At 39.3% G+C, this 144,179-nt stretch overlaps 4 protein-coding genes across 4 annotated transcripts; 2 read left to right on the top strand and 2 right to left on the bottom strand.

Annotated features, from left to right (window-relative positions):
- Nucleotides 1-2,874: 2,874 nt before the first annotated feature.
- On the top strand, nucleotides 2,875-8,456 carry LOC107800716 (beta-galactosidase-like). Its single transcript, XM_016623940.2, has 19 exons — nucleotides 2,875-3,181; nucleotides 3,328-3,423; nucleotides 3,534-3,646; nucleotides 3,750-3,816; nucleotides 3,889-3,981; nucleotides 4,318-4,461; nucleotides 4,563-4,651; nucleotides 4,743-4,848; nucleotides 4,974-5,061; nucleotides 5,221-5,339; nucleotides 5,429-5,593; nucleotides 5,694-5,869; nucleotides 5,957-6,066; nucleotides 6,164-6,273; nucleotides 6,356-6,466; nucleotides 6,593-6,703; nucleotides 6,835-7,040; nucleotides 7,326-7,659; nucleotides 7,909-8,456. The coding sequence occupies exons 1-19, from the start codon at nucleotides 3,017-3,019 to the stop codon at nucleotides 8,017-8,019; spliced, it is 2,514 nt and encodes an 837-aa protein (XP_016479426.1). The 5' UTR covers nucleotides 2,875-3,016; the 3' UTR covers nucleotides 8,020-8,456.
- A 69,311-nt stretch (nucleotides 8,457-77,767) lies between these two features.
- LOC142165527 (uncharacterized) lies at nucleotides 77,768-138,340 on the top strand. Its single transcript, XM_075224063.1, has 5 exons — nucleotides 77,768-77,909; nucleotides 96,764-97,743; nucleotides 118,195-118,249; nucleotides 136,899-137,104; nucleotides 138,038-138,340. Exons 1-2 carry the CDS (start codon nucleotides 77,768-77,770, stop codon nucleotides 97,513-97,515), a joined length of 894 nt encoding a protein of 297 aa, XP_075080164.1. The 3' UTR covers nucleotides 97,516-97,743; nucleotides 118,195-118,249; nucleotides 136,899-137,104; nucleotides 138,038-138,340.
- Nucleotides 131,206-132,342, bottom strand: LOC142165526 (uncharacterized). Its single transcript, XM_075224062.1, has 3 exons — nucleotides 132,324-132,342; nucleotides 131,715-132,068; nucleotides 131,206-131,651 (listed from the first exon to the last, which is right to left on the bottom strand). Exons 1-3 carry the CDS (start codon nucleotides 132,340-132,342, stop codon nucleotides 131,206-131,208), a joined length of 819 nt encoding a protein of 272 aa, XP_075080163.1.
- Nucleotides 132,355-133,499, bottom strand: LOC142165525 (uncharacterized). Its single transcript, XM_075224061.1, has 3 exons — nucleotides 133,202-133,499; nucleotides 132,776-132,867; nucleotides 132,355-132,675 (listed from the first exon to the last, which is right to left on the bottom strand). Exons 1-3 carry the CDS (start codon nucleotides 133,497-133,499, stop codon nucleotides 132,355-132,357), a joined length of 711 nt encoding a protein of 236 aa, XP_075080162.1.
- Nucleotides 138,341-144,179: the final 5,839 nt, after the last annotated feature.

Genomic DNA, 144,179 nt, shown 5'->3' with positions numbered 1-144,179 from the left:
ACGTGTGAAAGTTGTAGATAAGTTGTATAATATCTAATTAGTTGTATGAAATTTATTTTTACTATGTATAAATTAGATACAAAATATACAAAAGACATATTGTATAAAGTTTGTATAAAATTTGTATTTAAGTTGTATGTTATTGTAGTTGTATTTAACTAGGTAGAAATAATGTGTGAAAGTCGTAGATAAGTTGTATAATATATAATTAGTTGTATGAAATTTATTTTTACTATGTATAAATCATATACAAAATGTACAAAAGATATATTTTATAAAATTGTATTTGTGTAATAAGGAATTGTGTCAAGAACAGAGAAGTGGTTGAATCTGAAGCCATTTTCATCTATTTTCTTATAAAATTGAAATTGCTTTTGTAAACTTTTAAAAGAGTGTATTGGTATTGATTTTTGACTTGTTTAATTATAGAGAAAATATGAAGATATGAACAGACTTATTTTAAGTGTGAAATTGAGGCGCTGTAGTCTGGAGATTTATTCAAAAATGGAAGAAATTTTTTGTCTTAGGATTCCTTTGAATTGTTCGTTTAGGATGTATTCCCTTCCATTCTTGTCTGGCAGCAACAGTATATTGTATGATTTCTATACCAATGTTTAAATAAGATAATTTGTTCATAGGCAAGAATTTTAGCTCTGAATGCATCATACTTCTTGAAAGCTGGAGGTCACTTTGTTATATCAATAAAGGTTTGTACTATACTTCTTTGGCCACTGCTTGATAAGGTAATTTTTGACTTTGTCCTGACGCTAATTTCTGCAATTTATTATAGCTAGCATATTTATTATAGACCTTATAGCCCTAGCTTTTAATCTTTCGTAGTTGAAAATAAGAAGAAGGAAAATGGTGTAACTAAATCTCTTAATTGAATGCATTAATAATAGATTGTGAGCCTTTTAAAGTGGAATGTATATAGTTTGTAAACAAAACTTGTGTAGGTACGATAATTTACTAAACATGAACATTTAGGATAATAAAGTTTCCAATAGTATATAGGAATGAAAAAGTTCCCCCGCTCAATATGATACTTTTTTGGGATGGTCTTTAACTTTTAACCTCTATTTGCCTCATAGGTAAGACTTCAAGATCAAAAGCTAATAGTGTTGGAAACACTTGTTAAATTTGAAGTACTGTTCATAAGGCAAGCGAGTACAAAATTTCAAGACCATCCACTTTGGGCTATTTGTGTACTTACACTGATAAATTGGCTAAAAGTTACACTAATTTACCAAACATTGGCTAAGTACCAAAATTGCTTCATAGTTTTCGTATGCTTTTACCCTGTAATAAAATGGGCCATCAAAGCCCACAATTTCTTTTAAACTATCCATTATTTAGATGTTTCTCATAATTGATTGCAATTTAAGGTTTCTACAGGATGCCTCCTTTCTCCAACTTTCCATCCACTGCAAAATAAATAATTGCTTTGGACAGCACTTGAAGCTACATTATAAAATAGGAAAATAAATTAAAATAAAATTCACTACTAGTAAAATCTTATCATCAAGACCAATGCTACATCTGAGGAACAACATGAGCCAATTAAGAGCTGACTCATAACTCGTTGACTTAATTAAAAAGTTAATTTCCAGTACAAAAAAATGTTGCTTTAAATTCGTGAGATTTTAGTACTAGCAATTGAGCAATGTTTTACAACTAGAAAAGCTATATATAAAACGGAAAAGGGCCTAAAATGCCCCTCAACTATCAAATTTGGTCTAAAATTGTCCCCCATCCACCTTTTGAGCTAAAAACTCAATATAGTAGCTTCGTATTTCCTTGTTACATCCCTTATATTTATATATCTTGGCTTCAAAAGTGTGTCTTTCTCTCTTGCACGTCTTGCATTACCATGTGGTTTTGCTTTGTCTTTAGTTTCTTTTAAAGTTTTCTTCTCGTGCAAGCGTAGATTGTATTGGCCATATAAAGTAAGCAACCAGAACAAAAACAAAATTTGCTTAAGGAATTAATTAGAAACATTTCTTGCCATTTTTTTTTATTTTTTATACTTCATGTATTTCTAAGTTGTCATTCCTATTAATCCCATATAGTGAGCCATAAATACAAAAAGAACTTGACCAAAGATATATGGCATAGCCATTTGTTGAGAAGAACAATCAAAGTCAGGTACAACTAACTAACTCTTGGTGTGGAAGTACATAAAACAAAGTATCTAAATTTCAATTCCAAAACTTGTCACTTTAAAAATCACTTCCCTTTGGAAGTCTTTTCCAACCATAGCAAAATCAATTTTTTCTTTAGAAAAACTACACTTTTCTATCCTGAGAAAAAAATGTAGTAAAAAGAGAACCAAGTCCACCGCCTGTTTGGCCAAGCTTCTAAAATCAGCTTATTTTAAAAAGTATTTTTCTTAAAAATACTTTTCAAAAAGTGCTTTTGGTGATTAGCAGTTTATGTTTGGCTAATTAAATTAAAAATCACTTTTGACCAGTAATTAATGTTTGACCAAACTTTTAAAAACTACTTTTAAGTGCATTTTTTTCAAAAGTGCTTCTCTGAAAAATGTTTTTGAAGCTTGTTTTTTTTTTGTTCTCAAAAACTGCCAACTTTTGGCCCAAAAAAACTTGACCAGACGGGCTATTATTCAAGAAACTACGAGCAGCATTTTTTCCCATATTTTCATAAATGGATTATTTCCATTTTAAAACAAAAAAACTACTGCTACTATGATCCAAAAATAAACAAAAAAAATAGAACATTAGCAATAAGATACTACTTCATTTGGATAACCTAAGTTCCGTGTCAGAAAAATGTTCTGCCCTTATAAAGAAAGTGGACCCCATTTTCATGAATCTATAAAGTCAGTTGCAGCTTCCATTCCTCAATTCCCTCACTAACCCAAACCACCATAAAAATCTATAAATATGATTCACACCAAAAGTGCTAAAAAATAATGTAGTAGTAGTAACTGTTTCCATAAATATATTCTTTTGCTTCTCAAAAGTATCATTCCTTTATCTTTTCTTTCTCTGTGAAAATGCTGAGAATAAATGTATCACTGTTGCTCTTTATAGTCTTTTTTTCGTTCATTTATTCTTCAGTTAGAGCTAGTGTTACGTATGATGATAGAGCCATTGTCATTAATGGGAAGCGAAGAATTCTCATTTCTGGTTCTATTCACTACCCAAGAAGCACTCCCGAGGTATATTATGCACCAAATGAAATTGTATCATTTGTTACATTTTCATTGTTTTCATGGCTTCTTGACCAATAAATTTTCTTGAAAATATTTGGTTTCCGTTAATGTTTATGTTGGTCTAAAAAATTCTTCCTTTTGGTAATTTGCAGATGTGGCCTGATCTTATACAAAAGGCCAAAGATGGAGGTTTAGATGTTATTGAGACTTATGTGTTCTGGAATGGTCATGAGCCTTCTCCTGGAAAAGTAATATTTTCCACTCTTTTTACTTCACAATTTATCCTCATATTAGTATAATCCATGAACTGAAGTAAGAACTTATAACTGTTTCTTTTTTGTTTTATGCACTTTTTCAGTTTAATTTTGAGGGGAGGTATGATCTGGTTAAATTTATAAAACTGGTACAACAAGCTGGGCTTTATGTTAATCTCCGCATTGGCCCTTACGTTTGTGCAGAATGGAACTTTGGGTAATATACATAAAAACTCTACTCAAGATTCAAGAAGGGAAATTTTCAGTTGGCTAAAATAGTTTTCAGTTCCCCTGTTTTTATACTTCGTTTTTCGATGCAGGGGTTTTCCTGTTTGGTTAAAATATGTACCAGGAATGGAATTTAGAGCAGGCAATCAGCCTTTCAAGGTTTTGATTCATATTTTGGTTAGATTTTATTTGTTTGCTTCAATTATGTTTACTTGTTTGAGTATGATGAAGGTGGCCATGCAAGGCTTTGTTGAGAAAATTGTCAACATGATGAAATCAGGAAATTTGTTTGAACCTCAAGGAGGACCAATTATTATGGCCCAGGTCTGAAAATATACTTATGTCTTTCTTTATTTTGTCTATAATAATCGGTTCAGTGTTTCTATTAGTGAGCTGTTTCTTTTTTATTTATCCTAATATTCTCTAAATAAAAAAAAGGACAGCCCGGTGCACTAAGCTCCCGCTATGCGTGGGGTCCGGGGAAGGGTCGGACCACAAGGTTCTATTGTACGCAGCCTTACCCTGCATCTCTACAAGAGGTTATTTCCTCGGCTTGAACCTGTGACCTCCTGTTCATATGGCAGCAACTTTACTAGTTACGCCAAGGCTCCCCTTAATTTCTTTCTTTGAAAAAGCAACTTTGGGAATTAAATGTGGCAGATAGAAAATGAGTATGGACCAATAGAGTGGGAAGTTGGTGATCCTGGTAAACCTTATGCAAAATGGGCAGCTGAAATGGCTGTGGGTTTAGACACTGGAGTCCCATGGATCATGTGTAAGCAAGAAGATGCTCCTGATCCTGTGGTTAGCTACTTCTCCTTAATTTCATGATTCCAGCATCTATATTTCTTGACAGTATTTTGGCTTAAATATGTTTGGATTTACTATTTTTTTCCTTGCTACAGATTGATACTTGCAATGGTTTCTACTGCGAAAATTTTAAACCTAATAAGCCCTACAAACCAAAAATGTGGACAGAAGTCTGGACTGCCTGGTATGTTCCGCGAGTTCAACTCTACGAGTGGAACTCCTTCTGTTTCTTCTGTTGGATTTCTAATCAATGTTGTATTCTCTACTATGATCAGGTATACAAAATTTGGTGGTCCAGTTCCTCGTAGACCTGCTGAAGATGTCGCATTTGCAGTTGCAAGGTTTATTCAGAACAATGGTTCATACTTCAATTATTACATGGTTAGCTAATCTTTTTATTCTAAGTAGTGAGTTAACTGGATTTTATAAGGATTTCTATATCTTTTTTCATATGTTATATTGTGGGAATTCACTGGCTTTGTTGTTGTATATCGTCTTGGTTGCAGTATCATGGGGGAACAAATTTTGGTCGGACAGCTGCAGGGCGTTTTATTGCCACTAGTTATGATTATGATGCTCCATTAGATGAATATGGTATGAAACAAAAACCACAAATAAACAAGTACTAATAGAATTCTGTTCTCTCAAATTTTATAATCATCTGTGCAACCAAAAGAAGAAACATGATAAAGTTTCTAGCAAGCAGTTACTGTTACAAGATTGACTCTAAGGTTTTGTTGTATGATGAAACAGGACTGCTGAATGAACCAAAATATGGGCACTTGAGAGACTTACATAAAGCTATCAAGTTATCCGAACCAGCCTTAGTTTCATCCTATGCAACAGTTACTTGGCTAGGCAAAAATCAAGAGGTTAGTGTGATGTAGACCATTCGAAGTTTCTAAGAATTTATCGTCTTGATTTCATCCAAAACTGATTTACATGTTGAACTCCAACACAGGCTCATGTGTATAACTCAAAATCCGGATTGTGTGCTGCATTTCTTTCCAACTATGACCCAACCTTTTCGGTTAGAGTTACATTTCAGAATATGCTATATGACCTGCCTCCATGGTCCGTCAGCATTCTTCCTGATTGCAAAACCGCTGTCTACAACACTGCTAGGGTAATGAAAGATGATCTTTCTTTATCAAATCAGTTTTTAGTATTAAGTGACATGAACATTTAGGACCGAAAGTCTTAACATCATCTGGTAACTGCTGCAGATAAGTTCCCGAAGCTCGCAGATGAAGATGACATCTGTTGGTGGTGGATTATCTTGGGAATCATACAGTGAAGAAACTCCGTCTGCTGATGATAGTGACACAATTTCAGCCACTGGACTATGGGAACAGATAAATGTTACTAGAGATTCCACAGACTATCTGTGGTACATGACAAAGTACATTCTTTTATCTCCTTAAATTGGTATCCAGTTTTACTTGGTAATTTGAATATTGCTAGTAATCATTCCGTGAGCTTCCTCCAGTGTAAACATAGCATCTGATGAAGGATTTCTAAAGAATGGAAAGGAACCTTTTCTTACTGTTATGTCTGCTGGCCATGCCTTGCATGTCTTCATCAATGGCCAACTATCAGGTCTGAGACCTGCTGTTTATTTGGCAAGTGTTGATAAATACATCTATTAAGTCGATTTTTATCGCCATTTGGCGTTTATACTTTGCCTTTGTGGTAGGGACTGTTTATGGGGGATTGGACAACCCAAAGTTGACATATAGTAGCAATGTGAAACTAAGAGCTGGTATTAACAAGATTTCTATGCTCAGTGTTGCTGTTGGTCTCCCAGTGAGTTTTCCATGTCATGTTTCTCTTTCTCCTGGAATTAGAACCTGCAGTTTTACTTCTTACGTTGTTAAGTCCAAACCAGAATGTTGGCTTGCATTTTGAGACGTGGAATGCTGGAGTTCTTGGTCCAGTAACATTGAGTGGTCTTAATGAGGGGACAAGAGATTTGACAAAACAAAGATGGGCTTACAAGGTTCGCTCGTTACTTCCTTCTTTTCCTATCTTTTACCAAGGGTTCAGTCTAGATTTGCAAGCCAGATTTGAGAACAACATTTTGTCCCTTGATATCAATAAGCCCTGGTGATTTGCTTTTATGCAGGTTGGTATGAAAGGTGAATCTTTAAATCTTCACACATTAAGTGGGAGTTCGTCTGTTGAATGGGCAAAAGATTCGTTCTTGGCACAAAAGCAGCCTCTGACTTGGTACAAGGTAAGAGTAATACTGGTGCAAGCATTACTGTAATACAGGATCCTGGTAACATAACAAACTAGATGTTTGCATGTTTTATAGTAAATTTTATAATTCTGAGAATCATACTATAGCACTAATATCTTTTCCAGGCTACATTTGATGCACCTGAAGGAAATGATCCATTAGCTTTAGATATGCGAAGTATGGGAAAAGGTCAGATATGGATAAATGGTGAAGGCATAGGTCGCCACTGGCCTGGATACATAGCACAGGGCAACTGCGGTGAATGCAATTATGCAGGACTCTACAGTGAGAAGAAATGTCACACTAACTGTGGGCAGCCTTCTCAAAGATGGTAAGCGATTTCCATAAGTCCTGGCAAACCCTGGGGCTTTTTATTATTGCGGGGAGGAGGAAGGGATTTGTGGAGTAGTCCAAGTTTTGGTGGAAAGGTTAGCATGACAATCTCACTTACTAATAGCAAAAGTTAAAAACCAGAATGGCTAATATCAGCCTATTCAAACTAGGTGCTAAGGGGAAGAAAAGACAAACACAACAAGCTTGAAGAAATATGGAACTATAACATTACCTTGCTGTTTTAAAGAAAATACAACTATCATTATGAAACTGTTGATTTCAGGTATCATGTCCCACGATCGTGGCTGAAACCAAGTGGAAATCTATTGGTAGTGTTTGAAGAATGGGGAGGTGACCCAACAGGAATTTCTTTAGTCAGAAGATCAACAGCCAGAGTTTGTGCTGATATCGTTGAAGGCCAGCCAAGTCTTAAAAATTGGCTTATGGCAACTTCTGGGAAATCTAACAATATGCAACCAAAAGCTCATTTGTGGTGCTCAGCTGGGCAGAAAATCTCAAACATAGAGTTCGCCAGTTATGGATTACCACAAGGAACTTGTGGAAACTACCGCGAGGGTAGCTGCCACGCTCATAAGTCGTATGATGCATTTGAAAAGGTACGTCAAATTCTTTTTCACATTAAATAAGTACCTAGACTTCATCTAGATGAAGGATTAAAGGTTTTTTTGCAGACTGATGGCTGCTATTTTTTGGTGTCATTCAAAATTCCTTTATCATTTAGTCTTGTCTAAAAGCATGATTTTAGCCTTGCATTAATCTCACTTATTAATCATTAGCTCATCTGTATAATGTTATTGACTTGTTTATTTTGTACTTCCTCCGAATTTTCAAATGGAATATCACAGAACTGCATTGGACGGCAATCTTGTTCAGTAAGTGTAGTGCCTGAAGTCTTTGGAGGCGATCCGTGTCCAAATACCTCTAAGAAACTCTCTGTGGAGGCTATTTGCAGCTGAAATAGGCAAGGCATTTACATGCAAGTAATGGAGCCAAAATCTATTAACTTCAGTGAAAATATACTTGGATTACAGAGAGCATAGCGTTGAAAATTCCTCGCTTCTCTGCAAGCTTTGATTTCATAAGTTCCAAATAACCTGCAGGTCGGGTTATGGATTGAAGGAATTGTACAGCATCTTGAACACCATAGGCCATTATGATTTTAGTTATATACTACACAAATAAGCTTCATGTATATATACGTATACGTATACAACGAATTAGTGGTTCACAGACAACCCTTCCACCAAATGATTTGAAACCAGGTCCTGGAAAGGTGTAAAGCTGCTAGTGGAATAAGACAAGTTGCAAGGGAGCCAACTTCCCCTTTTCTTTGTAATAATTCTACTCTAAAAAACTATATCACTAATTTAGATTATTTATATAGCTTTGCATCCTTTTGTGCTTGCCTTAATATTTACGTCCTATGATACTTCCTGTTTCATGACCCCAAAACGTCAAAAAAGAAAATATTATCCATGGCGAAGCAATGAGTGCTAGGACGTTTTCAATTGACCCACCAATTTTTAGGTCAATCGAAAATTGACCCAACAATTATCCATGGTCCATCAACTTTTTGAGCATCTGTAGGATTCAAGTGGTTGTGCGTAGCACGGACGCACGGCCAGGTTCCATGAGGCCGTGAATAGTATTCTTATGACATCGAGACATCAAAAAACGATATTAGTCATGGTGAGTATTTCTCACAAGGCTGTTTTTTATGGACCAGCCAAATTTTAGGTCAATCATAGTCCGTTAACTTTTTAAGCACCTATAGGATCCAAGTGGTCGTGCATAGTATGAGTAGGATCCATGTGGCCATGCATAGTATTCTTATGACCCAGGAACGCTAATAAATAACGTAAGACATGGTGAGTATTGCTCACAAGGTCTTACATGATGGTTCCACCAATTTTTGAGCCAAGCGGAATTTGCCAACCAAATTCAGGAAAATCATCATGCTTATAAACACGACAAAAAATAGACATAATCAATAATTCCTATGACCTATGTCATGACCCTCAAACACCAAAAAATAATATTAGTTACGGTGAGTATTGCTCATAAAGCTATTTTTAATGGACCCACCAAACTTTATGCCAATCAGAGTCCTCAATTTATTGAGCACCTGTATGATCCAAGTGGCCATACATAGCACCGGTAGGTCTCATGTGATAGTGGATAGTATTCGTATGACCCCAAAACGTCAAATAATGTTATTAGTAATGAGTATTGCTCACAAGGTCATGTCTGATGGTTCAACTAATTTTTATGGTAAACGGAGTCTGTCAACATATTTAGGAAAATCTTAACATGTATATAAACACACACAAAAAAGAATAATCTTTAATTCCAATTAATTGACCACGAAATGCCAAATAATAATGTTTATCATGGAAAATAGTGCTCACAAGGCTGTTTTTAATGGACCTACCAAATTTCAGGTCAATTAGAGTTCGTCAACCTTTTAAGCGCCGGTGAATCCAAGTGATCGTGCATAGCATAGGTAAGTTCCATGTAGCCGTGCATAGTATTTTTATGACTCAAAATGCCAAAAAATAATATTATTCATCGTGAATATTGATCACAAGGTCGTATCAAATGGTTCCACCAATTTTTAGGTAAATCAGAGTTCCTCAACCAAGTTCAGAAAAATCTTCATGTATATAAACACACAAAAAATGGACATGATCATTAATTCCTATTTTATTACCTCGAAACGTCAAAAACGAAGTTAGTCATGGCGAGTATTACTCACAAGACAAGTATTGCTCACAAGGCCATTTCCAATGGAGCCACCAAATTTCAGGTTCAAAGGTCCATAAGAGACGTCCTAGTGACCAATACTCAAAACTTCGCCGTGACTTTTCATTTTAAGGATTTTGAGGTCATGCAACAGAAATTTGTGATTATATCCACTTTTTCGTGTGTCTTAGCACATGCTGATTTCGTAAAAAGAATTTGACGGACTCTGACTAGTCCGAAATTTGTTGTTTATTGGGAACAGTCTAGTGACCAATACTCATTACTTTGCCATGACTTTTGGGTTCACTTTTTGGTGTTTCGGGGTCATGCAACACGGGTTTATGATTATATTTATTTTTCATATGTATTAGTACATGTTGATTTTGTAGAATTTGTTTGGTGGACTGTGATTGGCCTGAAATTTTGTAGGTCCATTGGAACTATCCTAGTGACAAATACTCATAGCTTCACCATGACTTTCGTGTTTATATTATGGTGTTTCGAGGTCATTAATACGAATTTGTATTCACTTTTTCATGTGTATTAGCACATGCTGATTTTGTGGAATTTTTTTGACGGACTCTGATTGGCCTGAAATTTTATAGGTCCATAGGAAAAGGCCTAGTGACCAATACTCTTGCTTCACCATGACTTTCAGGTTTATTTTTTGGTGTTTCGGGGTCACGTAACACAAATTTATGACTATATCCACTTTTTCTTGTAGTACATGTTGATTTTGAAGATTTTTTTGACGGACTCTGATTGGCCTGAAATTTTGTTGGTCCATTGGAACTAGTCTAGTGACCAATACTCATGGCTTCACCATGACTTACGAGTTTATTTTATGGCGTTTCAAGGTCATTCAACACGAACTTGTGATTATATATACTTTTTCGTGTGTATTACCACATGTTGAATTTGTAAACTTTTTTTTGACGAACTCTAATTGGCCTAGAATTTTGTAGATCCATATAAAATGGCCTAGTGATGAATACTCATTTCTTCGCCATACTTTCGGGTTCATTTTTGGTATTTCAGGATCATGCACATGAATTTATGAATAAATTCACTTTTTCGTTTGTATTAGTATATGTTGGTTTTGTAGAATATTTTTTATGGACTCTAGATTGGCCTAAACTTTTGCAGGTCCAATGGAAGCGACCTAATGACCAATACTCATTGCTTCGCTATAACTATCGAGTTCATTTTATGGTGTTTCGAGGTCATGCAATACAAATTTATGATTATATCCACTTTTTCGTATGTTTTAGTAAATGCTAATTTTGTAGAATTTTTTTGACGGATGCTGATATACCTGAAATTTCGTACTTCCATAGGAAACGTCTTACTAAGAAATAATCATAGCTTTCCCATGAATTTCGAGTTCAGTTTATGACTTTTCGAGGTCATACAACACGAGTTTGTGAGTGATTATAATCAACTTTTTCGTGCATTAGCATATGATGATTTTATTGAATTTTTTTGACGGACTCTAGTTGGCTTGAAATTTTGTTTGTCCATAGAAAGGACATAGTGACCAATACACATTGCTTCGCTATGACTTTCAGGTTCATTTTTAGGTGATTCGAGGCCGGTCATCCAAATTCATGAAGATGACATGAAAATTAGCACACGAAAAATTGAAAATCATGTTGAATTCTTATTTTATGGTCCTAAAATGCCAAACCAAGGAACAGTCATGAGAAGAAATGATTGTTATCCATTATATCGTTTTAGATAGACCCACAAACTTTAGGCGATTCGAGGTGAGTCGCATGAATTCATGAAGATGCCATGGACATGAGCACATAAAAATTGTAAATCGTGTAGAATTTTCATTTTATGGCCCTAAAATGCCAAAAAACGAGGAACGTTCATGGATAAGAAATGACTATTGTTCATTAGGTCATTTCTTATGGGCCTACAAAATATTAAGCAATTCAGGGCCAATCGCCTGAATTCATGAAAATGGAGTGGACATTAGCACACGAAAAATAAAAAATTATTCTGAATTCATGTTTTATAGCGGTCGTATTTTATGGTCTGGTGAAAGTTTAGGCGATTCGGATGCAGTCGCCCGAACCCATGCAGATAGCGTGGGCTATAACATACAAAAATTTGAGAATCGAGCCGAATTCCAGTTTTATGGCACTAAAATACAGAAAAACGAGGAACGTTCATGGCGAGAAGATGATTAATATTCCTTAGGTCATTTTTGATTGGCCGTCAAAGTTTTAGGCGATTCGAGTCCGGTCGATCAGACCCATGCAGATGGCATGGGCAATAGCACACGAAAATCTTGTAATCGGGGCAAGATTTCAGTTTTATTGCCCTAAAATGCTAAAAATGAGGAGCGATCATGGAGAGGCAATAGACTAATGTTCCTTAGGTCATTTTTGATGGGCTGACAAAATTTTAGGCGATTCGGGTCAGGTCGTCCGGGCCTATGTGGATGGTGTGGGCTATAAAGCACAGAATTCAAGTTTTATCACGCTAAAATGCCAAAAAATGAGGAACGGTCATGGCGAAATGATGCTTAATGTTTCTTAGGTTGTTTTTATGGGCCGAAAATGTTTTAGGAGATAAAGGTCTGGACTCCCGGACCCATGCAGATGACGTGGGCTATAGCACACGAAAATTTGAGAACCGAGCATAATTCTAGTTTTATGGCCCTAAAATATAGAAAAATGAGGAACGGTCATGGCGAGGCGATGACTAATGTTCCTTAGGTTGTTTTTGATGGCCGACAAAATTTTAGGGGATCAGGTTTGGTTGCCCGGATCTATATAGATGACGTGAGCTATAGCATACGAAAATATGGAAATCCGGCAAAATTCCAATTTATGTCCCTAAATGCTAAAAATTAAGGTCCGATGGCCCAGGCCCATGCAAAAGTCGTGGGCTATAGCACACGAAAATCTTGGAATCGGGCGAAATTCGAGTTTTATTTCCCTAAAATGCCAAAAAATGAGTAACGGCCATGGCGATGTGGTGAGTATTGTTTCTTAGGTTATTTTTGATGGTCCGTAAAAGTTTTAAGCGATACGGGTCCGATGGTCCAAGCCCATGCAAGGTGTGGACTATAGCACATGAAAATCTTGGAATGAGGCGGATTTCTAGTTTTATGACCCTAAAATGCCAAAAAAATGAGTAACAGTCATGGTGAGGCGGTGACTATTTTTCTTTAGGTTGTTTTTGATGTTCCGGAAAAATTTTAGGCTATCCAAATCCGGTGGCTCGGGCCCATGTAGAAGACGTGGTCCATAACACACGAAAATTTGAGAATCGAGCGGAATTCTAGTTTTATGACCCAAAAATGCCAAAAAAATGAGTAATGGTCATGGAGAGGCGATGATTATTTCTCCTTAGGTCATTTTTATGGTCCTTAAAATTTTTAGCTTATCAAGATCTGGTTGCCTGGGCCCGTGCAAAAGGCGTGAGCTATAGCACACATAAATATGAGAATCAGGCGAAATTCTAGTTTTATGGCCCTAAAATGCCAAAAGAGAGTAACGATCATGGCGAGGCGTTGACTATCGTTCCTTAGCTCAGTTTTGATGGTCCAGCAAAATTTTAGGTGATCTGGGTCCGGTGGCCCGGGCTCATGTATAAGGGGTGGGTTATAGCACACGAAAAATTGGGAATGGAGGGGAATTCCAGTATTATGGTCCTAAAATGCAAAAAAAAAAAAAACGATTAATGGTCATGACGAGGCAGGGACTAGTGTTCCTTAGGTCATTTTTGATTATTCGAATTTTTTTTAAGCGAAACGCAAAAAACTGGGGATCGGGCGGAATTCCAGCTTTATGGCCCTAAAACGCCAAAATATGATTAACGGTCATGGCGAGGTGGTGAATATTGTTCCTTAGATCGTTTTTAATGGTCCAAAAATATTTTAGGCGATCCGGGTCTGATGGCCCGGGCCCTTGTAGAAGGCATGAGCTGCACACGAAAATCTTGTAATCTGGCAGAATTCCAATTTATGGCACAAAAATACCAAAAATCGAGTAACGATCATGGAGAAGTGATAATTATTGTTCCTTAGGATATTTTTATGGTATGGTAAAATTTTAGGCTATCTTGGTCCGATGGCCCGGACCTACGCAAAAGGTGTGGGCTATAGCACATGAAAATCTTGGAACCGAGCGAAATTCTAGTTTTAAGGCCCTAAAACGCCAAAAAATGAGTAACGGTCATGGAAAGGCGATGACTATTTTTCCTCAGGTTACTTTTGATGGTCTGACAAAATTTTAGGCGATCCATGTCCAGTGGCCCAAGCCCATGCAGAAGACGTAGACTATAACACATGAAAATCTGAGAATTACGGGGAATTCTATTTTTATGGCCCAAAAACGCCAAAAAACGAGTAATGGTCATGGCGAGGCGGTGAATATTTCTCTTTAGATCCTTTTTTATGGTCCTGAAAATTTTTAGGCGATCCAGATCCAGTTGCCCGGGCCTGTGCAGAAGGTGTGAGCTATAACACACATAAAAATCTCATAATCGAACGTAATTCTAGTTTTATGGCCTTAAAAAGCCAAAAAACGAGTAACGAACATGGAGAGGCATTGACTATTATTCCTTAGGCCATTTTTGATGGTCCGGCAAAATTTTAGGTGATCTGGGTCCGGTGGCCCGGGTACATTCATAAGGGATGGTCTATAGCACATGAAAAACTGGGGATCACGTAGAATTATAGTATTATGGTCCTAAAACGTACAAAAATGATTAAAGGTCATGGAGAGGCAGTGACTAGTGTTCTTTTGGTGGTTTTTGATTGCCCAACAAAATTTTAGGCGATCCGAATCCGATGGCCCGGGCTCATGCAACAAGGTGGGCTATAACACACGAAAAATTTGGGAATCGGGTGGAATTCTAGTTTTATGGCCCTTAAACGCCAAAAACATAAGTAGCGGTCATAGAGAGGCGGTGACTATTGTTCCTTAAGTCGTTTGTAATGGTCCAACAAAATTTTAGACGATCCAGGTTCGGTGGCCCGGGCCCATGTAGAAGGTATGGGCTGTACATGAAAATCTTGTAATCAGGCGGAATTCTAGTTTTATTTCCCAAAAATGCCAAAATCTGAGTAACAGTCATGGATTGGCGATGATTATTGTTCCTTAGGACATTTTTTATGGACCAGAAAAATTTAAGGCTATCTGGTTCCGGTGGCCTAGGTCCATGCAGAAGGTGTGGACTACAACAAACGAAAATCTGGGAATCCCGTAGAATTCCAGTTCTATGACCCTAAAACACCAAAAAATGAGGAACGGTAATGGCGATGCAGTGACTATTGTTCCTTAGTTTATTTTTGATGGTCCAAAAATTTTTTAAGCGATCCGAGTCTGGTTTCCCGGGACCATGCAGAAGGGGTTAGCTATAGCATACGTAAATCTGATATCGAGCGGAATTCTAGTTTTATAGCCCTAAACGCCAAAACATGAGTAATAGACATGACGAGGTATTGATTATTGTTCCTTAGGTCATTTTTGATGGTCCGAAAAAATATTACGCGATCTAGGTTAGGTGGCTCGGGCCCATGTAGAATGTGAGGGCTATAACACACGAAAATCTAGGAATCAAGCAGAATTCCAGTTTTATGAACTTAACACGCCAAACAACGAGTAACGGTCATGGCAAGGTGGTGACTATTGTTACTTAGGTCATTTTTTATTATCTAACAAAATTTAAGGCGATTCGGATTCGGTGTCCCGGGCCCATGTAGAAGGGTGGGCTATAACCCATGAAAAATTTGGGAATGAGGCAGAATTCTAGTTTTATGGCCCTAAAACATAAAAAAGAATGAGTAGCGATCATGGTGAGGCAGTGAATATTGTTCTTAAGGTCTTTTTTAATGGTCTAACAAAATTTTAGGCGATCCGGGTCCAGTGGCTTGGGCCCATGTAGAAGGCGTGAGCTATAGCACACGAGAATCTGGTAATCGTGCGGAATTCCAGTTGTATTGCCCAAAAATTCGAAAAAATAGGTAACGGTCATTGCTAAGTGATGATTATTGTTCCTTAGGATATTTTTTATGGTCCGGAGAATTTTCAGGCTATCTGGGTCCGGTCCACCGGATCCATGCAGAAGGTGTGGACTATAGCATACAAAAATCTTGGAATCGAGTGGAATTCTAGTTTTAAGGCCCTAAAATGCCAAATAAATGAGTAACAGTCATGGAGAGGCCATGAATATTTTTCCTTAGGTTATTTTTGATGGACCGACAAAATTTTAGGCAATCTGGGTACGGTAGCCCGGACAAATATAGAAGGTGTGGGCTATAGCACGGGAAAATCTGGGTATCGGGCGGAATTCCATTTTTATGGCCTAAAACGCAAAAGACAAGTGACGGTCATGGAGAGGCGGTGACTATTTTTCCTTAGGTTATTTAATGGTTCAGCAAAATTCTAGACGATCCGGGTCCGGGCTGCCACGCCCAATGTAGAAGGCATGGGATATGGCATATGTATATTTAGAAATTAGACGGAATTCCAATTTTAATGCCCTAAGACACCAAAATAAGTAATGGCCATGGTGAGGAGATGACTATTGTTCCTTAGGTTATTTGTATGGTCCGGCAAAATTTTAGGCGATCCGGGTCCGGCGGCCCGGACCTATGCAGAAGGCGTGGGCTATAGCACACAAAAATTTGGGAAATGAGAGGAATTCTAGTTTTATGGATCTAAAATGCCAGAAGAGTAACGATCATGGAGATGCAATAAATATTGTTCCTTAGGTCGTTTTTTATGGTTCGACAAAAATTCAGGCAATTCGAGTCCGGTGGCATTGGCGCATGTAGACGGCATGGGCTACAACACACGAAAATCTAGGAATCAAGCAGAATTCCAGTTTTATGGTCTTAAAACACAAGAAAATGAGTAATGGTCATGGAGAAGCGGCGAATATTGTTCCTTAGGTCATTATTGATGGCCCGATAATATTTTAGGCTATCAGGGTCCGATGGCCGAGGCCCATGCCGAAGGTGTGGGCTTACACACGAAAATAAGGGAATCAGGCGAAATTCTAGTTTTATGGCTCTAAAACAGGAAATAATGACTAACGATCATGGCGAGGTGGTGACTAGTATTCCTTAGGTTATTTTTTTATAGTCCGACAATATTTTAGGCGATCCGGGTCCGGTGGTCTGGGCCCATACAGAAGGTATGTGCTATAGCATACAAAAATCTTGAAATCGGGCGGAATTCCAATTTTATGGCCCTAAAATGCCGAACAATGAGTAATGGTCATGGCGAGGCGACGACTATTGTTACTAAATCACTTTTGATGGTCCAAAAAAGTTTTAGGTGATTCGAGTCCGTGGTCCCCGGCCAATATAGAAGGCGTGGCACATGGAAATCTAGGAATCAGGTGGAATTTCAGTTTTATGGCCCTAAAACGCCAAAAAATGAAGAACGGTCATAGCAAGGCGATGACTATTGTTCCTTAGGTCATATTTGATAGTCTAACAAAATTTTAAGCGATCCGGGTCTAGTGGCCCGAGCCCATACGGAAGGCGTGGGCTTTGGGAATCAAGGGGAATTCTAGTTTTATGACCCTAAAATGCTAAAAAATGAGGAACGGTTTTGGCGAGGCGGTGACTATTGTTACTTGGGTCATTTTATATTATCCGGCAGAATTTAGGCAATCTAGGTCCAGTAGCCCAGACACATGCTAAAGATGTGGTCTATAGAACACAAAAATTAGGGAATCAGTCGGATTTCCAGTTTTATAGCCCAAAAATGTCAAAAGACGAGGAACGGTCATGACAAGGCAGTGACTATTATTACTTATGTCATTTATGATGGTCCGGAAAAATATTAAGTGATCCGGATCCGGTTGACCGGGCCAATGTAGAAGACATTGGCTATGGCACACGAAAATCAAGGAATTGGGTGAAATTATAATTTTATGGCCCTAAAATGCCAAAAACAAGGAACGGTCATGGTGAGGCAGTGTCTATTGTTCCTTAGGTCATTTTTGATTATCAGGCAAAATTTTAGGAGATCCTTGTCCAATGGCCCGCGTCCATGCAGAAGACGTGGGCTATAAGACACAGAAATGTGAGAATCAGGTGGAATTCTAATTTTATGTCCCTAAAATGCCAAAAAATAAGTAACAGTCATGACGAGGTGGTGACTATTGTTCCATAGGTAATTTTTATGGTCCACCAAAATTATATGCTATCTGAGTTTGGTGTCTGGGCCCATGTAGAAGGCGTGACCTATATACTCGAAAAATTAGGTTCGGATGGAATTCCAGTTTATGGCCCTAAAACGTCAAAAAATGAGGAATGATCATGGAGATGCAGTGACTATTGTTCCATAAGTTATTTTTTATGGTCCAGAAAATTTTAGATGATCCGGGTCCGGTAGCCTGGGCATATGCAGAAGTCGTGGGCTATAACACGAAAAAAGCTGAGAATCTGGCGGAATTCTAGTTTTATGGCTCTAAAATGCTAAAAATGAGTAACAATCATGGAGAGGTGGTAAATATTGTTCCATATGTAGTCTTTGATGGTCCGTCAAAATTTTAAGCGATCCGGGTGCGGTCGCCCGGGCTATAGAACATGAAAATCTGCGAATCTGTCGGAATTCTAGTTTTGTGGCCCAAAAATGCCAAAAATGAGGAATGGTCATGGTGAGGTAGTGACTATAGTTCCTTAGGTTATTTATGATGGTCCGATAAAATATTAGGCGATTCAGGTCCAGTCACCCGAGCCCATGCAGAAGACGTTGGCTATAGTACACGAAAATCTTGGAATTAGGCGGAATTCTAATTTTATGGCCCTAAAATGCCAAAAAATAAGTAACAATTATGGAGAGGCGGTGACAATTGTTTCTTAGATAGTTTTAATGGTCTGCCAAAATTTTAGGCGATCTGGGTCTAGTGGCCTGGGCCAATGCAGAAAGTGTGGGCTATAGACCACGAAAATCTGAGAATTTGGCGTAATTTCAGTTTTATAGCCCTTGAACGCTAAAAAAGTGAGTAACGGTCATGGATAGGCGGTGACTATTCTTCCTTGATTTTTTTTGATGGTCTAGTAAAATTTTAGGCAATCGAGGTCCGGTGACCCAGGCCCATGAAGAAGTCGTGGGCTATAGCACATGAAAATCTGGGAATCAGGCGGAATTCGAGTTGTATTGCCCTAAATTACCAAAAAATGAGTAACGGTCATGGAGAGGTGGTGAGTATTGTTCCTTAGGTCATTTTTTATGGTCCAGCAAAATTTAAGGAGATCCGAGTCCGGTGACCTGGGCCCATGCAAGGTGTGGGCTATAACACATAAAAATTTGGGAATCGGGCGGAATTCCAATTTTATGGCCCAAAAATGCAAAAAAATGAGTAATGGTCATGGCGGAGACTATTTCTCTTTAGGTCATTTTTCTAGTGCTGAAAATTTTTAGGCAATCTAGATCTGGTTACCCGGTCCCGTGCAGAAGGCGTGAGCTATAGCACACGTAAATCTAAGAATCGAGCGGAATTCTAGTTTTATGACACTAAAACGCCAAAAAATGAGTAACAATCATGGAGAGGCATTGAATATTGTTCCTTAGGTCATTTTAGATGGTCTGATAAAATTTTAGGCGATTGGGGTCCGATGGCCCAGGCCCATGCAGAAGGCATGAGCTATAAGACACGAAAAGCGGAGAATCATGCGGAATTCAAGTTTTATTGCCTTAAAAATCCAAAAATGAGTAATGGTCATGGCGAGGTGGTGAGTATTGTTCCTTAGGTCATTTTTGATCGTCCGACAAAATTTTAGGTGATCAGGGTCCGGTGGCCTGCGCCCATGCAAGGTATGGGCTATAACACACAAAAATTTAAGAATCAGATAGAATTCCAGTTTATGGCCCAAAAATGCCAAAAAATGAGTAATGGTCATGGTGAGGCAGTGAGCATTGCTTCTTAGGTCATTTTTTATGGTCCTGAAATTTTTTAGGCGATCCAGATCCGGTTGTCCGGGACCGTGTAGAAGGCATGAGTTATAGCACATGTAAATCTAAGAATCGAGCGGAATTCTTGTTTTATGGCCCTAAAATGCCAAAAACGAGTAACAATCATGGTGAGGTATTGATTATTGTTCCTTAGGTCATTTTTGATGGTCCGGTTAAATTTTAAGCGATCCGGGTTCGGTTGCCCGTGCCCATGTAGAAGGCACGGGCTATAGCACACGAAAACTAAGAATCGCACAAAATTCCAGTATTATGGCCCTAAAACACAAAAAATGAGTAACGGTCATGGTGAAGTGGTGACAATTGTTCCTTAGGTAATTTTTGATTGTCCAACAAAATTTTAAGCGAGCCGGATCTGATGGCTAGGGCCCATGTAGTAGGCTGGGCTATAGCACACAAAAAATGTGGGAATCGGGAGGAATTCCAATTTTATGGCCCTAGAACTCCACAAAAATGAGTAACGGTCATGTCGAGGCGATGAATATTATTCCTTTGGACATTTTTATGGACTTAAAAAATTTAAGGTTATCTAGTTCCGATGGTTGGGGCCCACGTAGGAGGCGTGGGTTACTGCACACAAAAATCTAGGAATTCGCCGGAATTTCATTTCTATGGCCATAAAATGCCAAAAAATGAGGAACGGTCATGGCAAAACTGTGACTATTATTACTTTGGTTGTTTATGATGGTTCAACAAAATTTAAAGCGATCCGGGTCCGATTGCCTGGGCCCATAAAGAAGGCGTGAGCTATAGCATACGCAAATTTGAGAATCGAGCAGAATTCTAGTTTTATGGCCCTAAAGCCAAAAACAAGTAACAATCATGGCGAGACATAGACTATTATTCCTTAGGTCATTTTTGATGGTCAGACAAAATATAAGGCGATCGGGGTCAGGTAGCCCGGGCCCATGCAGAAGGCGAGGGCTATAGTAAACAAAAATCTTGAAATGAGGCATAATTCCAGTTTTATGGCCCTAAAACACCAAAATATGAGTGACGGTCATGGAGATGCAATGGATATTGTTCTTTAGGTCTTTTTTGATTCCAACAAAATTTTTGGCGATCAGGATCTTGTGGCCCGAACCCATGTAGAAGGGTGGGCTATGACACATGAAAACTCTTGGAATCGGGCGGAATTCTAATTTATGGTCCTAAAATTCCAAAATAAAAAGAGTAACGGTCATAGCGAGGTGGTGAATATTCTTCCTTAGGTCATTTGTAACGGTCCGACAATATTTCGACGATCTGAGTCTCAGCCCATGTAGAAGGCGTGAGCTATAGCACACGAAAATTTGGTATTCGGACGGAATTCCAGTTTTATGGCCCAAAAAAGCAAAATTTCGAGTAACGGTCATGGCGAGGCGATGATTATTGTTCCTTAAGACATTTTCTATGGTCTGGAAAAATTATAGGCTATCTGGGTCCGATGGTCTGGGCCCATGCCGAAGGCGTGGGTTTATAGCACATGAAAATAAGGGAATCAGGCAGAATTTTAGTTTTATGGCCCTAAAACACCAAAAAATGACTAACGATCTTGGCGAGGTGGGACTATTATTATTTAGGTTGTTTTTGATAATCTGACAATATTTTAGGCGATCCTGGTCCGGTGGTCTGGGACAGAAGGATAGTATTGCTATAGCACACAAAAATCTTGGAATCGGGCGAAATTCTAGTTTTATGGCCCTAAAACGCCGAAAAATGAGTAATAGACATGATGAGGTAGGTGACTATTATTCTTTAGATTTTTTATGATGGTTCGGCAAAATTTTAGGTGGCCCGGGTTCGTGGCCGGGCCCACGCAGAAGACATGGACTATAGGACATGAAAATATGTGAATAATGTAGAAGTCCAATTTTATGGCCCTAAAATGCCAAAAATAAGTAACAGTCGTGACGAGGCGGTGATAATTGTTCCTTAGGTCATTTTTAATGGTTCGCCAAAATTTTAGGCGATTCAAGTTCGTTGTCTGAGGCCCATGTAGAAGTTGTGTGCTATAGCACGGTAAAACCTTGGAAAAAGGGCGGAATTCCTATTTTATTATCCTAAAACACCAAAAAATAAGAAACAATCATGGTGAGGTGATGAATATTGTTCCATAGGTCTTTTTTTCTGGCAAAATTTTAGGCAATCTGGGTCCGGTCGCTCGGGCACATGCTAAAGGCATGGACAATGGCACACGAAAATCAGTGAATTGATGGAAATTCAAAAATGCCAAAAAATGAGTAACAGTCATGGCGAGGCAGTGACTTGTTCCTTTGGTCGCTTTTGATTGTCCGCCAAAATTTTAGGCGATCCAGATGTGGTTTCCCAGGCCCATGCAGAAGGCGTGGACTATAGCACACAACAAGTTTGGAAATCGTATGGAATTCTACTTTTATGCCCTAAAATGCAAAAAAATGAGTAACGGTCATGGCGAGGTAGTTACTATTGTTCCTTAGGTTGTTTTTAATGGTCCGATAAAATTTTAGGTGATCTGGGTCTAGTGGCCCGGACGAATGCAAAAGACGTAGGCAATAGCACATGAAAATCCGGGAATCGAGCTAAACTCAAGTTTTATGGTCCTAAAATGCCAAAAAACGAGTAATGGTTATGACGAGGCAATGACTATTGTTCCATATATCATTTGTGATAGTACAACAAAATTTTAGGTTATCCGGGCCAGGTGGCCCCGGCCTAGGCAGAAGGTGTGGGCTGTAGCACACGAAAATCTTGAAATCATGGCGAAATTTCAATTTTACGGCCCAAAATGCCAAAAAATATATAACAATCATAGAGAGGCGGTGAATATTGTTTTTATGTTGTTTTTTATGGCTTGGCAAAATTTTAGGCGATCCGGGTCTGGTGGCCCGGGACTATACAGAAGGCATGGGATGTAGCACACAAAAATATGTGAATTGAGCAAAATTCCAGTTTTATGGCCTTAAAACACTAAAAGACAAGTAACGATCATGGCTAGCCAGTGACTATTGTTCCTTAGGTCATTTTTTATGGTCCGAGGCGATCTGACCTGGTGGGACAGGTCCATGCAGAGGCATGTGCTATATCATATGAAAATCTGAGAATCAGACGGAATTCCAGGTTTATGGCCCTAAAATTTAAAAAAACGAGTAACAGTCATGGCTAGTCTGTAAATATTGTTCCTTAGGTCGTTGTTATGGTTCGGCAATAGGCGATCTGGGTCGGGTGGCTCGGGCCCATGCATAATGTGTGCTACAGTACCCCAAAATCTGGGAATCGGGCATAATTCCCTTTTATAGCCCTAAAACGCCAAAAATGAGGAATGGCCATGGCGAGGCGTTGACTATTGTTCCTTAAGTCGTATTTGATGGCCCGATAAAATTTCAAGCGATCTGAGGTCCGGTGGTTTGAGCCCACGCAGAAGGCATGGGCTATGCACAAGAAAATCTAGAAATTGGGCAGAATTCTAGTTTTTATGCCCAAAAACACCAAAAACGAGGAACAGTCATGACTATGGTTCTTTAGGTCGTTTTCGTTGGTCCGAAAAATATTTAGGCGATCCGAGTCTGTCCAGGCCATGTAGAAGGCGTGAGTTATAGCACACAAAAATCTGGGAATCGGGCGAAATTCTAGTTTTATTGCCCTAAAATGCCAAAAACGAGGAACGATCATGGCTAGGCGGTGACAATTGTTCCTTAGTTCGTTTTTGATAGTCCAGCAAAATTTTAGGCAATCCGGGCGCGGTGGTCCAGGCCCATGCAAAAGGCGTGGGCTACATCACAGGATAATCTGGGAATTATAGTTTACAAGAGTTATACAAGTATTTTCTATAATTTTCCATAATATTTGGAGCTTTAAATTGATTTTCTTGCATTTTAATTACTTGATTATTTATTAATTATATTTTCAAATTATTTAGGATGATTTAATCATCTAAACTTATTGTTTGTCTCCACATATAGGTTTCATAGTATTTTTACCTTATTTTATAAAGTTATATTTGTATTTTAGGGCTATTTACACAATTTTGCAATAATAGCTTATGAGCTATATATAATTATATTTTTTCACATTATTTGTGAAAAATAGCATTTTTTTTTTATATTTTGTAATGTTAAGTTCCTATTTTCAATCACCTTATTGCACAAGTGATATTTTATTATCTATCAAATATTTTTTATAAATAATTTTATTCACAATTTTTGTGTATTTAATTTATAGCCCAATTTTGAGTTAATTTCATACCAAGTCAACGCCCAAAACAGCTGGTCCATCTCCAATAAATACCCAGCCCAAACCAGATCCCCTCTAATCCTATAACCCCATCGGGACCCGTTCTCCTAACCCGCCCCATCTCCCTTTGATTATGGCCGTTGATCTCAGATGATTAACGACCCAAAAGTAAAACCCAACTTCCCCGTATATCCCATAACCCAAACCCTAGACCCCATTTTCCTATCTCTGCCGCCCTCAACACTCCCAGTCCTTCTTCCTCCCTAAGAAACACTAGCCGCCTCACCGCTAATCATTCTCTCATTCCGGCTTGACAATGGAATCTCCTTGTGATTCACCTTCTTTATTTGTGTTACCACATCATTATCTACATGATAATGATGTTACTTAGTACTTGCCTAAACTTGAAAAGTATCATCTCACAGAATCGGGACCCGTTCAACTCAATCTTGAAGATTTGGACAATCTTGTCCATGTACACGAAGAAAAGCTTGGTTCTTCATACTAGTTGGCCGATTTTGAGTCTAAAACGTAAACTAGTGTTTTGGAGTTTGATTTCTCTCCTTTTCTATTACTTTACTGACTTGCATGCGAGATTTTACTATTTTTGTTCATGTTTACTTGATTTCTTTCCTTGTTTATTTGCCTGATTTTACCACTATATAAACCCCTCCCCTAATTCCCTTTGGATAGACATTAGTCATGGAAATTTACTACTGTTACTCTCTTATTATCTCATTCTATATACTATTATAAAATTTGAGACCTTGACCGGCTAAAAGCCAAGGCCACCAGAAATTTGATTGTTGCTCTTTCTTAGTGCGAGCACTACCCGGGGTTCACTTGAAACCCTCTGGAACTCTAATGCATTGGGATTTTGAGGTATTGCTGTTTTTTTGCTATTTATGATTAAAGTACTGCTGGAATTGTTCTTCTTACTTACTTGTCCATTAATTTGTAACTGGTAAGTACCTTGACTCTTGCAATTCTATTATTAGTTGTGGTCATGACCTGAGTACTATGCTTGTTCGAATTTTCTGAACCTATGTGATTACAATATGTTATTGTCTTTATTTCAATCCTATCTATTTCAAAGCTAGCCTATAGTCCTGTATTCTTTTGCATCTAAAATTGCTTAAATCCTGCACTTGGATATCTGCCACTGTATACATATTTTGACCATCTTGAACCTACTTAGTCCACTATGTTTATGCACACATGAGTTTTCTATGTATGTTGCTTGCTCATATTCATGTAGTGTTCTAAACTATTATGTTTAAAATTTGCGGTACTTATTCATGCCCAGAATTTGCTCGACTGTGCTTCTCTATGATAGGTCATTTAGGCATAACTTGCTACTTGATCATATTTCTATTCTAAACCCTTAAGACAAAGCATGCTACTTGTGAACCCCAGTCCTCATTATAGTTGTTTTACTACCATCCTATTCTGTGCACTCATATATGTTAATGCTAAGATTGCTAAGTTTAATGCCTAGGAAATCTTTATTATACAAAACTGAACTTGCTATATGTGATCAATTTGTGTTAAACATTTGTTTGCTGACTAGTTGTGGTGTTGAACTTGCAATAATGTTGACCCTGAGCTTCTATATTAGGTTTCTTTAGTAACACCCCAACCTGTCCTGAATTGGTCTACAACTCTTAGTTATGCCTTGCCGTGAATCCTTATGAAGATTGTAGTGATATCTACCCCAAAGGGAAGTCTCGCGAGCATGTGATTATCATTCCATGTTCAGCTCTTTGCTTTGTGGATTCATGTTTCCTATAACTACTCTGGTGCATCCTGAGAACTCCATGCTTTGAACTTGTTTGCCTCACCTTTGTGCTCATTGTAAGGCCTTTGTGCATGTGTGTCCTCTTACCTGATAGTTATCACCCCTAAGATGACACTTTGAAAACCTTCATGTGAAAATTGCCTCTCACTTGTTCCTGTCTATGAATTTGCTAGATCCTTATGTTAATTGTTTGAGGTCTTTTAGGATAATTGTAGACTATGCTTTATTTTAAAATTCTATTTGAAGTAGTTTGCTAGCTTATGATATTCAATCATGTCATTTTAAAACCTAGCATGAGCCAATTTTATGTATGCCTTTTGTACCTTCCAATGTTTCATGTGATCCTGCTTATATGTTTTGGTTAGAACTATTGTTACTTACACTTTCAGAATTAAATGTGAAAATGTGTTTAATTAATTCCCTGAGTAGTTGTCACTTGCATGGTTAAGTATGACATCAGTAGGTAAGTCATGCATCTTGGGCCTGGTATTGAGCCATACATATTGTTGGACTTGGGTGCCGAATTCAGGCATCCTCTATTGTTCTGCTAAGCCTGGGGTTTGGGCCTGCTGGTCATGTGAAGAGTGAGGTTGTTGAAGGCCCAACCAGTGATGCGTTACTTTGTTTGGGTCTATTTTTGGGCCTGCAATATTCTTTATGTAACGTTTGTAATTGTATTCATTATCCAGTTCTGTAATAATTTGTAAACTAAACAATTGGGGAACTAGTGAATTGGGGAATCGGGGTATTCTAATACTTGCATGAATGGGTAGAAAACATGCCTACATGGTCTACGTGGTCTATTTGCTATATCGTTCTACATGTATTATATTTTATTTAATTTCATGTGTCGCACACTGGTAGAAATCATATCTATAAGGATCACACACACCTCACTTAATTTCTCTGACACTGGTACTTTATTCAAAGCATGTTAGTTTAAGCAATTGCTTACACTTATTTCTGAATCTACTACTGAATGCCTTAGACAACATGTTTATAGTAGTCACATGCTTGCTTAATAGAAAACATGCCTATAGGATACAATGATATACGTTTTTGGTATGCTCGTCTAGATAGCTTAACTAATTAATCAACTGTTTCTATTATTTTCTTTACACTGCCTCATCTAGATGAACCATAAGGATAAAGTGTTACAAAATCAAGTCTAATTGTCAACTATTAGAAATCCTGCCTATAGCATACTGCCACCCGCCTAGAAAGCATGCCTATAGGGATAAATCGTTTAAAATCAAGCCCAATTGTCAATTGTTGGAAAATCTGCCTATAGGACATTTATTGATGACTTTACTGCCTATTTACATAAACGATTAGATATCATGTCTATAAGACTTGTAACACTCTAATTACAACACTGCCTATACAATACTGGAAACTAGAATCATATAGAAATCATGCCTATCGGACTATCGATTCCAACACGTCTTAAGTGCCATATACTACCTAACCAGAAATCTATTTGCATGATTTTCCTGCTTATGTGTGGAGGTTACTTGATCCCTTCTTATTGCAATTATGTACACCCCTATGTAATTTGATTGTCGCCTAGTTTAACATTTTGAGCAACTGAGTTGAGTCTAGAACTACCAAATAGTAGGTCCAAAGCCTTCTGGACCATATACATGGGACTGTTAGCACATGCATAGGGCACGACTTAGAATTGAATTAGAACGCTTTTAAGTAAATAACTATAACATAGTAATCGGGTAGCATGAAATGATAGTCTTTGCCCGCTGGATAATATGAGTAACTCCTACCTAAAGGAAGTTACAAAGTATTATTCACATTGCATGGGGTGATCCTTTAGGCTAAAAATTTAGGACCCCCCATTTCCCTTGTATATATGCTAAAAGGATTTAGTCATTAAATATAGACCGACATAGTAGTAATCCTCATGATCTTTAAAACTTGTATCATTAATTCATATAGTTTAATGATATTTTTTCCTTACACTAGTTTACGTTATAATAGGACTTTCAACTTTTATATCTTTATTTACTTATATGCTCGCCTAGTTTAATCATATAATTCGCATAGTGTAAAATTCAGTCAGGAACCACAATTGTGGACCTCAAAGAGTGCCTAACACCTACTCTTTGACGTAATGTAAGTCTTACCCGATCTTTAGTGGCGTTGACGAGTCAAACAAAGTTAATTGAAAATAGGTGCCCTAACACACCTTAAAATCGTTAGGTGACGACTCTTTTCTTTTAACACCCTCATTTAAAAGAGTTTTCACATGTCGAAACCCACTTTCGCGAGAAAACGGGGTGCGACACTATGGCCCTAAAATCCCAAAAAATGAGGAACGATCATGGTGAGGTTGTGACTATTATTCCTTAGGTCATTTTTGATAGTTTGGAAAATTTTTAAGTGATCTGTATCCGGTGGTCCTGGCCCATGCAATTGGCGTAGGCTTTGCACACGAAAATCTGGGGGTAGAATTCCAGTTTAATGGCCCAAAAATACAAAAATGATGAACGGTCATGGCTAGGCAGTGACTATTATTCATTATGTCATTTTTTATAGTCCGCCAAAATTTTAGACCCAAGCATAAGCCGTGGGCTAAAACACATGAAAATTTGAGAATCAAGCGGAATTCTAGTTTTATGGCCCTAAAACACCAAAAAAACGAGTAACGATCATGGCGAGGCGGTGACTATAATTCCTTAGGCCGTTTGTTATTGTCCGAAAATTTTTTAAGCGATCTGGTCCCAGTGGCCCGGGCCCAAGCATAAGGTATGTGCTATAGCACAAAAAATCTAGGATTCAGGCGGCCAACTTTATGGCCCTAAAACACCAAAAACGAGGAACGGTCATGCAGAGGCAGTGACTATTGTTTCTTAGGTCATTTTTTATTGTCCAGTAAAATTTTAGGTGATCTGGGTACGGTGACTCGGGCCCATGTAGAAGGCGTGGGTTATAAGACATGATAATTTGGGAATCGGGTGAAATTCCAGTTCTATGACCGTAAAATACAAATAAAAAACAAGGAACGTTCATGATGAGGCGGTGACTGTTGTTCCTTAGGTCGTTTTTGATTGTCTGAAAACATTTTAGGCGATCCGGCTCCAGTGGCCTGTGCCCATGCAGAAAGCGTGAGCTATACACATGATAATCTGAGAATCCGTCAAAATTTCACACTACTAGAAAATACAAATTTTCCAAGGAAATTTCCCACAGATATATTATGAGTGGTAGTTCTCGCTGAAATTTTGAAAAACTCAGTGGGAAATGGAAGAGTTTTCTTTTACCTATTTTTTAAAACGTTCCCACACACTGTAGGTGTGAATTATTTGGCGCAAAAAAGCGCGTAACTTTTTTCCCACCAAATCAGTGGGAAATGTCATTAGAAAAATTACTATAGAAAATTATTAAACTGTTTCCATTGAAACAATGGGAATCTAAAGATAAATATTATTTTAATGTTTCCCACAAATGCAGCGAAAAACTCAAAATTTTTAATTTTAATTTTTGGTCCAAAAACCCGCAAGCTTAAAAATATTTCACCAAAAAAATATAAATTTAGTAAAATAATTCCCACAAATGTACACAGTGAATTAGTGGGCATGTCTTTCCTATTACATTAGGCGTACATCCCTTATTTTTCTTCTCTTTCTCTCTCATCCTCTTCTTTGAAAATCCTTCATTTCTTGTCCAAGGAGCTTTCACTCGTGCAAAATCACAGGTAAGTGACACCTTCTCCCTCCCCTCTCTCTCTCCCTATCACGACCCAAAACCAACCGCAGTGATGACGCCTATCGTGAAATTAGGCAAGCCAATACTAATTCATCTCAACACAGTAAAAACTTTGAAAATATACAAAAGCAATTAATATTTAAGAAAACCTTTTTGAAGCAGAAATAAATCCGCTACACAATACAATCTATCCCAAAACCGGGGTGTCACCGAGTACATGAGCATCTATACCAAAATACAATCTACTACAATGTCTAGGAAATAAGATTGAAATACAGATAAAGATAATAAAGGAGAGTTAAGGCATGCGAATGCCATGCAGCTACCTCGATAGTCTCCTGAGATCCTGTCTCCTCACTCAACAATCACCGTTCTCGGAAGCACCTGGATCTGCACACGAGGTGCAGGGTGTAGCATGAGTGCAACCAACTCAGAGCCCGTTTGGATTGACTTATTTTAAGTATTTTTATGCCAAAATAACTTTTAAGCCATTGTGTAGTATTTGAATAAAGCAAAAAGCGTGCTTTTAAGCACTTGTTTTTAAGCTAACATGACAAAAACAAGCAAAAAGCCAAAAGGTAAAATTTCTAACTTATGGCTTAAAAACTATTTTGGCTTAAAAGTCACTTAAAATAAGTCCATTCAAACGGGCTCTCAACCGGCATAGTTCAATATAGAAATAATAGTGTAGAAACGTAGGCATGCTTTCAAGTTCAATAGATAACTCAAAACAGTAAAATAGATCAAATCTAAATGATATGATGAATATAACTCCTCTGCTTCTACATGCCAATGCACATGTTGTATGTGATGCACCATGATGATAGCCTCATGTGCTCACACTCTCAAATGCTCAATCACTCGGTATTGTATATGGCCTATATGGCCTAGGGAATATCCATCCCGAAATATATATATCACTGACCATCAGTCACCTAGTACCGAGTAGGGCCAGTCCAGCCCATGGAGAAGATGCATCTCCACGTATATAATGCTTCGGACAAGATCAATGTCCAGGGAAGATCCATCCCTCCATAATATCAATCACGCTAACTTTTGGTGTGTGCAGACTCCGGAGGGGCTCGTTCAGCCCAAGTGCTATCATAAATCAATATAATCGCTACGGCGTGCAAACCGATCCCATAAATATCACTCATAATCAGGCTCTCGGCCTCATTCAATCATCAATCTCTCCAGTCTCTCTCACGGGCTCACAAATGTCATGAAACTAGTCCGAACATGATGATATGATGTATCAATAAATAATAACAGAGACTTGGATATGAAATGAAATGAATGAGTATGACTAAGTACAAAATATCAATGAAATCAGTAAGTCAACAACAAGAAACGACTGTCACACCTCCTTTTTACCGCGCCCGCAGGGCGCGTGGGGAAGTTTTCTCCAATTGAAGGACAGTCGAAATGGGATTTATTTAATTATTTCAGAGTCGCCACCTGAGAATTTTAAGGTGTCCCAAGTCACCAATTTTAATCCCTGAATCGAGGAGAATATGACTCTGTTTATTATTCTGCGAACCAGAAATCCTGAGTAAGGAATTCTGTTAATCCGGAAGAAGGTGTTAGGCATTTCCGAATTCCGTGGTTCTAGCACGGTCGCTTAACTGTTTTTATTATTGGCTTAATTATCTTGATTTTACTAAATATATTTTTATTGCATGATTTTACTACCGCTTTTTACTTATTGTTTACAATTATATGGATGAATTACGCGTACGTATATTCGTATTATATACTTTTTATAATTACCGGGGATCATGCCACGCGTACGTGTACACAATAAAATTGTCCATGTTATACTTTTTATAAAAAATATATGTTCGAAATTTAAAATAAAATTAGGAACATCATCACCCTTTTTATTTAAATAATGAACTGCACACCTCGGGTTATATGAAATTATTTTAACATCCTTGGAAAAATCCTTTTCTTAAATATTCGCTCGAAATTGCGCGTACGCATAATCCGAATTTGCTTTTTTTTTTAAAAAAAAAATCAGAGTACGCGAACGCATCCCTAATTGCGTGAAATTTTTGTAATAATATTATGGATTTTCCACAAAATTGTTTATTATATCTACACATTTTTTATATGAAATTCCTGTAAAATTCATATTTTAGGGGATGCCTTTAAATTCTTAAAAGAATTCACAATTTATTAAGTATTGCCCGTTGACTATAATTTCCGAGTATTAATTATGTTCATCCCAAGACTATTCAAATTCAAAGTAAAATAAGAACATGATTAATACTATTCTTCACAAATACAACATATACATATACCAAAGGATGAATGCCATATGAAACTCACAAAAATAATTTATGACGGGAAGAAGTATTTTTGAACAATTTTTATTTATTTTAATTAGTGCAAATTTTACTTTTATTTACCATTGATATAAAGTGTTGCGATTGGTTCTTATACATATCACCTCATTCTCACATGCTTGTTTTTTGATCCAGAATTATAATTGCTCAGTTTATTTATAACGATAAATAATCAAATTGATGAGAAAAGAGTTATTATTCAAATTGATTCAATTCGAACTGTATTACATACAACATAGTTGTACGCCTAAACATTCATAATATTCTTAACATCATGACGAGCTATACCAACTCACTTTACTCATATGATTATACCTGTCATCATACCATATAATAACTTATACCAATCTAAACAAAATCATATTTGTTACAAGATATACTACTAATGTAACTTCTTAATATTTCCATTCTACTTTACATTTAGCTAATGGTATTATGGGATGTAATCAATGGCCCATTTTTATGCCTTACTCCCTGTTTTGACAATTCACATATACCTATACCAATGAGATTTCGGAAGGGCTAACATTATTACAAAGCTTTATATGAATTTCAAAATAAGATAATTAACTCATAGCTATCAAATTGAATTCACTACTAGTTAACTAACATGAAACAAAAAAAATGAAATTTAAACTAATGAACTTGGACAATTGGAAACAGAATTGCAATTCAGGCTTCATGGATTTGTCATGTTGAATCTCTTTTCAACATAAAATTCAAAAGATAAGTACCTGGAAATGAAGGTAGAAGAAGTAAATTTCAGTAGTAGCAGCAGTAACAAAATACTGGCAGAATATCAGTATTTCCACAGATTTGAGCAATAACAAAACCCGAGAAACCCAGATTCACAAGAGTAAAGCTTCTTAAAGAACTTCAGATTTTAAGACCAAATAATATCAGTACACAGACCCGGACAGATTCCAAAAAGAACAACAAAGTTTCGGATTTTTTCTTTTCTTTTCTATTTTTTCTGTTTCAGCTTCACTGTGTGTGTGTGTGTATGTGCGAATATTTTCTTTTCTATTTCTTTTTCTAAAAGAGCTCCTAAATCAGATTTCTTCTCCTTTCAAAATCAGATTTTTCTTCTTAAAATCTTTCTGTTTTAAAATCTGCCTCTATCAGATTTTTCTCTTTCAAAATGTGCCCTCAAAAAAAAATATCTCTTATCAGATTTTTCTCTTTCAAAATCTGCTCTTAAATCAGTCCCAATCCCCCTCTATTTATACAGGGCTGTCCTGTACCCTTCTATTGCTGCCTGGACCCTTTTCTCCTTTTAAAAATCAGAAAATTTTCCATTAAAACTGCTTTTGAATACTTTAAATCTAAGTGCTCTTATCCTGATTTTTCAGCAGCCCATTACCCTTTGTTTCCCATTAGTATCTTAAATTATAGTCAACCAACATTCCACTTTCAGTCTACTATTCTATCACATTACCCTCACTATTCTGTCCCAAAAAATGTCCCAGATTTCCTACTGTAATTACTGTTATTACTGCCTTAAATTCAGAATCTAACAATACAGATTTTAAAATCTGTTTAAGCAGCTATAACCAATCCTAAAGTTTTAGACTGAATCCTAACTAAGAATGTAACCTTCTAACACAATTACATCTAATCAACATTTGTAAAATCACACTGAATTCAGAACTAACATCATAACAACATATTACTGAAATTATTATAACAATTCAGACTGGAACTTAACATTGAACCAAGATCAAACACACACAGGAGCATTGTCAATATACTGACAATGCCCTGTTCAGAAAACAATACATACACATCATACATTTGAATTTACTGATTTGTAAACAAACATGATTTAATTGATGAGTATTAATCAGTTGATTATTTACAACATTTGTCCATAATCAGTTTAAAACAATAGAAGCAGATTGTTTCAATCAGCATCATCATAAATGAGAATTCATAATATAACTAATCGACGAACTTAATCGAGTCGATTACTTACATTGTGAATAATCACAACCAACAGAAACAGTTTCATATTTTGATCATATAGACGAGCATGAGACAAAGATGACAGAATTAATCAAAACAAAAATGTGAAAAATTAACAAGTTATTAAAACAAACGAAAATACATACAGAATACACAAACAGAAATAGAACAGTACCTCTGAATTTTAATCAAACTCAAATTCAACTTGGCTTCAGATTTTGTTTGAAATCAAACAGACCTTAGTCGAAGTATTTTCCACTGAAAATACTTCGACTAAGGTCGATTAAACCTCAATCTTTTGTCTGAAGTGAACAGAATCCAAAAGTCTGGTATTTCTAGGGTTCTTGAAGGTTCGATTTGGGACTTAACCATTTCTGGTCAGATTCGAGGGGGACCAAATACGACACAAGGGTGAGGGTAGCCTAGGGGTCATTTGGTGTCAGTTTAGAACGGATCTGAGTTTGTTCTTGTTTGGTCCGAATCTTCAAAAGAAGATTCGAGAAGCTCGGAACTGATTCGAGCCAAACAAACTTCAGATCCATAACGAGGCATGCTAGGGGGTACTATGGTGTTATTTTGGAAGCCATTGGAAAGGTTTGAATTTTCAGACCCACCTTCGATTTAGTATTCGAAGAGTTGGGGTCTGATTCGAAGGAAACTAAGGTCAGATTTGTGTAGAGGATGTTCAGGGGGTTCTAGGGTGTTATTTTGGTGACTGGCGGCGTTGATGCCACCGGGTTTCAGGCGGTGGGATTCTAGGGCGGCTAGGGTTAGGGGTGGGGTTTGGGGACGATGATGAACAGTGAGAGGAGGGGGGGTGTTCAGTTAGGGGCCGGGGTAGGGATTTGGGATTTATATAGGGGGAAGGTGAATTGATACTAACCGTTAGATCAAGTAGAATGAAGGGCCAGGATCAGTTCATTAAACCAAACGATGTCGTTTGGTTTAATGCCAGGGTCGGCTGAGTCGGGTCAATGGGTCGGGTAGAGGGTTCCGGGTAAGGGCAAGGTATCTCAGCCGTTGGATTGATTTAATCCAACGGTCCTTGATGAAGCGGGACCAAACGTCGTCGTTTGGATTTGCTCCTGAGTTGGACCGGACCTGGGTTGTTTTGATTGGGCTGAGGGGGGGTTAACTTGATTTTGGGCCTGGATTTTAATCCAGGTCCGATTTTTATTTCTTTTTCAATTATTTCATTTTTCTAATTTAAATTTCTAATTTTAATTATAAAACAATTTTAACTTCACAAAAATATATTAATTACTTTATAACAATTATTTAACACATAGACAAAACATTAATCACACAGTGGAATATTTAAAATAGAACTAATGCATATTTTTTTTGTGATTTTATTTAAATTATCTTGTAAATGCATAATTAAATCCTATATGCATGCAACATGTATTTTATTTTATTTTTTATTTTTATTATGACAAAGTAAACATTTACGGACATAACACAAATATTTAACACCACGCAAATTCAAGAATTACACAGTAAAAGAAATTTATTTTATTTTTTGATTTATTTTGGAGTATTTTTTGTAAGGCAAAAATTACGTGCTCACAGCTGCCCCTCTTTGTGCGGAAACTCGAAGAGTTTTCGTGCAAAGATAAAGTGAGCGGACACGAGCGATTTTTGCCCGTTCAAATACTCCGTGGGAAGCGTTTTTTGAAAGATTTGACCGAACCTCTGCTTCAAAGGTTTCCTACATATCCTTGGCTATAAAGGAATCAGGTCAATGTAGTTCGAGAAGTTTTGGGTAGCTGGGACTACCGTGGGACTGTGATGTTACTGCTGCTTCGTGCTGTTTTTACTGCTTGCTGACCTCCTTATTACACCTTACTTCAAAGGTAATGCAAAAACTAAACTAGATTATGGTACAGGAATTATAAAAAATCTTATCTAGATCATGCCCTTGCGTTTCTTGTTGTCTTGATATCTTGGTGACTCTTGGGCATTTGGCTTATTCCGTATTCTTTTTCATTATGTCCCGTATTTTCTTTTGGGACTCTTGTTGTTTCTTGCTGGGGATTTTGTTGGACTCCTCTGCTTTATTGATTCTAAATGTGCTCCTTTATCATATGAGCGGGCTTTTGATTTCAACACTTCAATTGTTTTCCCTCGTTCTCCAGGTGGGTGCCTTGACTGCTTCTTTTCTTTCTTCATCCTCGTTCTCCAGGTGGACGCCTGACTTCTTTTTAACTTCTTCATCCTCATTCTCCAGGTGGACGCCTGACTTCTTTTTAACTTCTTCATCCTCATTCTCCAGGTGGACGCCTGATTTCTTCAATTCTTCATCCTCATTCTCCAGGTGGACGCCCGACTTCTTTAATTCTTATCCTCGTTCTCCAGGTAGCCGCCTGACTTCTTTAATTCTTATCCTCGTTCTCCAGGTGGACGCCTGACTTCTTCAATTCTCATCCTCATTCTCCAGGTGGACGCCTGACTTCTTCAATTCTCATCCTCATTCTCCAGGTGGACGCCTGATTTCTTCAATTCTTCATCCTCATTCTCCAGGTGGACGCCTGATTTCTTTAATTCTCATCCTCATTCTCCAGGTGGACGCCTGACTTCTTTAATTCTCATCCTCATTCTCCAGGTGGACGCCTGACTTCTTTAATTCTAATCCTCATTCTCCAGGTGGACGCCTGACTTCTTTAATTCTCATCCTCATTCTCCAGGTGGACGCCTGACTTCTTTAATTCTCATCCTCATTCTCCAGGTGGACGCCTGACTTCTTTAATTCTCATCCTCATTCTCCATGTGGACGCCTGACTTCTTCTTTTCTCATCCTCATTCTCCAGGTGGACGCCTGATTTTTTTAATTCTCATCCTCATTCTCCAAGTGGACGCCTGACTTCTTTAATTCTCATCCTCATTCTCCAGGTGGATGCCTGATTTCTTTAATTCTCATCCTCAATCTCCAGGTGGACGCCTGACTTCTTCAATTATCATCTTCATTCTCCAGGTGGACGCCTGACTTCTTCAATTCTCATCCTCATTCTCTAGGTGGACGCCTGACTTCTTTAATTCTCATCCTCATTCTCCAGGTGGACGCCTGACTTCTTCAATTCTCATCCTCATTCTCCAGGTGGACGCCTGACTTCTTTAATTCTCATCCTCATTCTCCAGGTGGACGCCTGACTTCTTTAATTCTCATCCTCATTCTCCAGGTGGACGCCTGACTTCTTTAATTCTCATCCTCATTCTCCAGGTGGATGCCTGACTTCTTTAATTCTCATCCTCATTCTCCAGGTGGACGCCTGACTTCTTCTTTTCTCATCCTCATTCTCCAGGTGGATGCCTGATTTCTTTAATTCTCATCCATATTCTCCAGGTGGACGCCTGACTTCTTCAATTCTCATCCTCATTCTCCAGGTGGACGCCTGACTTTTTTAATTCTCATCCTCATTCTCCAGGTGGATGCCTGACTTCTTTAATTCTCCTCCTCATTCTCCAGGTGGATGTCTGACTTCTTTAATTCTCATCCTCATTCTCCAGGTGGACGCCTGACTTCTTCTTTTCTTTACCAGGTATTTCCTGACACAAATATTGTCTTTGCCCCTATTTTAAATCAAAGAAAACTTCGTTAGTTTAAAGGAGGGTGGTTAACTGGGGTATTCTTGCCGATGGTGAGGCTTCTCTTCGGCACAGGTAAATTATTGCCTTGGAATGGTTGAAAAGGACTGTTTTGTCCTTGTAATTGATCCTTGACTATAGGATTCCCCTCTGTATGTTTTCCTTCGAACCCTTTTAACTGTAATTATATGTCCCTTCTGACTTTGCTGATCCACTTTTGATTTCACTTTTCTTACACCCATATCTTTTTATCTCCCGCCTTTCATGGCCGTATTTTGCATCATGTAACCTTGAATCTTGGTAGTATACCTTGACATTCCTTCTTATTTGTTTGGAATAAAACTTATCTCAAAGCTTTAGAAAAGTAAGATTATTAGTGACGAAACACGCTGATTTCGACAATTATAGAATGAAAAGAAAAATCCAAGTTTGGATGACTGTTGGAGAAAGAATAAAAACTTATCTGATTGGAGTTACTGGCACCAATGATCAGGGTATGCATTTCGGATTAATCAACCCAGTCTTTTAATCAATCTCCTTTCAATTGTCTCATTTTCGTTTTCCCCAAAATTTCCATAATCCAACTTCATTTTTCATTCCACAGACCTGTTGGACTTGCAATATCTCAAAGAGTTTTCGCCGATAAACCTTCCTCATTTGTTCATTTCTCACTTCCTTTTCGCCTTATGGTGCCTACGAAGGTTTTCACCAATAAGACTCTCTCATTTTTACTTTTCTCTCAACTTCCGTCGCCTTATGGTGCCCGTGTGGGTTTTCACCTATAAGACTCTCTCATTTTTACTTTCTTTTCTTGTTTGTACCAGAGTGTTATGAATCATCTTCATTTGCTTGTCTCAGCATTTTTCTAAGATTGATCGAAAGGTCTTTTTGGTATGGGGTTAGAAATGGAAAAGGTATTAAAAGCTAAATAGCTTTGGTATGGGTTTAAAATTACAACTCTTGGAATCTTTTCTTATTTCTAATACAATTCCTGCCCCAGTTTCTTGATTGGGGTCTCTTAATGTTTCTTTTCGTGCACATTGTGTATGTTGTGCACCCTATGACCGAGCCGTGAGGCGCCTACGTATCCTTCTTTGAGGAATCAGGTTAAACGTAGTTCACTAAATAATAGTGTTTTTCTCTTTTTTTTTCTTTTTTTTATTATTATTATTATTGTTACTTCAATTTGATTTTCATCGACTCCAAGAGAGGGTAGGAACGAAACAAATATGGCTCAAAAGGGGAAGCAAAGGGTATAGTGTTTGGATAGCAGAATAAATTGCCTTTGTCATTCCAATCTTCGAAATAATGCTAAATACAAACATTCAAAAGTTATGCGTAATATCTCTTTACCGCGTCAGAATTGATCGCCATGTCCATGCATTTGCCTTCAATATCTGTTAAGCATAGTGCACCATTCGACAATACTCTGGTCACAATGAATGGTCCTTGCCAATTCGGGGCAAATTTGCCTTTCACCTCAAACTGATGTGGAAGAACACGTTTCAGCACATGCTGACCCACTTCAAACTTCTGTGGACGCACCTTTTTGTTGTATGCTCTTTCTATTCTTCTTTCATATAATTGACCATGACATACTGCGGCCAATCGTTTTTCATCAATCAAGTTTAACTGTTCCAGACGAGTTTTGACCCATTCATCATCATCAATCTTTGCTTCGGCGATGATCCGAAGGGAAGGAATCTCAACTTCTTCAGGAATTACTGCTTCAGTGCCATATACCAACAAATAAGGAGTTGCTCCTACTAAAGTGCGAACAGTAGTGCGATATCCCAATAATGCAAATGGTAATTTTTCATGCCATTGTTTTGAACCTTCTACCATTTTCCGAAGTATCTTCTTTACGTTTTTGTTGGCTGCCTCTACTGCTCCATTCGCCTTGGGCCGATATGGGGTAGAGTTGCGATGTGTAATCTTAAACTGTTGACATACTTCCTTCATTAAGTTGCTGTTAAGATTAGCACTGTTATCTGTGATGATCACCTTCGGGATTCCGAATCGACATATGATATTTGAGTGGACAAAATCGACCACAGCTTTCTTGGTCACTGATTTAAATGTCTTGGCCTCAACCCATTTGGTAAAATAATCAATAGCTACCAGAATGAACCTGTGCCCATTGGATGCTGCCGGCTCAATTGGTCCAATCACATCCATGCCCCAAGCAACGAAGGGCCATGGTGCCGACATTGTGTGCAATTCGGATGGTGGAGAATGAATCAAATCTCCATGTATTTGGCATTGATGACACTTGCGCACAAAACTGATACAATCTCGCTCCATGGTAAGCCAGTAGTAACCAGCACAGAGGATCTTCTTTGCTAATACATATCCACTCATGTGGTGTCCGCAAACTCCCGAATGTACTTCAGACATGACAGTTGTAGCTTGTCTAGCATCTATGCATCTTAATAATCCAAGATCTGGTGTTCTTTTATACAAAACTCCTCCGCTTAAGAAGAATCCATTTTCCAATCGTCTAATGATCCTCTTTTGATCTCCTGTGGCTTGTGTGGGATATATCCCCATCTTGATATACTCCTTGATGTCGTGGAACCATGGTTCACCATCAAATTCTTCTTCGACCATATTGCAATAAGCGTGCTGATCGTGGACTTGAATATGTAGTGGATCCACATAAGCTTTGTCTGGATGGTGCAACATTGATGCCAAGGTAGCCAATGCATCGACGACCTCATTATGGATTCTTGGAATATGTTGGAACTCCACTGATTGAAACCGCTGACAAAGATCATGTAGACATTGTCGGTATGGTATGAGCTTCAAGTCTCGAGTTTCCCATTCTCCTTGAATTTAATGTACCAAAAGATCCGAATCTCCCATGACTAAGATTTCTTGGATACCCATATCTGCGGCTAGCCTTAACCCCAAAATGGAAGCTTCATATTCAGCCATATTATTGGTGCAATAAAATCGCAATTGAGCCGTAACAGGATAGTGATGCCCTGTTTCAAAAATGATTACGACTCCTATCCCGACTCCTTTCATGTTAGCGGCTCCATCAAAGAAAAGTTTCCAGCCAGGTTTTTCAATTCGCTCCACCTCGTCGATATGCATTGTTTCTTCATCAGGAAAATAGGTTTTCAACGGCTCATATTCCTCATCGACCGGGTTTTCGGCTAAATGATCGGCCAGTGCTTGAGCCTTCATTGCAGTTCGAGTCACATAGATGATGTCAAATTCTGTGAGCAATATCTGCCACTTTGCAAGTCTTCCCGTTGGCATAGGCTTTTGAAAAATGTATTTCAATGGATCCAACCGAGAAATGAGGTAAGTAGTGTAGAATGACAAATAGTGTTTCAATTTTTGAGCTACCCATGTTAGGGCGCAACATGTCTTTTCCAGATGAGTATACTTAACCTCATAAGCTGTGAACTTCTTGCTAAGGTAGTAGATGGCATGTTCTTTTCTGCCAGTGAGGTCATGTTGCCCCAATACACAACCAAATGAATTTTCCAAAACTGTTAAGTAAAGAATCAAAGGTCTTCCTGGCTCTGGCGGGACCAACACGGGTGGGCTCGACAAGTACCCTTTTATTTTATCGAATGCTTCGTGACACTCATCGGTCCATTTGACCGCAGCATCCTTTTTCAACAATTTGAAAATTGGCTCACAAGTTGTTGTGAGCTGAGCAATAAACCTGCTGATATAATTTAACCTTCCCAACAAACTCATTACTTCAGTTTTATTCCTGGGAGGTGGCAATTCTTAGATGGCTTTGATTTTCGATGGGTCTAGCTCGATGCCTCGTCGACTGATTATGAATCCTAGCAACTTTCCAGATGGAACTCCAAATGCACATTTGGCAGGGTTAAGCTTGAGGTTGTACCTGCAAAGTCTTAAGAAGAACTTCCTCAAATCCCCAACGTGGTCGGCCTGATGCTTTGATTTTATGATCACATCGTCCACGTATAACTCAATCTCCTTGTGTATCATATCATGAAACACTGTGGTCATTGCTCTCATATAGGTTGCTCCAGCGTTCTTTAAACCGAATGGCATTACCCGGTAGCAATAAGTTCCCCATGGTGTGATGAATGCCGTCTTTTCTGCGTCTTCTTCATCCATTAGAATTTGATGATACCAGGCATAACAATACACGAAAGATCCTATATCATGCTTGGCACAATTGTCGATCAAAATATGGATATTGGGTAATGGGAAATTATCCTTTGGACTTGCTTTGTTGAGATTGCGGTAGTCGACGCATACTCTAATTTTGCCGTCTTTCTTTGGTACAGGAACGATATTAGCCAACCAAACAGGATATCGAGTGACTCGAATGACCTTTGCTTCCAATTGTTTGGTGATTTCTTCCTTAATTCTCACACTCATGTTAGGCTTGAATTTTCTCAGCCTTTGCTTGACAGGAGGCACCGTTGGATCGGTGGGCAATTTGTGAACTACTAAATCAGTGCTCAGGCCCGGCATGTCGTCATATGACCATGCAAAAATATCTTTGAATTCTATGAGTGCTTTAATTAACTCTTCTCGGATCTTTGGTTCGAGATGGACACTTATTTTGGTTTCCCGGACATTACTCGTGTCCCCTATATTGATGTCTTCGGTATCACTCTAGTTAGGTTTGGTTTTTTCCTCAAAGTGAATTAACTCTTTACTAATCTCTTCAAAAACCTCATCTTCATCATATTCTGATTCATAATCACAATATATTTATTGAATTATTACTTCGGAACCAGATTGATTTTTAAGACTGGGCTGAGGATTCCTCATGCATGCCATATCAGTAGAGCCAGCGTAAAAAGAACTGTACAGAAAAAAGAAAAAGAAAAGAAAACTATCAGGAATGACAATAAAAAGGAAACTGCTTTTTATTGGATGATGAAAGATAACAAGGTTTGCACACTTCAAACAAACTGTAAGATAAGCTTTGGGATTACAACCTTGAAGTAACCCAAACAAACTTGAAAGAAAATCAAAATAAACTACCAAGACTCCTTTCGAATGGGGAGAGGAGTGGCTTTCCAATTATTAAGCTTTGTTTCTGGCCCAACGAATTGAACTTCCGCGTTGCTACACCCTTCTCCGCTTTCCAACATATTCACATCATCAAACAACTTCTCGAATCTTTCAATCAACTTCTCCTCAGGATTGACCCGGGATTTAGGAATTGTTGTTATTGGGCGATTTCTAGCACCGGTCTTGACAAAAGATTTTGACAGATGTGGGACTGGTTTTGGAAGATCCCATGCCTTATGTTTCAACTTTCTGGCCTTTATCACTTCATTTACGGTGGGTATGAACCCCAATCCGAATGTTCCCCAGTTCTCGGGGAGAGATACTGGTTGTATAATTCCTTGCAAAGATAAGCCCAGGCCTTTGCCGGGTATAAAACCATTCTTTAATATTTCATAAGCTATCATGACTGATGCAGAGGATATCTTTGGATTCGGAAGGTATTTCCCCTCTGGAATTTTCTCTACCAACACTGTGTCGGATACTTGGTATACCCATGGTCCCTGGTCATTTTCTGTTCCCTCGACCGGTACAATGGTACTGGTGCGAGCATTTAAACTTTCTTCCCCATGCACAACTATTTCTTGATGATCCCATTCAAGCTTGACAACCTGATGTAGTGTTGACGGGACTGCTTTAGCAGCATGGATCCATGGTCGGCCCAACAACAAGTTGTAAGAGATAGTTATGTCCAACACTTGAAATTCCATTGTGAATTCAACTGGCCCTATTGTTAGTTCCAACACTATGACGCCAAATGAATCTCTGCTTCCACCGTCAAACCCCCGTACGCAGATACTATTCTTCTGGATCCTATCCTCTTTAATTTTTAATTTGATTAAAATGGAGAGAGGGAAGATATTTGCACTTGACCTATTGTCAACCAATACCCAGGTTACTACGGAGTTTTCACATTTCACGGTGAGGTAAAGAGCTCTGTTGTGCTCAGTACCTTCCACAGGTAATTCATCATCAGCAAATGTAATTCTGTTTGTCTCAAAGATTCTGTTGGCTATTCTTCCTAAATGATTTACGGAGATCTTTTCAGGAACATGAGCCTCATTCAGGATTTTCATCAAAGCCAGACGGTGCTCCTCTGAATGAATCAGTAATGACAACAATGAAATTTGAGCGGGCGTCTTCTTTAATTGATCCACAACAGAATAATCATGGAGTTTCATTTTTCTTAAAAACTCTTCCGCCTCTTCTTCCGTCACAGCTCTCTTTATTGGTGTTGGATTGTTTTTAGTTTTTCTAAACTCTTCGGGCGTAAAACATCTTCCCGAACGAGTTAAGCCTTGCACCTCACACACTTCTTCCTTAACTTCTTTTCCTTTGTACATTACAGTTGCCCGTTCGTAGTTCCATGGGATGGCTTTGTTGTTGATGACCGGCAGCTGGATTACAGGTGCGATAATAACCCGATCTGTACGGGCTCCTTCCACGAATACAATGGGTTTGTTAGCAACCCCTGGTACTATCACTTTCGGCCTTTCTTGTTTTGCGGCAACTTTGCTCGATGATCCCTCCTCGATTATCATAGATGGTCCATCACCATTTCTGTTCTGCTTAGGTACCGGCTTCTCCTCTGTTAACTGCTTATCTGATTTGGCTTCATGAGACTTGATCATCATGACAGTTTGTGATGACTTCTTTGTCTTCCCATCAGCTTGTATGATTTCTATCATATTAGCCTCTTGATGGGCTGGCATTGGATTTCTATTGATATTTGGGGCTTCGGGGGTTTGAACCTCGATTTTATTAGTATCAATCAGCTCTTGTATTGCATTTTTCAAATGCCAGCATTTCTCCGTGTCATGGCCTGGTGCACCGGAGCAATACTCACAGCTAATGGTGTAATCCAGATTCTTTGGAGGAGGATTGGGTAGCTTGGATTGTATTGGTCTCAGCATGTCCAGCTGTCTCAGCCTGTGGAACAGACTAGTGTAAGACTCTCCCAATGGAGTGTAAGTTTTCTTTTTCTGTTCTCTTTCTCCCCTGAATGCTGGCCTAGGCCTGAAGCCTGGTCCGGGATAGGCTCGTGGGTAAGTATTTAGTGTGGCAGGAGCACGCCAATTGGCGTGAACAGGTGGCTGATTGTATGCTTGAGCATGGTTAATGGAAAAATGAGGCTCTGAAGGGTGATAGTAGTGTTGGGATGAATCATGGTGGTAAGCTGATTGGCGAGGTCGTTGTTGATTATAGTAAAGCGGTGAACCTCTGGGTCCCAGCCAAATTCCTGAATCAACTACCGCTACTTCCTCTCTCTTCTTTCTTCCGATTCCTCCTACCCCGCCTTGAATAGCTTGAGTAGTTGCCTTAATTGCTGAATAGCTCATAATTTTATTTGTTTTGAGGCCTTCTTCCACCATACGTCCCATCTTCACCACTTCGTTGAATGATTTCCCAACCGCTGAAACTAGATGGGCATAGTAAGTTGGTTCCAAGGCTTGGAGGAAGTAGTCTACCATTTCACTCTCCTTCATAGGAGGATCCACTCGTGCTGCCTGTTCTCTCCACCGAAAACCGTACTCTCTGAAACTTTCATTGTGTTTCTTCTCAAATTTTGTCAAAGATAATCGATCTGGGATGATTTCCAGATTGTATTGGAAATGGTATGCGAATGCCTGTGCCAGGTCATCCCAGGTGTACCATCTCCCATGGTCCTGGCGTGTATACCACTCCAAAGCTGATCCGCTTAAACTTTGACTGAAGTAAGCCATTAATAATTCATCCTTTCCCCCAGCTCCTCGCATCTTGCTACAGAAACCCCTTAAGTGGGCTACTGGGTCGCCGTGCCCGTTGTATAGGTCAAATTTGGGCATCTTGAAGCCAACTGGTAATTGTACATTGGGGAATAAGCACAAATCTTTGTATGCTACACTGACTTGACCACCTAATCCTCGCATGTCTCTGAATGATTGTTCTAAACTCTTGACCTTCCTGAACATCTCTTCTTGTTCAGCATTTTTGGCTGGCTTGTCAATTTCGGTTGGGAGATCAAAACGAGGAGCAGTTGAATTAATTTCGGAGGCTTTGAGGGTGGGCTCCGGGGGGTAATATTGGTTGTCCTGGGCCTGGAATGTAGGCTCACTAGGAGATTTGTGAAATGTAGCAGGGGGAGGTGCTACGAAAACAGGAGTCATAGGTGGAGGAAAATATGGAACTGGTTTCGGAGGTGGAGACTGTGGTGTCTGAGAGGTGGTGCCTCGGTAGTGCTGGTAAATGGGGAAATTTGGGGATAATTCAGTGGTAATATTATCCTGAGTTTGGGTCATTGATGGAGCAGGGTTATTTGGGTAAGATGGGGGTAACTGTCCTGTAGACCAGGCTTGGTACATCTCAGCCATTTGCTGCTTGAGTTTAAACATCTCTTCTTTCATTTTCCCGACATCCATCTCCTCTAGCTCCATACCTGTGTCAACATCTGGGATAGACATACTTTCGGGTATTGGTCCTTTTGATCTTGTGTGATAGTGATAATATGCCAGTATACTCTTTAGAGAAACTAACTGCTTGAATTCTGAAAATGAACAAACTTGTTAGTTTTGAGAGTTTAACACATATATAATCACACATTGAGATGCAATGCTCCTAGACAAATAATCCCTTTCTATTATGCATTTGCTCGGCTGCTTGTGTCGTCCCAGCTTTCTTGAAATTTTTATTGTTATTCACTTCTATTTATTATATATATATCTTTTATCGTGGTGGTCGAATCTTATAGAGATTGCCTACGTATCATGCCCTTACATGAATCAGACCATGCGTAGTTTGGACTAAAGGCAATCACTTTTATTCATTATACAAAGATGGAATTACATTTGAAAACTTTTAAGAAAATGTCTTGAAACACACACACTTAAATCAAAATAAAAGATACAATTCTTAACATCTCACAACGTGCCCCACTTTCCACTTGTGTTGTATATTATTAGACTATTTGCTCAATGTGGAGCTTGACCTGGATGACCTCCCAGCGTACGATACATCCTTTCCAACTCCATTGCTAGATGACGAGCAAAAGTGGGCGCATGCTCTGTAAACCTTTCATAATCCATTCCTTGGCAGTTTACATAACTTTGAGATGTGAAGACTGCCAGGTCGTGGATTTGTGCCCTGAAACCTTGGAGACGTTGGTCTTGGTCTTGCAATTGCTGCTGACGAGTGGTGGCTATATCTCTGACACGGTTTTCACGATCTAGAGCTGATTCTAACAGAGCTCGGAGTCTGGCCTGCTCTAATCTTGCTTGCGCTCTTTCTCTGTCGAGGTCTGCTTGTTGATGTTCTCTGTTGCATCTTCTTGCCTCTTCTAGTTGTGCACGAAGCTGGTTTTCTGATCGTATCCAATGGTCCTTTTCCTTCTTGAATTGTGCCCTGTCTTTTTCGGATTGCCTATCTTGGCGTTCCTTATTAGACATGGCTTCTTCGTTTAATCGTTGGATCCTTTCTTTTGCTTTGCTCAACGTCCTTTCGTTTTCTGCAAGAATATAATCATAATCTTGCATTCTTTCAAAAAGATTGGCGATGGTTTTTTGATCCTTCCAGCTCCTCTTTGGTGTTTCAGAAACCCTTTTCATTTTTTGAAATCGAGCATGAAGATTTTCATTCTCACAAGCTAGACTCTTCTTCTCGCCTTCGGCTTCTTGTGCTTGCAAATCTTTCTCCAAACTGAGGCTTCTCAGATTTTCTTTTAGGGCATGGATAGTTGCTTTGTACCCTTTTTCCTTTTCTCCCCAGATCAACCGCTCTTGGATTTTATCATTGAAGTTTTGAACATGGGGTCTTTTTGTTGGCCTTCTTAGCTCAGGCTCTGGTACATCATCCACGCGAGACCGTTTTTCAAACCACCTTGCATATCCAGGATTTATCTCACCCTTTGTAGTGTCTGGGACTTGAGTATCACTTTTTAAGTATCGACATCCATTCCACATCTGCTGAAGTAGAGCCTCGGGAATAGTGGCTTTTGGGTGTAATTCGATTACTTGCATACTCAAATCTTCATCATCAGGAACTACTTGATATCTCCCTAGTTGCCTTAAGACTCTTAGTGGCGCATACGGCTGAATGCTTCTCAATCCCAATAGTAGTAGATAACTATTTGAGGTTGACATGTGTATTACTTCCCTCATCGGGAGCCATCCCAAAGTCCATTCAATCTGATTTGCCGTTAAAGCCTTTAGATGAGATACCCATGCTTCTATTCCTTCTGGAGCCTGATAATTTTTTGTTCTTTCCTCATAGCTCTCGATGCAATTATCATTGTTTGACCCATACTGTATGATCTTGGGCTGTTGTTGGAGATGTTCCATCACCTACATTTGCAACAAAATTTTGCATCCTTCGAAGACCTTTGCTCCTGATTTACATAAAGTCAAAGCCCGATAAATGTCTGATAGAATGATGGGGACAAGGGTGTGATTTTCTTTGGCGGTGAGGATTTGCACAATTTTTGCGGTGCGAATATCAATTGTTCGCTCTTTGTTTGGGAAGATCACGATTCCTAGAAAAGCCACCATGAAGGCAAAGCGATGGTGAATCTGCCAGATGTCTTTGTCTTGTTTGTTAGTAAGGTCTTTCTCATGAATTTCGAACCCATCTGACTTTCCGAAACTTGAATACAAAAAGTTAAAGGAACAACATCCATTGATGACATTGCTTTTCCTGATTTGACTGCTGATGTTCAGAAGGCCGAAGAATCGAAGTACCGAAGGAGCCTTTGTGAATATCAGGCTTTGATTTCTTAGACTTCCGTCAAAACCAGCATATCCAGCTATTTCCTCTAATGTAGGAGTAAGCTCGAAGTCAGAGAAACGAAAGACATTGTGAGCAGGGTCCCAAAAAGTTACTAATGCCGCAATCAGATCATCACGGGGTTTAACCTTCATAATATCCGTGAGGTTTCCCAAATGCTTGACGACCCATCTTTGACCGTCTTCGCCTAAATCATACCACCATATTTGAAGCTGAAAGAGAAATTCTTCTGTACTCGTGGATGAGGGGCTTTGTGTGGTGCTCATTTTGTATCTGAAGTTTAATTTAATAAAGTTAAGACTCATTTTGAAAATAAAAAAAAACTATTTTCAAAATTTTATATTTTTGAAAATTTACACTAAAAAAAATCATTTTATTTATTAAATTATCTTTATTTCAAGATTTAAAAAAAAAACAACCCATTTTATTCCTCTCTTCTCACCATGATTTCGTTTAAGCTGGTCAACAAGCATGTTCGAGGTAAATGAATGCACAAGTAGCAAGTAGGATGCATCAGGATGGTCTTTTTATTTCGGGTTCACCTGTCCTAGACAGACCCAACCCCTGTGTTGAGTCTCCAAGGCCAAATGTATATGATGCAAATAGACGTTCCTACTAGGGATCCGGTACATGGCTGAGTTATTCTAAGTGTAAAACCTGAGGTTGATTGTTCTAAACCTGGCTTACCCAAACGGACAGTTTGAGCCGAAGCGGGGGCAACGTACCGGGAGCACGAAAGTCTGCCCGGCCTAGTTACTTGTCCCAACTCCGTCTTATTTGGTATGACTATAACAGAAAGGTGGGTCACGCGCACGTGTACACCATAAATTCAGAAGACTCAGAAAGAAGGGGGTTTCGTAGCAGTTGTATATATTCACAATTCAAATAATATAAAAGCGGTAAAAAGCAATATTTAACATATTAGCATATAAACAGTTGAAAATCATATAGTAAATAAAGCCAATTATCACAGATATTTTAAGCTCGAATTATTTAAACCCTGAACCAATGGTTCTGGGTTACAGTTTACACTGTAAAGTCCCCAGCAGAGTCGCCAGAGCTGTTACACCTCCTTTTTACCGTGCCCGCGGGGCGCGTGGGGAAGTTTTCTCTAATTGAAGGACAGTCGAAACGGGATTTATTTAATTTTTTCAGAGTCGCCACCTGGGAATTTTAAGGCGTCCCAAGTCACCAATTTTAATCCCTGAATCGAGGAGAATATGACTCTGTTTATTATTCTACGAACCAGAAATCCTGAGTAAGGAATTCTGTTAATCCGGAAGAAGGTGTTAGGCATTTCCGAATTCCGTGGTTCTAGCACGGTCGCTTAACTGTTTTTATTATTGGCTTAATTATCTTGATTTTACTAAATACGTTTTTATTGCATGATTTTACTACCGCTTTTTACTTATTGTTTACAATTATATGGACGAATTACGCGTACGTATATTCATATTATATACTTTTTATAATTACCGGGGATCATGCCACGCGTACGTGTACACAATAAAATTGTCCATGTTATAGTTTTTATAAAAAATATATGTTCGAAATTTAAAATAAAATCAGGAACATCATCACCCTTTTTATTTAAATAATGAACTGCACACCTCGGGTTATATGAAATTATTTTAACATCCTTGGAAAAATCCTTTTCTTAAATATTCGCTCGAAATTGCGCGTACGCATAATCCGAATTTGCTTTTTTTTTAAAAAAAAAAAATCAGAGTACGCGAACGCATCCCTAATTGCGTGAAATTTTTGTAATAATATTATGGATTTTCCACAAAATTGTTTATTATATCTACACATTTTTTATATGAAATTCCTGTAAAATTCATATTTTAGGGGATGCCTTTAAATTCTTAAAAGAATTCACAATTTATTAAGTATTGCCCGTTGACTATAATTTCAGAGTATTAATTATGTTCATCCCAAGACTATTCAAATTCAAAGTAAAATAAGAACATGATTAATACTATTCTTCACAAATACAACATATACATATACCAAAGGATGAATGCCATATGAAACTCACAAAAATAATTTATGACGGGAAGAAGTATTTTTGAACAATTTTTATTTATTTTAATTAGTGCAAATTCTACTTTTATTTACCATTGATATAAAGTGTTGCGATTGGTTCTTATACATATCACCTCATTCTCACATGCTTGTTTTTTGATCCAGAATTATAATTGCTCAGTTTATTTATAACGATAAATAATCAAATTGATGAGAAAAGAGTTATTATTCAAATTGATTCAATTCGAACTGTATTACATACAACATAGTTGTACGCCTAAACATTCATAATATTCTTAACATCATGACGAGCTATACCAACTCACTTTACTCATATGATTATACCTGTCATCATACCATATAATAACTTATACCAATCTAAACAAAATCATATTTGTTACAAGATATACTACTAATGTAACTTCTTAATATTTCCATTCTACTTTACATTTAGCTAATGGTATTATGGGATGTAATCAATGGCCCATTTTTATGCCTTACTCCCTGTTTTGACAATTCACATATACCTATACCAATGAGATTTCGGAATGGGCTAACATTATTACAAAGCTTTATATGAATTTCAAAATAAGATAATTAACTCATAGCTATCAAATTGAATTCACTACTAGTTAACTAACATGAAACAAAAAAATGAAATTTAAACTAATGAACTTGGACAATTGGAAACAGAATTGCAATTCAGGCTTCATGGATTTGTCATGTTGAATCTCTTTTCAACATAAAATTCAAAAGATAAGTACCTGGAAATGAAGGTAGAAGAAGTAAATTTCAGCAGTAGCAGCAGTAACAAAATACTGGCAGAATATCAGTATTTCCACAGATTTGAGCAATAACAAGACCCGAGAAACCCAGATTCACAAGAGTAAAGCTTCTTAAAGAACTTCAGATTTTAAGACCAAATAGTATCAGTACACAGACCCGGACAGATTCCAAAAAGAACAACAAAGTTTCAGATTTTTTCTTTTCTTTTCTATTTTTTCTGTTTCAGCTTCACTATATGTGTGTGTGTGTGCGAATATTTTCTTTTCTATTTCTTTTTCTAAAAGAGCTCCTAAATCAGATTTCTTCTCCTTTCAAAATCAGATTTTTCTTCTTAAAATCTTTCTGTTTTAAAATCTGCATCTATCTGATTTTTCTCTTTTAAAATGTGCCCTAAAAAAAAATCTCTCTTATCAGATTTTTCTCTTTCAAAATCTGCCCTTAAATCAGTCCCAATCCCCCTCTATTTATACAGGGCTGTCCTGTACCCTTCTAGTGCTGCCTGGACCCTTTTCTCCTTTTAAAAATCAGAAAATTTTCCATTAAAACTGCTTTTGAATACTTTAAATCTAAGTGCTCTTATCCTGATTTTTCAGCAGCCCATTACCCTTTGTTTCCCATTAGTATCTTAAATTATAGCCAACCAACATTCCACTTTCAGTCCACTATTCTATCACATTACCCTCACTATTCTGTCCCAAAAAATGTCCCAGATTTCCTACTGTAATTACTGTTATTACTGCCTTAAATTCAGAATCTAACAATACAGATTTTAAAATCTGTTTAAGCAGCTATAACCAATCCTAAAGTTTTAGACTGAATCCTAACTAAGAATGTAACCTTCTAACACAATTACATCTAATCAACATTTGTAAAATCACACTGAATTCAGAACTAACATCATAACAACATATTACTGAAATTATTATAACAATTCAGACTGGAACTTAACATTGAACCAAGATCAAACACACACAGGAGCATTGTCAATATACTGACAATGCCCTGTTCAGAAAACAATACATACACATCATACATTTGAATTTACTGATTTGTAAACAAACATGATTTAATTGACGAGTATTAATCAGTTGATTATTTACAACATTTGTCCATAATCAGTTTAAAACAATAGAATCAGATTGTTTCAATCAGCATCATCATAAATGAGAATTCATAATATAACTAATCGACGAACTTAATCGAGTCGATTACTTACATTGTGAATAATCACAACCAACAGAAACGGTTTCATATTTTGATCATATAGACGGGCATGAGACAAAGATGACAGAATTGATCAAAACAAAAATGTGAAAAATTAACAAGTTATTAAAACAAACGAAAATACATACAGAATACACAAACAGAAATAGAACAGTACCTCTGAATTTTAATCAAACTCGAATTCAACTTGGCTTCGGATTTTGTTTGAAATCAAACAAACCTTAGTCGAAGTATTTTCCACTGAAAATACTTCGACTAAGGTCGATTAAACCTCAATCTTTCGTCTGAAGTGAACAGAATCCAAAAGTCTGGTATTTCTAGGGTTCTTGAAGGTTCGATTTGGGACTTAACCATTTCTGGTCAGATTCGAGGGGGACCAAATACGACACAAGGGTGAGGGTAGCCTAGGGGTCATTTGGTGTCAGTTTAGAACGGATCTGAGTTTGTTCTTGTTTGGTCCGAATCTTCAAAAGAAGATTCGAGAAGCTCGGAACTGATTCGAGCCAAACAAACTTCAGATCCATAACGAGGCATGCTAGGGGGTACTATGGTGTTATTTTGGAAGCCATTGGAAAGGTTTGAGTTTTCAGACCCACCTTCGATTTAGTATTCGAAGAGTTGGGGTCTGATTCGAAGGAAACTAAGGTCAGATTTGTGTAGAGGATGTTCAGGGGGTTCTAGGGTGTTATTTTGGTGACCGGCGGCGTTGATGCCACCGGGTTTCAGGCGGTGGGATTCTAGGGCGGCTAGGGTTAGGGGTGGGTTTTGGGGACGATGATGAACAGTGAGAGGAGAGGGGGTGTTCAGTTAGGGGCCGGGGTAGGGATTTGGGATTTATATAGGGGGAAGGTGAATTGATACTAACCGTTAGATCAAGTAGAATGAAGGGCCAGGATCAGTTCATTAAACCAAACGATGTCGTTTGGTTTAATGCCAGGGTCGGCTAAGTCGGGTTAATGGGTCGGGTAGAGGGTTCCGGGTAAGGGCAAGGTATCTCAGCCGTTGGATTGATTTAATCCAACGGTACTTGATGAAGCGGGACCAAACGTCGTCGTTTGGATTTGCTCCTGAGTTGGACCGGACCTGGGTTGTTTTGATTGGGCTGAGGGGGGGTTAACTTGATTTTGGGCCTGGATTTTAATCCAGGTCCGATTTTTATTTCTTTTTCAATTATTTCATTTTTCTAATTTAAATTTCTAATTTTAATTATAAAACAATTTTAACTTCACAAAAATATATTAATTACTTTATAACAATTATTTAACACATAGACAAAACATTAATCACACAGTGGAATATTTAAAATAGAACTAATGCATATTTTTTTTGTGATTTTATTTAAATTATCTTGTAAATGCATAATTAAATCCTATATGCATGCAACATGTATTTTATTTTATTTTTCATTTTTATTATGACAAAGTAAACATTTACGGACATAACACAAATATTTAACACCACGCAAATTCAAGAATTACACAGTAAAAGAAATTTATTTTATTTTTTGATTTATTTTGGAGTAGTTTTTGTAAGGCAAAAATTACGTGCTCACAACGACCACTACTGGTCCCAACAGTACCGACATATAGCCTAAACATGATTTCTAGCATGATTGACAACTCAATTACTTTTATCACATAGTGAAAACACGGATATCAACAAGATATGACCAATATACACTGGCATGAAATCAACTAGGTTAAAATTCTCATGGTGCACGACCGTCACTTGGCATGTGCTCACTTAAATACCAATCACATATCACATAATTTGGGGTTTCGAACCCTCAGAACCAAGTTTGAAAGTGTTACTTACCTCAATTCGAGCAAAACTCTACTCCAACACGCCTTTGCCTCTCAAATCGGCCTCCAAACGTCCCTAATCTAACAACAAGCAGTACAATACAATCAATACGGGCTAAAGGAATCAATTCTACAAGAAATTACGAATTTATAACTCAAAAATCCGAAATCGGCTCAAACCCGGCCTCCGGGCCCACGTCTTGAAATCCAACAAAAGTCACAAAACCCAAAGTCACATTCTACTACGAGTCTAACCATACCAAATTTATCAAAATCCGACATCAAATCACCACTCAAACTCCTAAAATCAACTCTCCAAATCCCTAGCCTCAAACCCCCAAATTACGCCTTAAAAACACACCAACTAGGTGGAAAATCAGTGGTGAAACATAACTATTGAAGAAAAATGAACACATGAAACTTACCGCTAGAATCTCCTTGAAAATCCTCTCAAAAACCTTCAAAATCCGAGCTTAAAATGTTAGAAATGCTGAAAGTCTTGGAACCCTCGCTTATATAGTTTCTGCCCAGGCTTTCTGCACCTGCGACCACTTACCCGCTTCTGTGATGGGTTCTGCTCGTACAAACCAAAATCTCGCTCCTCGGTGCTCGCGTATGCGAGGAAATATCCACTTCTGCGGAGCCCAGTCGACAGTCCACTTTCGCTTCTGCGGTCTTACTACCGCATCTGCGGTCATGCAGGTGCAGGAAAACCATCGCACCTACGACCATATGTTGCCTCACCTCAAACTTCGCATCTGCGCTTCTCTCTCCGCATTTACAAGCTCGCACATGATGTTCCCCATCCGCAGGTGCGATTACACCATTAGCCTTCAAACTTCAGCAACTTCTCAACTTAACATCCAAGTCTGTTAACCACCCGAAATCAACCCTAGGCTCCCAGAACCTCAACCAAACATACCAACAAGTCTTAAAACACAATACGAACTTAGTCAAGTCTTCAAATCACCTCAAACAACATCAAAAACATAAATCACACCCTAATGAACTTTGAAATTTCCAAATTCTACAAACGACGCCGAAACCTATCAAATTACGTCTGATTGACCTCAAATTTGCACACAAGTCACAAATGACACAACGAACCAACTCCAACTTCCAAAATCCAATCTGACCCCGATATCAAAAAGTCCACTCCAGGTCAACAACAACAACAACAACAACAACAACAACAACAACAACAACAACCCAGTGTAATCCCATAAGTGGGGTCTGGGGAGGGTAATATATACGCAGACCTTACCTCTACCCCGAGGGGCAGAGAGGCTGTTTCCAGGAGACCCTCAGCTCAAGAAGGCAACAAGAGACACTATATTAGTACTATAAATAGACTCATAATAAAATAACATACAATACCATAAAATCCATAACATAACATAAATACCATAAAATAACAAAATAACAACAATATAAGAGATATAGGAAATACGAGAAAGATGTAAGGTATACTAATAAACAGCAGATAAAGCCCATCATTAGTAGCTGATCAATAGCATCCTAAGACTAATTCCTAACTGGCTAGTCTCACTCTAGTGCGCTGTAAAAAGAAATCACAATTTCCCCTAACCTACAACCTTAATGCTCGATCTCCATAATTCTCTGTTAAGGGCCATGTCCTCAGTAACCCTAAGTCGCGCCATATCCTGCCTGATCACCTCTCCCCAATACTTCTTAAGTCTCCCTCATCTCTGCAACTTTCATCCTCTGGATGTGTGAGATCTTCACCGGCCAACACTCGGTCCCATACAACATAGCAGGCCTAACCACTGCCCTATAAAATTTACCTTTCAGTAACGGTGGCACTTTCTTGTCACACAGGACTCCCGTCGCTAACCTCCATTTCATCCACCCCACCCCTATACGGTGTGTGACATCCTCGTCGATCTCCCCGGTCCCCTGAATAAACGACCCCAGGTACTTGAAACTACCCCTCTTAGGGATGACTTGAGAATCAAGCCTCACTTCCACCCCCGCTTCCGTCGGCTCTACCGCAAATTTGCACTCAAGGTATTCCGTCTTCGTCCTACTCAACTTGAAACCTTTGGACTCAAGGGCATGTCTCCAAACCTCTAACCTCTCGCTGACGCCGCGTCATGTCTCGTCGATTAGGACTATATCATCAGCAAATAGCATGCGCCATGGCACCTCCCCTTGAATATGATGCGTTATAGCATCCATCACCAGGGCAAATAGGAAAAGGGCTGAACGCAGACCGTTGGTGCAACCCCGTAATAACCGGAAAATAATCGGAATCACCTCCTGCTGTCCTAACCCGAGTCTTAGCTCCATCATACATGTCCTTAATCGCCCTAATGTAGGCAACTGGGACCCCTTTAGCCTCTAAGCATCTCCATAAGACCTCCCTAGGAACCCTGTCGTACGCTTTCTCTAGATCGATAAGCACCATGTGGAGATCCTTCTTCTTATCCCTGTATTGTTCCACCATCCTCTTAATAAGGTGGATAGCTTCTGTGGTAGATCGCCCCGGCATGAACCCGAACTGGTTGTCTGAAATAGACACCGTCCTTCGCACTCTTATTTCTACCACTCTCTCCCAGACTTTCATGGTATGACTTAGTAATTTAATACCCCTATAGTTGTTACAGATCTGGATATCGCCTTTGTTCTTATACAACGGGACCATTATACTCCACCTCCACTATTCTAGCATCCTATTAGTCTTAAATATAACATTAAGCAACTTAGTAAGCCATTCCAAGCCTGCTCTACCCACACACCTCCAAAGCTCAACCGGAATTTCATCTGGTCCGGTAGCTCTGCCCCTTCTCATCTTACGCATTGCCTCCATGACCTCATCGACCTCAATGTCCCTACAATCACTTAGTTCATGGGGGCTGTCGGCATTCCTCAATTCACCTAGTACAATATCCTGATCCCCTTCCTCATTTAGAAGTTTATGAAAGTAGGTCTGCCATCTCCTCTTAATCAGGTCATCCCCCAACAAAACTTTGCCGTCATCATCTTTTATGCACCTCACTTGGTCCAGATCCCGAGTCATCCTCTCTCTCACCTTAGCGAGTCGGAGTAACTTCTTCTCTCCACCTTTGTTCCCTAGTTCCTTATACAAACGAGCAAAAGCTGCGGTATTAGCCTCCGTCACTGCCATCTTTGCCTCCTTCCTAGCTACCTTATATCTCGCAATGTTCGCTCTTTTCTCCTCCTCGCCAGTGCTCCCCACTAACCGTAGGTAAGCCACCTTTTTCGCTTCCACTTTACCTTGTACAACTGTATTCCACCACCAGTCTCCTTTGTGGCCACCGGTGCGGCCTGAAGATACCCCTAACACCTCTCTCGCCGCCTTCCTTATATAGTCCACCGTCGTCGACCACATAGTGTTTGTGTCCCCACTACTTCTCCAAGCTCCCATTGCCGACAACCTTCCTTCCAACTCCTAGGCTTTAACCTTAGTCAAGGCGCCCCACCTAATCCTCGGGCGGCCTCGTACTGACCTCTGCTTCCTTCTTATCATAATACTAATGTCCATCACCAAAAGCCTATGTTGCGTTGCAAGGGTCTCACCTGGGATAACTTTGCAATCCTCGCACAACCTTCTGTCGCATCTCCTGAGGAGGAGATAGTCAATTTGAGTTTTCGCCACCGAACTTTGGTAAGTAACCAAATGCTCCTCCCGCTTCGGAAAACTCGAGTTTGCAATTACTAGATCGAATGCCTTGGCAAAATCCAGCAGTGAGGTGCCCCCTCCGTTCCGTTCCCCGAAACCAAAGCCTCCATGCACCTTAGTATAACCACCTGCAGACGACCCAATATGACCATTGAAATCCCCTCCTATGAATAACCTCTCGGAAGGCGGAATACTACGAACAATGTCATCCAACCCTTCCCAAAAGTGCCTTTTAATCTCCTCATCACAACCTACTTGCGGTGTGTACGTGCTAATGACGTTTAAAGTACACTCACCCACCACCAATTTAATAGTCATTAGTCTATCATTCACACGCCTGACCTCTACACCGACTCCCTAAGATGGCTATCTACCAGGATACCCACTCCATTCTTACCCCTCACGACTCCAGAGTACCACAACTTATACCCATCCGCGTTTCTCGCCCTCGATCCGACCCACCTAGTCTCCTGGACACACGCTATATTAATCTTCCTCTTCTGAAGGATCTTCGCCAACTCTATAGACTTACTCGTTAGCGAACCTATGTTCCATGACCCGATTCTCAACCTATAGGCTCCCTTGCCCCCTCTATCTCCCCTGCCTCCCGACCCACCCCCTGACCCCGGCCCCACTCTTTGACCCACACTCTGCCCCACCTGAGGACATGCCTTTAATCTATCATCCCAGACTGCCGCCACTACACCTACGACAAATCTACAGAAGACTCGCTAGTGCACAATGGACAACGAATCAATCTAGAAGGAAACAAGTGACTACTGGTACACCTATTGAATGATTTAACTATCGTGAACTAAAGTAACATCAATTTAGCTAACACCAAAAGGAAAACAGTAGCACGGGAGGTACCAATTCCCAAGAACCAAACCTGTGGTGATTTGCAGCCCTCGATGTACTTGCAAGCTCACGCACCGCTTCCCACCGCCCTTTGCTGACGCTCGTCCGGGTTGCTCTCCTTTGCTAGTGCTCGTGCGCCCCACTTGTCTCCAACAATCTTTGATAATTTCCCTGAAAACACAAAAAATACCATGACCCAAAAACCAAAAAGGGCTGTCACCGCTACCACTGGTGTAGCACCGAAAGTAACTAGCAGCCGAAATTAACTGAAAAAAAACAACAAGCAAGCTTCTGAAATAGGCGAGGAGATCCGGCAACATAACAACAACAAACCGGTGACCAAACGAGTGCAACTCGATAGCAATGGACAGCGATTCAATCCGCCAAATTCCCAGAAATTATTAAGCTAAAATCAAAAATTGAAAATAGCAAAGAAACAAAATCGAAAATCTTCTCTTATTTCTGGGTTTTCTTATTTATTCTTTTCAGCCCTTTCTAAACTTTCAAATCTGGATTTTTATTCCAGATCTGTCAGCTTCCTCAGTGCTAGTTAATTACTTCAGCTAATAGCAACGTAGTGATAAATGAAGCCTGAAAATTACACACAGTCTCATCTGGAAAAGGTAACAGAAAAGTTGAATCGCGGCCGGGAACTCACGCGCCGGCTAAGAGAAATGATAAAGAAACCTGAAGCACGCGCCGGAGATGGATCTGTAATATTGACCCAGATCCACTAATAATCACTGCAAAAAAAAAGGTTAAAGAGTCTGGTCTGATTAAAGATACAAACATACAATATCAGCCGTCGGAGAAGTATCTTTCCTGTTTACACCGCCTAGTAATCCTGTAAAAGTCCTAAAGGATAATTTTTCAATAAGAAGGTAGTAACTTGATATCAAAATTTCTAGATAGAAAGTAAAGAAATTTACTGGCAACAGAGAACTCTCAAATTTAACTCAATATCTAACAGTAAATGAATCTGTGGGAAGAGAAACTAGATCGCAAATTTGTACCACCGAGTTCGGATCGTCCACTCCAGGTCAAACTTTTCAAAATTCCAACTTTCGCCATTTCAAGCCTAATTTTACTACGGACCTCCAAATCACAATCTGGACGCGCTCCTAAGTCCAAAATCACCTAACAGAGCTAATGGAACTATCAAAATTCAAATCCAAGGTCGTTTATGTGACTACCCAATTTCATTATAGGTCATGATGGCGCCCAACACCGTTGTCAGACAAACTAACCCAAAGATATTAGTTTGTTCTCATTTTACTTTACCAAAACAACTCCAGCATTTTCTTAACTTGAATTTAAAACAAGTTAATTATCAACTTAAAGTAATAGATATACAACCCAAAAGAAAAGTCTACCAATGTGTGTGCCAAGACCTGATGTCATAAGTATATATGCATCTAGTAGAATATACAAAAGAATAAATCTATTCTATTGTCTGAAATAGAATATACAGTCAAAACAAAGAGAGACTCTATCATGTTGCTGAACGACATAGGAAGGGAGCAACTCACCGTGTAATCTCGGCCTACTATCAAGGATGCGCACCGGACGGGTAGCCAGATGTAGTTGCCTCAGATCCTATACAATTAAGTACAAAAGTATAGTATGAGTACATAAACAACATGTACCAGCAAGTATCCAGTCTAACCTCGAAGAAGAAGTCACGAGGGGTCGACTTGACACTTACTAAGGTCAATACCAATAATAATTAAAGACTTGCACTAAGCATGGATAACATGGACATAATGGCAAGCTAAAAAATTTAAAGAGAATAGTATATCAGTTTCAATCATGTCTTATATTAGTTGCACTTCAAGGCATTTAACAAAGTAAGTCATGGATAAGAGTTCACATAAATATCATGCGCATATTATGCCGAGGTCGTACGGCCCGGTCCAACATAAAAGAAACTGTGCACTGCTAGAGGATCGAATGGCGTGAACCATAGATGCATCTATTTCTACCGAGGCGATCGGTTGGATCCACAATAATCAATTATTATCAAGAAGGCACATAAAGGCGCAATCATATTCAAGTAAGTTCACACAAGTTCTCAAGTAAGTTCTTACGTTCGTTAATGTTTATTTTCAATCCCTAACATGTCCTAAGTGATCTCATTAGCATGAAAGAATATAAGAATTTGCAAGTGTGGCATAATACAGATCCTAAACTACTTGGACAATTAGCATAATAGTAGCTACATACGGACTCTCGTCACCACGTACATACGTAGCCCTCGCAAACAATCACATACATTTATTTGATTCACTTAGGGGTTTATTTCCCTCTTACGAGGCTAGAAAGGATACTCACCTCGCTCCAAAGCTTACTTCCAATATCAAGAACGTGCTCAAACCCTCAATTTGGAGCTAAACGATCCAAAAATAATTAAACGAGGTAAGAACTAGTCAATACAAGCTTAAGAGTTCATATTCCAACTATTAAAGTAATTACCCAACCCTAAATACAAGTTTCCTAAAATCCATCCCTGGGCCTACGTGCTTGGATTATGAAATTGTTTTAGGGAAGTTGTTACTTATAACCTAATGATCAATGATATATGATTTCTACTTCATTCCATAACAAATTTTGTGGTTAAATCTTGTTTTTATCAAAACCCTAGGTTTTTACTCTATTTGGATGATTTTCACTAATCTTTATGTGTTAATCTACCCAAAACCCAAGTATTAAACTCACATTAAGTAGAAATAACTTACATCTCAATGCTAGGTGGAAATTCCCTCTTTGGAAGCTCCCAAATCGCCCAAACAATGAAGGAAATGTGTCAACAATGACACATTCCTGCATTAAATGAAGGTACTGCCTTCAGCGATTTCTGTACATGCGGTTAGGGGACCGTATCTACGGTCTCGCTTCTGCGAGGAAATGTTCGCATCTGCGGAGCTGGGCTAGGATGGCTGGGACCGCTTCTATGGTCTAGGGGCCACTACTGTGGGTCCTCTCCTGTGGACAGGGAGCCGCATCTATGGTTCCTGGGCTCCTCCCCCTTGGACGCACCTGCAAGGGCTCGACCGCTTCTGCGGTCTCGCACCTGCGGCTAACCAACTGCAGGTGCGGTTATGACAAATACCTGGAGCTTTAGCTCTTTCCAAAATTTTCCAACTTCACTCGAGCCTCGTTCGATTGACGCTCGGGGCCCCGAGCCTTGCCCGAGTATACTGACAAGTTTGGAATCATAAAACAAACTCGCTCAAACCCTCGGAATGCCCGAAACAACGCTAAATCTAAGAATCTTCCCTTAAACCAATTGGATCAAACTTATGAACTTCAAGCTCTTTAATTTACCTCCAATGTGACGAAACACACTTACACTACTCGGATTGACACCAAATTTTGTGTGCAAGTATTAAATGGCAATACGGAACTATTCCCGGTCTTGAAACTCCATTCGGACCTCGATAACACAAAAACCCACTCCAAACCAAATATTTAAGAACTTCAAAATCCTTAAGGAATCAACTTTCACTATTAGGCACCAAAATGCTCCCGGGTCATCCAAAACCCGATCCGGACATATGCCCAAGTCCGAAATTATCATACGAAACTGTTGGAACCTTCAAATCTGGATTTCAAGGTTGTTTACGCAAAATGTTGACCGAAGTCAAACTTGGCCTTTTAAGCCAACCTTAAGGAGCCAAGTGTTCCGATTTTAACTCAAACTCTTCCAAATCCCGAACCATTCATTCTCGCAAGTCATAAATCAGTTAAAGCAAGTACGGGAAGTGAGATCTAGGGGAACGGGGTTCTAAAAAGCAAAATGACCTGTCGGGTCGTTACATTCTCTACCTCTTACACAAACGTTCGTCCTCAAATGGGTTTAGATTCATACCTGAAGTGCTAAATAAGTGTGGATATCTGCTCCGCATGTCCTCCACTGGACCTTCACCGCAGAAATATTCTTGGATATCAACTGGCGATCCTGCCTATCAATAATGGCAACTGGCTCCTCCTCATAACCCAAACTCTCATCCAGCTAGATAGTACTGAAGTCTAACATATGGGACAAGTCGGCGTGATACCTCCGAAGCATAGACACGTGAAAAACTGGATAAACTCCTGCCAGGCTGGGAGGTAAAACAAGCTCATAATCAATCTCCCCAACTCGCCTCAACACCTGTGAGCACCTAATTTTTGCCCTATATGTAAATAACTCCTAAAAATAGACCAAAAATTTTTTAATTGATTTTTAGGAGTTTTTCTTTATTTAGTTGCATTTCCTGCATTTTTAATATTTTAAAATCAAAGAAAAATCATAAAAATTGTTATGTTTTAATTTCATGCCATCTTAGGTTCTTTTTTTTGGCAATCCACTAGGCAAACGCCTAGGGCTATATTTTATATATATGAAAATTAAAAAAAGAGAAACAAATTATTATGTCCGGAGGTCTAACGAAATGAGAGGCATCAAATGTGAAATCTAAATACGACCTACTATCAATATTGAGTAATGAGCTCAACAATGATATCACAATATGAATACTAACTATACTAAGCAAAAGATGCCTACGAAATCCCTTTTCTTCATGCATTGGCATTACTGTCTCCATGATATGAAGGAGAATGTCCTTCCAATGATGTGGTAGTTTCTGAATATGAATCAATCTATCCAAAAAAACTCTAGCTTGTTCTATGTCATGCCAACATATGAACCAGTGCTCCATTCTTGTAAACAACTGCTCTCTTGCTTCATTTTTGTTCTCCCTTTTGCTTGCTTTCTCCCTGATCACCATTGACTTCCTTTTGTGAGTTCCTTCCTTGGATGCCCTGCTTAGTTGTTGTGCCTGTATGTAGCCCCATCTTCTTTCAAAATTTTCTGCTAATAGTAACCAGTTATGTCTTGTGACTTGCAAATCCCAAACCAGCTCTATAATGGTATATTTAAGCCCTGTTTCACTACTGAACTCTGTGTATTTGCTTGAACCTTTTGCATGATTTGATCCCTGAGTTATAGTAGTGTGTAATTGTATTTGGCATTTGTTCCAAACTACAACTACATTACCCCGAAATCGTATCCAGAAATAGCCTGTTACGAGATACGTTGGTTGAAACTGGGCATAAGTTTTGCCCATTGATATCGATGTAAACCCTATGCCTTCCCCAGCTCGCCCTCCAGTGGAATGAGTATAGAATACTAATACCACCACTTGAAGGTTGGGTTGTAAGAAGAGCACATGTATTTTATCGTATCCACTCTTCCTGCTATCTAAAGTGTACCTGTACCTTTTGTATTTAGCTGCTTGTGATTGTTGTTGTGCCTCAATGCCTGCATTTGGTTGACGAACTCTATGTGTATATGAGGTGTTAACCTCCACATGATCATGTTGTCCACCATTTGTACCTTTTCCTGCTTGCCCCAGACATATTATCCCGTAAACTGTTGTGCCTGCGATTATGCATTCCCATGTCACCATAATCCCAAACACCTGATGGCAACACTTTTGAATCTCCATTGTGCATGAATGGACGAAGCTTATGCTTTCTGCCCTCAAAGTCGTGATCTTCCAGGGTGTTGGCCATGTCTTTAAGAGAGCATGACATGCTTCATGCTTGTACGTCACAACGACTAAAGAATGTAGTCGCCCATCATAGTCTTTCTGAAGTCGGTCTGTATCCCAATTAAGCATTTCTCGTACCCAGTCCAAAGAAACTCCATGAGCTGCGTAATTCAATTGCATTGATTTTCCCCATTCTTTTGAAAACTCAAAAGCTCTTCTTTTTAAATTCCCAAAGGTTATGTCCCCCATGCGTGTATGCATTTTTCCCAGCAAGTTCACCCAGTTACCCCCACGCCTGCCTTTGCATTTCCAATGTTGTCTATTTCGTCTATGCATGCATGACATCTTAGGTTCAATTTGCATGTAGGAATTAATTTTATTAAGCAAAAATCACAAAACATGGTCATTTTTACATATTTAGCTTTTAGTCTTTAGAAATTAGTATTTTTACTTAGTTTTAATTTAATTAGTTATTTTAATAAATAAAGAATTTTAATTTCTACAAAAATAAATTGATTTAGGATTTTAATTAATTAAAAAAAAGAAAGAAAAAGAAAGGGAAATGAGTAAAATATTTGGTCTGGGCCAATTTCTAAAAGCCCAATTTCCCTCTTTTTTGCCCAATCCAAAACCCAACTCGTGACCCACCTGACCCAAAAAACCCCTCCCCTTTAATTAAAAAACCCTATCTCAAGACCTAAGAGAATCATATACTTTCCTCTACAGAAAAAAGCAAATTGCTCATTTTTACAGTAGAGCTCCCTTCTTCTTTTTCTTCTTCAATATTTTTCCAAGCGACAAACAAACAACATCAGATAGAGACAATATCGGACCCCTTCCTAATCTGCGTCGTTCCATCCCCTTCATCCTCATCTATTCTCATCTCACTCAACAACCGGAAACTTCCCTCCCCTGAACGAAAGAAAACCAAGCAGCGTTATCGACCATCTTTCTAAACCTCAACAACCAGCAACCTCAGTGATTCCCTCTTTCTACTTCCACACTTCACGCCTACTATCCAAACAACCACCATATCCTCTACTTTATAAATACACCCACATACGAGACAACGAAGGGGGGATTCTGCAATTGGAAAGTTCCAAAAGCAGATTCAGAAATAAATAAAAAGTCTCTAAAAAGCTGAAAGAGATAGGGATTTCGGAAAGGATTTTGAGAAGAATTAATTACTAGAAATTTAAGGTTCAAATCTTGGTTTTCTTCTGGATTGTGAAGAGTTGAAAGCTGGGATTGGGAACTGGCCGATTATGCTGTGTCCAATATCTAAGTTCCGGCATTACATTTGTTTCTCCAACCTCTACTTTGGCTTTTGATTTTTATTTGTTTTAGGTATGAACCTCGATTCAAAGTGTTATAATGTGACGACCCGGCCAGTCGTCTCATGAGTTACCGCTCTGTTTCCCCCATTTTTGCTTCTTGTTGCTTTATTTATCATTTCTATGTGTGATCGGGTTTGTTGGCTCGGGTTCGAAAAGGTTTTGGTAAGGTTTGAGACACTTAGTTTCTTTTGAGGAAGTTTAAGTTGAAAAAGTCAACTGGATGCTGACTTATGTGTTAGTGGGCTCAGATGTGAGTTCTGATGGTTTGGATAGCTTCGGGAGATGATTTGGGACTTAGGAGCGTGATCAGAATATGGTTTAGAGGTCCGGAGTATATTTAGGATTGAATTGGCGAAATTGGTATTTAGGCGTTTTCCGGTTGATAGGTGAGATTTTGATATAGGGGTCAGAATGGAATTCCAGAAGTTGTAGTAGGTCCGTTGTGTCATTTGGGATGTGTGTGCAAAATTTTAGGTCATTTAGACGTGGTTTGCTAGACTTTTTGATCAAAAGTAGAGTTCGGATGAATCCGATGTGTTTTGGTTGATTCGATGTTGTTTAAGGTGTTTTGAAGATTGGTATAAGTTTGGATGGTGGTATAGGACTTGTTGGTGCTTTCGGTTGGGGTCCCCGGGGCCTCGGGGTAATTTTGGATGATTGGCGGAAAGTTTGGAAGTTGGTTTTGGCAGCTGAAGATGTTCCATTGCTGTCATAACCATACCTGCGGCTAGGGGACTGCAGGTGCAGTCTCGCAAAATCGAGTTTGTAGTCGCAGAAGCGGAAGGGGGCCAAGGAGAGCTGGAGCTGCAAAAACGGCTAGGTAGACGCACTTGCGGTAGCGTAGGTGCAGGAATTTCTTCGCAGATGTGGCGCCTGGAATTTTAAGTGGTGACCGCAGAAGCGGTGCCCGGACCGCAGAAGCGGTTTCACAGGAGTGAGATATGGTTCGCAGGTGCAAAAGACTAGGCCAGAAGGTATAAAAACATTCCTTCATGATTTTTGAGTTGTTCTTCACCATTTCAAGTCGGTTTTGGAGCTTGTTTGGAGACTTTGAAGGGGGAATCAAGGGATATCATCTGGAGGTAAGATTTGTTCGTCAAATAATCGATCCTATGGTATTATTTCACGGATTAGAGCTGTAATTATGGAAATTTAAGGGTTAAAATTGGGGAAGGGAGACCTAGACTTGAGGATTTGTGGGGCCGTTTGTGGTCGAATTTTGGGACTTTTGATATGTATGAACTCATGGGGAGATAAGGACCCTATTGATGTAAATTTTATTAAATTCTGATACGTGGTCCCGGGGTCAGGTTTTGGTTAATTTTTGGGATTTATGTTGTAAATTGATTATTTTCGCATGGGCTTCGTTCCATTAGCATATTTTGACGTCGTGATTCTAATTTTGGATAGATTCGACGTGAGTTGAGGCTGATTTGAGGGGCAAAGGCGTCGCAGGCTAGAGTTTGGACCGGATTGAGGTGAGAAATAATTGTAAATGTTGTCCTGAGGGTATAAAACCCCGGATTACACATCGTTGTACTATATTGAGGTGACACACACGCTAGATGACGAGCGCGGGGTTGTGCACCATTGGGGATCGTGACTTAGTCCATCCTGAATAATGGTTTTACCGCGTATTTGATTGAAACCGTTTGCTATCATCATGTTTTGGGCTGAATGCCATATTTGGGCCTCGTGCCAACTATTTGGACCCTTAGGGGATTTTACTGATATTTCCTCACTGTTTTTGACTTTATACTTGTACTCAGTTATGCTATATTCTATTGTTTTCATAACTTAGCCATGTTTACTCTGTTTTAACACATTTTATGATATTCTAAATGATAATTTGAGCTGAACATCATGTTTTACTGTTGCCCGAGTAGCTTATGAGATTCTGACTAAGTAAGGTCGAGGGCCTGTGTTGTGAGGATACACTGATTTATGATTATGAGGCCGAGGGCCTGAGATTGTACGCCACAAGGTGGCTTGTTGATATGAGGCTGAGAGCCTACTGATTATACCATGAAATCGCTTGATATTGCGGTTGGGCCGTAAGGAGCCCCTCCCGGAGTCTACACGCCCTCAGTGAGCGCGGGTACCCATTGTGATATGATATATAGCCCGAGGGGCTGGTGTTGTTCCATGATATTGCCCGAGGGGCGGATTCTGTTGACATTGTGCCCGAGGGCCGGTTCTTTATGTGCTTATCTTTTCTAGCTGCCTGCCATTTACTTACTTAACTGTTAAAAAGGTATTTAAAGGAAGATTAAACTAAACTGAGGTGACTTTACATGTTTTCACTATTTCATTGCCTTTTACTGGATTTATACTGCTCTTTATAGCATGTTGATGTGCCTTTACGTGATTTCTTATCGCTCAGTCTTTAGTTATTATTATTACTCACTGAGTTGGAGTACTCACTTTACTCCCTGCATCCCGTGTGAAGATTCAGGTCTTTAGGTCCTGCTTGCGAGGGTTGAGAGCTTCCAGCAGACTTCAGAGTTCACTAGGTAGCTGCTCGGCGTTCGCTACCCAGTATCTCTCCCTCTTATCATCATTTCTTTCCCTTATCCTAGTTATGTGATAGTTTGTGTAGACTCTTTCAGACTTGTAGTTTTATGATAGATGCTCATGACTGATGACATCCCGATGTCGGGCTATGTCTATTCTGCAATTGTACTATTTTACCTTATTTTGGGATTATTATTATTATTATGCTAAAGACTTAATTTGTATTATTTGTATTTGCTTAAAATGAATTGGGAGTGTGTCGGCTGGCCTATTCTTCATGAGAGGCGCCATCACGATCGGGTCTGGGTTTAGGGTCGTGACAAGTTGGTATCAGAGCCTAGTTACATAGGTCTCATGAGTCATGTGCAAGTTTAGTAGAGTCTTGCGGATCGGTATGGAGATGTCTGTATTTCTCCTCGAGAGGCTAAAAACCTTTAGGAAAAACTTAATATTCTTGAAATTCTTGTCGTGTGAATCTGTTGATTCGAGCACTAAATTTTTGTTATTCTATTCTCTCACAGATGGTGAGGACACGCGCTACCGGTCAGGATGGAGGACCACAAGTACCGCCAGTTATGGCCGCTAGAGGCTGAGGACGCGGTCGAGGTAGGGGCAGGGGTGTGGCCCGCACAGTAGCTAAGGCAGCACCTGCAGATCTACCAGCCGCCCCAGTTCAGGATCAGATCCCAGTTGTGGATGCTCCAGCAACACCAACTCAGGCACCAGTTGTGCCCATTGTGATTCCAGGTCTTCAGGAGGCCTTGGATCAGAATCTATCAGTATGCACTGTCCTAGCTCAAGCGGTTTCAGTTACTACAGCCGCAGTTACATCTCACGCTGGGGGAGGCAATCAGACTCTCGCTGCTCGCACACCTAAGCAGGTCGTGCAGGAACTTCAAACACCGGGGGCGCATCCAGCCCAGTCGGTTGCAGCTGCTCAAGGCTATGTAGCTCCTACCATGCCAGAGGATGAATAATGCAGGTTGGAGAGGTTTGGTAGACTTCAGCCTCCGACTTTCAGTGGTGCAGAAGGCGAGGATGCCTAGGGTTTTCTGGATAAGTGTTAGAGGATGCTTCGTACAACGGGTATTCTGGAGACCAGCGGGGCTGCTTTCACTACTTTTCAGTTTTTGGAGCTGCCTTCATTTGGTGGGAGGCTTTTGAGAGGCGTAGGTCTGTTGGTGCAACACCCCTTACCTGGCAGCAGTTCTCCATTCTCTTTTTGGAGAAGTATGTGCCGCAGTTTCGCATAGAGGAGCTATATAGGTAGTTCGAGTGGTTGTGCCAGGGAGAGATGACTGTGACACAGTATGAGATGAGGTTCTCTGAGTTAGCTCGCCATGCGATTGGGTTGGTTTTGATAGATAGAGATAGGATTAGGAGGTTTGTTGATGGACTCACTTATCAGCTTCGTATTCTCATGACCAGAGAGAGGGTGATTGGTGCTACTTTTGAGGAGGTTATAGACATTGCTAGAGAGATTAAGTCAGGTCATCACCAAGAGCGAGATGAGAGGGAGGCCAAGAGGCCTCGAGGATCTGGTAGTTATGTTGGTGCTCTTTCGAGAGGTCAGTTTCAACACGATAGAGGTCGTTCATTCAGGCATGTTCAGCCAGCTCGCCCAGGTTATTGTGGGGCATCATTGGGTTATGGTTCTCACGGTTCTCATCAGGGCCAGTCATCACTCAGTGCCCTTCCATCTCAGAGTTCGTCCCGTGCTCCATTAGTTCAGGGCTTTTCTATGCCAGGTGCATCAGCTAGTCATTCCGGTGCTAGGGGTTCCCTTCAATCCCTGTCTCCAGCACCTGGAAGTTGCTATGAGTGTGGAGAGATGGGTCATATGTGGAGGCAGTATCCTCGTCGTCTTGCGGGTTCATCTTAGTAGAGGAGTTAGTCATCAGTTTCAGTGCTAGTTACTTCACCACCACCCACCCAACCAACTAGGGGTGGAGGTCAGTCAACTAGGGGTCGCCCTAGAGGGGGAGGTCGATTACGTGGCGGTCATGCCCGTTTCTATGCACTTCCAGCTAGACCCGATGCTATTACTTCTGATGCTGTTATTACAGGTATTGTCTCAGTCTGCCACAGAGATGCTTCTGTATTATTTAATCCCGGTTATACCTTTTCTTATGTGTCATCATATTTTGCTCGTTATTTGGATACGCCCCATGAGTCTCTTATTTCACCTATTCATGTATCTACTCCGGTGGGCGATACTGTTGTTGTAGACCATGTGTAATGGTCGTGTGTGGTGACTATTGGGTGTATGGAGACCCGAGTGGATATGTTGTTATTATGTATGGTAGACTTTGATGTTATTTTGGGCATTGATTGGCTATCTCCATGTCGTGCTATTCTGGACTGTCATGCTAAGATAGTGACATTGGTACCGGGTATGCCATAGATTGAGTGGCAAGGTTTGACTGATTATGTTCCCAGTCGGGTAATCTCATTCTTGAAGGCCCAACATATGGTTGGGAAGAGTTGTCTTTCGTATCTAGCCTTTGTGAGGGATGTCGGTGCAGAGACTCCCAATATTGATTCTGTTCCAGTTATGAGGGATTTTCCCGATGTGTTTCCTGCAGACATATCGGGCATGCCACCAGACATGGATATTGATTTTGGTATTGACCTGGTGCTGGGCACTCAGCCCATTTCTATTCCACTGTATCATATGGCACCAGCGGAGTTGAAAGAGTTAAAGGAGAAGCTTCAAGAACTCCTTGATAAAGGGGTTCATTTGGCCTAGTGTGTCACCTTGGGGTACGCCGATCCTATTTGTGAAGAAGAAGGATGGAAAAATGATGATGTGTATTGATTATAGGCAGTTGAACAAGGTAACAGTTAAGAACAAGTATCCTTTGTCTCGCATTGATGATTTATTCGACCAGCTTCAGGGAGCGAGAGTGTTCTCCAAGATTGATCTCCATTCAGGTTATCACCAGTTGAAGATTAGGGACTCAGATATTCTTAAGACGGCTTTCAAGACCCGATATGGTCATTATGGGTTCTTGGTGATATCTTTTGGGCTGACCAATGCCCTAGTAGCATTCATACATTTGATGAACAACGTGTTCCGGCTTTATCTCGACTCATTTGTCATAGTCTTCATTGATGATATTGTGGTGTATTCACATAGTTAGGAGGAGCATGCAAATCATTTGAGAGTCATGTTGCAGATATTGAGGGAGGAGAAGCTTTGTGCAAAGTTCTCCAATTGTGAGTTTTGGCTTAGTTTAGTGGCTTTCTTGGGGCACGTGGTGTATAGTGAGGGTATTCAAGTTGATCCGAAGAAGATAAAGGTGGTTCAGATTTGGCCCAGACCATCTTCAGCGATAGAGATTCACAGCTTTCTTGATTTAGCAGGTTATTACCGCCGGTTTGTTCAGGGATTTTCATCTATCACATCACCTTTGAACAAGTTGACTTAGAAAGGTGCTTCATTTGTATGGTTGGATGAGTGTGAGGAGAGCTTTCAGAAGCTCAAGACAACATTGACCATAGCTCCAGTGTTAGTTTTGCCATCAACTTCAGGTTCATATATCATGTATTGTGATGCTTTGAGAGTTGGTATTGTGTGTATGTTGATGCAGGAAGGTAGAGTTATTGCTTATGCTTCTCGTCAGTTGAAGCCCCATGAGAAGAACTACCATGTTCATGATTTGGAGTTAGCTGCCATTGTTCATGCGTTGAAGATTTGGAGGCATTATTTGTATGGTGTGTCTTGTGAGGTATTTACTGATCATCGTAGCCTCCGACACTTGTTCAAGCAGAAGGATCTCAATTTGAGGCAGCGGAGATGGTTGGAGTTGTTAAAGGATTATGATATTACTATATTGTACCATCCTGGGAAGGCCAATGTGGTGGCCGATGCTTTGAGCAGAAAGGCGGTGAGTATAGAGAGTTTGGCATATATTCCAGTTAGGGAGAGACCTCTTGCAGTTGATGTTTAGGACTTGGCCAATCGGTTCATGAGGTTGGAGATTTCAGAGCCCAGTCGGCTATTGGCTTGTGTGATTTCTCGATCCTTCTTATATGATCGCATCAGAGAGCGCCAGTATGATGATCCTCATTTGCTTGTCCTTAGGGACAGAGTTCAGCATGATGATGCCAGAGATGTGACTATTGGTAATGATAGGGTGTTGAGAATGCAGGGCCAGATATGTGTGCCTCATGTGGATAGGCTTCGTGAGTTGATTGTGGAGGAGGCCCATAGCTCGCGGTATTCCATTCATCCGGGTGCCGTGAAGATGTATCGGGATCTAAGACAACATTATTGGTGTAGGAGAATGAAGAAAGACATGGTGGGATTTGTAGCTGGGTGTCTCAATTGTCAGCAGGTGAAATATGAGCATCAGAGACCGGGTGGCTTGCTTCAGCAGATGGATATTCTAGAGTGGAAGTAGGAGAGGATCACTATGGACTTTATAGTTGGGCTTCCACGAACTTTGAAGAAGTTCGATGCTATCTGGGTGTTTGTGGATCGACTGACCAACTTCGCGCACTTCATTCTTATGTGTACAACATATTCTTCAGAGTAGTTGGCAGAGATCTATATACGGGAGATTGTTCGTTTGCATGGTGTCCCTGTTTTCATCATTTCAGATAGGGGCACTTAGTTTACTTCACAGTTTTGGAGGTCTGTGCAGCGAGAATTGGGTACTTAAGTGGAGTTGAGCATAGATTTTCACCCTCGGACGAACGGGTAGTCCAAGTGCATTATTCAGATATTGGAGGACATGTTGCGTGCTTGTGTCATTCATTTCGGAGGGTTATAAGTTAGTTCCTACTGCTTGCAGAGTTTGCTTATAACAATAGCTACCAGTCGAGTATTCAGATGGCTCCATATGAGGCTTTGTATGGGAGGTGGTGTATATCTCCAGTTGCTTGGTTTGAGCTAGGTGAGGCTAGGCTATTGGGGACAGACTTGGTGCAAGATGCTTTAGAAAACGTGAAGGTAATTCAGAAGAGGCTTCGTACAGCACAGTCGAGGCAAAATAGTTATGCTAACATGAAGGTTTGGTATGTCTCCTACATGGTTGGTGAGAAGGTTCTGTTGAAGGTTTCACCCATGAAGGGTGTTATAAGGTTTGGGAAGAAGGGTAAATTGAGTCCTCGGTTCATTGGGCCTTTTGAGGTGCTTTAGATTGGGAAGGTAGCTTATGAGCTTTCTTTGCCACCCAGCTTGTGAGTGTGCATCCGATATTTCATGTTTTTATGCTCCGAAGTATATTGGGGATCTGTCTCAAGTTCTGGATTTCGGCACGGTTCGGTTAGATGATGATTTGACTTATGATATGGAGCCAGTAGCTATTTTGGGGTGTCAGGTTCGAAAGTTGAGATCAAAGGATATAGCTTCAGTAAAAGTGCAATGGAGAGGCCTCTCGTGGAGGAGGCTACCTAGGAGACCGAGCGGAGGATGCAGAGCAGATATCCTCACCTGTTTGAGGCTTCAGGTATATTTTTGGACTTGTTCGAGGACGAACATTTGTTTAAGAGGGGGAGAATGTGACGACCCGATTAGTCGTCTCATGAGTTACCACTCCGCTTCCCCCATTTCTACTTCTTATTGCTTTGTTTATCAGTTCTATGTGTGATCGGGTTGGTTGGCTCGGCTTCGGAAAGGTTTTGGTAAGGTTTGAGACACTTAGTCTCTTTTGAGGAAGCTTAAGTTGGAAAAGTCAACCGGATATTGACTTATGTGTTAGATGGCTCGGATGTGAGTTCCGATGGTTCGGATAGCTTTGGAGATGATTTGGGACTTAGGAGCGTGATCAAAATGTGTTTTGGAGGTCCGGAGTAGATTTAGGCTTGAATTGGCGAAATTGGTATTTTGACATTTTCTGGTTGATAGGTGAGATTTTGATATAGAGGTCGGAATGGAATTTCGGGAGTTGTAGTAGGTCTGTTATGTCATTTGGGATGTGTGTGCAAAATTTCAGGTCATTCGAACGTGGTTTGGTAGACTTTTTGATCAAAAGCGGAATTCTGAAGATTTTGGAAGCTTAGGCTTGAATCCGATGTGTTTTTGTTGATTAGATGTTGTTTGAGTGTTTTGAAGATTGGTATAAGCTTGGATGGTGGTATAGGACTTGTTGGTGCTTTTGGTTGAGGTCCCGGGGGCCTCGGGGTGATTTCGGATGGTTGGCGGAAAGTTTGGAAGTTGGTTTTGGCAGCCGAAGATGTTCCATTGCTGTCATAACCGCACCTGCGGCTAGGGGACTGCAGGTGCCGTCTCGCAGAAGCAAGTTTTCTAGTTTGTAGTCACAGAAGCAGAAGGGGGCCAAAGAGAGCTGGAACCGCAGAAACGGCTAGGTAGGCGTACATGTGGTAGCACAGGTGCGGGAATTTCTTCGCAGATGCAGCACCTGGAATTTTAAGTGGTGACCTCAGAAGCGGTGCCTGGACCACAAAAGCGGTTTCGCAGCAGCGAGATATGGTCCGCAAGTGCGAAAAGCCTGGGTCATAAGGTATAAAAGCATTCCTTCACGATTTTTGAGTTGTTCTTCACCATTTCAAGTCAGTTTTAGAGCTTTTTGGGAGACTTTGAAGAGGTAATAAAGGGATATCGTCTGAAGGTAAGATTTTTCAGTCTAATAATCGATCTTATGGTATTATTTCACGAATTAGAGCTGTAATTATGGAAATTTAAGGGTTAAAATTGGGGAAACTAGGGCTTGGTATTGGAGACCTAGACTTGAGGATTTGAGGGGCCATTTGTGGTCGGATTTTGGAACTTTTGATATGTGTGAACTCGTGGGGAGATAAGGACCATATTGATGTAAATTTTATCGAATTCCAATACGTGGTCCCGGGGGTCGGGTTTTGGTTAATTTCGGGATTTATGTTGTAAATTGATTATTTTTGCATGGGCTTCATTCCCTTAGCATATTTTGACGTTGTGATTCTGATTTTGGATAGATTCGATGCGAGTTGAGGCCGATTCGAGGGGTAAAAGCGTCGCGGGCTAGAGTTTGGACCTGATTGAGGTGAGTAATGATTGTAAATGTTGTCCTGAGGGTATGAAACCCTGGATTACACATCGTTGTGCTATATTAAGGTGACGTACACGCTAGATGACGAGCTTGAGGTCGTGCACCGTTGGGGATTGTGACATAGTCCATCCCGAATGACGGTTTTACCGCGTATTTGATTGAAAAACATTTTCTATCATCATGTTTTGGACTGAATGCCATATTTGGGCCTCGTGCCAACTATTTGGACCCTTAAGGGATTTTACTGATATTTTCTCACTGTTTTGACTTTATACTTGTACTCAGTTATGCTATATTTTACTATTTTCATAACTTAGTCATGTTTACTCTGTTTTAACACATTAATGATATTCTAAATGATAATTTGAGTTGAGCATCATGTTTTACTGTTGCTTGAGTGGCTTATGCGATTCTGACTGAGTAAAGCTGAGGGCATGTGTTGTGAGGATACACTGATTTATGATTATGAGGCCGAGGACCTAAGATTGTATGCCACGAGGTGGCTTGTTGATATGAGACCGAGAGCCTACTATTATGCCACGAGATAGCTTGATATTGTGCTTGGGCCATAAGGGGCCCCTCCCGGAATCTGCGCGCCTCTAGTGAGCGCGGGTACCCATTGTGATGTGAGATATAGCCCGAGGGGTTGGTGTTGTTCCATGATATTGCTCGAGGGGCAGATTCATAGACTTTTAAATAAAGTTAATTTTCCTCGATTTTGGATTTAAAAATAAACCGGTGACGTGAGACACCATAAATTATTCTAAGTGGTGACTCTGATTAAATTAAATAATCCCATTTCGATTTATGTCACTTAAATTAGAAAAACTCTCTTATATACCCCTACGGGTATAAAAAAGGAGGTGTGATAGCTCTGGCAACTCTGTTGGGGAGAAGAACCCCGAACTTCTGGTTCAGGGTTTAGAATTCGAGCTTAGAATAACTATTATACTTGACTTTATTTATTATCTGGTTTTTACATGTTTGAGCCTAATGTGCTAAATGCCGCTTTTATTGCTTTGATATTGTTTGGACTGTATATAAATTGTTAAACCCTCCTCTCCTTGAGTCTTCTAAATCATCTGGGAAGTGTGCACTTCATGCGACTTCTTTTCTGTTAGAGTCATATCCCAATTTTAGAATGAGGTTCGGACAAGTTGCAAAGCCGGTGAAGCTTCTGTATGTTACCCCTCCCCCCCCCGGCTCGAGTTATCCGCTCGGGTAAGCCAGGTTTAGAACAAATACACCCAGGTTTCTAAAACTAGAATAACATAGCCTCATGACGGATCCCTAGTCGGTACATTTTTTTGCATCATGAGCATCTGACTTTGGGGAATCAACACAGGGCTTGGGTCCGTCTAGGACAGGCGTACCCAAATTAAAAAGACCATCCTGATGCATCTTCGTGCTACTTGCACATCTGTTTGTTTCAGCTTGCATGTTGACCGGCTTCTAGAATAGGGAAAGAAAATAAAAAAAGAAAAAAAAATCAAAAATCAAAAACAAGAGTGAGATGTAGGTATTCGAAAAATTCCGAAACTCTGCCGAAATTTTGAAAAAAGGGGGAAAAGAAAAAGACAAGATCATTTCAAAATGTGCCCAAAAGCTTCAAGTGCCATGTTTCCTTGTTCTATCAAATCTGACCGAACTACGCGGGTCTGATTCTCACCAGATGTGAGATACGTAGGTAAACCTCATCGGTTCCGATCCCAATTTTCAAAAATCCAAAAATATTTTCCTTCAGTTCCTTCTTTAGAAATCTTTCCTTAGAAAATTCAAAAAAAAAAAGAAGAAGTTTTTAAAACTCAAAAAAGTAGTTTCTTTCTTTATGAAGTGTTTCATACGAAAAAAAAGAAATAAAAAGAAAAAACAAAATCAAAAAAATTAAAATCCAAAATACGAGTTTCCTTTGTTTTGAGTTTTTTCCCAATATTTCCCCAAAAATTAAAAAACAAATCCAAAAAAAATATTCTTTTCCTTCTTTAAAAGTCTTTCTTTTGTAAATGCCATAAAAAATTGAAAAATTGAAGTCCAAAAATATTTTCGTTTTTCGTTAGAAGTACTTTTGTGAATAAATAAAAATCTCAGAAATCCAAAACATTTTCTTAAAAGTTCCTATTTCAAAAATTAAGAAGCAACATCCAAAATTCAAAAAGATTTTCTTTCTTCTTTAGAAAAAGAGAAAACAAATGAAAATTGAAAAAAAATTCTTTTTACTTTTGAACTTCCCAAAAAGATTCAAAATAAGAGAAAAGAAATTTGAAGAAATCTTTCATTTAGAAAAAAAATAAGAATTCAAAATATTTTTTCGTGTTAAAAAGGGGGGGGGGGTAGAAAAAAGGAGTTATTTTATTTATTCCATTCCCGATCTTCCCGAACTATGCAAATATCTGATTCGTGCAACATCATGATACGTAGGCAATCCCCATCGGATTCGATCATAGCTAAAAACTAAAACTAAGTGAAAAATAATTTGAAAAAAAGAGAGAAAAAAATTGATTGAGTGAAAAGGAAAGAAAAGAGCGAAAAAAGAGGAGGGACAAGAAATAAAAAAGTGGCAAACAAAAAGAGAAAAAGAGGGTGCCAAAAAATAAAAGAGTGGCAAAAACGAGATGAAAAAAAATCAACAATGATTAAAGAGAGGCAGAAATGAAGAAAAGAGGTACAAAGTGAAAAAGGGTTAGTTAAGGCCGGGATAAAACATGCAACCACTCAAACACATGGTAGAAACATTTAACTGTTTAGGTGCATTGCATCCGAACGTGCGATTTCCTATCTGTTAAGTGTCTCAAAACTAACAAGGTTGTTGGGTGTGCAAACTATCCAAGTTTTGGTGGTTGGTTTTGTTGGTAGTCTAGCCTTCCCCCCTTCACAAGATCCAAAGGCACAGATGGCCTCCGCAAGCAATCTACCAATCATCGGTCCTGAGGATAGTCCGGCATCAGCTATTCTACAGCTAGAATCAGCAGCTACTGAAGAGCATAAGATATTGCGTCTCCACATATTGGAAATATGGGACGCCTGGTCTAATGGTAGGGAACCGCCAAGTGCAGTCCCTGGGTTCCCTGAGTTGATCCCCAGGTCAAGTGAGGTTACCAACTCCCCTGTGCCCAACCCGCTCATCCCATGCGGGCACCCTCCAATGTTGTCCAATGTTTCTGGCATGCCTTCTTTGGTTCTCCCCCAGGCTCCAGTTTCCAGGGCACCTCCAATATTGTTCTCTGCAGCACTAGTCTGCATCAGAGCACAACCAACTTTACCACGGCCATATATTGAGCCTCCAATATTCACCTTTCAGGGTTCACAGCTTCAATCAGAAATAACATATGTGACCCCCTACTCTTTCACTCAACCTCTGCAATATGATCTCTCGGTGGAGCAAGAAAAGGTTATTAAAAATCTTGAGCAAGAGGAAATGGCTCGGAAGATGAAGAGCCTGGAATAAAGCCTGAAAAACATGCAAGGTCTGAGTGGCCAAAAGTGTGTCTCATACATTGACCTCTGTATGCTTCCCCATGTCCATTTTCCAGCTGGCTTCAATATGCCAAAATTTGAAAAGTACGACGGGCACGGAGACCCGGTCACTCACCTAAAATGATATTGTAACCAGCTGAGGGGTGTTGGTGGAAAAGAGGAGCTGTTAATGGCTTATTTTAGGGAAAGCCTCTCCGAAATTGCTTCTAAGTGGTATACGGATAATGAAATTACCCATTGGCATGTGTGGGACGATATGGCTTGAGATTTTGTTCGCCAGTTCCAATATAATGTGGACATCGCTCCCAAGAGAAACTCTTTGTCCAATTTGAAAAAGAAAACCGCGGAAAGCTTCCACGAATATGTTGTCGAATGGCGTGAGCAAGCTGCCAAGGCAAAGCCTCCAATGGACGAAATGGAAATGTTCACGGTCTTTCTACAGGCCCAAGAGGCGGTCTACTTCTAGAACATGATGTCCGCTATTGGGTAAGCCATTCGCTGCGGCTATCAAAATTTGGGAAATGGTTGAAAACAGTTTAAAAACAGGTCGAATCTTAAATTATGCTGCCTTTAAGGCCACATCACAAGCTGCTCAGAATGGTTCAGAGGGTATGATGAACAGAAATGGGGTTGAAGAGGGAGCCATGATGTTTTCAAGCTCGAGGGGGGCCTATAGGTCATTCGGCCAATCAAATGTGCCTCCTTTGGTCCCACTACAGTATTATCCCCTTCAAGATGTTGCTTATGCCGTGGAACCCCCTCCCTATGCAGTGATGAACGCGCAACCTTATCTGTAGCCACAACATTATCCACAAAACCGAGCTTCACCTCCTAGAAATGCCCATCCTTACCAAGTTCCATATAATCCTCAACCAAATGATCCCCAATACAATCCTAGCCCAAGAAAGCCTTTCAAAAAGAATCAGTTCACCCCTATTGGTGAATCGTATTCAATCTTGTTCCAAAAGCTAATCAGGCTAAATCTATTGCAGCCAGTGGTTCCGAACCGGCCAAACCCCGAGTCCCCCTCACACCGAGCTGATGCTAGATGTGAATACCACTTTGGAGCAGTGGGACACAGTACGGAGGACTGTTGGATCCTCAAAAGGGCAGTTGAAGATTTGATTGAAGCTGAAAGAATTATTTTTTGGGATGAAGAAGTGTCACGACCCTAAACCCAGACCCAGTCGGGATGGCGCCTCTCGTGAAGACAAGACTAGCTAATAAGTTGGTATTTTACCGACTTATCTTGTCTTTAAGCCTATGGTACTACTTGTATGCATTTGAACATCTTTGTGTGAGAGAGAGTTAAATCTTTCCATTTGACATCCCATTTTTGTTTTGAATTAAGATTTATGAGTGTGGGGGTTCTCTCTTCTTTGTGAGGGCACATGAGATTTGAGTTGTGAATTTAATCATATTTTCAATTAAAAGTAATGAACAAAGAAAGATAATTGTGATAGAGAGGCAATTTTTGAAGCTTTAGTGTCATGACTTGATTTGCTACATTGATTTGCATAGGTGCTTGAGCACTTGAAATGTAATGAAGTTCATGAAAAGTGTTCGGCAATTCACATGCTTTGGATTAATTGTTGGTAACAATCGAAGTCATGCGTTTGTGCTTATAGACCTTTTTGTCTTGGCATGATAAGGATGCAATGTTGAGTTAAATACTTGGGAGGAGATTTTGTCGCTTTCATTGCTTGAGGATAAGCAATAGTTTAAGTTTAGGGGTTTGATAAGTTTGTATTTTACCAACTTATTTTGTCTTTAAGCCTACATTTTTCTATGTTTGAGTGATAAAATTATGTGTTTAATGCCACTTACTTCTATATTATAGGTTCTATGTGATTTAGAAGTGATCTTGAAGAAACCAAGTGAAACGAGTCAAAAAGAAGCTAAAAAAAAGAAAATCTGGGAAGGGCCCTCAGTTGTCGCAAATGTGACATATACCTGGGAATTGCGAAGTTATCAGTGATGGAAATTGTGAGAAGTTTCTCGCAATTGCGAAGAAAGGGCAATCAGGCAGTTTTCGCAAATGCGAAGAATACCTCGCAAATGCGAAAGTCAACTAGGCAATCAACATTCACAAATGCGAAGTTCTTATCGCAAATTCGAAGTCAAACAGTATAACCATAGTTCACAATTGCGAACTTTTATTCGCAAATTCGAAAATCATGCTTCAGTTCTGGGCACTTTTGGAATTTCACATTTTTTGTCCCAAACCCTTTAATACCCAAACCAGCTCATTTGTAAAATATCTTTTGGCATATTTTCAGTTCTAAGGGCTAGAGATAACAAGGTTGGAAGCTAGGGCTTTGCACACACACTTTGGTCTTGCAGATTTGAAGTTTTTGTTCTAAGGGCTAGAGAGAACAAGGTTAGAAGCTAGAGCTTTGCACACACATTTTGGTCTTGAAGATTTCAAGCTTTTGGTCGAGAATTTCTTAACCATTTATGTTCATTTCTTCATTTCCTTGATTTGCATTGTATATCTAAGTGTGTAGTATTTTATTCAATACTTGAATCTTGTTTATGGAAATACTCATGTTTAAAGTGTGGATTAAATACCTTGTTGTGCTTATGTATTGAATGATTTCTATTCTTTTATGAAGTGAGTTATTGTTACTTTAATTATTCTTGTTCTTTAATGTTTCCAAAGGATTAGCTAACCCTAGAACTCAGCTATTAACTCCGAATTAATTTTGGGAAAGATTATTTGGGTTGGGGAAAGATTAATTAACAATAACTTGAGGCTTTAAACCTCATTTTATAGATTCTACCTAGGGATAGGATTGAACTACTTGTAGCCATATCCGGGTATGCTTAATCTCTTAATTGTTTAAGGGATAATTCAATTAAGAACTCTTGTTAGTCTTTGGAAGAAGCTAATATAGAATTATTACCTGTGGCTAATTAACATTAACTCACTCATATTTGTAAAATAGTGAAATACATTGGATCGTTACTTGAGTGTAATTTCCCGATGCATCCATTCTTGTAGCCATTGATCATTTTACTTGCTTTCTAGGTTAGTTTACATTTCCGCATTTAGGGATAAATATTTTCTAAAACCAATTCTAAGTGTTTGTCATTGCATAACAAGTGATAATTCTCTTACATTCCTAGTTGCCTACATATTGTTCTCTGTGAGATTCGACCCCGACTCATAGTTGGGTATATTATATTGCATGTGACCGTGTCCATTTACTTTTTAGTAGTGGATTTGGATGTCATCACCAGCCGACACAAACCCCCAATAAAATTAACAAATAACAATTCATAATTTGGTCATTAATAATGATAAATCCCATAATAGAGTGAAATATATCAACTGCAGAAAACCAAACACAGCCCGACATCGGGGTGTCACCAGTCATGAGTATCTTACATAGTCTAAGAGTAAGAAAGAGTTTATACAATCTATTACATAACTAGGATAAGGGAAATAAAATAGGAGGGAGAAAAACTGGGATTTGAACGCCGAGCAGCTACCTAGTGGACTCCGAATAGCCCGCTGAGCAATCAACCCTCACTGGCGAGACCTGAAACTCCTGAATCTGCACACAAGGTGCAGGGAGTAAAGTGAGTACTCCAACTCAGTGAGTAATAACAATAAATAAAGACTGAGCGATAAGAAATCACGTAAAAACACAACACCATGCTATAAAGAAGCAGAGTAAAACCAAATAACCACAATAAAACAGTGAAACCTTATAAAACACCTTGGTTCAGAATAAGCTTCGTTAAAACACCTTTTCAACAGTTAAACAAGTAAATGAAAAACAACTAGAAAGGATAAACACATAAAATCTGCCCCTCGGGCACAATGTCAACAGAATCAGCCCCTCGGGCAATAGCATGGAACAACTATTGATATCTCATATCACAACGGGTACCCGCGCTCACTGGGGGTGTACAGACTCTTGGAGGGGCCCTATACGGCCCAAGCGTAATAGCAAGCCATCTCGTTGCATAATCAATAGGCTCTCAGCCTCATATCAAGCCACCTCGTGGCGTACAACTTAGGCCATAGGCCTCATAATCATGATCAGTACAACACTGCTGCGGCATGCAGCCCGATCCCATAATAATCCTCACAACACAGCCCTCGACCCTACTCAATCAAAATTCTCTAAAAGCCACTCGGGCACAGTAAAATATAATGCTCAGCCCAAATATCATTTAAAGTATTAAAATAGAGTAAACATGGCTGAGTTATGAAAATAGTATAATATATCATGACTGAGTACAGATACAAAATTAAAACAGTGAGGAAATAGTAGTAAAAATCCCCTAAGGATTCAAATAGTTGGCACGAGGCCCAAATATGGCATTGAGCCCAAAACATGATGATAGCAAATAGTTTTCAATCAAATACGGGGTAAAACAGTCATACGGGATGGACTAAGTCACAATCCCAAACAGTGCACGACCCCACGCTCGTCATCTAGCGTGTGCGTCACCTCAAAATAGCACAACGATGTGAAATCCGGGGTTCCATACCCTCAGGACAACATTTACAATCATTACTCACTTCTATCCGATCCAAACTCTAGCCCGCGATACCCTTGCCTCTCGAATCGGCCTCCAGATACTCCAAATCTAACCAAAGTCAGTGCAAAACTATTAAAATATGCTAAGGGAACAAACCCCACTCGAAAGTAATCAAAATACCGCGCAAATCCAAAATTAACCAAACTCGATCCCCGGGCCCACGTCTCAAAAATTGATAAATTTTACATCATTAGACTCCTTATCTCCCCATGAGGTCATACATATCAAAAGTACTAAAATCCGATCACAAATGACCCCTCAAACCCTTGCTCAAAGGTCTCCAATATCAAGCCCTAGTTTTCCAAATTTTAACCCTTAATTTCCATAAATTACAAGCCTAATCTGTGAAATAACACCATAGAAACGAGTTTTTGTTTCAACAATCTTACCTCAACGAATCTCCCTTGAATTCCCTCTTCAAAATCTCCCAAAAAGTTCCAAAACCGACTTGAAATAGTGAAAAATAAATCAAAAATCGCGAAGGAATTCTTTTATACCTTCTGGCCCAGGTTTTTCGTACTTGTGGTCCAAATCCCGCTTCTGTGGTCTAAACCACCACACCTACGGTTATCACTTAATTGACCATTTCCGCATCTGTGGTTGAAATATCGCACATGCGCCACCGCAGGTGCACCTCCTCGATCGCTTTTGCGGTTCCAGCTAATCTTCTACTTGTCCGCATCTGCGGCTGCCTTCCGCTTCTGCGGGCATTGCACCTGCGACCTCCCTACTGCAGGTGCATTTATGACAGCAATAAAAATGCTTTAGCTTCAAAACTTAACTCCAACTTTCTGCCAATCATTCGAAATCACCTTGAGGCCTCCGGGACCTCAACCAAAAGCACCAATAAGTCATGTACCACTATTCAAACTTATACAAATCCTCAAAACACCTCAAACGACATCGAATCAACCAAAACACATCGGATTCAAGCCTAATGTTCCCAAAATTTTCCGAATAATACTTTTGATCAAAAGGTCTACCAAACTACGTCCGAATGACCTGACATTTTGCACACATATCCCAAATGACACAACAAATCTACCGCAACTTCCAGAATTCTATTCCGACCCCTATATCAAAATCTCACCTATCAACCGGAAAACGCCAAAATTCCAATTTCGCTAATTCAAGCCTAAATCTACTCTGTACCTAAAAAACACATTCCGATCATGCTCCTAAGTTCCAAATCACCTCCCGAAGCTATCCGAATCATCGGAACTCACATCGGATCCCTTTAACATATAAGTCAACATCCGATTGACTTTTCTAACTGAAGCTTACTCAAAAGAGACTAAGTGTATCAAACCTTACCAAAACCTCTCCCAACCTGAGACAACTAACTCGGTAACACAAACTACAGCTGAACAAGGCTATAAGAAGTAGAAATGGGGGAAACGGAGCTATAACTCATGAAATGACCAGCCGGGTCATTACAAGAAGCTCTTGATGTGATGAACAATTTGTTGCCTACCCGCAACATCGGGCCAATAGTCAGAATGATTTGTGAAGATGAAGAATTTGATCTGGCACTGAAGGCCATTGCAGCTATTGTCGAGATAGAAGAAAAGCCAAAAAAATGGTCACCAAGCATAAAAGTTCCCTATCAGACGGGAGTCTTAGTAGCCAGTCTTGCTATCCTTTCTGTGTCCGGATTATCTCAGGGCATGATCTGGATATTTTACTTTATTGTCTTACTTTTCTATATAAACCCTTCTATCTTCAAAAAATTAAAAAAAATCAAAAATCAAATGAAATTAATATTTCATTGTCCAGGAATGTCTCTTTTCTTAATCATGTCATTTTTCCTATTCTCTTTTTAGTTCTGTTAAATGCAGATTTCAATAAGATGACATGTTTGTGGACTTTATGCCTAGATCCTGAAATGCTGTCAGACCTCGAAATAATGAATCAAGAATTAGATTGCAATGAAGATAAGTTTAAGAAAATAAAACAAAGACTTGGAACAGCTGAAGAAAAATTGGTTCCAGATTGGAAGGTCCATACATTGCAACAAGAGTACTGCCAAAAGAGTGTGTTATACTTGGGACACATCGAAGAAAATATCCCTGAAATAACTGTCAATGTAAATGCAGTCCAAAGGTACTATGTTGGATCCTCTATATAGCATAAATGTTCTCTGATTGGGATGAAAAAGGCTTTCTTTCTCACTATCCAAATATTCAACCCTTTGTAAACCCTTTGAGTCGACTACTCCTCTTTGAACCTGAAAGTGTTATTGAAAAAGAAATTGAAAAAAAATAAAGAAAAAAATGAAAAATAAAAAGAAAAATACAAGAAAAAAAAAGAAGAAAAGACAAAGAAATTGAAATGAAAAATGAAAAAAGAGGAAAAAGGAAAGGAAAAAGAAATGGAAAACAAAACAAAACAGAAAAACAAAAGAAAATCAAAAACAAAAGTTGGTTGAACTACGTTCAACTTGATTCCGAAAGGATATGTAGGCAGCCTCTCTCTGGAGTTCAGTCACACCAAAATAAAATCCAATTCCCCCAAAGTTCAAACTGGGGCAGAAGTTACAATGGTTCAGCGATGGGTTCGCCCGAAAGGTTCCAAGGTTGTAATTCAATCCAAATGACTTTTACCCCCAAAACCCTGTTCAAGTCCTTCTGATCAATCGACAAAGAGGTTAAAAATGGGAGGATACAGTTACTTGGATCTGACACAACCAAATGAGAGAAATGAAATGAGAGTCTTATCGATGTAAACCCACACGGGCACCGTAAGATAATGGTAAGTAGAGAAACTAAAATGAGAGAGTCTTGTTAGTGAAAACTCGTACAGAGCACTATAAGGCAATGATGAGAAGAGAAATGAGAGAGGTCAGCTGGTGAAAATCCGCAAAGGGCGCCCCTGATCGAAAAGAGGATTTTCACAGCCATCGGCATCGACAAAGTCCTGGAAAGGTTTATCGATTTCAAGGCAAAGTTGTGATGAATTTCTGAGAGTCGGACGGTTTACACAGATTAGGCATCCAGTCCAAAAGGCATGTCATGTTTATTGAAGTCCGCATGTACTCAAGATAAGTCCTTTTTTCCTTTCCCCGAAAGGGACACTTCTTATTTTAAACTCATTCTCCATTCCATTGTTTGTTTTCTTTGAATCACTTTCGGTCTAACTATGTTCCGAAACTAAGACAAAGAAACGATGGTAAGACTGATTTACATGGTTCTCATTTGTACAAGCTAATATGCAAAAAGGCACCCAACCTCGTCGGGAGCATCAAGTCGACCTCGATCGACCATGGTGGATGATGTTTTGAAATTGCAAAACTTTTGAAAAGAAAGGAAATCAAAGTCAAATGCCCACAAAGGAAAGATGAAGTTAAAAAAGTTGAGTCCCACGTGGCTAACCGTCTTGGCAAAAGTTTGAAAATCCAAGGTAACCCAAATGCTCTGAAATTGAAGTTGGAAGAAAGAAGCCAGAAATGAAAGGCCTATGAAGGCGAAACAAAGTTGGAAAAGGTTAAGTCCGACGAGACTAGCCATTGCAGCAAAGTTTTAGGAGCCAAAAGTTCCCCAATGCTCTGACGTTAAAAAAAAGAAAAAAAGGAAGTCAGAAGGGAAAGACCTACGAAGGCAAAATAAAGTCGATAAGGTTGAGTTCCACCGACCAACCGTCATGGCAAAGTTTGGAAAAACCAGAGGTTCTCCAGGGCCTGAAATAAAATCAGTCCTCAGGGAACAAGCAGTCGCAGTTGAGATCTTCATAAAAAAAGTCGGGCCAAGATCAAGTGAGTGAAACAATCAAGGCCACAAAACCAACTACCATTTCAAACTAACAATTGTTCCTTGTTTGAAAACAGGAAACAGGTGCAATCCAAAGTATCCTTGCAAGAAGTAGGTGCAAAAAAAAAAGAAACTGCGTGAGGGATAAAAATAACTTTGCAGCAATAATCAATCCAAAAGGGAAGTTTCCTCTAAATTCTTTTGTCACGACCCAAACCGATGGGCCGCCACGGACACTCTGTACCTACTTAACTGAGTATCAACATAACATATCTTTCTTATTGTACTTCCATTGGCAAATGGGCCAAACGGGCCGTTATGGGCGAACTAGAATGGACATAGGGGAATACTCAATATAGGACGACCCAATCTGATATATAAAAAAATCATACGTGTGACATACGGGCCTATAAGACCAACATGATCATTTGTAAACTCAAAACATAGACCGGCAAGGCCATACAAGCATTTGTATACATGACATCTGTCTACAAGCCTCTAAGAATGCATACTTATCATAAAGGTCGGGACAAGACCCTGTCATACCAAACAATACACGTCTAAATTATACTGACAAAACAAGCAACTCCAGAGCGAATGGAGCGCACTAACATCTTCCGTCGAGCTGATAACCTACTTGGAGGACTCTCGACTTGTCTATCAGGACCTGCGGGCATGAAACGCAGCGTCCCCAGGCAAAAGGGATGTCGGTACAAATAATGTACCGAGTATGTAAGGTACATAAATAAGTACATAAAAGACATGGAAGAAATATAGAGTAAATGACTCAACCTATAAGTCTAGATAACTCTGTAAATCATGAAATACTTATAGTGTCATGCATATGCGTATAAATGTCATGTCGTGCATAGGTACATGTGTTCATAACATCATCAAGCCTCTGAGGATATCCCATCATATCATCTCGGCCTCTATGGGCAAAATCATCAACGTATATCAGCTGATCAGGTGGTGGTGCATATATAATGCCATAACTTTTCCCATATCCCATATACATATATATATATATACGCGTATATAACACCATCTGGTCATGTGTCGATGTGCATGTATAAATGCATGAAATGAATATGAAATACGTTAATAAAATTTCTCAGTACGTCATATGACCATTATGCCTCTAATTAATATTATAAAATAAACTTTACCAACATACATATTTTTGAGACCCATGAACAGATGATAGAATAATATGACACATGGGAGAATAAGATTATGCACATCTCTATTATTTCTACGAATAGAGTAATTTATGAAAGTTTTGCATTTGCTTGTTTTGCTTGTGTCGTATAGATCATGACAAAAAGAAAGAAGGGATAGTCTTAACATACCCGGAGTAGGAAAAAATCTGTATGATATTCTTGAAAAAGGTTGCACCGTACTCATTTAGAACTGTAAAATTTTACGTTGCTACGGTTCAAATAATTCTCGTTGGAATTGTTAACGTGTGATGTTGGAAGCTTATAGGTATTGTTGAAAGAAATTTTTATTGAAAGCTTATAGGAATTGTTGCAAGAAATATTTGTTGAAAGCTTATATTTTAAGAAGAGGTTTTGTAATGTGTAACATATGCTACTTTTGCAACAAAACAAGAAGGAAATGGTAGTCATCTATTTTTGCAGTGCTGGATTGCTAAATGACTAAGAGATCTGTTCTTTAGCATGTTTGAATTGAAATTGGTCATGCCAAACTCTTTCAAGGATCTACTGCTTGGTTGGGGTCTCAAAGTAAGAAACAAGTCTCTCAAGGAAATGTGGAAAACTATCTCCACGCTTTCTATTCAAATTTTTTTAGAAATGAAGTGTCTTTTAATTATCCTACTAGGTTGCCACCTAATCAATAATGACTAAGAGTCATTTGTTTGATTTAGTGGCTTGCTGCCACGTAGGGGTGGGGTGGGGATTTTTAACATATCCAACAATCAATTAATTAAATAGGTAATATTCCGCTACCCGATAATTAACCAATTACCCGCATAATTAAGAATTGTCTCAAATTACTTAAAATTCTACTTATTTTTAATACACTTTTCACATCCTACTATCATTGTCATATGATACATTGTATGATACTAGTCCATTAATATCATGTATTATCGTTCGGCTCGTATTTTATCCCAATATGCCAAACATGGACGGAAATTCATTTCTTTGACTTGTTATCCCTCTTACCTTTACGAATTTACTCATCACTTGTTTGAAATATCATAATGCTTATAAAATCCCATTCCCAAACTTACGTCGATAAAATTATGACGAAACTTTAACATACGAAAATGCGAGATGTAATATCATTTCCCCCTTTGGAACATTCGACCTTGAATGTTGACTGATGCACTTATCATTCTCTTAACCTATAGCTCTTACGAGTACTTTAGTGCTCTTCTTGTCATCTAGGCAACTATTCTGTGAATAAGTCCAAAGGCTAGGGCATTCCTCCTTTTAGTCCTCTTCCTCATACCATGACTTGTGGTCGGAATCTTTCTAATCTCGTAACTGTTGCTACCTTCTATCATGCAGCCTGTACGACTTTGACCTTGTAAGTGCGCCTATGCGACTATTCTACCCTTTTTCCTCTAGCTTCTAGCCAATCTCTAGGCCTCACTTCGCAAACATATATAAAGCGTGATGAAATGTCCCACTAGGCATTTGTAGGTATCCTAAAGTTCTTTGCCCAGTATTTTATTGAGATTACTAATATTGCTATATCTTACTTCATCGACCCGGTTATCCATCTATATGACTTTACTGCATCTAGGTAGGTCATGCTATACCATAACTCTTACTTCAATTTATTATTACTGAGATCTGCTACGAAACTCCAGGTTATTCTTGTTGCATAAAGCCAAGTCTTTTAACGCTTTCTTCATTACAGTTCATCTTAAGAATGATGGTCTAATATCATCACGTACTTTGTATCTTTTATCCATCCATTATCGATTCACCTCAATGTTGATCTACAATCTTCCATTGATTATGTAATACATTGCCACTAGGGCTTATGCTGTATCGAGGAATACTTGAAGTGATTTTCCTAATCCACTTACGGGCGATACTATACTTCAATAATCGTATTTTATAGCATCCTAATGTGATTCACCTTACGTTTTTAATTCTGTACAATCCATGAAATCCTCTTCAAATCATTACTTAGTCGAAGGCCCAAACATCATCCTTTATCTATCACAATCACACCCTCATTCCACTACCAGGGCAGCATTCCATTTTTTTCTGGATATTATTAGTCTTAGACTCTTTTGAGTTCATTCAGGTTATACTGAACTTTCTATAATTTGAAGAAATCATTAGCTTTCTTGTTTTCATGGGCTTAATCCCGAGGACTTATCCCTTCTCACTCTACACTCCTTATCCTTACTAATGTCTTCTTAAAACTTTGTCGCTCTACCGTACTTTAGCTTATCTTAGTTCCCGCGCCTGCCGGAGTTTTCGTGCAACTCATATGGTCTCGAATATCACTTTTTATTTTTTACTTCTCGTTCATTAACCACGGTAGGTGTCATTTTCTTATGGAGTACATACAATGTTGTTGTGAGATTGTTGTTATAAGACCATTTCCTCCTTAGGTCACCCAACTTAGGTTGAAACCTTCTTCCTTATTTCCTCAGCTAGTCTTTTGTTGTAGTACTTAAGGACCCTCTGACTCTTTTAAAGTTGTGAGCTTATTAAATTGAATACTCAACGGAATTTTTGATGTCCTTCCTCGCCTATAATTATCCGTAGTTACTTATTTCTATGCCCTTGTTCTTGTAGGGTTGCTTCTGAACTGATATTTTGATTGTCTTTCCAGTGGCATTATCTTTTATTCCCGTAACACTCATACGGTACCTTTAACTACCCAAACTCCTATCTGAATACTTCTCAAGGGTCACGATGTCGTATCTACGAGATTGAATTCCCTATGTTGGGTTTCACTACGTTTATCTTGCATGGTCTGTTGATTTATCTGTAACCTCTTGTCTAGCCATAACTAGACTCTTTCTGAATCAACTACTAACTACTCGTTGGTCCATTCTCATATCTATAATTCCACATAATCTTTCTTAGGTTATTTCCTTTGTCTTAACTTACCTCTCGAACTAGCTCTTTATTTATCAATAACATTCCGACAGGAACCCTTACTTCCTTTCCTTGATGTCGTGCTTGCATAATTTTCCGGAATCGTAGCATATCGGTAGGATTTGGATAAGTGCAATCTCATTCCTTCCTCATTTTATCTCATTCTTCCTTTAGCGTTCCATAGTTACTAGAACCACTTAACTCAGACTTAATGCCACATCACTCCATATTCCCCCTTTTAGTGGAGTACTAAGATTTAGTGCTACGACGATCTACCTATAGATGTTTTACCTCTTCATCTTTGTAATTCTTACTTATCATCGATGACTCTTACTCGCCTTGCAGTAATCCTTATGTACCAAGGATAACAAAATTCCTTACTCACGAGGGTGACACCTAGTATAGCTAGCACACATAGTTCCTTAAGCATAACTTTGCTCACATTGCTAACTTTAGGGAAGCGTCTTCCTGAATGACCATTCTCTTAATTTCTCATGAATCTTCTTATGTTGTCCATTCTATTATCGACGAAACGCAATATGAAATTCTCATGATGCCGACCATTATCAAATCACCCAGTCCCTAATTCATGTTTAGTTTATATTGTTTACCAGCCTATACTAATTTCTATTACTCCGGGGTCTAACTTTTTCTTTTGGTAATCGCGTTAGAGTCGCGAACTTATTTCTCGAAATGAGGATATGACTGTATGGTCTATACTCTTTTGTTGTCTTAAGTCCAGTCACCTCTCGTCTCTTCCCTCACTAGATTATCGACTCTACAATATTGCTATCTTTTTTATCTACCGTTGTCTTCCATGTATCATATCTTACTCATAATTCTTCCTTATTTCTCTTCTCATTACTTTGCTAATATTCTTGCCTATTCCTTTCTTGTGAAAACTTCAACAAAACATTCTTTCGCTTTTAGCTCTTCTTGCTTCATTCATCGGCTCTTCGGGTTGCTCAACGTCCTTGCTCTACTAGGGACGAGAGTCACACTAAGGTAATATTTATTCCTTCCAGGCTTTCAGTGCTTATCTTCAGAATTTTTTTTATCATGCTAGTATTCACATCTAATTGTAATATTCTAGAGTGCATCACCTGGGTGTCTCACCAGAAGATCATTAGCACATTTGTAATATTCTTCGGAAATATCAACTAGCACAAACAATCCATTCACCATTTTGGTTTACTCTACCCCCAGTCGGATCCTGATGCCCCGTCCTTTTCTTAAACTACACCTCTTAGCCCTCATAGGGTATAACTGAGACGGGTGTGGCCAATTGTACATACCTCTGTTAGTGATGAAGGTTACTCAAAATACTTATATCTCTCTTTCTTAATTGTAGATAATGTTCATCTCTACTAATTAGGTACTCCGTACCCTTCTTTACCTTGCTTTTTTTTTGTTTTTTTTTCGAAACTTGTATCTTATGATCCTTTTATTGCTTTTTTACCAAAAGAGTGGATAGATATTTCTTCCTTAGGGATCCTTATCAAGGAGCTTACATCTTTCAGTACATATATGATCTGCTGAAGACCTCACATTTACCTATCATAAGCATGATATAAAGTCGAGTTCCTCTGACTCAATACTTCCATATCCATATCTCTTACCAACCGTTTTTATGGATGTAGGTATCGCCTTATTATGAATGGAATATAAGTTAAGAGTTTGAATTCTTATAAGTGAGCTCTACCACACGATCTAGAGTAAGAAGAAAGAGTGACAATCCTAAATGCAGTATAGCCTTCTACTTATAAGTATGGTGCATGACACACCCATAAACAAGACTCTACTAGACACGACTTGTAGACTCCCTAGGATAGAACTGCTCTGATACCACATTTGTCACGACCTAAACCGATGGGCCACGATGGGCACTCTGTATTTTACTTAACTGATTACCAATATAACATATCTTTCTTATTGTATTTCCATAGGCAAATGGGCCAAACGGGCCGTTATGAGCTAACCAGAATAGACATAGGGGAATACTCAATATAGGATGACCCAATCTGATATATATAAAAAAAATCATACATGTGACATAGGGGCCTATAAGGCCAACATAATCATGTTTAAACTCAAAACATAGGTTGGCAAGGCCATACAAGCATCCGTATACATGACATCTATCTACAAGCCTCTAAGAATACATACTTATCATAAAGGTCGAGACAGAGCCCCGCCATACCAAACAATACACGTCTAAATCATACTGATGAAACAAGCAACTCTAGAGCGAATGGAGTACACTAACATCTTCTGCCGAGCTGATAGCCTACTTGGAGAACTCTCGACCTGTCTATTAGGACCTACGGGCATGAAACGCAGCGTCTCAGGCAAAAGGGACATCAGTACGAATAATGTACCAAGTATGTAAGGCACATAAATAAGTACATAAAAGACATGGAAGAAATATATAGTAAATGACTCAACCTGTAATCTGGATAACTCTGTAAATCATGAAATACTTATAGTGTCATGCATATGCACATGAATGTAATGTCGTGCATAGGTACATGTGTTCATAACATCATCAAGCCTCTGAGGGCATCCCATCATATCATCTCGGCTACTGTGGGCAAAATCATCAATGTATACCAGCTGATCAGGTGGTGGTGCGTATATAACGCCATAACCTTTTCCATATCCCATATACATATATATATATACATATATAAACATATATATACACGTATATAACACCATCTGGTCATGGGTCGATGTGCATGTATAAATGCATGAAATGCATATGAAATACGTTAATAAAATTTCTCGGTATGTCATAAGACCATTATGCCTCTAATTAATATTATAAAATAAACTTTACCAACATACATATTTTTGAGACCCATGAATAGATGATAGAATAATATGACACATGGGAGAATAAGATTATGCACATCTCTATTATTTCTACGAATAGAGTAATTTATGAAAGTTTTGCACTTGCTCGTTTCGCTTGTGTCGTATAGATCATGACAAAAAGAAAGAAGGGATAGTCTTAACATACCCGGAGTAGGAAAAAATCCGTATGATTTTCTTGGAAAAGGTTGCACCGTACTCATTTAGAACCGCAAAATTTTACGTTGCTACGGTTCAAACAATTCTCGTTGGAATTGTTAACGTGTGATGTTGGAAGCTTATAGGTATTGTTGAAAGAAATTTTTATTGAAAGCTTATAGGAATTGTTGCAAGAAATATTTGTTGAAAGCTTATATTTTAAGAAGAGGTTTTGTAATGTGTAACATATGCTACTTTTGCAACAAAACAAGAAGGAAATGGTAGTCATCTATTTTTGCAGTGCTGGATTGCTAAACGACTAAGGGATCTGTTCTTTAGCATGTTTGAATTGAAATTGGTCATGCCAAACTCTTTCAAGGATCTACTGCTTGGTTGGGGTCTCAAAGTAAGAAACAAGTCTCTCAAGGAAATGTGGAAAACTATCTCCACGCTTTGTATTCGAATTTTTTTTAGAAATGAAGTGTCTTTTAATTATCCTACTAGGTTACCACCTAATCAACAATGACTAAGAGTCATTTATTTGATTTAGTGGCTTGCTACCACGTGGGGGGTGGGTCGGGATTTTGAACTTATCCAATAATTAATTAATTAAATAGGTAATATCCCGTTATCCGGTAGTTAACCAATTACTCGCATACTTAAGAATTGTCTCAAATTACTTAAAATTTTACTTATTTTACACTTTCTACATCCTACTATCATTGTCATATGATACCTTGTATGGTACTAGTCCATTAATATCATGTATTATTGTTCGGCTTGTATTTTATCCCAATATGCCAAACATGTACAAAAATTCATTTTCTTTGACTTACTTCCCCTCTCACCTTTAAGAATTTACTCATCACTTGTTTGAAATAGCATAATGCTTATAAAATCTCATTGCCGAACTTACGTCGATTAAATTATGATGAAACTTTAACATACAAAAATGCGGGATGTAATAGCTTTCCTGCATTTTTTCTCATTTTCTTAAATAAAAAAAATGATGAAATTAAAATAAAGAAGAAGAACAATTCAAAATCATGGTCGCACAGGGTCTCCAATATCTAGCTACGTCTTTTCCAACATAGGGTCCCATTTCTTAGTCGATGCCAGCATAACCTGATAATCTTTCCAACATTGGTTCCCAGTCCCTAGTCGATGCCAGCATAACCTGGTAATCTTTTTCAACATAGGATCTCATTCCTTAGTTATTCCCGGCATAACCCGAGGACCTTTCCGGCATAACCCGATGACTTCTCGGCATAACCCGAGGACCTTTCCGGCATAACCCGATGACTTCCCCGGAATAACCCGAGGACCTTTCCCGCATATCGCGATGACTTCCCCGGCATAACCCGAGGACCTTTCTGGCATAACCCGATGACTTCCCCGGCATAACCCGAAGATTTTTCCGGCATAACCCGATGACTTTTCCGGCATAACCCGAGGACTTTTTCGGTATAACCCGATGATTCTTTTCTAGCATAACCTGGTAATTTTTCCAACATAGGGTCCCATTCCCTAGCTGATGCCAGCATAAACTAGTAATCTTTTCCAACATAGGGTCCCACTCCCTAGCTTTGCTATCACAACTTGGTAGTTTTTTCTAGTATAGGTTCTCACTCCCTAGTTGATGCCAGCATAACCTGGTAATCTTTCCAACTTAGGACCTTCGATCCCCATTTGATTTCATTTTAGATATAGGGCTCCAGTCCCTAATCACTTTTCTCTCAAGGATACATAATCCTGATTTTATTGCTTTCAATAAACTAGTTTAGATTTTTGTTACAATAACTCACAAAATTTTCCTAGTGAAAATTGGGGCAAAATATTTCGTTCGTTTATTTGTTTTGGTGCCTGAGCAGGTTTTTACCTTGAGGCACAAGTTTTGAGATGACCAAAAGAAAAAGTCTCGATTCAAATAAAAGAAAAGAAGAACAAAAAAAGAATTTGAACTCTAAGTGTAGATGCGGATAAAAGATGTGGACTACTCAAAATATGATTGAAGTCACAAGCTTTGCATGTCCCGCCTTGATCTGAAAAGTTGAAGAAGAATGAATCAGCGGTTGCAGTTAACGAGCATCAATATTCAGATCAGAGTTTGCATGAAGAACCAGCCAATACTCGAGATAAAGCTTCAAAAGATTTATAGATAGGAATCTTGTAACTCGTAGCTGATAGGTTTATTTAGTTTTTTTCATTTTGATTTTTGGTGTAATAAGGAGTTCAGCAAGCAAAAACAGCAGCAACAGCAGTGAAATCACAATTTCTCGGTAGTCCCAGCTACCAAAACTTCCAAAACTACACCGACCTAATTCCTTTATAGCCAAGGATATGTAGGCAACCTCTGAAACAAGGTTCGGTCAAATGTTTTAAAAATGCTTCCAAATAGAGTATCAAACGGGCAAAAATTGCTCATAATTGCTTACTTTATCTTTGCCCGAAAATTCTTCATATTTCCGAGCAAAGAGGGGCAGCTGTGAGCACCTAATTCCTTTTTGCCCTACATGAAAATAACTCCTAAAATATACCAAAAATAATTTTAATTGATTTTTAGGAGTTTTTATTTATTTAGTTGTATTTCATGCAATTTTAATATTTTAAAATAATAAAAAATTCATAAAAATTGTCAAGTTTTAATTTCATGCCATCTTAGGTTCAATTTGCATGTAGAAATTAATTTTATTAAGCAAATATCACAAAAATGGTCATTTTTACATATTTAGCTTTTAATCTTTAGAAATTAATGTTTTAACTTAGTTTTAAGTTAATTAGTTATTTAAATAAATAAATAATTTTAATTTCTACAAAAATAAATTGATTTAATATTTTAATTAATTAATAAAAAAAGAAACAAAGAAAGGGAAATGAGTAAAATATTTGGTGTGGGCCAATTCCTAAAAGCCCAATTTTCCTCTTTTTTGCCCAACCCAAAACCCCATCTCCTAACCCACCTGACCCAAAACCCTCTCCCCTTTAATTAAAAAACCCTAGTTAAAGACTTAAGAGAATCAGATACTTTCCTCTATAGAAAAGAGCAAACGACGCATTTTACAGTAGAGCTCCCTTCTTCTTCTTCTTCTTCTTCTTCTTCTTCTTCTTCTTCTTCTTCTTCTTCTTCTTCTTCTTCTTCTTCTTCTTCTTCTTCTTCTTCTTCTTCTTCTTCTTCTTCTTCTTCTTCTTCTTCTTCTTCTTCTTCTTCTTCTTCTTCTTCTTCTTCTTCTTCTTCTTCTTCTTCTTCTTCTTCTTCTTCCTCTTCTTCTTCTTCTTCTTCTTCTTCTTCTTCTTCTTCTTCTTCTTCTTCTTCTTCTTCTTCTTCTTCTTCTTCTTCTTCTTCTTCTTCTTCTTCTTCTTCTTCTTCTTCTTCTTCTTCTTCTTCTTCTTCTTCTTCTTCTTCTTCTTCTTCGATTTTTCTCCAAGCCACAGACAAACAACATCAGATAGAGACAATATCGGACCCCTCCCTAATCTGCGCCATTCCATCCCCTTCTTCCTCCTCTCATCTCATCTCACTCAACAACCGGAGATTTCCCTCCCCTGAACGAAAGAAAACCAAGCAGCTTTATCGACCATCTCTCCAAACCTTAACAACCAGCAGCCTCAACGATTCCCTCTTTCTACTTCCACACTTCACGCCTACTAGCCAAACAGCTACCATCTCCTCTACTCTAGAAATACACCCACACACGAGACAGCGAAGGAGGGATTCTGCAATTGGAAAGTTCCAAAAGCAGATTCGGAAATAAATAATAAAAATCCCTGATAAGCCAAAACAGATAGGGATTTCGGAATGGATTTTGAGAAGAATTAATTACTGGAAATTTAAGGTTCAAATCTTGGTTTTCTTCTAGATTGTGAAGCGTTGAAAGCTGGGATTGGGAACTGGCCGATTACGCTGCGTCCAGTAGCTGAGTTCCGGCATTACATTCGTTTCTTCAGCCTCTACTTTGGCTTTCAATTTTTATTTGTTTCAGGTATGAACCTCGATTCAAAGTGCTGTAATTGTTGTTAGATTCTCCATACGCTGAAATTTGCAATGACAATTCTCTTGTTTTCTCTTAAATTCATCATTGTTAAGTTTAAGTTTGAATTATTGTTTGCTGAAATTTGCAATAAACTTTCCCTTATTTCTCTGAAAAGTTCATCACTGTTAAGTGCAAGTTTGAATTAGTGTTGAACTATTTTGACGCAAAGAGTTAGAATTATTGGTTCATCACTGTTAAGTGCAAGTGAATGTATCTTTTCGTATGATTATTGGTTTCAATTAGCCTATAATAGTGTTACCCATGCTAGTGGTAGAGGTACCAAGTCTGTTGGGTAATTTTTATGTTCTCAAATTTTTATGTTCGACTTCTGCTCTCAGTAATGTGCTTTCCTGATAATAATCCTTTTGTTACTGTTATTAGTTTTTTTCCCCAATATTTGTTACTGTTATTGACCTTTCTCTATAGGATAGGTTTTGTTATCAATCATGTGTGGAAACACAAAATTAGGAGGAAACTAAAGAAAAACTGTTAAAAGGAAAAACTGGAACAAAAAACAATAAACAATAAGAAATATTCCGAGTCCACAATTTTCTTGTGCGTCCTTAAGGAATTTTAACCCCCTCACACGTTCCCAAGGTAATGGATTAAATCCTCCCAGGATAAAACGGAATAAACATTCCTGCAACAATGGCAATACAACCTGCAAGATATCAACGAACTCAAAGAACGGAGCAAAATCATACTTACGAATTTGAGAGAGAGAGACTGCGAATTAGGATGCAGTGTATTCAGAAAGAAAGAAGTTCTGGAGTATTTTTTTCGTATATCGAAAATGGAGCCTTGCCTCAGAATTTATAGGCAATTATCAGAAGAGGTGTATGGAAAAGGTGCCTTTTCTGCCGCGGTTCCACCGCGGTCGCGGTAGAACCGCGGCCAGAGAGACCCTCTGAATCTTCAGCAGGATTCTGGCGTATTTTCAGCAGTGATTTGGCATTTAATTAATTATTAAATAATTAAATAAATTTTGTCCAAAAATAAATCTTATCGATCGATCATTTTCCAAATCCAAATCCAAAGCCAAAGCCGAGCCGAGCGAGCGAGCGAGCGACGGCGCGAGGGTTCACTCTCTTCAACTCCTTTTAAGAGCTTTAAGAAGTGATTTTATATATAAGCACACAAATGTGGTTGTCCCTCACCAATGAGGGACAAAGTGTAAGACAAAAGTTCACTTCTTCAAATTTTTCATTTTTCCTCCATTTCTAATTCACACTTCTTCTACTTTAAAGCCCAATGGCTTAAAGTCCAACAATCCCCCACATGAATGGGAATGGCTGTATCAATAAAGATCATAGATGAAAGCTATGTGATTTTGCAAGTAAGGATTAATTGCATCTGGATAAGTAAGTTTCCCTTTGAACTTTCCGTAGTGAACATATGTCGGATATACTCGGTCAATCGATAGATTTGACATCTTTGAACCGTCGAACTTTAGTGTATACCTAGACAACCATATATCACACAACCAACCCTCAACCGTCTTTTGGTTCTCATTGTTGTGTTCGTTTTAGCCATGAACACCGCCTGGTCTCATAAGTGCGTAGAGAATTGGCCTTACAGAATTCTCCTTGAAGCGGCTTACACTTCACACTTATGTAGGTGATTCCTAAATGTGTAATCCTTTAGATTGACACTATTTGATAGATACCTCATCAAACTTTGGTAATCATTAAAGAACGTGTAAAGTTCTATCCTTGTTATTGAACATTGTCTTCATCACGAGAATGGACCAAAGATTTTATTTTGACAATGTTGAACCGGTCAATCACAACTTTGTTTGAGCTCTTTGAACCTAGATCTCCAAACATCCAAAATTCTAGGTAGAGTTACCGCCATGTTGACTTGTCCTCGGCCATAGTCCCATTCCCTTAGATGATTTCTCAACTCCCTCTCTAGTTAAGCCTTTTGTAAGCGGATCTGCCATATTATCCTTTGATCTTACATAATCAATAGTGATAATTCCACTAGAAAGTAGTTGTCTAACGGTGTTATATCTTCGTCGTATATGACGAGACTTTCCGTTGTACATAATGCTCGTTGCCCGTCCTATGGCAGCCTCACTATCACAATGTATGCAAATAGGAGCCAAAGGCTTTGGCCAGAGCGGAATGTCTTCTAAGAAATTTCTAAGCCATTCAGCTTCTTCATCGGCTTTATCCAAAGCTATAAACTCCGATTCCATTGTAGAACGAGCGATACACGTCTGTTTGGAAGATTTCCAAGATACTGCTCCTCCACCAACAGTAAAAACATATCCACTTGTGGACTTTGTTTCTGTTGAGCCGGTTATCCAATTTGCATCACTATATCCTTCGATAACCGCAGGATATTTATTGTAGTGCAAGGCGTAGTCTTGGGTATACTCCAAGTATCCCAGAACTCGTTTCATTGCCACCCAGTGATGTTTGTTGGGATTACTTGTGAATCAACTAAGTTTACTTATTGCACAAGCTATATCAGGTCGTGTACAGTTCATGATGTACATTAAGCTTCCCAACACACGAGCATACTCCAATTGAGACGTACTTTCACCTTTATTCTTTATAAGATGATGGTTTAAGTCAATTGGAGTTCTTGCACTTCTAAATTCCAAGTGTTTGAATTTTTCCAGTACCATTTTCATGTATTGTCACTGAGACAAAGCTAGACCTTGAGGATTCCTCTGAATTTTAATTCCTAGAATTACATCGGCAACTCCTAAGTCTTTCATATCAAACTTACTAGCAAGCATACGTTTAGTAGCTTGAATGTCGGCAATGTCTTTGCTCATTATTAGCATATCATCAACATATAAGCAAACAATGACTATATGATTTGGAACGTTCTTAATGTAAACACATTTATCACATTCATTAATCTTAAAACCATTTGACAACATTGTTTGGTCAAATTTCGCATGTCATTGCTTGGGTGCTTGTTTTAGTCCATAAAGGGACTTGACAAGTCTACACACCTTCTTTTCTTTTCCCGGAACCACAAACCCTTCAGGTTGGTTCATGTAAATTTCTTCCTCAAGATCACCATTTAAGAATGCTGTTTTTACATCCATTTGATGGATTTGAAGACCATACAAGGCGGCTAATGCTATTAGCATCCGAATGGATGTAATTCTTGTTACCGGCGAGTATGTGTCAAAATAGTCAAGACCTTCTCGTTGTCTAAACCCTTTGACAACAAGTCTTGCCTTGTACTTGTCAATAGTACCATCGTCCTTGATTTTCTTCTTGAAAATCCATTTAGAACCCAACGTTTTGTTACCTGGAGGAAGATCAACCAATTCCCAAGTATGGTTGCTCAATATGGATTCTATTTCACTATTGACATCCTCTTTCCAATATTGTGCTTCTGAGGAAGACATTGCCTCCTTGAAGGTACGAGGCTTATTTTCTAGCAGGAAAGTCAGAAAATATGGACCGAATGAAGTAGATGTCCGTTGACGTTTACTTCTTCTCGAATCTTCCTAATTGGGCATATCATTTATTATTTCCTCCCGAGGTGGTATTGACTTTTGATAGGTCAATTCACTTTCCTTTTTATACGGATAAATAGTTTCAAAGAACTCAACATTATCTGATTCTATTATCGTATTAACGTGAATCTCAGGATTTTATGATTTATGAACCAGAAAACGATATGCCTTGCTATTGGTTACATATCCAATAAATACACAATCAACCGTTTTTGGACCTATCTTAACCCTTTTAGGTTTAGGAACTTGTACCTTAGCTAAACACCCCACACTTTGAGGTACACGGTTGATTATTCGGTTAGCTGTAAGTATTGCTTCCCCCCACAAGTTCCGTGGTAAACCAGAGCTTATCAACAACGCATTCATCATCTCTTTCAATATTCGATTCTTTCTCTCCGCAATTCCATTAGATTGTGGAGAGTAAGGGGAAGTTGTTTGGTGAATAATGCCATTCTCCAAAAATATTTCTTCCAAAGGAGATTCATATTTGTCACCCCTATTACTTCTTATCATTTTGATCTTTTTGTTTAGTTGTGTTTCAACTTCACTCTTGTATTGCTTGAAAGCATCAATTTCCTCATCTTTACTATTAATTAAATAAACATATAAATATCTCGTACTATCATCAATAAAAGTAATAAAATACTTTTTCCCACCGCGAGATGGTGTTGACTTCATGTCGCAAATATCTGTATGAATTAAGTCTAAAGGACTTGAATTCCTTTCAACGGACTTATAAGGATGCTTAACATACTTTGATTCCACACATATTTGACATTTACAATTAATGCAATCAAATTTTGGCAATACTTCTAAATTTATCATTTTTCGCAATGTTTTGAAGTTGACGTGACCTAAGCGTGCATGCCATAAAATGTTTGACTCAAGTAAGTAAGAAGAAGCATTAACTTTATTTATAGGAACTGCTATTACATTTAGCTTAAAAGGCCCTCATTCAGGTAACCTTTTCCTACATAAACATCATTCTTACTTAGTACAACAAAATTAGAAACAAAAATACATTTGAATCCATTCTTGACAAGAAGTAAGGTAGACACAAGATTCTTGCGAATTTTTGGAACATGGAGGACTTGGTTTAGAGTCACTATTTTTTCCAACGTCATCTTCAACACAATCTTGCCAACTCCTTCAATTTTGGCCGTAGATGAATTTCCCATGAAGATTGTCTCGTCGGGTCCTGCGGGGGCATGCGGGGGCATAAGAAGAAAATAACTCCTTCTTAGCACAAACATGGCGGGTGGCTCCAGAATCTATCCACCATTCTTTTGGATTTCCTACCAAGTTGCATTCACACAACATGGGACATAAGTCCTCCATTTCATCTTCAATCATGTTAGCTTGATTCTTTTTCTTCTTATCATTCTTTGGCGCACGACAATCCACGGCCTTATGACCAGATTTTCCACAGTTGTGGCAATTACCCTTGAACTTTTTCTTGCTTGGGTAATTCTTTGGTCCAGAAGCCTTCTTCCTCTTCTTATAATGTGGCGCCTCCTCAACAATGTTAGCCCTTATTATTGTCGAGTTTCCACATGACTTCTTTTCAGCATTTTTGTTGTCTTCTTCTAACCTCAAACGAACAATCAAGTCTTCAAGTGTCATCTCCTTCCACTTGTGTTTAAGATAGTTCTTAAAGTCCTTCCACAACGGAGGTAACTTCTCAATGAAAGCGGCGACTTGAAGGCCTCATTTATGACCATACCTTCAATAATAAATTCACAATTAATAACACGAAAAATATTATTAATAAAATTATTGATTCGGGTCATACCTTCAGCAAGGAGATCATGCACAATGACTTGTAATTCTTGGACTTGAGTTATGACCGACCTAGTGTCAATCATCTTGAAATCCAAAAACCTTGCAGCCACGAACTTCTTAAGTCCGGCATCCTCAGTCTTGTACTTCTTCTTAAGCGCATTCCATAATGCTTTTGAAGTTTCCATGACACTATGGACATTGTACAAGCAATCTTCCAAACAACTCAAAATGTAGTTTTGCACAAGAAATCAGAATGTTTCCATGCTTCAGTTACCACAAATCGTTCGTCATCCGGAGTGCCTTCAGCCAGGACCGGAGGATCCTCCTTGATGAATCGCTGCAAACTCAACGTAGTCAGATAGAAGAGCATATTCATTTGCCAACGTTTGAAGTCAATACCGGAAAACTTTCCGGGTTTTTCTGCTGGTGCCATAGCATGAGCAGGAGTTGAACGGCTTGACGAGGCAGCAACACTCGTAACAGTAGCACCTGTTCCCGCAACATTTCCATTAGTTTGGTTTTCATTCGACATGTTTCTGTAGAGTTGGAAACAAAATAGAACTTTGTTAAATCAGTGAAGTTTTGATATCTTCAAACTGAATACCAAACCAAACACACAACACGTAACAATGGTGAAGTTTTTATATACTTCAAACCCGTACGTTTCTTATTCCAGTAAAGTTTTGTTATACTTTAAATCGGACAGAACAATTATTGGAGTAGAAAGCACGAAGGCTTTAGTCTCCAAACCAGTATACAAAATATAGATAACAGTTTAATATATATATATATTTCAACACAGAACCGTTAGATTATTAAAATTCCTTAAGCTTGTTATTAAACACAAAATTAGGAAGAAACTAAAGAAAAACTGTTAGAAGGAAAAACTGGAACAAAAAACAGTAAACAATAAGAAATATTCTGAGTCCACAATTTTCTTGTGCGTCCTTAAGGAATTTTAACCCCCTCACACATTGCCAAGATAATGGATTAAATCCTCCCTGGATAAAACAGAATAAACCTTCCTGCAACAGTGGCAATACAAACTGCAGGATACCAACGAACTCAAAGAACGGAGAAAAATCACACTTACGAATTTGAGAGAGAGAGACTATGAATTAGGATGCAGTGTATTCAGAAAGAAAGAAGTTCTGGAGTGTTTTTTTTCGTATATCGAAAATGGAGTCTTGCCCCAGAATTTATAGGCAATTATCAGAAGAGGTGTCTGGAAAAGGTGCCTTTTCATAAGAATACGCTGCCCGCCGCCGTTCTACCGCGACCGCGGCAAAACCGCGGTAGCGGTAGAACCGCGGCCAGAGTGACCCTCTGAATCTTCAGCAGGATTCTGGCGTATTTTTAGCAGTGATTTGGAATTTAATTAATTATTAAATAATTAAATAAATTTTGTCCAAAAAATAATCTTATCGATCATTTGCCAAATCCAAATCCAAATCGAAAGCCAAAACCAAAGCCAAAGACGAGCGAGCGACGACGGCGCGAGAGTTCATTCTCTTCAACTCCTTTTAAGAGCTTTAAGAAGTGATTCTATATATATGCACACAAATGTGGTTGTCCCTCACCAATGAGGGACAAAGTGCAAGACAAAAGTTCACTTCTTCAAATTTTTCATTTTCCCTCCATTTTGTTTCCCTCCATTTTTAATTCACACTTCTTCTACTTTAAAGCCCAATGACTTAAAGTCCACCAGGTATGTTGCTAATGGATACTCGTGGCCAAGTTAATTTGATTCTTTTTGTTTGTCTATTTGGAATGCGCAAATTGTTCCTTAGTCATTTGTAATTCAGTAGCAGATTTGTTTAAACGTTGATATGTCATGTCTGATTTTGAAGGACAGAACCTTTTAGGTATATACCAAACTGAACATGAATGCTTAATCATATGATTCCTTACCAATCCGTTATATGAACATGAACATCATGGATGTATTTTTGTTTAATTAGTGGTTCTGATAGTGTATTTGTCAACTTTACTCGTTGATTTTCTTGTTTTGACTTCTTTTGTCTATAACTAGTTTTAAATCATAAATAGAATAGCAAGAACTTGTGAAGTTGTAAATAACTTGTTAATAAGAGCTAATGATTCTCAAACACTCCATATTCCATATCTCACGACTCTGCAATAATCGTAAACTTAGAAAGAAATAATTATGAATATCGTAGTTTCCTTAAGGCGCGATTAATTAACTATCGTGACTATGAGTACGGTTCCCGTGGCATAGTCATGGTACATAATTTTAAATTCGGATGTATATTTCATGTGACCCGACCACAACTTTGAAAATTAATAAACATGTCATGAACTGCAGGCACATTTCATCTAGTGTGGTTTGCAACGTGTACCAAAACGGCAAGTGTACGACAATCGTAACTTGTTCAAGAAATAATTTCATAAACCCTAAAAAGCAGTTCTATAAGTAATTAAAAGCGGTTATAAAGATAAAAATGCACAGTAGGTTTAAAACTTGTAATTGATCAGATAATTAGGCCAATTATTAATAGTTAAGTGACCGTGCTAGAACCACAGAACCCGAGAATGCCTAACACCTTCTCCCGGGTTAACAGAATTCCTTACCCGAATTTCTAGTTTCGCAGACTTTTAAATAAAGTCAATTTTCCTCGATTTGGAATTTAAAAATAAACAGGTAACTTGGGACACCATAAATTATTCCAAGTGGAGACTTTGATTAAATTAAATAATCTCATTGCGATTTATGTCACTTAAATTGGAAAAACTCTCTTATATACTCCTTGGGTGTAAAAAAGGAGGTGTGACAACACTTTAAATGGGCCTATAAACCTGGGGCTCAACTTGACCTTCCTCCCGAATCTCATAATACCCTTCATCGACGAGACTTTCAAGAGAACCTTCTCACCGACCATGAATGATACATCACGCGCCTTCTGATCCGCATAACTCTTCTGTCTAGACTGTGTTGTGCGAAGCTTTCCTGAATCAACTTTACCTTTTCCAAGGCATCTTTCACCAAGTTTGTACCGTACAATTTAGCCTCACCAGGCTCAAACCACCCGATGGGAGAACAACATCGCCGACCATATAAAGCCTCAAATGGAGCCATCTCGATAATGGACTGATAGCTGTTGTTGTAAGAAAACTCGGCCAAGGGCAAGAACTGATCCCACTGCCCTCCAAAGTTAATCACACATGCTCTAAGCATGTCCTCCTAAATCTTAATTGTCTGCTCCGACTGTCCGTCGGTCTGGGGATGGAATGCTATGTTGAGCTCCACACGGGTCCCCAAATCACTCTAAACGACTCTCCAAAATGCGAAGTAAACTGAGGGCCTCTATCTAATATGATGGAAACGGGCACACTGTGCAACCGAATTATATCCCAAATGTAGATTTGTGCCAACATCTCTGAAGAATAAGTAGTCGCTACTGGAATAAAGTGGGCCGACTTGGTCAACCTATCAACAATGACCCACACTGCGTCAAACTTCTGCAAGGTCCGCGACAACCCAACCACGAAGTCCATAGTAATGTGCTCTCACTTCCACTCAGGTATAGGCATCTGTTGAAGTAGGCCACCTGGCCTATGTTGTTCATACTTAACCTGCTAGCAATTCAAACACCTAGCCACATACTGCACTATGTCTTTCTTCATCCGCCACCACCAATAATACTTCCTCAAGTCACGATACATCTTCGTAGCATTCAGATGAATGGAATGTCGTGAACTGTATGCCTCCTCTAGAATCCTCTCCCTCAAGCCATCAATATTAGGAACACATAGGTGACCCTGGAGTTGCAGAATACCATCCTCTCCAATAGAAACCTCCTTGGAAATACCTTGTAGCACCGTCTCTCTAAGAGCTGCCAAATGCGGATCATCAAACTGTCGGGCCTTGATCTTCCCCAATAATGAAGACTGAGTGACCACACACGCAAGGACTCGGCTGGGCTCTGAAATATCCAACCTCACAAGTCTGTTAGCCAAGGACTGAATGTCCAAAGCTAGTGGCCTCTCCTCTGCTGAAATGAATGCCAAGATACCCATACTCTCTGCTTTCCTACTTAAGGCATTTGCGACCATATTTGCCTATCCCGAATGATAAAGAATGGTGATGTCATAATCCTTCAATAACCCAAGCCATCTATGATGCCTCAAATTGAGATCCCTCTGCTTGAACAAATGTTGTAAGTTGTGATGATCAGTATATACCTCACATGACACCCCATACAGATAATGCCTCCATATTTTAAAAGCATGAACAATCGCGACCAACTCTAGATCATGCACAGGATAATTCTTCTCATGAATCTTCAGATGACACGAATCATATGCAATAACTCGCCCCTCCTGCATCAATATACAACCCAAGCCTACGCGTAAGGCATCGCAATACACAGTATACATCCCAAACTGGAAGTTAACACTAGGAGTGGTGTTGTAGGCAAAGTTGTCTTGAGCTTTTGAAAGCTTGCCTCACAATCATCGGACCAACGGAAAGGAGCACCCTTCTGGGTCAATATAGTCAAAGGTGATGCAATAGATGAAAAGCCCTGCACGAATCGACTGTAATAACCTGCTAACCCCAGGAAATTCCCGATCTCGGTCACTGAAGTAGGATGTGGCCAACTCTGAACTGCCTCAATCTTCTTGGGATCCACCTTAATACCCTCTCCTGACATAATATGCCCCAAGAATGCCACTGACTCTAGCCAAAACTCCACTTGGAGAACTTAGCATATAGCTTCTACTCTCGCAAGGTCTGAAGCACAACTCTCTAATGATGCTCGTGCTCCCCCAAGCTACGTGAGTATATCAAGATGTCATCAATGAAGACAATAACAAAGGAATCAATATAAGGTCTGAACACCTTATTCATCAAATCCATAAAAGCTGCTGGGGTATTAGTCAAGCCAAAGGACATCACCAGAAACTCATAATAACTATATCTAGTATGGAAAGCAGTCTTCGGAACATCTAAGTCCCGAATCTTCAACTGATGGTACCCAGGTCTCAAGTCGATCTTAAAGAACACCTTAGCACCCTGCAACTAGTCGAAAAAATCATCAATGCGCGGTAACGGGTACTTGTTCTTGATGGTAGCCTTGTTCAACTGATGGTAATCAATGCACATCCGCATGGTCCCATCCTTATTCTATACAAACAACACTGGTGCACCCCAAGGTGACACACTTGGTCTAACAAACCCCTTTGCTAACAACTCCTCAAGCTGCTCCTTCAACTCCTTCAACTCTTTTGGAGCCATACGGTATGGTGGAAACGATATAGGCTGGGTACCTAGAGATAAATCAATACAAAAATCAATATCACGATCTGGTGGCATGCTAGGAAGGTCAAAAGGAAATACACCGGTGAACTCCTGGACTATTGGAACTGGATCAATCATCGGAGACTCTGCGGTGGTGTCCTGAACATAAGCTAGATAATCCAAACAGCCCTTCTTGACCATATGTCGAGCCTTCAAAAAAGATATAACCCGACTAGATGTATTAACTAAGGAACCCTTCCACTCCAACTTTGGCAACTCTAGCATTGCTAATGTAACAGTCTTGGCATGGCAATCTAGGATGGTGTGATATGGAGATAACCAATCTATGCCCAGGATGACCTTAAAGTCGGTTATATCAAGCAACAAAAGATCTGCTCTAGTCTCGAAATCATAGAATGTGACCACACAGGACTAGTAGATTTGATCCACAACAACAGAATCGCCCACAATAATGGACACATGAATAGGAGTACCCAAAGGCTCATAAGGAATAACCAAGAAATGAGCAAACAGAGATGACACATATGAATAAGTAGACCCTGGATCAAATAGCACTGAAGCATCCCTACCACAGACGGAAATAATACATGTGATAACAGCATCTGAGGCCAATGCATCTACTTTGGCCGGAATGGCATAGAATCTGGCTAGAGCGCCAGCTGGTTGGCCTCCACCTGACTAAGCAATAGCTGGCTGACCACTCCCTGTCTGGCATTCACCTCTAGGCGGTTGGGCAACCGGTGTTGTAATCATGGGTTGTTGACCCTACTGTATTGCCTTGCCCCGAAGCCTCGGGCAATATCTCCTCATATGACAAAGGTCTTCACACTCAAAACAACCCCGCGGTGCGGTGACCTACTGCCCTGATGGCCTGCCCACTGGAAAAAGCCTAAATAGCTGGTAGACGGTATGAACTCTCAGGCATAGCACTGAAATAGGAACCGGAAGAACTTTGTGGACCTGAATACCCACTGGAGGAACCCTGAATAATTGGCGGACAATAGAAACTCTCTGGGATGGCGCTGAGATAGGGGAGCGCTGGAGCACCTCGAGGAGGTGGTGGTGCTAAATATGGGGGCCTGCTAGGCTGACCCCTCCCAAACTGACCTCTGCCCCTAGCCGGGCACCTCTGAACTCTTCGGAGAATCTAGCCCTCTTGTCCTGCTGCATTTGCTCCCTACCTCTTAGACGGTAGCCCTCAATCCTCCGAGCAATCTCCACCACTATCAGATAAGGAGTCCCCATCTCCACCTCTCGGGCTATGTTGGCCTTAATGCCAGAATGCAACCCTGCAACGAACCTCCACACCCTCTCTACATCAGTAGGAAGTATCATCAGTGCATGGCGGGATAACTCAGAAAATCTCGCCTCATAGTCGGTCACTGACATCTAACCCTGCTCAAGCTGCTCAAACTAATACCGTAGCTCTTCTTTCTCAGAGGGTGGGATATACCTGTCCAGGAATAACTGTGTGAACTGACCCCAAGTGATGGGAGGAGAACCTGTTGGCCTACCAAGAACATAAGACTTCCACCATCTACGGGCCCTACCCTCCAGCTGGAAAGTAGTGAAGTCAACCCCATGAGACTCCAATATCCTCATGTTGTACAGTCTGTCCCTACACCTATCAATGAAATCCTGGGCATCCTCATGACTCTTACCCCCTAATATAGGAGGGTGTAGCCTATTCCATCTGTCCAATAACTTCTGCGGGTCACCATCCGAAGCTGGTCTAGGCTCGGGTACCACTGCAGCAACTGACTGAGTCCTATCTGCGGGTAGTGCACCCGAAGTCTGATACACTACAGTTGCATGACCAGGAGCCTGAGCAGTAGAGGTCTGTGCTCCCTCTCCCACCTGGGATGTAGCTGGATCCACTGGAAATAAACCAGCCTGAGTCATGAAGTCCATGACCTGCAACATACGGCCCATGACCTCCTAGAAACCCGGTATTATCATAAAGTCCATCGGGGTAGGCTCAGCTGCGGGCACATCGCCCTGATCTTTAATGATAGGATCTCCTACAGGATCCACCAGTGGTGCTACTGGGGCAGCTCTGGGATGCCCTCGTCTCCTACCTCGGGTCGGTGCCCTCCCTCAGACTCTAGCAATGGCGGGAGCAACTCCTCCTAGGTCTAGAACATCTGTCATGCGTGTACTCACTATTGTGAGATAATACAAGAGGGAAATTTAGTATAACAACCATTGCACGATAGGAAATGAATAAAGAGTAGTTTTCTAACACCTTATAGCCTCTCGAAGATAAATATAGACGTATCCGTACTAATCCGCAACACACTATTAAGTTTGCCCATGACTGGTGAGACCTACGTGAACCTAGTGCTCTGATACCATGTTGTCACGACCCAATTTCATTATAGGTCATGATGGCGCCCAACACCGTTGTCAGGCAAGCCAACCTGAAGATATTAGTATGTTCTCATTTTACTTTACCGAAACAACTCCAGCATTTTCTTAACTTGAATTTAAAACAAGTGATAATTAGCAACTTAAAGTAATAAAATATACAACCCAAAAGAATAGTCTACCAATGTATGTGCCAAGACTTGGTGTCACAAGTATATGGGCATCTAGTATAATATACAAAAGAATAAATCTATCATACTGTCTAAAATAGAATAGACAGTCAAAACAAATAGAGCCTTCATCATGCTGCTGAACGTCATAGGAAGGGAGCAGCTCACCGTGGAATCTCGGCCTAATATCAAGGATGCATACCAGATGGGTAACCAGATGTACCTGTCTCAGATCCTGTACAATTAAGTACAGAAGCATAGTAAGAGTACATAAACAACATGTACCCAATAAGTATCCAGTCTAACCTCGAAGAAGTAGTGACGAGGGGTCGACTTGACACTTACTAAGGTCAATACCAATAATAATTAAAGACTTACACGAAGCATGGATAATGTCACAGGGGTGATTTGTGTCACTCAAACTTAGCCCGAGGTTCACCTCTGTGCGTCAGTCAAACCTAGCCTTGACTTCAGCCTTTCCAACACTTAGTTTTATTTTTAGGGACGTTTTCACTTAGAATGAAAATAGGTAGCAAAATAGTAGATAAAGGCACACACGATATACAGGAATTTCTTCCCAACTTGTATTAATAAGTGAATACAAGAACACAACAGCCAAACCTATGGCCGAGACAAAGAATTCCCTAATTCCCTGCCCCAAAATGGTTTTCCCACCCTTAGGAAATAACTTAGACGTATTTGGCTTCACAATGCCTTAGACTAAGTTTTCTGCCCCGTTTTGGACAGCCTAGGCAAGAATTTATAAGGCTACAATCAGTTGACAAGCCCCAACTAATGGGCAACAAGTTAAGACAAAGTACAAAAATGTGGGCACACTTTTAGGCCATGATCAGCATGTCTTGGAAGAGGTTGCAACTGCCAACTGCTTCCCATGTGCTTGGCACATGTTTTCCAACTGTTGCTTGTGCACAACTTGGTCTGATTTTTGCCCAACTGCTTTGTGCCAAGGCTGGCATTGCACCCAACTTTGCCTTTCACACTGCTCCGCGCAAATGTCATTGCCACATCTCGCCACCCACTGACTTAGCCGCACACGTTCATTGTCAAAGTTGCCCACCCATGTCAAGTTGCCCCCGACTTGATCAAATCTGCCCATATCATTTGTCATTGCTTGTCCCGCCTTGTCCTGCCTTGCTTTGCCATGTCTTTTCCCCTGCTTGACATGGCTTTGCCTTGCCATTTTTTTGCCAACCCGCACATCTAAGTAAAATGCGCCTTGCTTCCGTTTAAGGTGCGTTTGTCGAACCCGCACTGTCCGACATGCCGAGCAGCCCATCATGATGTTGCCCAATTTTTCAGGTTGTGTGCCAAGGCCATCATGAAAATCCTTGTCACAACCCACACTGTCGAGGGCCTTTGTCAAGGGGCTAACAAACGACCCCCACCAGAAGAATTCGTCGTCCTCGATGAAGCAGTTTGCGCATTTTTCAGCACCACCATAGGTCCCAAATATGTTGTTGCTTGGCCATGTTCTTTCTCGTTTTGCTCATCTTTACTCTTTTCTTCATCAAACAACGTTGAAATCCATTCAATTCTTGGACAATCCCTTGCCATGTGTGGCCCTTTGCAAATAAAACAGCCAGCAAACTTGTTGTTTTGTCCATTGTTTGTTGAAGGTCCAGCACATTGCTTTCCCTTCTCATTGCCATTTCCCTTAACAATATTACCCTTGTCATTTCCGTTTTTCCTCCACTCTTTTACTTTGTCCTTGTTCCCGTTTTTGGACTTTAAAGTAGTAGAGAAAGCAGAACCATCTTGTCCCAAACAGAAATCACCCAACACATCCGCAACAGCAATGGCACTAGGAAGGTCTTTCACATTTTTCCTTCGGAGTTCCATTTGCGCCTGTGACTGCAACCCGTAAAGGAAATTATGCAGCTTGTCTTCCTCAGACATGTTGCTAATATCCAGCATCAAAGAACTAAAATCCTTGACGTAATCCCTGACCATTCCAGTTTGTTTCAACTTGTTCAAACGGTCTCTAGCTATCCAACCCGCATTGCTAGGAAAGAATTGATCCTTCAACTCTTTCTTCAGCCCTTCCCAAGAGTCAATCTTCGGCCTACTAGCACTTACATCATCTGCCACGCGCGTACGCCACCACAACTTTGCATTATCCACCAAGTACATAGTCGTAATGGGGACTTTGTCTTCATCTTGCACTTTGGCAGCATGGAAGTACTATTCCATATACCACGGGAAGTTTTCAAGTTTCTTGGCACTCCTTGCGCCATTAAACTCTTTAGGCTCCGGAATTCTGACCTTGGTACGATCTGCTCCACGCTGTGCTTCATCATTGCCAACAGCACGACGCAGCAACCCATTTTCCGTTTTCAGATCTGTGCACTCCTGGCTCAGCCTGTTCATCTCGGCCTCAAGATATGCGAGACGAGTCAAGATAGTCAGAAATTGATCCCCATCAACAGTTCTGACGAGTGCCTCTAATGCAGTAACCTTTTCCCTCAGTTCTGCATTGCCACCAGCCTTTCTTCACAAAATTCAACCAATGAACATTGTGTCTTCGCCCCGATCCAGCCACGCTCTGATACCAATAGTCACAGGGGTGATTTGTGTCACTCGAACTTAGCCCGAGGTTCACCTTTGTGTTGCAGTCAAACCCAACCTTGACTTCAGCCTTTCCAACACTTAGTTTTATTTTTAGGGACGTTTTCACTTAGAATGAAAATAGGCAGCAAAATAGTAGATAAAGGCACACACGATATACAGGAATTTCTTCCCAACTTGTATTAATAAGTGAATACAAGAACACAATAGCCAACCCTATGGCCAAGACAAAGAATTCCCTAATTCCCTGCCCCAAAATGGTTTTCCCACCCTTAGGAAATGACTTAGACGTATTTGGCTTCACAATGCCTTAGACTAAGTTTTCTGCCCCGTTTTGGACAGCCTAGGCAAGAATTTATAAGGCTACAATCAGTTGACAAGCCCCAACTGATGGACAACAAGTTAAGACAAAGTACAGAAACATGGGCACACTTTTAGGCCATGATCAGCATGTCTTGGAAGTGGTTGCAACTGCCAACTGCTTCCCATGTGCTTGGCACATGTTTTCCAACTGCTGCTTGTGCACAGCTTGGTCTGATTTTCGCCCAGCTGCTTTGTACCAAGGCTGGCATTGTGCCCAACCTTGCCTTTGACACTGCTCCGCGCCAATGTCATTTCCACAGCTCGCCACCCACTGACTTAGCCGCACACGTTCATTGTCAAAGCTGCCCGCCCATGTCAAGTCGCCCCCGACTTGATCAAATATGCCCATATCATTTGTCATTGCTTGTCCCGCCTTGTCTTGCCTTGCCATGTCTTTGGCCCTGCTTGACATGGCTTTGCCTTGCCATTGTTTTGCCAACCCGCATATCTAAGTAAAATGCGCCTTGATTCCGTTCAAGGTGCGTTTGTCGAACCCTGCACTGTCCGTCATGCCGAGCAGCCCATCATGATGTTGCCCAATTTTTCAGGTTGTGTGCCAAGGCCATCATGAAAATCCTTGTCACAACCCATACCTGCCAAGGACCTTTGTCAAGGGGCTAATAGATAACATGGACATAATGGAAAGCTCAGAATTTAAAGAGAACGGTATATCAGTTTCAGTCATGTCTTACATTAGTTGCACTTCAAGGCATTTAACAGAGTAAGTCATGGATAAGAGTTCACATAAATATCATGCGCACATTATGCCGAGGTCGTACGGCCCGGTCCAACATAAAAGAAACTGTGTACTGCCAGAGGGTCGAATGGCGCAAACCATAGATGCATCTATTTCTACCGAGGCGATCGGCCCGATCCACAATAATCAATTATTATCAAGAAGGCACATAAATGCGCAATTATATTCAAATAAGTTAACACAAGTTTTCAAGTAAGTCCTTACGTTAGTTTATGTTTATTTTTAACCCCTAACATGTCCTAAGTGATCTAATTAGCATGAAAGAATATAAGCATTTGCAAGTGTGGCATAATACGGGTCCTAAACTACCCAGACAATTAGCATAATAGTATCTATGCACAGACTCTCGTCACCACGTACGTACGTAGCCCCTGCAAACAATCACATACATTTATTTGATTCACTTAGGGGTTTATTTAACTCTTACGAGGTTAGAAAGGAGACTCACCTCGCTCCAAAGCTTACTTCCAATACCAAGAACTAGTCAATACAAGCTCAAACCCTCAATTTGGAGCCGAACGATCCAAAACTAATTAAACGGGGTAAGAACTAGTCAATACAAGCTCAAGAGTTCATATTCCAACTATTAAAGTAATATCCCAACCCTAAATACAAGTTTCCTAAAATTCACCCCTAGGCCCACGTGCCCGGATTCCAGAAATTATAGAGGGAAGTTGTTACCCATAACCTAAGGATCAAGGATACATGATTTCTACTTCATTCCATAACAAATTTCGTGGTTAAATCTTATTTTTATCAAAACCCTAGGTTTTTACTCTAATCCCATAATTTTCACTAATCTTTATGTGTTAATCTACCCAAAACCCAAGTATTAAACTCACATTAAGTAGAAATAACTTTCCTCATAATGCGATGTTGAAATTCTCTCTTTGGAAACTCCCAAATCGCCAAACAATGAAGGAAATGTGTCAAAAATGACACATTTCCATAGTAAATGAAGGCACTGCCTTCAACGATTTTCGCACATGCGGTTAGGGGACCGCATCTACGGTCTCGCTTCTGCGAGGGAATGCCCGCATCTGCGGATCTGGGCTAGGCTGGCTAGGACCGCTTCTGCGGTTTGGGGTCCACTTTTGCGGACAGGGAGCCGTATCTATGGTTCTTGGGTTTCTCTCCCTTGGCCGCACCTGTGAGGGCTCGACCGCTTCTGCGGTCTCGCACCAGCGACTGACCAACCGCAGGTGTGGTTATGACAAATACCTGGAGCTTCAGCTCCTTCTAAAATTTTCCAATTTCACTCGAGCCTCCTCTGATTGACGCTCGGGGCCCCCGGGCCCTGCCCGAGCATACCAACAAGTTTGGAATCATATAATGGACTCGCTCGAACCCTCAAAACGCCCGAAACAATGCTAAATCTAAGAATCACCCTTTAAAACCAATTGAATCAAACATATGAACTTCAAGTTCTTCAATTTATCTCCAATGCGACGAAACACACTTACACTACTCGGATTGACACCAAATTTTGCGTGCAAGTCTTACGTGGCAATACGGAACTATTACTGATGTCAGAACTCTGTTCGGACCTCAATAACACAAAAACCTGCTCCAAACCAAATATTTAAGAACTTCAAAATCCTTAAGGAATCAACTTTCACTATTAGGCACCAAAATGCTCCCGGATCATCCAAAAACCGATCCGGACATACTCCAAAGTCCGAAATTATCATACAAACCTGTTGGAACCTTCAAATTTAGATTCTGAGGTCGTTTACTCAAAACGTTGATCGATGTCAAACTTGGCCTTTTAAGCCAACCTTAAGGAGCCAAGTGTTACGATTTCAACCTAAACTCTTCCAAATCCTGAACCAACCATTTCGCAAGTTATAAATCAGTAAAAGCAAGTACGGGAAGTCTTATCTAGGGTAATAGGGTTCTAAAAAGCAAAACGACTAGGCGGGTCGTTACTGTTTATACATAAGTCAACATCCGGTCAACTTTTCCAACTTAAGCTTTCTATTATGATACTAAGTGTCTCAATTCACTCTAAAATCTCTCTGGACCAGAACTAACTAACTCGTTAAGTCATATAACATCTATAAAGTGCAAAAGGAACAGTAAATAGGGGAATGTGGCTACAACTCTTAAAATTACCGGTCGGATCGTTACACTCCCTTTCCTTTCTCCCTTTTCTAATTTTATCCTAAAGGCCTAAAAATCTAAGGTTCTTTCATGCCTAAAAACCTAGCTTTTATGTGTGTGTGTTTGTGTGTGTAGTCGGGTTCTTGGGTACTGAGTTTATAGACCCAGTTGAATATGTCTTCATCGTTTACTTTAATTTTAGAGGATTATTATTAGATTTTGAACTTGATTTAGCTTTATGAAATCTGAAAGATTTCATCTTTTTTCTTAGTTGCTGATCATTACGAATATGTTAGGTTGCTTTTTCTTTTTTTGTAATGATAGACTAGAGGAATATAATTATGGGGCAAATGTGATCGACTAGAGGAATTAGCCTTTTGTAGTTTTGATACAATATTAAAAACTACTGAAATCTGTAATTGAAAATGCTCACAGCTCGCGTGTAGTCTTGGGAAAGTACGTAGAATCCCTTTTTTGCATTCATACACATTCGATACCTATAGAATCTAATACTCTATGAAACGTATGAAATATTTTTAGCTTGACACAAATAAAATACTAGTAGTTCAGTAAAATTTGCTTGAAAATGATCTTGGGATCATTCATTAATAATTTGCTTGTAAATGGTTTTCGGATCATTCATTAATAATTTGCTTGAAAATGGTCTTTGAATCATTCTTTGGAGATGTTGTCTATGGCATTGGGGCAGTATAAATATGTGAATAGATCTAAAGATGTTACAAAAGACAAAGTTTAAATGGTTACACAACCAAAGTAGGGAACCAGTTTGCAGATCCTCTAATTTCTAGTAAGCGAGTTAACTTCAAGCACTTTTTATATTGCTTAGGAGGAAGAACCTAATATTTTCTAGAGTAGACATATCACATCTATTTTGCTTTGGAATATTCATATAGTTTCGACAGGTATTCATCCAAATCTTCACAAGTAACTAGGGAAGTTTAGAATCTCCCTAAGTCACTGTCTAGCTTCAAACGCTTAGCGCTTTTGTGCATTACTCTTTTTAGCTTGAGTTCAATCCTTTTTGGGGTTTTAATCGTTTTATCTAGAGTAATTCAAGACTAAGGTTCGCATTGAAAATTTGAAATTTCTCTGAGATGCTTCCCATTTCTCATCAAAGTCACTTGCTGTTCAAACTGTGAAATCCTTTCTTAGGATTCTTAAATTTGAGCAGAGAGCTTATCTTATACCACTTGTAAAAAAAGATTGTTTCTTTGGAGGAGTTTTCCCAATAATATGACCATTTAATTTTAGTTAATTGCTACTAGCGAGAGTTCAAGTAGCACTCATGTCCCTGCATATTCTTAAGCAGATATTATAACGTCATGTGATCTAATTCGCTTCTATTATCATATTTCCTGTTGTTATTATTTAGTACTACAATTCTCTGATCAGTGGTTTGGTTTTTTTTACATCTTTTGTTTTACCGGCATAATTTTTTAAGTATAATTATCACTTTTTTTGCTCCTTTTGAAAATTGGACCAGGAAATGAAGATACAAAAAGCGTGAAAGAAGACAAAATTAGGTTATAAGCCTTGAGGTAACTTCATTTGCTAATCTCTAAGTTGGTTTCAGTTTTTAATTATAAGTTAAGCTGTTAAATTGCTAGAACAACTACATGAATTCATATTGTTTTTACCTTGATAAAAAATGCTTTTATTATGAATATTATATCTATCATCCAAGAGATTTTATCAAAAGAACATATCTATACCTATATTATAAGTGGAAATAATCAGGCAGCTCATAGTCAACATGTCTGTCTTGTCACGATCCAAGCTACCATATCGTGATGGCACCTATCGTGGTACTAGGCAAGCCGACTCTTTAACAAAACTAACATGATATTTCATTTCAAAGATAAATTTAAGCTATTTAATAATAAAACTTCATAAAAAAATTCTGAATAACAAAAGTGCTGAAAGGAAAGCCCGACATCGGGTGTCACTAGTCATAAGCATCTACTACAATCTGTCCAAAAATACTGAGACTAACATAGTCTAGAAATGTAACTACAAACAACTATAGGAAGATAGGAGGAAGAAGAGCAGGGTTGCGATCGCCAGTAGCTACCTTGCTAACTCCGAGAAGATCTACAGCTGGAATAGTCAACGGTCGTTACTAGGTATTGATACGCTTGGATTTGCACACAAGGTGCAGGGAGTAACGTGAGTACACAAACTCAGTAAGTAACCAAAGTAAATAAAGACTGAGAAGTAGTGACGAGGAATTAAACATTTAAACTTCATATCATGAAATCTCAGTAAAATACAACATGCTTTTAAAAATCAGGGTTTGAACCAAATTATTTCGTTTAAACTTAGTTCCAGTAAAATCATTTGAAAATATTTTTCAACAGTTCTCCAACAAAGGCTCAATGCAGCAGTAAGCAAGATGATGAGATCATAAACAACCCCTCGGGCAAAGCATCACTCATATACAGCCTCTCGGGCAAACCTCAAAGTTACTCGTATACAGCCCCTCGAGCATACCTCACCATCACTCATGTCTTCCAGTCACTCAGCACTCGGCACTCGACACTCGCACTCAATAGGTACCTACGCTCACTGGAGGTGTGCAGAATCCGGAGGGGCTCCTTCATCCAAGCGCTATAACAAGCCAACTCGTGGCATTAATCAATTAGGCTCTCAACCTATATTAAAGCATGTTGTGGCGTGCAACCTGATCCCATAAATATCCTCACAAATCAGGTCCTCAGCCTATATCAAAGCATGTTGCAGCATGCAACCCGATCCCCTAAATATCCTCACAAATTAGAGTTACATGAATTAATTGCTCTAGGTGCCCTAACTCACCTTAATCCGTTAGATGACAACTCTTCAGATACCCAATTTCCAAAAGAAAATGAGTTGTTCCCAATGAATGTCGAAACCCGGACTCCGCGGAGGAAAAAGGGGGTGCGACATACATTGGGCACACATATCCGGCTCTGCATCCTCAATACCCCATCATAACCAATAGTCACATCTATGGCATCATCATGCAGAACCTTATCCTTGAGGACAAGCAAATGAGGACATACTGGCGCTCTCTAATACGATCAAGCAAGGAAGACAGAGAAACCACACAAGCTAGGACCCGACTGGGCTCCAAAGTATCCAACTTTACAAACCGATTGGCCAAAGCCTGAACATCAACCACAAGAGGTCTCTCCCCAATAGGAATAAATGCATGACTGCCCATACTCACCGCCTTCCTACTCAAGGCATCGACCACCATATTGGCCTTTCCCAGATGATACAAAATGGTAATATCATAGTCCTTTAGCAGCTCCAACCATCTCCGCTGCCTCAAATTGAGATCCTTCTGTTTGAACAAGTGCTGGAGGCTACTATGATCAGTAAATACCTCACAAGACACACCATAGATATACATGTCTCTAAATCTTCAACGTGTGAACAATGGTAGCCAACTCCAAATCATGAACAGGGTAGTTCTTCTCATGGGGCTTCAACTGACGAGAAGCATAAGAAATCACTCTACCCTCCTACATCAACACATACCCAATGCCGACCCGAGAAGCATTATAATATACCGTATAAAAACCTGAAGCTGATAGCAAAACTAACACTGGAGTTGTGGTCAAAGTGGTCTTGAGTTTCTGAAAGCTCGCCTCACACTTATCCGACCACCTTAAAAGAGCACCCTTTTGGGTCAATCTGGTCAAGGGTGATGCAATAGATGAAAATTCCTGAACGAACCGATGGTAATAACCCTCCAAACCAAGAAAGATATGAATATCTATGGCTGATGATGGTTTGGGCCAACTCTAGACCGCCTCTATCTTCTTTGGATTAACCTGAATACCCTTACTAGACACCACGTGCCCCAAGAACTCCATTGAACCGAGCCAAAACTCACAATTGGAGAACTTTTCATAAAGCTTCTCCTCCCCTCAATCTCTTAACACAATCCTCAGATGCTGGGCATGCTCCTCCTGGCTACGAGAGTACACCAAGATATCATCAATGAATACAATAACAAACGAGTCCAAATAAGGCTGAAACATACTGTTCATCAAATGCATGAATGCTGTTGGGGCGTTAGTTAGCTCAAAAGACATCACAAGGAACTCATAATGGCCATAACGGGTCCTTAAAGTTGTCTTAAGAATATTCGAGTCCCTAATCTTCAATTGGTGATACCCTGACCTGAGATCAATCTTGGAGAACACTCTCGCTCCCTAAAGCTGGTCAAATAAATCATCAATATGATGCAAATGATACTTGTTCTTGATCGTGACTTTATTCAACTGTCTGTAATCAATACACATTCCCATAGTGTCATCCTTCTTATTCACAAATAGAACAGGCACACCCCAAGTGAGACACTAGGCCGAATAAACCCCTTATTAAGGAGTTCCTGAAGCTGCTCCTTCAATTCCTTTAACTCTGTCAGCGCCATACGATACAGTTGAATAGAAATGGGCAGAGTTCCTGACACCAAATCAATATCGAAGTCAATATCCCTATCCGGTGGAATGCCCGACATGTCTATAGGAAACACATCCGGAAAATCTCTCACTACCGAAACCGAATCAATAGTAAGAGTCTCTGCACTGACATCCCTCACAAAGGCCAAATAAGAAAGACAACCCTTCTCAACCATCCACTGGGCCTTCAAGAATGAAATCACTCTACTAGGAACATAATTCGATGAACCTCGCCACTCAATCCGTGGTACCTCCGGCATAGCCAACGTCACCATCTTAGCATGACAGACCAGAATAGCATGATATGGAGATAACCAATCCTTGCTCAATATCACATCAAAATCAATCATACTAAGCAACAAAAGGTCTACTCGGGTCTCCAAACCTCTAATAGTCACCATACAATACCGATATATGCGGTCCACAACAATCGTATCGCCCACAATAGTAGATACATGAACAGATAAAATAAGAGACTCGCGAGGCGTATCCAAGTAATGATCAAAATATGATGGCACATGTGAAATAGTGGAACCAGGACCAAATAATACAGAGGCATCCCTGTGGAAAACTGAGACAATACCTGTAATCACAACATCTAAAGCAATAGCATCTGGTCTAGCTATGATTGCCTAGAAACAGGCCTGACCACCACCTGATCGATATCCCCCTCTTGGGCGACCCTTAGCTGACTGTGCGGGTGGTGAAGTAACTGGTGCTGACGTCGATGGCTGACTCCTCTGCTGAGGCGAACCTCCATGACGACCAGGATACTACCTCCACATATTCCCCAATTCCCCACACTCAAACTAACCTCCTGGTGCTGGTGACAGGGACTGAATGGAACCCCTAGCACCGGGATAACTTGTAGAAGAACCTGGCATGGAGGAGCCCTGAACTGATAGAGCACGGGACGATCTCTGGGTTGGGAGGGCACTGAGTAATGAATGTCCGTGATAACAATTGTGAGAACCATGGCCCGATGATGCCTTATGGTGAATTGGGTGAGCTGATTGATCATGTTTGAATAGACATCCTTTGTCATGTTGGAACTGACCCCTATCAGAAGCACCACAAAAACTATTGGATCCACGAGGCCTCTTGGCTTCCCTCTCCAATGTCCCGAGCAATGTCAATAACCTCTTCTAAAGAAGCCAGACACCCTATCCCTAGTCATAAGAATCTGTAACTAATATGTGAGGCCATTAACAAACCTCGTGATCATCTCTTTAGAGAACCTCATCTCATACTACATCACAGTCATATCATCCTGGCACAACTGCTCGAACTGCTTGCACAGTTCCTCTCTGCGGGACTACGGCACATACTTCTCCAAAAAGACAATGGAGAACTGTTGCTAGGTAAGGGGCGCTGCACTAACAGGCCTACGCCTCTCATAAGCCTTCCACCAAGTAAAGGTAGCTCCTGAAAATGAAAGGTAGTGAACAATACCCCACTGGTCTCCAGAATACCCGTTGTGCATAGGATCCTCTAACACTTGTCCAAGAAACCCTAGGCATCCTCGCCCTCTGTACCATTGAAAGTCGGAGGCTGAAGTCTACCAAACCTCTCCAATCTACGTTGCTCGTCATCAGGCATGATTGGAACCACATAATCCTGAGCAGGTGCAACCGGCTGGGATGGTGGTGCCTTCGGTGTTTGAAGTGCCTGAACAACCTGCTCGGGTGTACGACGGTGGGAGTTTGAGTGCCTCCCCTGGCCTAGGAAATAGCTATTGTGGTAGAAACAGCGATCGCTTGAGCAAGACTAGTGCACACGGTCAAAATCTGAGCAAAGGTCTCCTGAAGACCTGGGATAACAATAGGCACAGTCGGTGCTTGAGTCGGTCCCCACTGGAGCATCCACGACTAGGACCTGATCATAAACTGGGGAGGCTAGTGGATCTGTAGGTGCTGCCCTAGATATTGTGCTGGCTATACCCTTGCCCCTACCACAGCCTCAGCCGCGACCTCGACCTCTCGCGGCCCCAACTGGTAATACTGGTGGTCGTCCGTCCTGACCGGTAGCACGTGTCCTCACCATCTGTGAGAGAATAGAATAACAGAAGTTTAGTTAGCAGAATCAACAGATTCGCACGACAAAAATTCAAGAATATAAAGTTTTCCTAAAGGTTCTGCAACCTCTTGAAGATAAGTATAGACGTCTATATACCGATCCGTAAGACTCTACTAAACCCTCTCATGACCCGTGAGACCTATGTAACCTAGGCTCTGATACCAACTTGTCACGACCCAAACTACCATGTCGTGATGGCGCCTATCGTGGTACTGGGCAAGCTGACTCTTTACCAAAAACAACACGATATTTCATATCAAAAGATAAATTCTAGCTATTTAATAATAAAACTTCATAAAGAAATTCTGAATAACGATAGTGCGAAAAGAAAACCAGACATCGGGGTGTCACTAGTCATGAGTATTTACTACAATTAATCCAAAAATACTGAGACTAACACAGTCTAGAAATGTAACTATAAACAACTATAGGAAGATAGGTGGGAGAAGAGCAGGGCTGCGATCGCCAGCACTTTGCTAACTCCAAGAAGATCTATAGCTAGAATAGTCAACAGCCGCTATCAGGTACTGATACGCCTGGATCTGCACACAAGGTACAAGAAGTAACGTGATTATGCCAACTCAGTAAGTAACCAAAGTAAATAAAGGCTGAGAAGTAGTGACGAGCAATAAAACATTTAAAGTTCATATCATGAAATCTCAGTAAAATACAATAGGCTTTTAAAAATCAGGATTTAAATCAAATCATTTCGTTTAAACTCAGTTCCAATAAAATCATTTGAAGATATTTTTCAACAATTCTCCAACAGAGGCTCAATACAACAGTAAGCAAGATGATGAGATCATAAACAGCCCCTCAGGCAAAGCATCACTCGTATACAGCCCCTCGAGCATACCTCACCATCACTCGTATACAGCCCCTCGGGCATACCTCACCATCACTCATGCATCCCAGTCCCTCAGCACTCGACACTCGCACTCAGTAGGTACCTGCTCTCACTAGGGGTGTGCAGACTCCGGAGGGGCTCTTTCAGCCCAAGCGCTATAACAAGCCATTTTGTGGAATAAATCAATCAGGCCCTCGTCCTATATCAAAGCATGTTGCGGCGTGAAGCCCGATACCATAAATATCCTCATAAATCAAGCCCTCGGCCTCACTCAGTTATCAACCTCTCAAGCCACTTGGGCTCTTAGTAAAAACAAGGTACTCAGCCCAAAACAACATATATGCATTAAAACATAGTAATAAGACTAAGTTATGAAATCAGTAAGTATAACATGACTGAGTATAGATTTTCAATCAAAAATAGTGAGAGTATAGTAAGAGAAAGGCCCATAAGGGTCCAAACAGCTCTGGCACAAGGCCTAAACATGGCATTTAGCCCAATTTACGGAAACTCTTTCTAACACACATAAGTATCATATAATTTCAACCAAATATGCAACTTATAGGTTCTACGGACGGACCAAGTCACAATCCCCAATGGCGCACGCCCACACGCCCGTCACCTAGCATGTGTGTCACCTCAAAATAATAAAATGATATGAAATTCGGGGTTTCATACACTCAAAACTAGATTTACAATCGTTACTTACCTCAAACCGGTCAAATCTATACTCCGCGATGCTCTTGCCCCTCGACTGCCTCCAATCGCTCTGAATCTATTCACAACCAGAACAATACCATCAATATGCGCTAATGGAATGAATTCCACAAGAAAAACTATCAATTAGACACAAATCCCAAAATCCACTCAAACCCGGCCCCCAAGCCCACGTCTCTAAATCTGACAAAAGTTATAAAACTAGAAAACTCATTCACTCACGAGTCTACCCATACCAAATTCATCAAAATCCAACATCAAATAGTCCCTTTAAATCCTCAAATCAAACTCTCCAACTCCTAAGCCCTAACCCCTCATTTTAACCCCTAATCTTCACGGATTACATGATAAAACAATGGAAAATCACCACATAAACGAGTATTAGGGCTCAAGCAACTTACCTCACTGATAATTCCTTGAATCCCTCTTCAAAATCACCCCAAAACCTCCAAACCCGTCTTTAAAAATGGTGGAAATGAGCAAAATTCGCGAAGGGTTCAATTTATACCTTCTGCCCAGGCCTTTACCACCTCGGTGGCGCTTCTGCGCCAAAAAGTCCGCATTTGTGGAAGTCACTTAAGTCTCCAAAGCCACACCTGCGCCCCAGGTCTCGCACCTACGGGCCTGCAGATGCGATAAATCCTCATGCATCTGCGATCCTCACTGGGGCCTCCATTTCTGCATCTGCGGCTACCCTACCATACCTGCAGCCTCGCACCTGCGGTTCCCACTTCGCAGGTGCAGTTAACACAGAACCAGTAGCTTCAGCTACATTCTCCAAGTTCCAAATTCTCCGTTAACCATCCAAAATCATTCTGAGCCCCTCGGGACCTCAACCAAACATACCAACAAGTCACATATCAACATACGAACTTAGTCAAACCTTTGGAACACTCAAAACAATATCAAAACACTAAATTACCCTCGGATTCAAGCCTAAGAACTTCTAAACTTCCAAATTTCGCAAATGATGCCGAAACCTACCAAATCCCCTCTGAATGACCTGAAATTTTGCACATACGTCACAAATAATACTATAAACCTACTCCAACTTCTGAAATTCCAATCTGACCCTGATATCAAAATTTTCACTGTCGACCAAAATCACCAAGATTCCAACTTTTACGAATTCACACCTAATTCTACCACAGACCTCGAAATCACATTTCGGACACGCTCCCAAATCCAAAATTACCTAATGGGGCTAACCGAACCATAAAAATCCAACTCCAAGATCGTTTACTCATAAGTCAACCTCCGGTTGACTTTTCCAACTTAAGCTTCTAAATAGGAGACTAAGTGTTTCATTCCACTCCGAAACCACTCCGGACCCGAACCAACCAACACGATGCGATAAAATACAGCTGAGGAACACAAAAGGAAGCAGAAATGGAAGAAACAGAGTTATAACTCATGAAACGACCGATCAGGTCGTTACATGCCTGGCCGAAAGTTATCTCATAACTTGTCATAGCACTTAATGTATCAGGAACACGTGTGAGTTTGCTGCAACAGCAGGCTCCATTGTATTTTCAATTTACATGTGAAGAAAGGTTAAAGGTTATTATGATCAATGGGTTCCATGTAAATTTGTCATTCCAGTTCCACACATTCTTCTGTACATATTTCTATTAGAATGATTATGTGAGCCCACTTTAATAGCTACTATTAATGATTATCATCTCATGTCTTACACTAACTGTGTAATTTAAAGTGTGTGACACATTCTTTTCTCTTGATTTAATGTTTAGAAGCAAGTAAATATTTTTTGCCTTAATATTTCATTTTAAAAATAAGAACAAACTGAATAATTAACTATTATAACTAAGCAGAATACAAAATTATTTACAAAATTTCTTTTCCTTAATAGTCTATTTTAAATTTATAGATTACAAATTTTTATTTTTAAATATATTATTTAAATGAATATGAATGGTTTTACAAAACTATTAGAGTAATATAATTAAGGAAATATTTTTGTAATAACGTGCTGGGCCCCTACTCAGCATGGGCCATCCTCATCTAGTAGGTTTATGATAGAAGATAAGAAAGATATAATGGACTAAAGAAATATGGTAGAAGGAAACTGGATTGAAAGAAATATGAGTCCTTTGTATACAACATATGAAAAGGAGAAAACTTGAAAGTTACAAAACTCTACAACATCATCAAAAGACTACTAAGCTTAAGAAAAGGTGCAAAACATGTTACTTAGATATATTCAAGTTTAAATTTATTTATGGATGATAACAAATGTGTTAGAATCTTGGTTTAATTTTTTAAACTGATTTCAAGAACTTAATGGGAGCATTTCTTTAAGATATACTATTCAAGATTAATTGTACACTAACTTGAAAAAAATAAATTGATCTAATTCTATTCATTTGTTTGTGCGTATGTTATTTGTGTAATATATGAAGCGTGAACATCGTAAATAGATGTACGATAGGAATTATCCAAATTGTTGTAGATTAAAGGAAGAATTTGTTGAAGGTGTTAAATTTATTGCTCATGAAAATACTTCCTGAATTTCGTTATGAAGGAACAATTAGGTGTCCTTGTGTGAAATGCAAGTGTACAAAGTTGTTGAAACCGAAAAATATTAAACTTCATCTTTTGTAACGACCCCGCCAGTCATTTTGAGAATTTAAGTCCCGTTTAGCAACATAAGGTCTTGAGAAGATTCGTATTATGTATTATGACTTGCGTGTGTGGCCGAATTTAGTTACTGGATGATTCAGAGTCAAATTGGAAGAAGGATCCTAGTTTTGGAAGTTTAAGCGGTAAGAGTTGACTGGAATTTGACTTTTATATAAACGGCTCCGGAATAAGTTTTGGATGATTTTTACAGCTTCATATGGTGATTTTGGACTTGAGCATGCGTCCGGATTTGGATTTGGAGGTCCGTGATTTGAAGCATTTCGGCAAAATTTGGAAAAGTTAAAGTTTGAAAGGTGGAGAGGTTTGACCAATAGTTGACTTTGATGATATCGGGGTCAGAATGCGATTTCGAGAGTTGGAACAGCTCCGTTGTACCATTTGGGACTTGCCTGCAAAATTTGACATCATTTCGAGTTGATTTGATAGGTTTTGGCGCGAGTTTTAGAAGTTGGAAGATTTGAAAGTTCATAAGTTCGATTCATGGTGTGATTTATAGTTTCGATGTTGTTTGATGTGATTTGAGACCTTGAGCAAGTCCGTGTTAGATTATGGAACTTGTTAGTATGTTTAGACGGGGTCCTCGGGGCCTCAAGTGTTTCGGATGGGCTACGAGCCATTTCCTTCTATTTTTGGACTGTTGTTTTCTATCATCTGGTTTCCTTCACGTTCGCATCATTCCCTCCGCGTTTGCGTAGTGTTATTTTGGAGGAGGAATTATTTGTTCTTCGCATTCGCGAGCTTCCATCCGTGATCGCTAAGTCTGCCCTTCCATTTCTAGCATTCGCAGCTCCACCTTCGCGTTCACGTAGTAGAAACTAGGAGTTGTGTGCTGGTGACTACTTTCTCTTCTAGTTCGCATCATCCTTCCCGCGTTCGCGAAGGTATGCCATTCCATTCTTCGCATTCGCGTACTACTTCACGCGTACGCATAGCCCAGTTGTTGGACCATCAAATTCTCCTCTCTGTTCGCGAGCGATCTGTCGCATTTGCGAAGCACATCTTGGTAGCCTTCATTTTTCCTTCTTCGTGAAAGCGATTTGTCTTCCGCGTTCACGATGCTTTAATACTTGGGCAAAATATATACTACTCTATTCCAAGGGTTAGCCATTTTCACCATTTTTGGAGTTTTAGAGCTCGATTTTGAGCGATTCTTTGTGGACTTTTCAAGCAACACGATTGGGTAAGTGTTCTTCACCTAGAATTTATTATATTCCATGATTATATCTTTATTTTTATCATGAAATTAGTGTTTTGAGTTGAGGAAAATGAGGATTTTGAAGAAAACTTTCAAAAATGTAAAATGATGATTTGAGGGACGAAATGGTATCGGAATTTGATAATTTTAGTATGGTTGAACTCGTATCGGAATGGGTGTTCGGATTTTGTAAAAAATTTTGGGTTCCGAGGTGCGGTTCCAAGGGTCGACTTTTGGGTTGATTTTTAGTTTTTTATAAACTTGAGGCTTTATGATTTGGAATAGTTTCTTATGAGTTTTATTTATGCTTTGAAGTTATTTTGGCTAGATTTGAGCCGTCCAGAGGTTATTTCTCCCAGGAAGTTCATTTTTGAATATAAATCTATCATCTTTGAGGTAAGTATCTTGCCTAACTTCGCGTGGGGGAAATACCCCTTATGATTTGAGTCTTCTATGCTAATTATATCATGTAAAGTCCGTGTACGTGAGGTGATGAGTACGTGCTCAGGCTTATTTGTGGAAAGCTAACCTTTTAAGACTCTTAGGTCTTTATGTTCACTAGATATGAAGTTATTTTGCTATGATTGAGTTCTTATTTTGTAACTACTCGACCGGTCGTTTCATGAGTTGCCACTCCGTTTCCCCTATTTCTGCTTCTTATTGTCTTGTTCAACTGTATTATGTGTTATCGGGTTGGTTGGCTCATGTTCGGAGAAATTTTGGTAAGGTTTGAGACACTTAGTCTCTTTTGAGTAAGCTTAAGTTGAAAAAGTCAACTGGATGTTGACTTATGTGAAAAAGAGCTCGGATGTAAATTCTGATGGTTCGGATAGCTTCGGGAGGTAATTTGGGGCATAGAAGCATGATCGGAATGTGTTTTGGAGGTCTGGAGTAGATTTAGGCTTGAATTGGCGAAATTGGAATTTTGGCATTTTTCGGTTGATAGGTGAGATTTTGATATGGGGGTCGGAATGTAATTCCGAAAGTTGGAGTAGGTCCGTTGTGTCATTTGTGACGTGTGTGCAAAAGTTTAGGTCATTCGGACGAGGTTTGATATATTTTTTGATCGAAAGCGGAATTTGGAAGATTTTGGAATTCTTAGGCATGAATACGATGTAAATTTGGTGTTTTGATGTTGTTTTGAGCGTTTCGAAGGTTGGAACAAGTTTTAATGAGGTTATGGGATACGTTGGCATGTTTGGTTGAGGTCCCGAGGGCCTCGGGTGAGTTTCAGGTGGTTGAACGGATCATTTCATGTTGGAAAAAGTTGCAGAAAAACTGTTGTTGGTGTTGCAGGCTTTTGGCCTTCACGTTCGCGATGGATGTCCCGCATACATGAAGGGTTGGGTCCAGTACTCATCGTGTTCGTGATGGTTATGCCGCGTTCGCGTAGAGTAAAGGTGAGCAGGTGGGGTCCTGGAGGATTGTTCTTCTCGTTTGCGATGCTTTGATGAGCTGAAGCTTCGCGTTCGTGTTAGTGGTGTCGCGTTTGTGATGAAGGAATAAGTGGTCAACGTAAGTTTGTGCTTCGCAAACGCGAGGCGTTGATCGCGTTCGCGAGGAAGGAGCGTGAATAGCTGGGTAGAATGTTTAAAAGACCATTTCCGCGATTTTGGGTCTAAGTTTCACCATTATTGAGTGATTTTGGAGTTTTTTGAAGAGGATTGAAGAGGGAATCAAGGGAAAACACTTGGAGGTAAGATTTATGGACTTAATACTCGATCTTAATGTGATTTCTACCTAATTAAACATGGAATTTGTGGAATCCAAAGCCTAAAAATTGGAAGTTAGGGCTTGGAAATTGGAGACCTAAATCTAGGGATTTGAGGGGTCGTTTGTGGTCGGATTATGGTATTCTTGATATGTATGAACACGTGAGAGTGTAAGGATTCTAGTTTTGTAATTTTTGTCGGAATCCGAGACGTGGGCTCGGGGGTTGGCCAATTTTGGAATTTTTGATGTAAATTGATTAATTTCGAGTGGGCTTTGTTCCTTTATAGCCTGTTTGGAAAGCCACCAAGGAATTGGATTTGAGTGTAATTGGGAGTAATTACACAATTTGGCATATTTGTTTGGCCAAGTAATTACCTGGTCAGCATGGAATTGTGTGTAATTGGAGGGGTATAATTACACTCTCCAATTCTCAAGGGGGAGGTGAGAATTGGTGGTAATTACACTGTGTAATTATAAGGTTGCCTTTTAGTTTCTTTCCCTTTTATTTTAAATTTAATTTTTTTTCTTTATAACTTTTTATTTCTATTATTTTTTTTTTTTTTTGAAATATTAAAATAGATTTTATTTGTACATTATTTATATTTTATTTCTCTACCTTTACTTCTTGTGATTCCATGCAATTGCTTATATATTTATTATTATTATTATTATTCTATTTTGTTTAAACTACGCCTCCTTTTTTTTGGTAACTAAAACTTTTATTACCAAGTAATATTTTACACTGATTTGCTATAGCTTGTTCTGGACATAAGCCCCAAACTAAGCTACTTCTTCCTTTTCTCTAATCTCCCCTTATCTCTATCTATACATTTCCTAAACAGTAGGATAAGAATTCAATTCAATCAGTTTCCTTTTCAGACATTTCTTTACATTTCCTCTACAGTGTATATCTTGTGCTAAACTTCTAGTAATTGTTTTAACAGTCCTCTGTACTTCTTGAAAGATTCTGGCATTCCTTTCTTGCCAAATATAGTATAAGCTACCAACCAGCATCATCCTATAGATTTCAGCAGTTGCACTCCTACCACGACAGTATTGTTCAACCCATTGCAACTCATGTTCCCAATCCATAACTGGTCTATCAATCTGCAGCCACCGTAATATAGCAGCCCATATTCTCTTTGAGAATGGGAATACAAAGAATAAGTGATTCATGGTCTCTGCTTTTGCATTGCATAATGTACACGAGTCATCTTCTACATATCCCCATCTTTTCAATCTATCTCTTGTCTGGAGTCTTCTGTGAGCAGCCAAGTATCCTATGAATATCCATTTTGGCAATCATGCATTGTTCCAGATGATCCTTCTCCATGGCACTTTACTGAATTCTCCTCTATTCTTCAAGTACACATCTTTAATACTGAAAGTATTCATTCTAAGTACATCATCCTCTGTGTAGCCAGTTTTTGTAAAATACTTCTTGGCTTTAAAGATTTTTTGAATCACCCAAGATGCCTGCTTTGGTTCATTCCCCCAGCCAGGATTGTACTTTTTATAGTATACATGAACCCATTGCACCCATAATTTGTCCTTCTTTTTGCACAAGTTCCATAGTAGCTTGCACATTGCAGCTTTGTTCCATGTGCCTATATCTAGCAAATGCAAACCTCCTGCTACCCTTGGACAACACAATCTATCCCAAGCTATAAGTGCCCTCCTTGTATTCTCAACATTTCCTGTCCATACGAACTTTCTACAGATACTTTTAATCAACAGAATGAGCTTTTTTGGCAATAGGAAGATTTGATACCAATACACTTGGATGGAGAATATGATGTTGTTGATAAGTTGGACTCTTCCTGCATAGGTTAGGAACTTAGTAGTCTAGGACTGGATTCTCCCTACCATCTTGTCAAGTAATGATTGATATTGTAGCAATGTCATTCTTTTAGTGCTCAAAGGTATCCCCAGGTATCTCACTGGGAGGATACCTTTTGAGAAACCCAGCATTGTTAATATCTCTTATTGGATGTCATCTCTAGCTCCTCCAAAGTAGATTGAACTTTTCCCTATGTTAGCAACTAGACCTGAGGCTTGTGAGAATTCTTGAAAAAATTGGTACAGCATCTTCACAGATGTATAATCACCTTGGCAGAATAGTAGAAGATCATCAGCAAAACTAAGTTGTGCTATGTTCAACTTAGCACATTTTGGGTGGAAGTTAAAATCTGGACTCCTCTTTAAAGTCTTCAACAATCTTGTAAGATATTCCATAGCCAAGACAAATAGATAGGGGGATAATGGATCGCCTTGCCTCAATCCCTTTTTTTGCTTTGAAAGGTACTAAATGTTGCCCATTGATAACTATGGAATATGATACACTTCTCATACATACCATAATCCATTTCACAAACTTTCCCGGCATTTGTATGTTCCTTAGCACCTGCTCCATGTAGTCCCATTCTATAGAATCATAAGTTTTCTTCATATCCACTTTTAACATGCATCTAGGAGATATACCCTTCCTGTCATAACCTTTAACAAGACATGGCTCATTCTTATGTTGTCATTGATCAATCTCCCTGGGATAAAAGCTGCTTGACTTTCATCTACAATATCATTCATTATGCCTTGCAACCTGTTTGTTAGAACCTTCGAGATAATCTTATAGAGTATGGTGCAACATGAAATTGGCCTGAAATCTAAGACTCTATTTGGATTTGGTATCTTAGGAATTAAGGTCAGTATATTGCAATTGATTGGGTGATATAGTTTGTCCTCAGAAAAGAACTGCAACACTTGCTTCGGTTATCTTCTCCCTAACTATTGGCCAAGCTTTTTGAAAATAGTGCATTAAAACCATCACAACCTGGTGCTTTATTGTCGCTTATCCCCATCAGTGCTCTGTGTATTTCCTCCTTTGATACATATGCTATCAACTGCCTTTGTTGTTGTCTGTTAATTAGTGGTCCTTCTCTCATTATTGCTAGATTGATAGTTGGAAGCTTTCCAGCTGCTGATCCTAGTAACTGTTTGTAGAATCCCATTATCTCATCTTCCACCTCCTGTTTTGTCTGTGTTACTGTTCCATTGCTTCTTATTAAATTCTGAATCTTGTTTTGGGAGTTCCTGTTCTTTGCTTGCATAGAAATAGGCATTGTTGCCATCTTCTAACTTTAATCATTGTATTCTTGATTTTTGTTTTAGAATACTTTCCTCCACCCTTAGCCATTTCTCTAATTTCAATTTCAACTCTTTTTCTGCTATAATCATATTTTCTGGTTGATCAGGATTTCTCATTTGCTCTTGCAGAATGCATAGTTGTTCCATGCATTCTGTGATCCTTCCTCCTACAGCATTATATTCATCAACATTCAGTTTTTTCATGGCTTGCTTCACCTTTTTCAGTCTTTCCCAAACATCTCTCATTTTGTTATATGTGCTACTTCCTTTCAAACCTTTGTTTACTATCTGCGTAAAGTCCTTATGATCAGCAAGATGGTTCAAGAACTTGAAAGGCTTAGGCTTTGATTCTTCTTTGTCTTCAAATGTAATGCTCAATGGTGAGCGATCAGAACATCCCGATCCATTACCCATACCTCTAGGTGAGGCATTTTCAGCATCCACTCAGCATTAACCAATGACCTATCAATCCTACTGTATGTGTGACTTGTCCATGTGAAGCTTCTACCATTAGTCCTCAACTCAGCCAAAATAGCATCCTCCACAAAATTATTAAAGTCCTTCACTTCCATCTCTTGTACAGGATTCCCAATTGGCATATCCTCCCTAGACCTTATGGCATTGAAGTCCTCCATGATTAGCCATGCCCTATGTATGCTATTGACTTGCAGTAGATCCCTCCACAATTTTCTCATGTCCTCCCCAGTATGCAATCCATAGACTGCTGTGAATTCAAACCTCATATTCATGTTCTTGATAAGGATTGTAGCATGAATGAATTGGTCTGTCTTCTCTATCACCACACATTCCACTTCCTTATCATCTCATACCAACCAAATTCTCCCTTTTCTACTATGCTCATAATTAGCTAGCCACTCCCAACCTGTAGTGATCCTCCTAATTATTTAACTAGCTTTTTGCTCCTTCACTTTATGTTCTAGTAATGCAATCATACTGACCTTATTACTTCTTATAAACTTCTTTATCTCCTTCTGTCTTGGGGTCTTGTTTAGACCCCTTATATTCTATGTTATCACCTTCATACTGAAATGAATACAGCGTGTGAATATCCTTCTACCTCATCTTGCCTCCTATGTCTACTAGAGCCTTCCCCCAATTGACTTGGGTGCATTAGTTGCAATCCTGATTCTGCTAGTATATTAAATCCATTAATGGTATTAATTGCATCCTCCCCCATTTTCTCCTTGCTTCTAGCTATAGACTTCCCTATTGCTTTTGTCTAGCTATGCTCCCCCTCTCCACGATCAATCCTTGCATTTGAGTCATTAGTTTTACTGGTTATCTCTTTAGTCATTACCATTTGGTTTCTCTTGACAGGTACTGATATCTGCTGATCTACCTTGTCATTGCTTTTTTCTTTTGGTTGCCACTCTTGCCTCTGCTTCTGTTGTTTTACCTTATTGTTTTGTATCCGTTGTTCATCTTTCCCCTAACTATGCCCAATTTGCCAAGACAAAATTCTGGCACCCAATCGTAGGCTACTCTTTGACTAAATTCTCTTCCATTTGGATCTGTTACTTTGATGAATTTTGGGAGTTCTTTTGTTATATCCATCTCAATCAAAACTCGCACATAGGTAATTCGATCCAACTGAGTAGTGCAAGCATCAGCATATAATGGGACCCCTAATCCACTGCTAATTCTGCTTAGAGATCTAGCTCCCCAACAATTCAAAGGGAGATTTGGAAACTTCACCCACACTGGAATGGTTTGCAGGACCTCCTTGCTGAAATCAAAGTTCTCCGACCAGGCCTTCACAATCATCGGTTTCGCAATTAGCATATGCGGACTAGAGTACAATACTTCATCCATATCCTCCATTGTATTGAACCTTACAACGAAATATCCCTCATTATGATAGTAGACCTTAGGTTTAGCAGTAAAATTCCATTCTGCCGCGATGAATCGCTCCATTGCTCCAATTGTTGGTGTAATTCCAACTACATAGAGAATTAAAGCTTGCTTCCATTTCCTTGTCTCTTCTTCCACTTCTTCTTTACATAGTTCCACAATTACTTCTCCATTTTTGATAGTCGACGCAATGAAATTTAGATCCATACCTTTTGATGCCAATTTGTTCCGTGCAAATAAGTTTGTCCAATTCTTATGGGTCGTCTCTTTAGTTATAGCTGGTACTTCGTTTTTGTTGTTTTCAGCTTCCAATTTATTATCATTTTTTCCTTTATCATCACCAGTTTCTACCGAATTTCTCACAGTCTCCCCAACTTGCTGAGTTCGATTACTGTTGGCATGTATGTCATTTTTCCCCTGGTTAGTTCCTCCAATTCGTGCTTGAGCAGCAGAATTTACTTTCGCATTCTCGCTCATCACTACAGGACTTGTTGCATGTAGTGTTTTCAGAGCTTCCTTCATGGATGATAATGGCGGCCACTGTTCCATTGAATCTATCACTGCTTCCACCACCTCAGCTCTCCGTATCTCTGCAACTTGTGGATTGCCAGCTTCCATGATGTTTCCTATCGGAATTGTCGTCGCAAGTTTCCTAGGTCTGCCCCTCCCTATTGTTGATCAGTGTATGTTAGCAAGAAACGCTTATCATGCGCTGAGAGAGAACATTAGAGAGAGAAAAATTATTTCTAAGATAATAAAACTATGCCTCCTAATATTAGAAATAATGAGTCATTAACAAACTTGGTATATAATGAGTGATGCAATTAAAGTGAAATTTCGTTGTTGAATGTGGTTATAAACTTATTATATTTCCTTATCTTAAGTTGTAGTAGAACTTACTATTATTATGTTGGAATTTGACATATGTTAAACTATTTTATTTTATTTTTGGATTTTAAAATTGTGTTATATTCATGGTTCCAATTTACTTGTTTTAGTAGTATTGGCTCATATTGCATGTTGTTCATTTGAATAATGTTATGACATTATATTTATAAATATTAATTTATTTTATCAAACATGAATTCCATGATATTTTATAAAACATATGTTTTTAGTTTTTGTAAGTATCTAAATTAAATAATATTAATTTAGAATATATATAAAAATTATTTTTACAATATTATTTATAAATATATGATTACTAATTAATGTATGTTCACGAAAAATATACATCTTAAATACCAAATATAATATCATTTATAGGAATATATTTATTATATTAACTTTTAAGTTTTAATAATTACTTCATTTAAAATTTTATCTAACTGTGTAGTTACACTTGTGCAATCAAACAGTAAACTTGATATTACACTATGACAAACAAACAGGTCATCGTAATTACACAACTGTGTAATTACTACCTAGTAATTACACTAATTCCAATTACATGGTAGCTTTCCAAACAGACACTTAGCATATTTTGATGGTATAAATCAATTTTTGTATAGATTTGGAGCATCCAGAGGCCGATTCGAGAGGCAAAGACATCGCGGGCTAGAGTTTGGACCAGATAGAGGTAAGTAATGATTGTAAATGTTGTCCTGAGGGTATGAAACCCCGGATTTCACATCGTTGTGCTACTTTGAGGTGACGCACACACTAGATGACGAGCGTGGGATCATGCACCTTTGGGGATTGTGACTTAGTATGTCTGGTATGATTATTAAACTGCGTATTTGATTGAAAATTATTTGCTATCATTATGTTTTGGAAAGTATTATCATGTTTTGGGCTGAATGCCATATTTGTGCCTCGTGCCAACTGTTTTAGACCCTTAGGGGATTTTTACTACTATTCCTCATCGTTTTGACTTTATATTTGTACTCAGTCATGCTTTATTTCAACTGTTTTTATAACTCAGCCATATTTACTCCGTTTTGACATTTAAAATGATATTTTGGGCTGAGCATCATGTTTTACGATGCCCGAGTGGCTTGAGAGATTTTTTGACTGAGTGAGGCCGAGGGACTATGTTATGAGGATATTATGGGATCGGGCTGCGCGCCGCAGTGTATTATACTGATTCATGATTTTTTGAGGCCAAGGGCCTGATTTGTTATGCCGCGAGGTGGCTTTTTATAAGGCCGAGGGCCAGTTTGATTATGCCATGAGATGACTTGATATAGCACTTGGGCTGTAAGAACCCCTCTGGAGTCTGCACACCCCAGTGAGCGCGGATACCTAGTGTGAGATGTGATATAGCCCGAGGGGTTGATATTATTCCATGTTATTGCCCGAGGGGCTGATATGAGTGATGGTGAGGTAGCCCGAGGGGCTGGTTCTGTTGGTATTTGCCCGAGGGGCGGTTATGGTACTTGTTTTGGCTGAGGGGCTGCCTTATGTTTCTATCCTTTTTCCTCACTGTTTTCATTACTCGTTTGAACTACTGAAAGATGTTTTAAATAGGGTTTTACTGAACTAAGGTGTTTTTACGAGCTTTTACTGTTTTATTGCATTGTTCTGGTTTTATACTATTTTGTTGTAGCATGATGTTGTGTTTTACGTGTTTTCTTATCGCTCAACTACCTTTACTTTTATTACCTACTGAGTTGGCATACTCACATTACTCTCTGCACCCTGTGTGCAGATCCAAGAGTCTCGGGTCATGTTAGCGAGTGCTGATTTGCTTTCACAGCAGGCTTGTTTGGAGTTGACTAGGTAGCTGCTCGGCGTTCATAGCCTAGTGCTTCTCCTTCCTAGTTTCATTTTCCCTTGTACTAGCTTTGTATTAGACTATGTAGTCTTTTTCATACTCTTAGATGGATTTTTAGATGCTCATGACTGGTGACACCCTGATGTCGAGCTGTGTTTGTTTCCGCACTGTTCTATTCTACTCTATATTTTGAGATTTATAGCTTATTAATGACTTAAAATGAATTATTATAACTGATTAGTGGGTTTGGAGTTTGTGTCGGCTGGCCTTGTTTCACGATATGCGCCATCACGACCGGGTCTGGTTTAGGGTTGTGACATATTTACTAGTTTTCGTCTCTACGTGTTTTTAATTAGATTTAATTGCTTCATGATCCACTGTTATTGGCTATTTGACTCTTATGTGACTTAACTAAAGTTGTTGCCTCTTCTATTGCCATGTTATCCTTCCCTAGTTGCTTCTCCTTAATTGAAAGTATAATTACTTCTCTTGTAATCGTTCAACCTAAATTGAGGTTTTGATTATCTTCCGTTATTTTACCCTTATTTTAATTGTTGTATCTCTTTCGTAATTTCTCAACCGTAAAGGAAGTTTAGATATCCTATATCTAAGTTGACTTAACCTTAGTTGGAATTATTGACTCGTGTTATCTCCCTTGTTGTTGAAATGTACTTTGTGGGATCGTTGTTATATATTATTGTCTCCCTTGTTGAGCTATTCTTATTATGACTAATATTCTCTATTGTGATTAATTTTTGTGAACTAGTTCTACCATTTCTTTGTGATCGAAAGCTCTTGAATTGATTTACTTGTCGTACTCTTGTTATTTTCATCGTGGATGTGGTACTCAGTGTTGTGGTGCACGAGGTTTCTACTGTGCGGTTGTTATTGTGATGCACGACGTTTTTGCCATGCGATTGGGGTTGTGTTGCACGAGGTTTCTTCTGTGCTATTGTTACTGTTAATTATGCACATGCGACATTCTCACGACCCCAGTTCGCCCTCCGTGAACCATCGTGATGGCACCTAGTCTTTACAGCTAGGTAAGCCTAACAATGCGGAATATAAACAATAATTGCGGAAGAAATAATTAAAAATCAAAATAGTAAAATGAAACAATGTTTCAGATGCTGCTCGACACATACAATAACAACTCTCGAAGCTAACAACAATTCCCAAAACCCGGAATCTCATGAATCACAAGCTAAGAGATACATAAGAAGCTCTAACTCTGGAAATGTCTCAACAAAGAAAATTACTAAAGGGCTATACTTTTTACAGAAAGATAGAAAGGGACTCTTCGGTCTGCGGATGCGGCAGATATACCTCGAAGTCTCTACAGAAGTGTCTCGCCGCAAGGATGATAAGACTGAGCGGAAGTACCTGGATTGGCACAACAAAAATGTGAAGAAGTGTAGCATGAGCACACCACATCGGTGTCCAGTAAGTATCAAGACTAACCTCGGTGGAGTAGTGACGAGGAACAGTCAAGACACCTACCGGTCCAATAAAATTTTACAAATATAGGAACAACGGGAAATGATGTATATATAAAGACTACACGAAATGGCTAACAATACTACAATCACAATAAGGGAAGAAAACAGCAAGTAACAACGAAAATACTAAGAATAATGACATAGAAGAGCGAGCAAAAACACAACCTAAATCCTAAAGTCACAATACAATAAAGGTAAGCAATAACTTAGATCCTACGACAGTGTTCACATCAGGCCTTATCCAAAAATTTCCATGAAGTACCGAATCTCGGACAAATTACAGCTCACGAGTCCCAGTACCTGAAATCTAACACTTGGCATCGTGTGCCCCCATCAACCCCATGGGCATGCTGACAACTCACTTGCTAACTAGGGCCACTCTCACATATATAATAAGTAAACGAGGGTGTACATCTATACTCAGCAAAATCAGGAGGACATCACATCCAATAGGAGTGTTCAACTATGTGTATGCTTGTGCAAATGCTTTAACATAGTTCCTACCTGCTAATAAGCGTAAGGAAAAGAACGGACAACACGTACGATATTTCCTCACAACTTTCACAAGGTAAAGCTCATATAAGTAAGTGTACCACAACACAATATTAAACAATAAGAATGCCCCCAGGCCATCACAAATCCTCACAATCAATCCCTGACATAGCCTACCTTGTCTCACCACGTGTGCAAATAATAACATAATAAGTGTCCGCCTTGTTTTACCACACGTGCATCATAATGTTCCCACCTTGTCTCGCCACATGCGCAACCCACATATAAGCATATATACATATCCCGCGTTGTCACGCCATATGTGCAATATATCAATAGTAACAATAGCGCGGAAAAACCCTCGTGCAACCCCTCAACAACAATCCGCACGGCATAGACCTCGTGCACAACACAACACAACCACACGGCAGAGACCTCGTGCACCAACATAACCAGCACAACAACAATAGTGACAGTAATACAAAATATAGCAAGTGAATCCACTCCAAAACTTCAAATCACAAGGAATTGATATAACCAGTTCACAAGAATAGCCACAGTAAGAAAAATAAAAGGCATAAAGGGAACAATTCAACGAAAGGGAAAACTGACATGTAGTGACGATCCCAAAATAAACAAATCAATACAAGGAAGACAACACAAGTCTAGTAGTCCCAAATAAAAGCACGTCGACAATGATATAGGTCATCTAAACTCCATTTAAGGTTGGGAAGTTACAAGAATATTCGATAATTTCACACTTAAGACTAGGCGATTATATGAGGGATGACAATAACCCTCAATAACACAGGCAGTTATGAAAAGGTAGCATGATGATAAGAGAGACGAAGTTCTTCAGTTAAATCAAATAGGATGACAATTAGGCAATAAGAGTAAATCATGAAGCAAATAATTCCAACTAAGCATGTAGAGACGAAACTAATAAGCACGGACTCAGTCATATCAAGAATAACTCCATACATAGTGAATATAAGAACCTAAGAACCCTAAAAGGCCAACTATCCACAATTAAGTCCGAGTACGCACTCGTCACCTTGCATACACGGATTACAATCAACATAGAAGACTCAATCCTAAGGGGAAGTCCCCCACACAAGGTTAGGCAAGATATTTACCTCAAAGACGACAACTCGATACTCTAAAATGGACTTCTCGGGCAAAAAGACCTCCGGACAGCTCAAATCCAACTATAACAACTCCAAAACACACATAAATCGAATAAGGAACTATTCCGAATAATAAAGTTTCAATCTTTACAAAAATATAAAAATTGACCCAAAAGTCGACCCCTGGGCCCGCACCTCGGAACGCATCAAATTTTACAAAATCTGATCACCTATTTCAAAATGAGTTCAACCATACAAAATTTATCCAATTCCGATACAATTTGGTCAATCAGTCCAACTCTTTCCCCATCTGATCACCCATTTCAAAATGAGTTCAATCATGATTTTTCATTTTAAAATTTTTCTTCAAAAACCAACTCTTTCCCCAACCCAAAACACAATTTAAATGATAAAAATAAAGACAAATTCATGAAATATGTTTAATTCTAGTTGAAGAATACTTACCCAATTGAATTTCGTGAAAAACCTGTTATGCCCCGCAATATTACGTTTTGCGGTATTATATTACGACAGTGTTGTACTCGACAGTATTACATTACTGTGATGTTGCGCTTTGCAGTAATAAGTTACGATAGTGTTGCACCTGTAGTATTTTACGTTGAGTTTGTCGTAAGGTAATTGACATCAGTCCAAGGAAAAGATTATTTGGGGATTATAAGGATTTTGCAATTTCACAAGTGATTAGTAAATTCATGAAAGTGAAAAGGGGAGCAAGTCTAAGAAAACGAATTTTGTCAAAGTTTGGCACTTTGGGATAAAATACGGCCCGAGCTAAAATACCCGGTATTTATGGACTAGTGTCATACAAGGTACTACATGGCCATGATAGTAAGTTGTATAAGGTACATGGAAAGTGAGTAATATTTTAAGCAAGTAAGAATAAATTTCAATTTTTTGGGTAATAGGTTAATTACCGGATAGCGAGATATTACCTAGTTAATTAATTAATTATTACCTGATAGAAAGACCAGGAAAAGTAATTGCACACATTTAAAGAAAGATGAGATGAAACGAAAGGAATTATTCTATCGATGATCCAGAGTTAGTACGTTATGGATACACTCAAGATTTTGGAGCATTATCCTGGCAGCATATTTGTTGATAATCATACAGCCATAGAAGACTCCGATATAAATTAAAAGAAAGAATTGAGCCTAGGGCATAGACAAATGATTGAATTGTTAGAAGATTGTATCATGGATATTCCATAACACCCATGAAAGGCTGAGGTAATAACTAATACCATGATACACATATCGGAAGATAGCTTAAAACTACGTAAAGGCTGATCAGAAGGAATCTGATTATTAGACCTAGAAAAATTATAGAAGTTGTGCTGGAGAACATGACAGATCACTTTTAATATTAGATGTTCAAGAGAAATAACACAACAACCATAATCTATAAGGACTTTACAAGGAAGCCAGTTAGAAGAAGTATCAGCCTCATAAGAAGTCAGTACGAAGCTCCCACCGGACTGTGTATCTACCAGAGGTGCAAGTATTATAATAAAGCTTCAAGTTATGGGCATGAATTACATCTAGGTGGAAGGGAGGTTATGAAGGAGATAAAAGATATAAGTAAGTAAGGTAAAAGTGAACAACATACGAGATACTCAAATGCAGAAAGCTGTGAAAAGTCCATACTTCGGATAGAAGGTTATAAGCAAGGGGATTCAATATCCAGGAATGATAGCGACATCGTTAGTGGCATATCTTCCAGCCTATGGTTTCTACGTATTTAGAGGTTAGTTAAAAGAGTATAGAAGAGTTAGAGACGATGTGATGTATCGCTTAACATTTCAGAATAACATAAGGAAATCTATGGTGCAAGCAAGTTGACGGAAAGTTGTGAGTATTATAAATGGATATTTATAGGTCGCAAGCTAAAGTATGGTAGAGCGACAAAGTTTTAAAAAAACATGAGTAAGAATGAGGAAAGGCGAGTGAGAAGGTGACGAGAATGGATAAGTCCTCGGGATTAAGCCCATGAAAACAAAAAGAGCTGATGGTTTCTCTAAGTTATATAAAGCTCAGTATATCCTGAATGAACTTAAAGGAGTCTAAGACTAGTAGTATTTAGAAAAGATAGAACGCTGCCCTGATAGTACAATGACGATGTAATTGTGATGGATAAAGGATGACTTTTAGACCTTCCAGTGAGTAATGATTTGAAGAGAATTTCATGGATTGTACGAGATTAAAATATCCACATAAGTGAATCACATTGGAATGCTATAAAATACGGTCATTGAAGTATAGTATCACCCCTAAGTGGATTTTGAAAATCACTTCAAATATTCCTCGATGGAAAGTAAGCCCTAGTGGCAAGGTATGACGTAAGAAGTTTCAAGTTATCAGTGGTATATTGTAGATTAATATTGAGGCAAATCAACAATGGATGGACAAAAGTCACAAAGTATGAGATGAGATTAGGTTGCCTTTCTTAAGACGAACGGTAATGAAGGAGCATTGATGGACTGAGATTTATACCTAAAGGATAGGCAGCAAAAGTAACTGGGAGCTTGGTAAGCATACCTCAGTAGAGTTAGATTGAAGTAAAAATTATGCTATAATATAACCCATGTAAATGCAGTAAAGTCATACGAATGGATAATCAGATCTATGAAATATGATATGACCATATTCGCAAGTTCTACAAAGTATCGAGCAAAGGACTTCAGTATACCTATAGAGGCCCAGAAAGGCATCATATTAAGCCTTGTATATACAAAGTAAGGCCTACAGATCAACTAAAAGGTAAAAAGGAAAAAAGAAAGATGAATGGCATAAGTGCACCTACAAAGTCAGGGTCATAGAGGCCACATGACAGAAGGTAACAAAAGTTGCATGATTAGGAAGATTTCGACCACAGGTCATGATATAAGCAAAAAGACTAAAGGGGGGGAAATACCATAGACTTTGGATTTATTTACAT

This window comes from Nicotiana tabacum, chromosome 10, assembly GCF_000715075.1.
Source record: "Nicotiana tabacum cultivar K326 chromosome 10, ASM71507v2, whole genome shotgun sequence".
In the NCBI taxonomy this organism is placed as follows: domain Eukaryota; kingdom Viridiplantae; phylum Streptophyta; class Magnoliopsida; order Solanales; family Solanaceae; genus Nicotiana; species Nicotiana tabacum.
This window is presented reverse-complemented; position numbering and strand designations above follow the sequence as displayed.

Excerpts from the sequence above, each read along its gene's own strand:
- LOC142165526 (XM_075224062.1), bottom strand. Across the intron at positions 131,652-131,714 it reads GAAGAATAGAGGAGAATTCA|GATACTTGGCTGCTCACAGA; the intron begins GTAAAGTGCCAT and ends GGATATTCATAG.
- LOC107800716 (XM_016623940.2), top strand. The coding sequence starts at position 3,017 with ATGCTGAGAATAAATGTATCACTGTTGCTCTTTATAGTCTTTTTTTCG. Across the intron at positions 3,182-3,327 it reads ACCCAAGAAGCACTCCCGAG|ATGTGGCCTGATCTTATACA; the intron begins GTATATTATGCA and ends GGTAATTTGCAG. Across the intron at positions 7,041-7,325 it reads GGGCAGCCTTCTCAAAGATG|GTATCATGTCCCACGATCGT; the intron begins GTAAGCGATTTC and ends TGTTGATTTCAG.
- LOC142165527 (XM_075224063.1), top strand. The coding sequence starts at position 77,768 with ATGGCCTCCGCAAGCAATCTACCAATCATCGGTCCTGAGGATAGTCCG. Across the intron at positions 77,910-96,763 it reads ATGGGACGCCTGGTCTAATG|TTAAAGACTTAAGAGAATCA; the intron begins GTAGGGAACCGC and ends AAAAAACCCTAG.
- LOC142165525 (XM_075224061.1), bottom strand. The coding sequence starts at position 133,499 with ATGGCAACAATGCCTATTTCTATGCAAGCAAAGAACAGGAACTCCCAA. Across the intron at positions 132,868-133,201 it reads AAGCGACAATAAAGCACCAG|GTTATGACAGGAAGGGTATA; the intron begins GTTGTGATGGTT and ends GTCTTGTTAAAG. Across the intron at positions 132,676-132,775 it reads AATGGGACTACATGGAGCAG|TACCTTTCAAAGCAAAAAAA; the intron begins GTGCTAAGGAAC and ends GGCAACATTTAG.